This window comes from Natator depressus, chromosome 16 (genome assembly GCF_965152275.1).
Source record: "Natator depressus isolate rNatDep1 chromosome 16, rNatDep2.hap1, whole genome shotgun sequence".
Taxonomy (NCBI): domain Eukaryota; kingdom Metazoa; phylum Chordata; order Testudines; family Cheloniidae; genus Natator; species Natator depressus.
The window spans coordinates 7,448,129-7,591,465 of record NC_134249.1 but is presented as its reverse complement, the minus strand read 5'-3'; the positions used below and the strand labels follow the sequence as shown (position 1 = coordinate 7,591,465).

The 143,337-nt window shown below is 46.2% G+C and overlaps 4 protein-coding genes and 1 long non-coding RNA gene across 8 annotated transcripts in view; 3 read left to right on the top strand and 2 right to left on the bottom strand.

Moving 5' to 3' along the window:
- Nucleotides 1-34,222: 34,222 nt before the first annotated feature.
- On the bottom strand, nucleotides 34,223-35,194 carry LOC141999917 (P2Y purinoceptor 2-like). Its single transcript, XM_074973801.1, has one exon. It carries the CDS (start codon nucleotides 35,192-35,194, stop codon nucleotides 34,223-34,225), a length of 972 nt encoding a protein of 323 aa, XP_074829902.1.
- Nucleotides 35,195-46,753: 11,559 nt separating this feature from the next.
- On the bottom strand, nucleotides 46,754-99,600 carry NELFB (negative elongation factor complex member B). 4 transcript variants are annotated; one of them, XR_012642157.1, is made up of 14 exons: nucleotides 99,452-99,600; nucleotides 97,735-97,898; nucleotides 97,496-97,595; nucleotides 96,575-96,805; nucleotides 95,162-95,347; nucleotides 93,486-93,598; nucleotides 92,791-92,893; nucleotides 91,416-91,511; nucleotides 89,604-89,746; nucleotides 87,591-87,697; nucleotides 86,795-86,936; nucleotides 86,095-86,203; nucleotides 56,005-56,841; nucleotides 47,082-47,218 (listed from the first exon to the last, which is right to left on the bottom strand). XR_012642157.1 is itself a non-coding variant. In XM_074974212.1 (13 exons), exons 1-13 carry the CDS (start codon nucleotides 99,551-99,553, stop codon nucleotides 46,868-46,870), a joined length of 1,947 nt encoding a protein of 648 aa, XP_074830313.1. In that variant the 5' UTR covers nucleotides 99,554-99,599; the 3' UTR covers nucleotides 46,754-46,867. The 4 variants fall into 4 exon arrangements, 3 of the variants coding, with proteins under 3 accessions (XP_074830313.1, XP_074830315.1, XP_074830314.1); XM_074974212.1 differs by lacking the exon at nucleotides 56,005-56,841 and having other exon boundaries at nucleotides 46,754-47,218; nucleotides 99,452-99,599; XM_074974214.1 differs by lacking the exons at nucleotides 47,082-47,218; nucleotides 56,005-56,841 and adding an exon at nucleotides 77,732-77,761.
- Nucleotides 61,072-66,292, top strand: LOC141999791 (uncharacterized). The gene is made up of 3 exons (XR_012642072.1): nucleotides 61,072-61,196; nucleotides 64,554-64,844; nucleotides 66,231-66,292. It is a non-coding gene; the product is annotated as an uncharacterized LOC141999791 (long non-coding RNA).
- A 2,444-nt stretch (nucleotides 99,601-102,044) lies between the features above and the next one.
- On the top strand, nucleotides 102,045-139,207 carry LOC141999763 (ectonucleoside triphosphate diphosphohydrolase 2-like). Its single transcript, XM_074973504.1, has 10 exons — nucleotides 102,045-102,057; nucleotides 105,385-105,517; nucleotides 116,659-116,776; nucleotides 124,167-124,317; nucleotides 125,647-125,806; nucleotides 129,075-129,302; nucleotides 131,984-132,256; nucleotides 133,575-133,670; nucleotides 135,414-135,548; nucleotides 136,499-139,207. Exons 1-10 carry the CDS (start codon nucleotides 102,053-102,055, stop codon nucleotides 136,715-136,717), a joined length of 1,518 nt encoding a protein of 505 aa, XP_074829605.1. The 5' UTR covers nucleotides 102,045-102,052; the 3' UTR covers nucleotides 136,718-139,207.
- Nucleotides 139,208-142,229: 3,022 nt separating this feature from the next.
- LOC141999823 (ficolin-2-like) overlaps nucleotides 142,230-143,337 on the top strand; it is a 12,344-nt gene continuing 11,236 nt past the window's right edge. Inside the window, exon 1 of the mRNA XM_074973616.1 lies at nucleotides 142,230-142,326. Within this exon, the coding sequence (XP_074829717.1) occupies nucleotides 142,245-142,326 (82 nt within the window). The 5' untranslated portion in view covers nucleotides 142,230-142,244. The remainder of the gene's footprint in view (nucleotides 142,327-143,337) is intronic.

Here is a 143,337-nt window from a genome sequence, read left to right as displayed (position 1 = left end):
ACACCTAGGCACAGCAGGGTGAGTTAATGAACATCTGTGAGAAGCCATAAAAGCACTCACACCACTTTGCCCTCATAGTAGCTCAGTATGGGTGGTATTAGCCTCATTTTACAGATTGGAAAACTGAGGCACAGAGAGGTGTTAAGCAAGTTGGCTAAGGTCACAGAATGAGTCAATGGCAGAGATAGGAATAGAACCCAGGTGTCCTGAGTCCCTGGCCTGTGAGATAGTCAGAAGACCAGTCTTTCTCCCACTGTAGGTGTCCAAAAGTTGGAATAATAGGCCATATCCTCAGCTGGTGTAAACTGGTGTCACTCCATTGAAATCAATGGAGCTATGTTGATTTACAACAATTGACCTAACCCAGTTTGTCTGCACTTGGCTGGCTGTGGGAGAGGTTTTTGAATGAGCCTGACCTCGCTCCTATCCCCAGAGAATCTCAGTTTTTATCTTGTATCCCATGGATAGAAGCTTTAAGATACTACAGCTCAGCGAATCAGTTTCACACAGACAAAGGTTCAGAGAAGGGTGAAAACCGTCCAGTTCCCTATTTCAGAGACAAACAAACACGGACATAGACGTCACCAGCTTCCCTTTTGCATGGCTCTGAAAGCTGATCACCCCAGCCACTCCTAGCATAGCCATGGAAACAGCTGTTGATTAACCACAGCTGAGTGGATAAGCGCATTCTGTATCCTCTGTGCCCTGCGTTAGAAAAAGACTTTGCAAATCATCCTGTCTGGTGATTTACTGTTGTGTAAGTTACAGAGCTGCTCTCTTGCCACTTATCTGTGCCCCATCAGTCTCAGAAAAGGGCTGCCCTTTCTGTACCTCCAGAAACCCTGGCCAGAGGGATTTCACCATCACTCTCTGTGGTTTTGACTAATGTCAATAGCATTTAGCTTCTATGCAAAACATGTTGAATCCCTGTATATGCTGCTGGCCTAGCGGACCGACCAGCTCCTCCACAGACCTTTTTTAATTTCTCACTGTCTTGTGAGAACAAACCCCCCCTCCCCCCAAACTGGCCACCTGCCTGCTCAAATGCCCAATTTGCACGCTCAGTTACAGTAACACTCACAGCTGCATGCTGTTTAGAAAACCAGGCCCAAATAATGGATGATTCTTTGTATCTATGCCTATTTTTATGCTTCAGAATCTTTCTAGGCTCATCTCATCTCCATTTCCAGTTGTAGCTACAATAGGTAATGAGCCAGATTGCCCCACACAAGAGCAGTGCATGAAGACTACAACCCCCATGGCACTGGGTGCTCCTGGGGGTGCTGTAGCCAGGTCTCTGGGGTGCACGTTTTCTCCTCTCCAACCTGCCATAACTTACCCAGAAAAGTTAATTCAGCCCAGGCTGTATCAACCCTTCCATGGATTTCCAACACCTGTCCAAGCCCTGGAGGAATCGGGGACGACAGGGGGTCCCTGGCAGCAGAATGAGAGTCAAGGGTGGGGGAGGCACTTGCAGGATAGAGCTACCACAGAAATGTCTTTGGCCTTTCACGCCTGGCATGAGGGAGAACCCCACCCCACCCTCAACAGTTTTGAAGGGGAGGTGGGGAATGTGTAACTGATCCCCAAATCTCAGATCCACTGGCCAACCCTCCCAGCAGCGCAGCAGACCAGCAATAAGCACAGGGCTTACAAATGCTACCTCTAGCCCTTTTCCCCTCCTGGCTGTTTTTAAACTGTCTGCATTAAAAAAAAAAAAAAAAGCACCCTCCCTTCTTGGAGTTCAGCATCAGGACTCTGTCCCCTCCAAGGATCCACCCTGCAAAATCAGACTAATTACACTACAAGAGTTAAATCAATTTCTCCTGTTATCAGCACCAGTAACCTTTCTTCCTGAGCCAGCTGCTGTGTGTTACTGTGCCCTAAGGGCCACTCAGCTTGAGCTCTCAAACCAAATGTTCCCTGAAGCAATTATTTATGGCAGAGAATGTGTGGCTCATTGATATTAGAAACAACTGATGTTCTGTTATTCTTTGTCCCAGTGTTGTGTCATCCTCCCTCCCACCGCTATCAAGCCAGCTTGATGCCTCAATCTCTTTTGTTTTTACTCACATGGTAGAGGGTGGAAAGAGCATTATCAGGTCCCTGGTGTGAATGAGGGGTTAACTCCCGCTCAGCACCCTGTCTCTGCTGTTGGGGAAGGGGAGGGCTGTGATAGCAGCTGACCCAAGGAGAAAGTGGGGCTAGCCATGAGTAAGAGTCAGCACACCTGGGTTGTGTTCCTAGTGCCACCTTTTTCCTGCAGTCATTTTACCAGCTCACAAACAGATTGCCAAAACAATCTTCTCACTAGTGATAGTTGAGGAAGACCCTCTGAAATGTGCTTTTATCAAGTGCCTTTGACGCTTAAGGGGATAAATCCTGGCTTGGAGTAAGCTGGTGCAAATCCACATGTTCCCAGTAGGAGCAGAGCCCACTTGCCCCAGCTATGAATTTGGCCCAGGATGTCCAGAAACTGTGGCTAAATCAGCAGGAAGGGGCCAGATCATACTGGAAACTCTTGGCTTATGTTCACACAGTAGGTTATTATCTATCTGGCTACTCCTTATGGAGACAGTGCAAACACAGCATGGAGTAAATACAAGGGCATCACCCAGAGATGAGAGAGACACATAATCGAAGGGGATAAATCATCTTTGAGTGTGACTGTAATTTCAATCCTGTAAAGTCATTAACATAATGCGACCTAGATGGAGCTACTATAAGGTGGGTGCATAACTGGTTGGAAAACTGTTCCCAGAGAGTAGTTATCAGTGGTTCACAGCCATGCTGGAAGGACTTAATGAGTGAGATCCCACAGGGATCAATTCTGGGTCCGGTTCTGTTCAATATCTTCATCAATGATGTAGATAATGGCAGACAGAGTACGCTTATAAAGTTTGCGGATGATACCAAGCTGGGAGGGGTTGCAAGTACTTTGGAAAATAGGATTAAAATTCAAAATGATCTGGACAAACTGGAGAAATGGTCTGAAGTCAATAGGATGAAACTCAATAAGGACAAATGCAAAGTACTCCACTTAGGAAGGAACAATAAATTGCACACATACAAAATGGGAAATGACTGCCTAGGAAGGAGTACTGTGGAAAGGGATCTGGGGATCATAGTGGAACACAAGTTAAATATGAGTCAACAGTGTAACGCTGTTGCAAAAAAAGCAAACATTATTCTGGGATTTATTAGCAGGAGTGTTGTAAGCAACATACGAGAAGTAATTCGTCCGCTTTACTCCGCGCTGATTATGCCTCAACTGGAGTATTGTGTCCAGTTCTGGGGGCCACATTTCAGAAAGGATGTGGACAAATTGGAGAAAGTCCAGGGAAGAGCAACAAAAATGATGAAAGGTCTAGAAAACATGATCTATGAAGGAAGATTGAAAAAACTGGGTTTGTTTAGTCTGGAAAAGAGAAGACGGAGGGGGACATAAGAGTTTTTAAGTACATAAAAGGATTTTACAAGGAGGAGGGAAAAAATTGTTGTTCTTAACTGCTGAGGATAGGACAAGAAGCAATGGGCTCGAAATAGGTTGGAAAAACTTCTAACTGTCAGGAAATAAATTGCCTAGGGAGGTTGTGAAATCTCCATCATTGGTGTTTTTTAAGAGCAGGTTAGACAAACACCTGTCAGGGGTGGTCTAGATAATACTTAGTCCTGCCATTAAATCCCTTCCAGTCCTACAATTTTATGATTCTATGATAAGCACAGCTTCATATAGGGCTTCCCATTCTCTTTCCACAGAGTGATCCCAAGGCTTACTACTCTTATAGGATACTTTTCTTTCACAAAATAATACTTTGCACATCTACAGCACCTTCCCGTCAAGGATCTCTGATCATTTACAAATATGAAGGGATTATTCGTTATCCTTTGTGAGGTGGGAAGGCTAATTATTCCCATTTTGCCACTGGGGAAACGGAAGCACAAAAGGCTAATGACTTGCCCAAGTAAGTCTGTGGCAGAACTGGGAACAGAACGCAAATCTCCCAGCCCCATGTCTTTATCATGATATTGTTATAGGTTTTTTCAACCCATTTCCCATTGGATGCCCACCGGAGTGCTAGCTGGATTGCTCGAAGTACATTTTACAAGGCTAAGGAGACACAAACTACAATATCATAAGTCTCAGTGGCAGCTGGCAGGGCCAATGAACCCCACTTACGATATTTTTTTGGATACTCTTTGTGTCAATAGAAATGTCTGCAGGTGGGACTGAGGGAAATTGGGGGAAATTGACCAGAATAGTTATTCCACAATAGATCCACATGTGGACACTGTCCACGTGGGGAGTAATTCTGAAATAGCTATAGCACTTGAAATCCACACCCTAGTTCATTCTGGAATAACTGGCTTGTGTGGACAAGACTTGAGAGTATGGAAGCCTGTGAGGCTCAAGTGGGCACAGAGTAGGGACTTTCTGAAGGGGGGATGGTATCAGAGGTGGAAATGGCTCCTGCAGGGTCACCACTTCCAATGAATACTGTCATCCCCCAAGAGGAAATCATCACACCAGGACACAATGATTCAGATTTCAGAACAATAGGATGTCATTGCATCAGCCCCACAGTCATTTCAGGGCATTTCCAGTGGTAGAATGGGGACTACCCCATGAAAAGGGTGGCAACAGGTGGTAACCCTACATCTTCCCCAGTTCAACCCATCATTGCATGAAACCATGCCCTGGGGAGGAGGTCTGAGCAATCTGGGAGCAAGCACCCTACCTTCCAAACCAAAAGGAATAAACTGGGCAGAGTTATAGACAGCATTTGAGATGCTACTCCAGAACAACCCTAACTCCTCAAGGCTCTCAGATGAAACCTGGGGCCCCTCAGATAGTTGGAGGTGCAGATTAGAGGGAGACCCCAGCAAAGTCCCCTAAGCACAGACCTCAAAAATGAACCCCACCTGGTCAGTTTCCATGATTATAGCCAGCTATAGAAGCTTCTTTATGGGCAGCTGCTGAGCCGGAGTCAGCACTAAAGAGCTTTAGCAACAGAGTCCCAGCAGTGCTTCGTTAAACCATGTCAGTGCTGGGTTTTGGCTATTCCCTTGGGGAAGTCAGCCTATTCCATCATCCGGGCCTCACTTGTTGGAAGCCTCCGGTTATCAGAAGCAGGGTCACAGCCCCAGCGCTAACGTCAGGGACATGATCCTGTTCTCAGTAATTGTGGTTGGGTTGCATCCCACTTCTCAGATAACCCTGAAGCAGGAGTCAAACCTCCACAAACTAGGGGTAATGCAGAGAGTGGCTCTGTATAGCCATCAGCAAACAGACAAGGAAGATGGGTGGATGGCACCAGCCTAAAGGCCAAGTCAACCAGAAACACAGCTCATAGTGAAGCTTCTGCGTTTCACGGCAGAGGGAATCATCAGATCCGGTCGTTCACTCTGCCGCTAAGCACAGCGATTGCACTGTTAAAAAAACAGGTTAAAAAACTGGACATGTTTAGTCTTGAGAAAAGAAAACTGAGAGGGGACCTGGAAACAGTCTTCAAATACGGTAAGGGCTCATACAACGAGGATGGGGATCAAGTGTTCTCTGTGTCCACTGGAGATAGGACAAGTAGCAACGGGCTTAATCTGCAGCCAGGGAGATTTAGGTCAGATATTAGGAAAAGCTTTCTGACTATAGTTAAGCTCTGGAACAGGCTTCCAAGGGAGGTTGTGGAATCCCCATTGCTGGTGGTTTTTAAGAACAGGTTGGACAAACACCTGTCAGGGATGATCTAAGTTTACCTGGGCTTGCCACAACACAGGGGTCCCTTCCAGCCCTACATTTCTATGATTATTTATTTCCAGAGTGAAGTTAGTGACACATTGGCAGCCCCGGGAGGCTTAAGCCCTCTGTGTATCCATCTATAGCATGGGCAGCTGCAGCATAAACTTCCTCCATCAGTGTCCTTAGCAGGGACCAGCACTAGGGCTGAAAAGGGACTTCAGATCCCGTATTGTTTTCAGTTTATTTGACCTACTGAGTGTAGGTGAGGGAGACTGTGTGTGTGCACCCCAGCTGGGCATGTTCCACGCAGAGGTCCCAGCTGAGCATGACATACAGTTCAGGGCACCATCACTGATCCAGCCCTGAGCAGCATCAGTGTTTCAGAAATAAATGTATTTCCCCAGCAGTGCAAGGTGGACTTTTGGCCAACTGAGCAGAACCATGGGCGGAAGTGGCTGAAGACAGATGTTATAAGAGGGTTTTCTCCTGCTTGGATCTTTCCTGCCGATGCACTGGGCTCTTCAGTAAGTCTTCCTGGGGTGCTATGTTTGGTGTCAGGGTATGAAACCTGTTCTCCCTGCCAGGGAGGGATGAGTGCTTCTTGCTGTCAATGACAAATGCAATTTGCATGTTCCTGCCCTAGATTTGCTAGTGAGATGACAGGGAAAGAGGAGAGAGACCTTTGGTGAAAAGCAGAGAAAGTTACTTCGTAGGAACATGCAGTCGGGGAAGTCCCATGGCACTAGTTTGATTCGGACCCTCTTTCACTGGGCTGATGGGCATTTTTAACATCATTGAACCTTCATTCATAACCGTTTGGCCTCCAGCGGCCGGTCTGACACCGTGGTCAGCGGAGCACTTGCTGCTGGCCAGCAGTTAGTTGGCAGGGCCGGCTCTACACTTTTTGCCGCCCCAAGCAGCACGCCGAATTGCCGCCGCAGGACTGTGAAGATACAAGCTGCCGCTGAATTGCTGCCGCGGCGAAAAAACCCATGCTGCCCTAACGACGCACGGACTGCCGCCCCTTTTAGATTGCCGCCCCCCCAGGCACCTGCTTGGAACGCTGGTGCCGGGAGCTGGCCCTGTTAGTTGGTCACATGAGCCCAGATCCTCAAAGGGATGTTAGGCACCCTTGAGGGTCTGGGCCATGGTGTCCATGTTTCCAGCTGCTCTTACAGGTACCCAGGCTCTTCCTTGGAAAGAAAGACTTGGGAGCCTGTAAAAGCTAGAACTGGAGGTGGGGGTGGCAGGTTGGCAGCAGCCATTCGTGGGAGCTGCTGCGAGTGAGGAAGGACACAGGGACAGGCCTTGGGAACACAGTCAACACTGGGGATGTCAGCACTGGCTGTCAGCAGGAGAGCAGGGGCCAAAGGAGCAGAGGAGAAGGAACAAGTGTGTCCAGAAGAGTACAGGAACCAGGTGGCTGGGCAGTATGTCCAGGAGGGAGACAAGGCAAGCATGAGAAGGGGAAAGGAGGACCAACCAGTAGGGCAGCATGTCCTGGGGCAGGGGAGTAAGGGAAGAGAAGCACATGCAGAATGAAAGGGGGAGAAAGAAAACAGATGAGGGGAGGCGGAGGATGAAATGAGGGGTACAACCAGACAATGTGGTTATTTCCCTCCCAAAGGGCAAATCACACTGCATTACAGCCGCTATAGAGAAAGGCATTTCTCTCCTAACATCGCTTTCCCATGTAAGCAATTGCTACAGCTGCCAAAGGGATGTTAGGGGATCAGGAACGGAGCAGAGTCAGGGCTAGGTGACAGTGAATGGGAGGGGAAGTGGGATCTTCATGGAGAACCCACTCTGAAGAGGGGGCCTGTCATAAATATAAAGGGAAGGGTAAACACCTTTAAATCCCTCCTGGCCAGAGGAAAAACCCTTTCACCTGTAAAGGGTTAAGAAGCTAAGATAACCTTGCTGGCACCTGACCAAAATGACCAATGAGGAGACAAGATACTTTCAAAGCTGGGGGGGAGGAAACAAAGGTTTCTCTCTGTCTGTGTGTTGCTTTTGCCCGGACCAGAGCAGGAATGCAGGTCAGAATTCCTGTAAAGAGTTAATAAGCAATCTAGTTAGATAGGCGTTAGATTCTGTTTTGTTTAAATGGCTGATAAAATAAGTTGTGCTGGATGGAATGTAGATTCCTGTTTTTGTGTCTTTTGTAATTTAAGGTTTTGCCTAGAGGGATTCTCTATGTTTTGAATCTGATTACCCTGTAAGGTATTTACCATCCTGATGTTACAGAGGTGATTCTTTTACTTTAATTAAAATTCTTCTTTTAAGAATCTGATTGCTTTTTCATTGTTCTTAAGATCCAAGGGTTTGGGTCTGTGTTCACCGATGCAAATTGGTGAGGATTTTTATCAAGCCTTCCCCAGGAAAGGGGGTGTAGGGTTTGGGAGGATTCTGGGGGGAAAGACGTTTCCAAGTGGGCTTTTTCCCTGTATTTTTGTTAGACGCTTGGTGGTGGCAGCAATAAGGTCCAGGGGCAAAAGGTAAAATAGTTTTTCCCTTGGGGAAGTTTTAACCTAAGCTGGTAAAAATATGCTTAGGGGGGTTTTCATGCAAGTCCCCACATCTATACCCTAGAGTTCAGAGTGGGCAAGGAACCTTGACAGGGCCCATACGACAAAGCAATTTGAGACCCTCAGTCTCTACTGTCCTCTTTTATAGGCTGTTAGCCTGTCTGTCCAGCCCATGAAGGACACAGTGCTACACCCAGAGTCTTTTCCAGCACAGTTTTGATCTCCAAATGTAAGATATAGCCAAACATCAAGCACAAAAAACAGATCCTCCGCCCATCGTGGGCTACAGCTCCCAGAAGCTTTTTAACTTTGCCTCTCACTCCCTCCTTCTTCACAGCCATCTCCTTTGGGCAGCTCGCCCTCTACTGAGCCCTTTCAGCCCTTTACAGGGATCTTCTGACCCCTTTACAGCTGGGTCTGGCTGTCCCTGGAGCCCCCTGGCCCTTAAGGGGGCAGACCGCCCTGTTACACATCTTCCACCTTCTCCAGAACCTGGCCCAGCCCAGGACAAGTTCTACAGTTTTTTGTACCATCACCAGGGCCCAGTCTTTTCCTTTTTAAGGCAGTCACCTCAGCCTCCAGAGTCTCCTGCTTTTGATCCTTCTCTGCCATGCACTGGTTCTGTAGGACGATTGCTATGCAAAGCTTCATCAACTCCTCCTCCACCCTCAAGCACTGCTGCTCACCATTTTCTCAGTACACCACCTCAGCAGGTGTATTTAGCCTTGGTCCAATCCCTCCCCCATGTTCTTGGGCTGGACAGAACTTCTCCCAGAACAGCTCAGCTTCCTTCAGGTTCCTGGGACTCACCCAGAGCTGTATCCTTCTGCCCAGTATGAGTGTCCTGAGAACCATTTCTCTTCACTTGTAGAGCCCTGTGTTTTTCAGGGGCATCACCCACTTCCCCAGGGTCCCAATGATCAAGAGGCCATGCCTTTAATATCTTTCCATATCCAAAACACACCTCTGAGTCATCCTTCCTCCGTGGTTGTGCGACAGGCCACTTAGGGGTGTACTGTTTGGAGGAGATCCCAGCCTCCCCCTTGGCTGAAATAGCACCCCTAGGGTGACCAGATCTCCCAGTTTTATAGGGACAGTCCCGATATTTGGAGCTTTGTCTTATGCAGGTGCCTATTACCCCCCCACTCTCCTTCCCGATTTTCCACACCTGCTATCTGGTCATCCTAAACACCCCACACGCATCCATTAGTGGGCAATTTCTCTTAATGTGCCCAGATTAGCCCCATTGGTATCATACTACCAGGACTTCCCAGCCACCCCCAGGGGGACTTCCAGCGGGTTGTGGAACTGATTACGGGGCCAAAAACCCTCTTGAAAGTCTGTCTCAAGCCACCCAGGACACTCTCTCTTTGTGAGTTTCCCCTGGCCTGCCCTGGTCAGGGCACCTCCCGTTCCTGCCTTCTGCAATGGTGACTCCTGGTCGGGGGGAGGGATAGCTCAATGGTTTGAGCACTGGCCTGCTAAACCCAGGGTTGTGAGTTCAATCCTTGAGGGGGCCATTTAGGGATCTGGGGCAAAAATTGGGGATTGGTCCTGCTTTGAGCAGGGGGTTGGACTAGATGACCTCCTGAGGTCCCTTCCAACCCTGATATTCTATGAAAGCACTCAGCTCCCGAGGCCCCTGCTGTCTCCACCATCTCACCCATGGAGGAGGGCCAAAGACACATACCCAGCAGGACCTGCAAGGATTGTTCCAGACCCCTCAGGTCCACGATTCTCCCCACAGAGCTCGTCTCTGGGTACGACCACCAGATAGCGAAGTCTCTCAGCCGCTGGGCCGCTACACGCAGGCATGCTCCCCAGGGGAGCGTCTTGATGGGGAACCAGTGACAATCTGCCTCTGGAGTCAGTCCCACTCTCTCTAGAATGGCTGTTTTTGCCTCGGGATTTGAGCCAGTTGCTTGGAGTGCTGCCTGGGCTGCTCCAGTCAGAAATGGTGCCACCCTGGCCACCGAGAGTGACTCCTCTCAGCCAGCAGCACTGGCCCCTCGCTCAAAGGGGCAGAGGAAGGCCTCAAGACCACCTTCTGGCCACAGCTTCACCAACCCGTGACCAGTCCTGCCTGAGTTACCCTCTCCAGGACCAGTAAGGCTTCCGGGAATCCCCCTCCCAGAGTGCTTCAGGAGCCATTCTTGTTGCTGGCATTGGCTCTCCTGGTCTGTTTCTGCTCTTGCTGCTTTGGTTCTAAATTTCCCTCTTTTGTTGGGTGGGGGGAGGTCTCAAAAAGTTCTGCCAACTATATCAGTGGTCACAGGGCCACCTTATCCAGTTTGGCTTCAGGCAACCTTCTGCCTCAGTTTCCCCTAAGTTCCAGGGGGTGGGGGCAGGGGAATCACTTGCCTGCATTCTCCACCAGCTGTAGGGTGTGAGCCTGTCTCCCAGCCCTGGAAAGATTCATTGACATCCCCGCCCTCGTCTTTTTCCAGGCGCTGTTTTATTTTCCAAATGTAAAATGTAGACAAAACATCAAACTCAAAAACAGCTCCTCAGCCCACCCTGGGCTCCAGCTGCCAGAGGCTTTTCCCCTTTGTCTCTCAGTCCCTCCTGCAAGAACCCATCTCCCTTCCTGCTGCCCTGCTCCTGCAAGTGAGTTCTCTCAGGCCTTTATAGCAATCACCAGACCCCCTTCCCAGAGGAGTCTGAAACCAAACAGGCATGGCTGTCCCAGGTCCCCTGCCTCTTAAATGGGCAGGTCAACCCATTACACCTTTAGGCTGAAGCAGAACCCAGAGAGCAAACTCCTCCCTAATGCTCTCCTTCTTCTGTAGCATTTAACCCTCTCCTCTTAGCTGCTTACCTGGCCAAATAAATACATTCCCTGAGGATTTACAGCTCTCCAGTTGCATCCATAGGTTTTCAGAGAGCACCTTCCACAGGGTTAATGTTTGAAAGAAGCCCGGCAAGGCCCCCCCTTATGTGTATGCAGCTGTATTATATACAGAGTCCCAGGATAATCACCTCACATGCACATGGGAGGGAAGGGACAATGAGCAGGGGGTTGGACTAGATGGGTTCAGGTTTGGGTCCCTTCCAATCCTGATATTCTATGATTCTAATGCAGGGAAGATCAAGGAAATGGGAGTCACTTCAGTACAGTCTCTCTCAAAGGGAGTAGCTAAGATAAGATAAGACAGAGCCAAATTTCCCTTGGCTGGCCAGCTTTTCCCAGACACATCGCTGCCCTAATTCTATCTGTTGTCTGGTCATCTCTCTCCTCATTTCCCCATAACGTGAGTGGAGGAGCTGGCAAGTTAAGTCAAATGCAAGACTACTGACAGCCCCAGGAGGAGGCAGGGAGCTGAGGCATGAGGCACGATTTGATGTAGGAGCCAACTATGAAGGGCAGCAATAGGAGTGATTAGGACACATGACTGGCTTTTAGATCTTGAAGGCTTCCCTGTTTCAGTGCTTCGCAGATTCAATCGGCTTCTACCTATGATGCTTCATTCTCACAGCGATGCTGTATCATGGCCCGGTGTGGCATCATCACGTCATGTGACATCAGTTCTTCACCTCCTGACAAATGTCTCAGTGCCAGAGAGAAACTCAGGGCTTTTCTGCAAGCTCCTGGTGTAGGACTCAGCTGGACAGAACCTTGGAGGTCAGAACATCCCTTGAGCTGCAGGCTGGGTGTCAACCCCACCCCAGTGATTGTGAGGACTCAGATCTGCTAAGGTAAAGGGGTTGATTTTGTTCCCTGCTCCAGGGAGCCACAAGAGGTTGTGGGAGAACTGGATGTTTTAGTGGTCCTACACTGCCTTTCCTTGTAGGCCCTTGTATAATGGCAGGGCTGAGAGCATAATTATAGGGTTTTGGGGAATTATGGGTTGCTATGCCCTCAAGGAGGGATGGATCAAACTTATACCAGGGGACATTTCTGCCCCCACATCAGCCCTGGATCCTGGTAGTGAAAGGCAGCCTTCCAAGCTTTACTTCCCAGGAGGCGCAGCACAGAGTCTAGCCCAAAGAGTCTAACAAAGTTCGGGAAGGGGTCTGGCATAATAAAACATGGGTACAGCACCTCTCTCAGAATAGAGACTTTTGGCCTCATTGGACTGTAAAATATTTCAGTATGTTACTCTCAGCCACCTCGCTAGGGAGATTGTGCATCCCTACAAAGAAGGATCGCCCCGGTTCAAGGTCTGTCCCCGTGTCTCCATATGTTGGTATTTTCTTCCTGCGTTCCTGGCCTCTGCAGATCCTGGCCCCCTGGCTGAGCGGATGAAACTGACAGCAGGCTGGCTGGGCGCATGTGCACCTCAAGCAACACCTGCCGCCTGGCCTCTCACAGGCTGATACTGCCCCACGGAGTGTGTATGTGTGGGGATCAGCTGGATTTGGGGGGGTTGGTTGGTTTTTAAAAATAAATGTTTTCACCCCCTGGTGTATATAAAACAGCTTCAGAGATGCTTGGAACCCTGCGGTCAATTTCATCGACTCAGTCAGTCAAGGGATCAGGATCTGCTGAGGCCACAAATGCTGGAAGAAAACACCAACATTTCTAGAATCAATAGAGAGCACGGACTAGCAGCCTCCTTCCTTCCTTCCCCACATGCATTGTCCTGACTCTGCCCACGCCAAACCCTTCTCCCCACGTGCCATCCTGTTTCCCCTCTCCCCTGCCCCCTTCCAACCTTTGCCCTGGGTGCCTTGTTTTACGTTTTGAAAATCTGGTCTCCTCGGCCTTGCCCTTCCCAATGAGAAAATTAACTTGACCTACATGCATGATGTTGTCAGTCTCCAAGCAGAGAGAGAGAGAAATACCCAGGAGAGGGAGAAGTCACGGTTTAGTGAGTCTGAAAAGCCATGAAACAAGACATCAGCTCATAAAGCAGCCGGACCTGCAGCCCAGCTCACCTGCTGCCGGGGGCATTTTTAATATTTCAAACACCTCTGCTGCCAAAGTCTTCTGAGAAAAACGTGTCCCAACAGCCTCGCTACCTTTCAATCAAGAGAGATGTCTGCAGGGCAGGACTGGCCTAGAAAAATAAGTGATGAAAAAATAATGGCCATGTTTTCCTTTATGGATTATTTCCATCCAGAGCCCCGCAAGAGTCCAGGAACTCCACAGTCTCCTTTCAGCTTCTCTCTCCGTTCATGACCAGAGACTCCAGGTTACTAGAAGCTCAGAAGGCCCCCCAGGCTACGCAGAGTCCGTTAAGTTTGTTTCTTAAAACGTTCAAGGCAGAGATTCACATTTCTTTGCTCCCCTTCCCTTGGCAGGGGAAAACTGCAAACGCTTTGATAAATGGGTTGTGCTTTGGTACAACTGCTTGTTTGTGGTGTTGTAGCAACCAGGAGTCCCAGGTGTGGAGTAGGACCTGTTATGCCAGGTGCTGCACATACACAGAGCAAAAAGATGGTCCCTGCTATGGTGATGGGACTGTAGAAAACCGCAGATAAAAAGAGTGTCTATTTAAGTAGGTCTCACCCGTTGATATCAACGAGTACTTGAAGCCCGTGTGGCTGCTTTACTGATGGGCTTCTATGGTCTTGCCTATGATACAGAATCTTGCAGGACTTAGTAACTGTTCTTGCTCCTGCGACTGGCTGAAATTCCCCCTTACTTCCCACACCCAGAAGTGCTAGAAAGACACTAGTAACACAGATTCGGCTGGGCTGAGGTCTGAGCTTCAGTCGTTCTGGCTGTTGTTGTCCCTGGTGCAGCGAGGCAGTTGATTTAACAGCCACACAGCAGTACTACAAAGAGTTTAGGTTAGAAAGTGAAGGACACAGTAAAAGTTCAGGGGGGATTTGAGGGGAGTTGACCACCATTATTCCAGTGATATGCCCTGGGAACTTGAATGACCCACATAGGGAGAATTAGAGATGGGCCTGAAACACTTATCATCTGAACGTGACTCCACTTCCCAGGCATCAAGTAAATAGGCACCAGAGCTGAGCCAGCCCTCATTTTGGCTTTACAAAACAAGCCACCCTCCTCCTCCACTCCACTTTTGCAAGGCAGCTTCCCCAGCAGTGCAGTGCCCCCAGCACTGCTGACTCAGTGGGAAGAATTGCACTTGCTGAGTCACTAAAACCACTTCTTGCAGCAACTACTTACTCTCCCAGCCAAATCCAGACCAGGCCCGTCCTGGCTGAGATCACGGCACTGGGGCAACTGGATGATTGCCAGATAGGAGCTGTTAGGCAGCAGAGAGACAATGCCCTGATGTTGGCAAGGGAAAGAAGCATTGCACTGAATTCTCATAAGTGCTTTCCAGAAATAATGAGTCAGATTTACAGGAAAGGAGGATTAACTCTGTCTGATATTAATTTTACTTTCAGAAACTCCCCAACCACCCCCGTTTGACATTTAATGTGAATTTGATGCTTAAGTCTGATAGGACTAGGAAGTAAACCAGAGCGAACACTGGCAGAGGTGGATGTTAAGCCTAGAATCAGAGGGGCATTCAGAAACAGAAAACAAACAAACAAACAACCCCAACATGAATGCTCGTGACTCCTTAAATACATAAGGATTAGAAAGCAAACGAGAGAAACAGTCGGCTGTGGAGCAGAGCCTCCCTCCCCACCCCCCTCGCATCCCCTGAGTCAAGTCACATCAGAGCCAGCCTAGTTCTTGGGGCTGGAGCCACAGGTGAGGGGCCCTCGGCACAGCTCAGCGTTTTCAGTGGGAGAAGAGGTGGCTTTACGCCATCTTTGCATCCCATTGCAGTCCTGGGCACGTCTGTGCGCCTGGCTGGCCCCCATCATAACACTTGGCAGCCTTCTGGCCGCTTTAAGTTGCCCTGGCTGCCGCTGGCCACAGAGAGCCGTCTTGGCCGCTAGGGCGTAGGGGTGCTCTGTTCACACCCAGCAACTGGGATGGGGTGGGGGAGGGGAAGAGAGTTGCGGGAGCAGCACTGGTGCCTCCGCACCACATGAACACCCTCTGCCCTGCGGATCGCCAGGCACCAGTGGCCTGAAGGCAGCTTTGCACCACATGGCGCACGGGGCAAGACTTGACACAGCTCTTCAGTCCCTGTGAAACACCATGCACACAGCCCTCCCGTAACCCCCAAAGTCTCCTCCAGGGACTCCCACAATGCCCTAAACCCCCTTCCATTAACCCCCATCCACTAGCAGCCAGACCCTCCGTTATACACCTCCTGCAGTGCTGCCCAGACTACAGTGCCAATCCCCACAGTACCTAGGCATCCGCTTCCCATCTTAACCTCTGCTCCTTGTACCTGAGAGAAACTCCATCCACAGACCTCTTCCAGAAACCTCACCCCTTCAGTACCTCCTGGAAACCACTTCCGTTCCCTCCTCTCCAGTAACCCCCAGAGCCTGCACCATTTGACTGGCCATCACCTCGCTCATGGAGGACAGGTCCATCAATGGCTATTAGCCAAGATGGTCAGGGACACAGCATCATGCTCTGGATGTCCCTAAGCCTCTGACTATCAGAAGCTGGGAATGGACAACAGGGGATGGATCACTCAATATTTGCCCTGTTCTGGTCATTCCCTCTGAAGCATCTGGCACTGTCCGAAGACAGGATACTGGGCTAGATGGACCATTGAGTAGACCCAGCATGGCCATTCTTATGAGTGGGGCAGAGGGAAGGATTAAGTTTGGGGTTAGACCACAGAACCTGGATCCTTTCAGAGACCTCTGCACTGACTACAGCACGGCAAATGCTCAGGGGACATATTTAATGTACCAGGTCAGCAGCTAGGACCAGAGAGGGCTAAGGGAGCATTATGGAAAAGCTTTCTGGTCTGCAGCTTGACCCCTTTATGTATCTGTAGTGTATGAGCAGCAGAACTCACAAGAGCTGGCCAGGGCGTGATAATCTCTTTATAGCATATGGAGGGAAGGAGAAGCACTGGGAGTCCATAATGCTGGGTTTTAGTCCCCGTTCTGCCGTTTGCATGTTGTGTGATCTTAGACAAGTCACTTAACTTACGTACTTCGGTTGACCAGTCTGTAAAATAGGGGCTGGATGCTTACCTCTGGGGTGTGTGTGTGTTTGTAAATCACCTTTAGATCCACCAATGAAAGGTGATGCAGAAAGGTAAAGTATTATAATAATCTCCAAAGCATGCCTTCCACTCCTTTCCTCCAAAACTGTCCTCTGGTAACACCAGGACTATGTGTGAGACTCAGAGGAAAATTGCCCTGCTTATGAGACCAAGCCGAGACCCAGCCGTGGAGCATTTACCCTCCAGTCACTGACTGCTTGAGAATCCAAGAGTGCTGGCTCTGCCAGTGTAAATACCTGAGAAAAGGAGAGTCATTCTTCTGCAGTAGCCAAAGTCCTGGGAAGAATGAGTCAGTATCTTTATCGCAATTGAGGAAGCATTATACTTAGGGCCCTAGCAAATTCACGGTCCATTTTGGTAAATTTCATGGTCATAGGATATTAAAAATCTTAAATTCCATGATTTCAGGTGTTTAAATCTGAAATTTCACAGTGTTGTAATTATAGGGTCCTGACCCAAAAAGGAGTTGTGGGAAGGGTCGCAGGGTTATTGTAGGGGGGGTTGCGGTACTGCTACCCTTACTTCTGCGCTGCTGCTGGGGGGTGGCTCTGCCTTCGGCGCTGGGCAGCTGGAGAGCGGCAGCTGCTGGCCAGGATCCCAGCTCTGAAGGCAGAGCCACCCCCCAGCAGCAGCACAGAAGTAAGGGTAGCATGATATGGTATGCTGCCCAGCTCTGACGTCAGCGCAGAAGTAAGGGTAGCAACACTGTGATCCCCTGAAATAACCTTGTGATGCCCCCCTACAACTCCCTTTTGGGTCAGGACCCCCAATGTGAGAAACGCTGGTCTCCCCCGTGAAATCTGTATCGTATAGGGTAAAAGCACACAAAAGATCAGACTTCAGGGGGAGACCAGATGTCCCAGTCCGTGATGTGTCTTTCCTGGCTGTGAATTTGGTAGGGCCCTAATTATACTTGATCTCATCATGCCAGGCTGTCCTCTGCCATCCACAGTAGGGGCTATAGTGCTGGCTCTTAGCACCTGATCAAAAGCGTTTCCAAGTCAATGATAATTCATAGAATCATAGAACTATAGGGTTAGAAGGGACTGCAAGGGTCATCTGTCTAACCCCCTGCCAAGATGCCAGTTGACTTTAATGGGCTCTGGATCAGACCTGTATTTTCATATTCTGATGTCACAAGGACACACACCCATCGTTCTCACACTTGTTTTCTAGGGACGGTGATGTCTCTGCACAGTTAAGGTTGGAACCAGGTTTTTTTTTTTAACATAATGGACATACTGGGTCAGACCAGTGGTCCATCTAGCCCAGTGCCAAAGGCTTCAGGGGAATGAACAAACCAGGGCAATTATCGAGTGATCCGTCCCCCATGGTCCAGTCCCAGCATCTGGCAGTCAGAGGCTAAAACCATTTTGATCTCTCTACTCTTGATAGGTGTAACCCAATCTATGCAGGCAGGTGGCAGAGGATCTGGGGGAAAGTTTGAGGTAAGCTGACAAGGCCCCAGTGAGATCTAATCATCCAAAACACTGAGAGATATCACTTCCTGGACAATTTCCTAATTTATTTCTTTATTTGTATGTGTGCATCATGTGGTGTCCCCAAAAATAACTTGGCCAGGAGATTCCACATTTGGTTTATTCCATTGTCCTGACTGAGTACTGGTGCCTTCCATTATTCTTGTGAAAGCTGGTGGGTTAATTCTGGAGTAATTTCTTTTTTTAAAGCTGGAGTTTGTAAACTCTGCAACCCATGTGATGGCATTAAGGATGCCCACAGCCAAAAACTGTAGACTGAAAAAAGTGCACATATGAACCAGCAGAATATATTGCCTGATTTTAAAATGAAAAGACTTTTTAAAGTCATCACAAGAATCCATATGCTCTCCTGCAGAATTTATAAGCACATTAGAGACTCTTGTAAAGTTCATGAACACTGACTAGATTCCTGCAGTGCTTATTATTACTGCTACACTCATTTCTATAATGCCTATTGTCTCGACAGACACTTAATAACAGGGATAACACAGACACAGTTAATTGCTAAACAAAGTAAATGCATTTTTCATCAACTCTTTAAGGTCTCCCGATGCTGGCTGTGATAGAATATCAAGGGAAACATTTTTTAAAGGCAGGGACTTGGAGTAAGCAAATCCTGCCACCAGGCACCCCAGGAAATTCTGCTGAGTGTATAAGCATCACATGCTGGTTTGGAGTTGATCAAGTTTCCAGAGATACTGTTGAGGCCTTTTAAACTTGCTTTTGCTCTCTGTTCCAACTGGTAGCAAACACATCACATTTTCACTCATCAGTGATATGAAAAGTTGTCTCGAAAACACAAACAAAAAAAATAAGGAAATTCCCAAACAAAAAACGTTGGTAGTTAGTCAGTGTTAAGGTTGTAACTAGACCAGTAATATAGAACAAGAACAATTAAGTTATTTTAAAAAAGAAACATTTGAAAGTTGGTAAATTCATGGAGGTTATAAATCAAGCGTTTGAAAGTCCAGATTTTAAAATATTGTGGTCCAAAAAGCCTAAGTCCCGGGGGACTGGGAAATATTAAGAGGTACAAAGACCAATACCATTGTTTATTAGGGAATTGTTGCTCTGCATGGCTTGCCAGTTGGCTAGTCTGTGTAATTGTTTTAATGATCCAAGTGGAATTTCTCCCTCTTGTGAAGAGATTTTCCTTATGAAGTCACTGAGAAGATTAGGTTGACCTGGATTAATGCCTTAATTCCTGCCATTAAGAAGGCTTCCTCTTCCCCTTTATCTCCTCCTTTCCCCAATGTATTTAATTGGGGATAATACATCATAATAATTATACTTTGCCCTTCTATAATCCCATCCATTTGAAGACCTCAAAGTATTTTACAAACATGTATTAAGCCTCACTGCTCCACTGTGAAGTAGGTGGCATTTAAATAATTTGTCCCAGGAAGCCTTTGGCAGAGGTGAGAATACAAACTGTGAGTCCTGAATCCCAATCCTTGTCTTTAATCATTACAGCCCCCTCCATCCCTTGAGGAGGTTTCGTGATTAATTGATAGCTGAAATGACAGCCTTTGCAGAACCCCATGGATTGGAGCTACTTTTCTTTCCTGGCAGGCATCTATCTAAGGTACTTGCATAGTTCTCACTACTGTAGCATTTGAGAACCCCCTAATTTTTACAACAGTCCTGTGAGGTAGGACAGTGTGGTTATCCCCATTTTATGATGGGGGCACTGAGGCACCAAGGCCCAGATCCTCAAAGGTATTTAGGCTCCTACATGCCACTGATTTCAGTGTCTTGCCCAATGTCACCCAGGTCTCCCAAATCCTAGGCTAGGGCCCTAACCACTGGACCATCCTTCCTCTCCATAGGTGGAATCATCCTTCTTTTCCACCTCCACCAAAATCAGTGCATCTCTGCTGGCTTCTAACTAGGACTGTGAGAACCCACAGCTTAAGGTTCAGCCAGGTTAACACTCTTGAGGTTTTCTTTGAATTTCTGATTTGCACAAATCCAAGCAAATACTAACAGATGCCCCATTTTAACCCCCATCCTCTGTCATGACACCCTCTTCCCCCACAGACCAGCTTGGGATCCTCCCTCTTCCCACTCAACCTCCTCCACCCTTACACCCTGGCTTCCACTTACCACTAGGTTCCTTCTGCGGGGCAAGAAGAAGGGGAGCTATTGACCTGACTCTTCCCTTTCCCCACAAGCCCTCGAGGCGGCAGCTGGCTGGCCCCTGCCTACAAATGGGCTCTTTATTGTTGGCCAGATGGCCTGCTGCCCCCATAGAGGATGGATGTCGAGTAGGTTCATGGCTCTGCTTAGCCCACTATTCACACCGACAGCAGAGCTGCCTGCCTCTAAGCCCCACATTCATCACCAGGGCTCAGCCTGTGAAGAGAATTCACCTCTTTCTAGGGCCTTGATGCACCTAGGACGTATAACAGACCAGTTTCCCTATTACTGTGCAGGTGCTGGGATTAACGGTTGATGGTTTGGGGACCGTTGGCTATGGGGTGTAGAAAAAAGGTATCTTTATAGCCTGCAGGAATTCAGGTGGCAGAGCAAACCTTTCTATTCCACTTTCCGGCATTCCCCCTCCCCATCTGATAAACAACTGTGCATGTTACTGTGGGCATGCCCATTAGATACAGGGAAACTAATAAGCAAATAAATAAAAGAAAGAAGTAAATAAAAGTCACTTGCGATTTTGGAGCACTTGGGTCTCAGTCAAGTTGGCATGGGCCAAAAATTCCAAATGTGGCCACTGATCTTGGGTGCTAACCATCCAGAACTCCCAGTGAAGTCAATGGAAATTAGGTATTCTCCACATCTAAGAGAAAAAAAATCATACTTTAATAATAATGTTATGCCGCAGATGGTGATGACTGCCGGCAGCTGTCTCTGATCTATGTGCAGTCACGGGGCTCTTTGAGGAGCTGATGGGTGTGCTTTCATTCAGGTTAAATGAGGGAGCAATAAAATGCCGCTTCGCTTAGAGAGAGCTGAAACAGAAGCCACTGTCCAAGGTTCTGGGCTGTGTGGGTTGAACTCACCTCAGGGAGAATACAAGGGGTTTCCCTGGAACTGATTGCAACTGTAGAGGCTGGGGTATTGATTGGGGAGTTGTGTGTGTCAAAGGCAGACAGGACGAGAAAGCTAGAGAGTCACTGGTGAGTGTGGCCCTGGGCTGAAGCCAAGAGAGAACTTTTTGGGTACAGGACTGGCTGGAAAGTAGCCTTGGATGTGTGAGCAGGAAAATTACCTCCTACTGCATTCAGGGAAACAACTTTGTGGACATTCTTTGTCAATAGAGAGGATTGCACCAAAGAAATACTTGACTCATATTATCAGTGTCCCATCCTAACAGAAACAATCCAGCAAGGCCCCAAATACTGGCCCAAATTCTTGCCTCTTGGGCCAAGGGGCAGCAGTAATAAGGAGCTCTGATGCAGTACTTTTCATCAGTACACCCCAAAACACTTGACAAAGAAGGTCAGTATCATTACCCCCATTTCACAGATGGGGAAACTTTTGCCCAGAGCAGGTAAATGACTTGAGCAAAGTCCAGCAGCAAATCTGGAAAAAGAACCCAGTTCTTCTGAATCCCAGGCCACACAAGGTGTCTCAGTATGGCCAACCCCACATTGAGGCACTTTGGCCTGAGTTCCCATGCTGACTTTCTGGCCCCTTTACTGTACCAGAGTGGCGCAAAGGGGCCTTAGAATGAATATGAATCTTGCTCTTGGAGCCAATATCCTTAAAAATTTGGTGTTTCTCTTCCTCCAGGCTTGAGTCTCTTCTCTCTGACACTACTGTAAAGCAGGGTCCTGTTGCCTGTTTTCTCCTTTCTTTCCCAGGACGTACATTAAAAGGCTTTGTAAGGAATCCCAGCCTGTATGTTTTGTTCTCACTTCAAGACCTGCCCCCCCCATCCAATCTGCACATTATCACTAGGAAATAGGGTTTAATCCCTGCCGAATGTAAACGGACCCATTATCGCTTCTTGAGGTTGCATTAAGTGGCTGTTTGGACTTGGCTTTGTTTATACGGCTTGGTGTATTTTAGAAATATGTTTCAATGTTAGATTCTTTTGAGACAAATACCTCCCCTGGAACAAATCCAGCTACATTGTTCTTTTGTTTCCCTCCTCTGCTCATGTGAACCTGTTTTTCACGTTGGCGGTATCAGCGATATAACAGGGCTTAGATCATAGTCATGTGTTTTAGGGACTAACGTCCTCTAGTTATCCCCAGAGCAAGTAAACCTCAGACAGAAATAGCACAAGATTCCTCCACACCATTCTGCCAGTGGCCTTCAACCCTGCCTTGAAGGGCGCGATCTTTAGTTGGGGCAGGTAGCTCAGACTGTTCTGCCCATTCAATCCCTGGCTTTTCTGCAGAAGCTCTCAACCCAGGGACTGATTCATCCTGATGGCTATGGTTTTTGTAACACAGCCGCGTGTCAATTAGGAACTGGAATGAGATCACCACCATGTTTCCTGTAGCTCACAGATCAGGTCTCAGATAGCATAGCCTTTGTTCCCTGCTGATCTAGGCTGGACAAACACCTGTCAGGGATGGTCCAAGTTTACTTGGTCCTCCCTCAGCTCAGGGAGCTGGATTTGATGAACTGCCAAGGTCCCTTCCAGCCCTACATTTCTGTGACTGACTCTCCACTGTTGCGACTGATAGGGGGTCTGCTCTCCCCATGCCCCCCAGTAGGGCAGCTGGCTTGTTTCCCCAGCCCAGGAAGGATTAAATGCCATGACCAGAGTCTGTTCATGCCCTTCCTTCAGGGCACAGTTTATTCCTCCAACAAAATACACACAAAGTAGTTGCAAAATGAAGCTATTCCCCTGACCAAAGCAGGCTGCAAGGGCCCAGAAGCTTCTCATTGTATCTCTTTCCTACAGTTATAGCAGCCCATCTGCTTCCCACAACTCAGCCTCTCAGCCCTTTATAAGAACCACTTGATCCTTTCCCAGCTGCATCTGGAGAGATGCAGAAGAGTGAGAGTGAAGAGAGAAAAGTGAGGGGGGGCGGGATTTGATAGCAGCCTTCAACTACCTGAAGGGGGGTTCCAAAGAGGATGGAGCTGGGCTGTTCTCAGTGGTGGCAGACGACAGAACAAGGAGCAATGGTCTCAAGTTGCAGTGGGGGAGGTCTAGGTTGGATATTAGGAAACACTATTTACTAGGAGGGGGGTGAAGCACTGGAATGGGTTCCCTAGGGAGATGGTAGAATCTCCATCCTTGGAGGTTGATAAAGCCCTGGCTGGGATGATTTAGCTGGGTGTTGGTCCTGCTTTGAGCAGGGGATTGTACTAGATACTTCCTGAGGTCTCTTCCAACCCTAATCTTCTATGATGATCTGCCCAGCCCAGACACCTGTTCTTAAAGGGGGTCTGTCTCCAAACAGGGCTGACTGGCCCCAGAACATTGGCCCTTAAAAAGGCAAACAACCGAGCTATACCTACATTCTCATGAGCTCAGAGGGGTATCTATCACCACCCACGCTGCAGCCTTTTGCCCAATCCAGCTTTGCTTCTAGCTCCAGATTATCCTCACTGAAACATGTCCCACCCCATGGCTAAATGGGGAATAGGAGAAGGTGGGTCTGGGCTCACTGAGAGGTGCTTTCAGGGATGCCGCTGGTCAGGCCGTGTGGCTTTTAAACTCCATCTTCTTTCCTCCCAGAGACAGAGAAAGATGATGCAGTATTGGAAGCTCACATGATTTTCTGTGAAGTCTCATGATATCTGGCATTTTCTTAAAGCCCCAGCTCCTGGAGTCCTGTGACTATACCAAGACCACAGCTTGCATTTTTAAAAAATCCAGTTTCTATCCCTTGTGGTTGTAGAGATATACTTGAAAGTGTGACCCCTAAATGCTCCAACACTTGGAAACAAATGGAAAGAACCTCAAATGTATTGTTATGAGCTCATGACTTTAAAGCCAATTCCCATGTTTGGTTTTTTTGGGGCCTGATTCAGGATTTTTGAATACTCGGGGTTGTCAGTACTGTGATGGGAGCTGGGACAGCCCATTTTGTTACCGTTCAAGGTTGCTTCTTGTTAATGTAGTAATAATAAGCTCCTTGGCATTTAAGTCCAGGACATGGTTATAACTCATCTCATAAAGAGGAGGCACCCACAAATCATCATTTAAGTATCTAGGTAACTAGCCATTGTTATACACAAAGAAAATATGATAGAGCAGAGTCTTGTACATTTCAATGTCACCTGTGTATAGGAATGGAACTGACAGAACCACAGCAAAACAAATCAAAAGAATCATTGTGATCATATGTAGCCAAGTCAGGTGATGTTGAAAATATTCCTGTGTAATGCATGTTATTCCTCAGTTGTTCACAAGATGGCCTTCTTCTCACATGCAATCACTAGAAATGTAAGGAAGGAGTCAGGAAGCGAAGGCCTTTCTCCTATTTGTTATCTAGTGTTTGATTTGTAATTAAACTCTGCTTCCCATTCATGTGTCCAATGGGGGCTGGTTGAATATTTTCCATTGAAGCTGGGGGGTGTTTTTTGAAGAAAAATAGGGTTTTTGGCTAAATGAAATTTTTTGCAAAAGAATATCTGCTTTTTGCAGAAAATGTTGAGGTTTGGTCAAATCTTTTTGGCTGAAAGTTTTCTATAAAAAGTCATAATTTTTCAAGGAAACAACTCTTATTCCTGACTAGCTTTGTTTCTAACTTAGCAGCGGTTTGTGGGGGCAGGCGAGAACTGCAGGACGTTCTGCTAGGAGTCTATCCCAAATCGGCAGAACCGTAGCTTTCTAGCCTACGCATCTGATGAAGTGAGCATTAGCTCCCGAAAGCTTATGCTCAAAGAAATTTGTGAGTCTCTAAGGTGCCACAAGTCCTCCTTTTCTTTTTGCGAATACAGACTGACCCGGCTGCTATTCTGAAACCTGTCTTCATACAATGTGTGTGTGATACCTTCAGCTGCAGCTGCGCTTGAAATAAGCCTATGTGGGAAGCATCGTGGGTTAGCCCATACTGTAGCACAAGAAGTGCTTGTGTACCTAAACATTTAGGTCCGTCCATGCTCTTCAGAAACAGCGTAGCTAGCCGCATTAGTTCAGAGTAAGACTCACGAGGGCTGGGTGGGGACAAAGCGTTTGGGGCAGCTGGTTTGCTGTTGTAGACTTTCCTTCCTGAAAAGATCAGGTTCACCAGCTCCAAATGCAGGAGCCATCTTCACCCCCTAGCTTTCCTTCACCAATACCAATAAATCTTCACATTACACCTCTGACCTGGTATGGGAGGAGAGAGTGTTCGGGGAGATTTTGGCAAACCAGTAAAGTGCCTAACCCACGATTGCTTGTTACAACAGTAGGCCAAGCTAGCAGGCCGTACTGAACCACTATTGTGTGTTGCTAATAGTCAAGTTAGCAGGCCATCATGAACCACTCTGGCTTATTGCTAAAAGTAGCCAAGTCAGCAGGTTGTAAATTGGTCACGCAGTGGCCTCAGCTTAACCAAGGCAGGAGGGGAGGGGGTTTTGGGTACCACAGACAGGGTAGCTTGACCCTGCGTCCTTCCTGCTGAGAATGTTGAAATTGCTGATCTATCTATTTTAGAAAAACAGGAAGTCTGTCAATATGTGCCCCCAGGAATGTTTGTCAGGGACCCAAGGCATGGACACTCTGAACCCCCCCCAAAACCGTATCTGGTAAATTGATGACCATAAGGAAATCTCTTGCTTGATCTTTTAAAACTGCTTGCTCAGCAAGTTTTCTTTAAGGGATATGTCATTATGTTACTAATGTATAAATAAGGGGGAAAAGTTTGAGGTAACCGGACTTCTCAGAAGGCACTCTTCAGGGATGCTCCCTCTGTCCTCACCGGCAGACTAAAGCCTGGCCAGCAGAAGCCTGTCACGGTGCCACTCGAAAGCCAAGCTCAGCTTTGGTAATTATCGAGGGTTGGGGGTGTTTTACTAACCGGTCGCGGACGCATGTAAGTGCTTGAGACTAAGTCAAGTTTAGCTTTAAGAGAAAGCTCTCTTGTGTTGTCCTGTTTGTGCCAGCCATCTATCAGTTGGACGGCCGTGTCTCCCCTGATTTATTTCCTGACACTGCCTCGCACAGAGTAAATGTTACCAAGAGCTTTGGGTTAAAAGAACCCCGGGTAACAAGCGGGGCCATATTTCCATGCTAACAGACCAAGCTGCCTGTTAGCCCTGTGACGAGCATGGTATCAATGAGAGAGAGCTGCAAGGTGGCATGTTGAGGACCCAGATCCAGCACAGTCATCTCCGGACATGGTTAAAACCGGATTTGGGCTTGGTGTTTAGATGGGGCTGAACGCTGTTCTTAGCAGCATTCCTGAAGGTGTCACCACTCTGCTGCTGACCTTTGAACCCCATTTATGCCTGAAGACTTCATTGTATTTTAACCATTTCAGGAGACTTCCCTGTTTTAACCTAGTCCTCCACCACCAGTAATGTCTTCAGTATGACGTTAGGAGATATAAATATCAAAGACCAAATCTGGACACGGACTTCCACTTCCCTGCTTTATGAAGAGACATCTCTTGAGTGTGTGGGTGAGAGACGGAAGCTCTGCCCTTTCTGGGTGATTTGTACATCAGGTTGTATCAGCTGTTAGACAACAAATTCATGGGTCCGTCCTCCAGGAGGCAGCCCCAGCATCAGCAGCTTGCAGCTGTGGGAGGATATAAAGGGATTGGCGACCCCTACATACCCCGTCATGGCCAGGTGCAGCCCTGCAGGTATACCTGACCTTACTTTACCCCAACCGGGTGTTAACCAGTGTGCTTGTTTGATCAGGCCAATGACAAGCCAAACACCCTAATTAACATACGTAAGTTTCCCTTAAATGACACCATCCTAAAAAGGAGCACTTGGACAAAAGTTTAAGGCTCTTACCTCAGAGCCCAGGTTTGGGTCACTCAAAACTTAAAAGAGTCTGAGTCTGGTTAGACCAATCTTCAGGGGGCTGGAGCAGAGATCACCATCCCTAGCTAATTGCACAGTTTCAAGTCTACACCCCCTCTCACTCAGCTTCCTCCTCCTATTTTAAATAGGGTTGTCCTCCGGTGAAGCAGGGAGCCACCTTGATTGTGTGCAGGTGATTCCGGTTGCAGCTCCTGGCCGGCCCTTTAAGTGTAGTATACCCCTTCACAGAGAGATTTCCCCTGCTCCTTCAGTTTTGGCATTTCCCCTTGGTCACCTGGCAGCTGGTTCGGTTCACCCTGCAGAAATGGAATGGGCAGTGGAGCAAAGGGAGGACATGTGCTCCCAAAGGAAAGAAGTGCAGAAGGGTGGGACTTGCTCAGAAAGGCCCCAAAAGAACTCGGTGATGCTTCAACATCTCCCATGCTGTGCACTGGCTTTGGAGAAGTTCATAGAATCATAGCATTGTAGGCCTGGAAGGGGCCTCCAGAGGTCATCTAGTCCAGTCCCCTGCACTCATGGCAGGACTCAGTTTTATCTAGACCATCCCTGACAGGTGTTTGTCTAACCTGCTTTTAAAAATCTCCAATGGCGGAGATCCCACAACCTCCCTAGGCAATTTATTCCAGTGCTTAACCACCCTGACAGTTAGGAAGTTTTCCTAATGTCCAACCTAAACCGCCCTTGCTGCAATTTAAGCCCATTACTTCTTGTCCTAGCCTCAGAGGTTAAGAAGAACAATTTTTCTCCCTTCTCCTTGTAACAACCTTTTACGTACTTGAAAACTGTGATCATGTCCCCTCTCAGTCATCTCTTCTCCACACTAAACAAATCCAGCTTTTTCAATCTTCCCTCACAGGCAATGTTTTCTAAACCTTTAATCATTTCTGTTGCTCTTCTTTGGACTCTCTCCAATTTGTCCACATCTTTGCTGAAATGTGGTGCCCAGAACTGAACACAATACTCCAGTTGAGGCCTAATCAGCACGGAGTAGAGCGGAAGAATTACTTCTCATGTCTTGCTTACAGTACTCCAGCTAATACATCCCGGAATTACGTTTGCTTTTTTTTGCAACAGTGTTACACTGTTGACTCATATTTAGCTTGTGGTTCACTATGACCCCTAGGTCCCTTTCTGCAGTACTCCTTCCTAGGCAGTCATTTCCCATTTTGTACGTGTGCAACTGATTGTTCCTTCCTAAGTGGAGTCCTTTGCGTTTGTCCTTATTGAATTTCATCCTATTGACTTCAGGCCATTTCTCCAGTTTGTCCAGACCATTTTGAATTTTCATCCTATTTTCCAAAGCACTTGATACCAAGTGGGGAGGGGTTGCATCTGCAAACTTTATAAGTGTACTCTCTTTGCCATTATCTACATCGATGAAGATATTGAACAGAACCAGACCCAGAACTGATCCCTGCAGGACCCCACTCATTATGCCCTTCCAACTTGACTGTGAACCACTGATAACTGCTCTCTGGGAATGGTTTTCCAACCAGTTTTGCACCCATCTTACAGTAGTTGCATCTAGGTTGCATTTCCCTAGTTTATTTATGAGAAGGTCATGCAGGACAGTACCAAAAGCTCCACTAAAATAAAGAAATACCACATCTACCGCTTCGCCCCATCCACAAGGCTTGTTAACCTGCCAAAGATGCTGTAGGCACAGCTTGCCTATGATGCACAGTAAAGGGCCAGACTGATGGCTGTTCTAGCACTGCAAATTAAGGGTCACTCTGTTGACCGCAGAGGAGTTACTCCTGATTTACACCCATGTAACTCAGTCTGGCTCAAAGACTGTAGAAACAGTGCAGATCCCCAGTGTTCTGCATGCAGCTACCAAACTCATAGGACCTTAGTTGAGAGTTTTGCAGCTGTGACTTCCCAGCATCCCTGCTAACGTGATGAGTCTGCTGATGACTGGATACCACTCTAACGAGAGGACGTAGCACAGGCGGTGGGTGTGACTTTTCAGTGTCACATTGTCCTGCTTCTAACTTGAGTGGCACACACCCCATTTGGCAGCTGAGCCAGGGCTTGGCAAGACCCTTAGCTGATGTAAATTGGCATAGCTCCACTGACTTCAATGGGACTATTCCAATTTACATGGGCTGAGCAGCCCTCTCTTTGTGTTTAGTTTCCTTAGAGCTTGGGAGTGAGGGAGTGTGAAAAAATACAGCGTGCTTGCCAAGGGGGCCTACCTCTTGGAAACAGACGCATGGAGCAGAAGCAGAACATTCCTTTCACTGAGTTTTCAGACAATACACGTCAGAACTAAGAGAACGTTGCAATTTGCACAAAGTCACTGAAAGCGAAACGCTGGGTGTGACTCTCCGCATGTTTCACTGGGAGTTACACTGGTGCAAAGGGAGTGCAAAACTGGGCCACATCAGAACGGCAGCATTTTGAATAGTGGTAAATGCCTCTGCAACGTTGCAAGGCAATGGTGAGTCGGGTCCATTCATTTGAATTAATATAAATACTGTTAAATGCAAAGTATAATAGGTCACCATTAATTCACGCCCCCACCTGTCGTGCTGATTTACCACATGCTAGGTTTTATACTAGCCAACTAAAGCAGTTAGCAGGTAGCATAGAAATCCAGTGTTTCCGCTGATACAATTGTCTGTCCTATTTGTGCAATGCCTTAATACCACAAAAATATTTGTACTTACAAGGAGGGGAGCCCCCAAGCAAACCCCTGGTTTAGATCACATGCACACCCACCTTGGGACGGTGGGACAGCATTAATTTTGCAGCTTGGCACCACCATTCCTCAGAGTGGTTAGCAGCTTTATAATAATTATCCAAGCATTATTTATCCAATTATAACATCATTAAAAGCGTTATGGCACCTTTCCTCTTGCAAGGCACATTAAAGACATCAGTGAACTGAGCTTCCAGACAATTCCCCTGTGTGGTGGATGTGTAAGTAGTGTAGAGATAAGATTAAAACCTTAATCACCTGACTGGTACTCCCCTGCTCTAGCTGCTAGATCAAACTGCTTCCCCAATAAGCAGGCACGGTTGAAGTTTGTTGGATAAATAGGTTTCGGTTACAGAACTGAAGTAGTTAGCAAATACAATAATTATTAGGTTAAGTCAGCAGGTAACAGATGACAAGGTACAGCAGTCAAAGAGCAGCAATGTGAGTTTCTTAAGTTGCATTGTCAGGCAAAGCACTACAAAGTTTCCGAGCAATATGCCTTTATAACCTCTCCTTTGGTTTTGTCTACACTAGCCTGTTCTGGGAGATCTCCCACTGTTGCACCACTATAGGTGATCTGGCACTCATATACACAGAGCATAGCTGTTTGTACCACCATATCACTTAGATTTGCTCTGAGCAGGACTTGATAACATGGTGGTTAAGAACCACATTTGCCTCCTCTATGTGACAACCGCTATCTTGGTTGTGAGCAGGAATTGAACCAGGAACTTCCAGAACTAAAACGCACAAACTACTATTCAAGTACACTATATACACTGGATCACCCTTGTCAACATGCTTGTTGACCCTGTCAAGGAATTCTAATAGATTGGTGAGGCATGATTTCCTTTTACAATAGCTGTGTTGACTCTTCCCCAACAAATCATGTTCATCTATGCATCTGACAATTCCGTTCTTTACTACAGTGTATTTCACCGAACATTTTGGAGCTCACGCATGCTTTCAGCTTTCTCCCATGTAAGGGGTCATGGCTTGAGAGCCTAGAAACTTGCCAAGCAAATTCTCCACGATATGGTGCAACTGATTTTGGCACTTTAAAAAGCCCCAGTAGCTTGGACACTAAGGTTGACCAGTTTTGTAGTGCAGAAGGGACGCTGGCTTTCCTTTTAAAATAAGGAACCCTCATCTCATTGAATCTGCTGCCTGCCACACTGGTATAATTGAATCAAGGGTGGTGCAAACCTCCCCCTCACACATTTGTCTCTAAAGAGATGGTAATGCCTAAATCTAACGCTGATCACATGGTACTAACCAGACTCGCTGCGCAGCCATGCTAATTACCATTGTCTGAACACAGCTGTTGCAAACAGAGTCCTACACCTTATCTACACTGGGAATTTGCCCTGATTCAAGCAATCGGTGGCCTGACACCCACAGAGACACTATACCCAAGTATACACAAGGTAAGCCGTGGTTTGCACTGGGGCGACATTCCCTGGTTTGAAACAGATGAAAATGGAAGCTTAGCTGCACCAGAGTGGACAAGGCGGGTCAGCAAGTGGCCACCAACATCTGGAATTGGACAAATACGCCACGTAAACAGGGCCCTCTTTTACTCTCCCTGACCATGGATGGAGATTTTTGTCTGAGAATGGTGCTGTTAGCCCACTATGGAATCTATCATAGGGTATCAAGGTACAATTCTTTTCTTAGGCCTTCTCACCAGGTTTCCTGTCTGACTGATAAAGCAGCAGGCAGAAGAGGGGCCAGGTCTCTCTTCAGCACAGTTGGATTAGCAGCCTTCCCAGAGAAGAAACTCTGTGTCCGCCGTGGACATGGAAACAGACCAAGCCCCTAGAATGCTGTTAGTAACAGCTGCATTATAAACACATTAAAATGAGGAGGTGGAAAATAGGGGAGATAAAAGGGAGGATTCACTGTTGGGAACCTCATGCCACCTCCCTAATCCATAACTCCTGCTTTGTTTTTCTGGAGGTCTCGTTATCCCTGATGGCTAGTGCGGTCTCCCTGTGGATAACTGTCTAATTCTTCCTACTTCTCTAGCACCCTTCATCCAAGGATGTCACTGTTCTTCTGCGCTGAAGCCCAGAGAGTTTAACTGGTTTGCCCAAGGCATCAGAAAGTCAGTGGCAAAGACAGGAATTGAGCCCAGGAATCCATGGTTTATTATACTAGCCAATATGCATATGTTACACATATTGCACACCATCTTAATATGCATTACATATTATATTGTACTGTATACAAATATTCACAAAAAGCTTTATATTTGAATGATATTTTGCTTACTCTGATTCACTCCTGCTAAGTATCCCATAACACTTTGCAAAGCTGAAATCAGCTTTGGTCCTAGCAAACACTAAATTTGTCAAAATCAAGATACATTTGTTCTATGACTCAGTACTGGTGCCTTCATGGGCAGCTGAATACAGGATCCAAAACAGAGATAAGACAAGTAAAGAACAAAACAACAAGTTAAACAAGATCGTTAAATCCCAGGCAGACTATGAAGAGCTACAAAGGGATCTCTCAAAACTGAGTGACTGGGCAACAAAATGGCAGATGAAATTCAAATGTTGATAAATGCAAAGTAATGCACATTGGAAAACATAATCCCAACTATAACTATAAAATGATGGGGTCTAAATTAGCTGTTATCACACAAGAAAGAGATCTTGGAGTCATTGTGGAAAACATCCACTCAATGTGCAGTGGCAGTCAAAAAAGCGAACAGAATATTGGGATTCATTAAGAAATAATAAGACAGAAAATATCATATAGCCTTTATATAAATCCATGGTACGCCCACATCTTGAATACTGCGTGCAGACATGGTCACCCCTACTCAGAAAAGATATGCTGAAATTGGAAAAGGTTCAGAAAAGGGCAACAAAAATGATTAGGGTATGGAATGGCTTCCATCTGAGGAGAGATTAATAAAACTGGGACTTTTCAGCTTGGAAAAGAGACGACTAAGGGGGATATTATAGAGGCCTATAAAAGCATGACTGGTGTGGAGAAAGTAAATAAGGAAGTGTTATTTACTCCTTCTCATAACTCAAGAACTAAGGGTCACCAAATGAAATGAATAGGAAGCAGGTTTAAAACAAACAAGAGGAAGTATTTCTTCACACAACGCACAGTCAATCTGTGGAACTCTTTGCCAGAGGATGCTGTGAAGACCAGAACTATAACAGGGTTTAAAAAAAGAACTAGATAAGTTCATGGAGGAGAGGTCCATTGGTGGCTATTAGCCAGGATGGGCAGGGATGGTGTCCCTAGCCTCTGTTTGCCAGAAGCTGGGAATGGGTGATAGGGGATGGATCACTTGAGGATTACCTGTTCTGTTCATGCCCTCTGGGGCACCTGGCATTAGCCACTGTCAGCAGACAGGATACTGGGCTAGATGGACCTTTGGTCTGACCCAGTATAGCCGTTCTTATGGTATATTTTATTGTTATTAAGTTAAGGAACGGTTGCGAATGGGTGGATTGGATTTTAGTGATGAACAGAGAGTTTTGTAACTTGTAAAAAAATCACACTATAAATATAGCTAGCTTAAATGCATATTTTGGAAGCACACTTTCTGTGTAAGGTGAACATCCTGCAAGATAAAAATTGGTCCCTGGAAGGAGGGTGCGTGTGTCTCCTTTTAGTATTGTACTGTTTTGTCTATGGAAAATAAATTTGGCTAAGTGGGGTTGATTGATCTCTTGAACATTTTTCATAATGAACCACAAGTATAGTCAAGTAATTGGCTGTACAGAGTAATCAAATTTATATTGTGGTAGCATGTAGAGGCCAGCTGGGTGAGGCTCCATTGTGCAAGGTGCTCTAGAAACACTATGACCACAATACTTCCTCTTTGGCTGTTGCTTTGGGTAATACAGCTAGCTTCTAGATTCTACAGCCAATGACATAAAGTGGGGATAGGCTGTCCATCTGGAGGAAGGTTCTCTTTCCTATACGCTTTGGTGCTGGGTTCACAAGCCCATCCTGCACCTTGCATTGCTCGTTACCTTCAGAGACATTTTTTCTCCTGGTGAGAAACTGCATTATGATTTGCATGGAAGACAAGGGTTCAACACGTTTTGCTCCTTTGCAGAAATGGGTTTTTCACTGGTTTACAGCCTTAAGTCCAGATCACCAACCCCACTGTAGCTGTGCTGGGCCGTTTCAACAGCACCAAGGAAAACAAAAGTTGGCAGAGCCAGCTACCTGAGGGTTTCCCCTTACAGCTGTCAGTTTAGTGGGAGTTGACCGGGAAAAGCATATGGCAAGAGCACCCTTACACTCCAGTGATCCCCTGGCTGCAGGAAAGACCCCTTGGAGACCATTACAGCTGGTAGACCTTAGAGCAGTCCTGAGGTTGCTCTAAATTTTGCCAGGGGATGAACTGGCACCCAGCAGCCCTGGGGATCAGGGTATGTCTACAGTGCAATCATAGGGTAGGATTCCAGCTCATGTAGACATACCTGAGCTAGCTTTAATCTAGCTAGCTCGAGCACTGGAACAATGAAGGAGCAGCAGGGTACACTTCAGCATGGACTACCCCAATGAGTAGTTAGGGTTCCAGGTGGTCTTGCACAGCATACACTGAAGTGGGCACTGCCACAGCTTCACTTCTCTGGGACCCAAGCTATCTAGATTAAATCTAGCTTGGATGTATCTCCATGAGCTGCAATCATTCCCCATCACTGCAGGGGAGACACACCTTTAGAGCCACATTTGCGGTCTCCAAACCGTGTCGAGCAGAGTTCCGGCACTGCTAAAGATCTGGCTCCTAGAATTTACAGCACCTCTGACTGGTCCCCCAGGAAGTGCTAGAATGGGCCCTGAATCCTGCAAATTCACTTTAAGAACCGGAATTTTCTCAGGGATTTTGAGAAGGACTCATTAAACTTCTCACTAGCAAAGCTGTAGATCAAGGGATTGAGACAGCAGTTCACCATGGTGAAAAGCCAAGAGGCATAATACGCCATTTCCACCTGGTGCAGGCGCTCGCAGGACATACTGTAATACTTTACAATCACTGCCACAGTCCTGCTCACATGCAGTGGCACAAAGCAGATGACAAAGATAGCCAGGGACACCATTATCATCTGTAAGGACTTTGTTTTCATCACCCTGCCCCGGAGGCTCGTACTGTTCATTTTAGCAATGGTAGCGCCCAGCAAGGCATAGCAGGTCAAGGAGATGCCAAAGGGGAGGAGGAAGTTGACCGTCACCAGGAAGATATTGTAGTATAAGTACAGAGAGGAGAACTCCGACTGATGGATACTCAGGCATTTCACAGAGCCACTGAGTAATGAAGTCTTGAGGATGATGAAGAAGGGCAGCCCTTGGATGCTTAGGAGAAACCATACAAACAAGCTGAGTTTCTTCATGAAGGACTTCTTCTTCCAAAGGGTCCTGGTGCTATAGTGAACGACAGCAAGGTACCTGTGAATGCTGATGAGCGTCAGGAAGTAGATGCTGCCATACAAGTGGGTGCTGAGGATGAAGACTTTTAGCTGGCAGAGGAACTGACCAAATTGCCAGCTGTTGCCCAGGCTGAAGTAGGCCACCATCAGTGGCACAATGGGAATAAGGAGGGCATCCGTTAAGACTAGGTTGAACTGGAGGATCATGCCAGAATTCCACTGCTTGATATGGAACCAGAATATCCACAGACTGGTGCTGTTCAGAACAAGGCAGGCCAAGAAGAGGATGCTCATCAGGATGGGGATGACATGGGGCAGCACCTGTGGCTTGCACTCTGTGCTGACGTTCGTGACAGGATGAAAGCTGCTGGCGCTAAAGACTTGGGAAGAAGTCTCCATACTTTGGCTGACCTGCAGCAGAAGGGGCAAGAAAGAGAAAGTATTGACACTTTTAGGGTCCATCTTCTCCCCTTTGATGAGATAACGATGAGCCGAATTTTAGAACAAAGCCAGGAAGTATGCCAGAAGCAGGTCTGCAGCACAGTTACGGGGTCTTGCAAGTCCACTGCAATAGGATGTCCCTGTGGCTAACAACATCTGCCAAGCATATTAAACTAAGTATTTAGCCAACCAAAGAATGAGATACAGTAGATATGAAAGTATGAAAGGGCTGAATTTGGCCTGCTCTAAGCAAATACAAACCCATGGAAAACAATAGCTTTGAGCCTGCTTATATCAGGGTTGAATTTTCCCAGTGTATTATGGGGAAAGCAAAAAGGTTACATATAGAGCACCAAGCAAATTATTATGTGTGGGTCTTAAGAAATGAAGTCCTGTCAGCTCCCCATGGACCTGTAAACACCTGTGATGTTTTTCTTAGTAATAGGGGCTTACTCTAGCGTCTTTGGCCAAAAGTCTCCCCTCTTCCCAATGTTGTGCAAGGTGTTTTACATGGTCGATTGCTGCCCTTTGCTCCAGAGATGGCTGCATTTCAGTTTTGTGGCATACTTTCTGAAGCATTTTTGGATTCTTCGGTAATGTAAGATATTACTGACTACCCCAGGTGAAAAAGTTGGAACAAATGAGCTGTGACGTTGTATTTTTAACCCTTGGTTCCAAAAGCCATTGCATTAATTTAAGGCTACTTGTAAAATGCTGGAATCATCCACTTTAGAAAGACTTCACACCAGTTAAATGAAATATTTAACTGCATTTCCCTCTCAGTGCATTGTCTTATGGGTGTTGTAATTCAGGTGGATCTGACTCAGAAGAAAATATTTCACTTCAAGTTTCCTGATGGCAAATTGGCAAAATGGAATTTCCCTCCCCAACAGAAAGTTTTGATTTTGCAGAAATTGTGTTTGCTGTCAGAAAATCATTGCAGCAGGAAATTCCCAACCTCTGGAGGCAGCATAAGCCTTCCAGGTCAGGTACTGGTGCTCTCTGAAGTAGGGCTTACCCTCAGCAATATCACTGCTGCACAGTCCTGAGTTCTTTTGTTGAGGGAAGGCAGAGGAGATGAGCATGATGATGGAATGCTCCACCCCTGCCCCCAAAATCTTTCCTGGTATTAACCCTCCACCTCCAAAGCCCTGGAACACAGCTACCTTTCTTCCCGCCAACAAGGATTAGACGGGATTCTCCTTTGGGACCCCAAAATGCTGCTCTTTAAATTAGAATCTTTAGGGCTGGACACAGAGCTATGGCTAGGCAGGCACACGTCATTGGACTTGATTAATTTTATTGACCATCACCTGGGCCCACACAAGTGAAGCCCTCGGCCCCACTGACAGGTTGTTTACAGCTCTATTTTCAAACATGGGAGCCTAACGTTGGGGATGTATGTCATAGGCAGTGCCAGTGACACTAGGGAGGCCAGCCATGCAGCCTCACCCCCTATCCCCCTCTGCCAGAGCCTCAAGCACCTGCCTTCCCCCACGGCCGGAGGAGCCCCAGCTGAACCGCCTGGGGCTTCTGGTTAAAGCTGAGCTCCTGCCAGCTTGGGGGAGAGGGCAGAACATGAACGGGGCCAGGGCTTGGCCTTCCCGGCTTATTATTCCTGCCGCCCATGATGTATGTCCATATTAAAGCACTTAACTAGCCATTTCGGGCTCTGAAATCTGCATTTAGGAGCAGGTATTTTGGTGCATAAATGTAGGCACCCTGCAACATCAGTCACTGCTCAGCTTTCGAAGCTTGAGTAATCCCCCAAAAATGCCACAGTGTTTTGGGCAAAATGCTATGGCGTACAGTCCACTACTTCTCTTTTTTCATCAGTCATCTTAAATCCTACACAGACCCTGAAAGGAAGCTCATGTCAGACTGCCTATCAGGCAGTCAGCGAGCTAGTGCATCTGGTTCTGCCTGCCCTGTGTCCATAACATGGTTACAAGACTTTCACAGGGCTCTTCTCTGGAGACCACATCCACAGTAATGAGTTATTCATGGTTAGCTAGCCGGCTGGGTGTGGCTGGAGCAGCGTGTGGGAGGAAGTTAGTGTGAGAATGTTCATTGTCCCCCCACAGTTACAGAGATATTCTTAGAACGTACAGTTTCATTCTCTCATAGTTTATGATGTAGGTAGAAACCTGCAATTAAATTGCATCTTTCTTTTCACTTCAGAGCCTCTGAGTGTCTTTATATCGTGGTTCTCAAAAGAACTGGCTAAGGAATTTGTGAGGAGGTTTAGAGGGGAGTGTTATCTGCTTGTTAGCACAGTGGACCGAGAATCAGGATACCTGGATTCAAGTCCTTGGTTTTCCACCAGTCCTGAGACGCCTTGGGTGACTTTAACCACTCTGTGCCTCAGTTTCCCCTTCTGTCAAACAGGGGAATCTTAATTATTACCCAGTCCAGGGGCTTGTTGAAGCTTAATTATTGTTTGCAAAGCTCTGATGAGGCTCAGGTGAGAAGAGTTACTGCTAGACAATTGCAAATTGCTATCAAGGAAGATGATGCAAATTCTGCTTCTTGCTACTTTAGGCTACAAAGCAATTCCTTTCGGATTAAACGTCATAACCCTTAGCTGCCTCCCAGCATGATCCTCCAAACCAAGCAGCCTACATGGCTGTCCAAGACAAGAAACGTTAGGGGCCACCTCTTGCAGGAGGCAGTGACACTGCTCAGAGCTATGGGCTCATTTGGAGTGGACTCGTTCGGTTTTCTCCAGAGCAGGAGCTTTGTTGGCTCAAAGAATGACCACAGATTTCAGACGGGCAGCTACCCATTGTACAAAGATAAAAGGCCATGGGCTTCATTTTCCTCTCGTGGGGATAAATCAGGAACAACCGTGGTATAAAACCAGGGTGAGATCAGGATTGGGCTCAGTAGCTCAAGAACTGGGCTCAGTTCAGAGCCCCCTCCTTGGACCTGATCCTGCTCTCAAGGGAAGTTTTGCCTGAGTAAAGAGTGCAGGATCAAACTCTGCATGAAGGAGGGACCAGTGTCAGAGCAAGGACTTACATCTTCTCCTCTTGCATATTGTTGTGAGGTACAAAGAAAAGTGCCAGGAATTGTCTCGTAAATTGAGAGCAGCTTTAAACTAACAAAACAAACTAGAAAAAGCCAACTTGAAATGGAATTATGCGAGCCATAAGCTTTGTAATTACTTAAGGGCCAGATTCTAGTCTCAGTCACAGCAGTGTAAACAGAATTACTCTGGATTTATACCAGAGGAGCCGAGAATAGAATCTGACCCTGGATCTCCGAACAAAGCAATCATTTTGGTTTACTAATTGGTGTTAAAATTCCCCCGGCTTTGGCCTTCATGCAGCCTTATTGACTTCAGGGGGGTTGCCCGGGTCGAACTGAATGGTGAATTTGGCTATTGTCCCCTATGCACATTCACTGTTAAAAAACAGACTATGAATAAGCTATTCCAAACAAGCTGTCAGGGGGAAACTTACCACCCTTCTCAGGGAGAGGAGCTATGGTTCACCAGCTGAGCTGCAGCCTTCCCAGCCGGAAGCCACATGGATACAAAGTCATTCAAACTTGCAGATAGAGGCAGAGCTGATGGGACAGACGAGGTTAGGTGGCTGTCAGGGGGAAGAGACAGTTCAGCAGTGACACTGCAGCTGCCTAGGGCATCTCAGTCAGCAGAAGAAGTGGCTGATGCAGTGTTCCAGGAAACAGTTTGACTGCTTGCTTTGCAAAAGCACCTTTGGGCTTGCGAGCTCCCGGCCATCTCCCTCTGTGGTGTCGACAAGGCTTGCAGAGACAACAGAGCCTTGAGGCAGCCAACTCCTTCTTCCAAGCAATTCAAGCACATGCCAGCAGAAGCACAGCACAGGGGGAATTGTCCCACTCAGAAAGGGATCAGTCTGCCAGGGGATGAGTGGGATCCGAGCTCCGAAACAGCGCTTGGAAATGGTTCCCCCCCCAGTAATATACACAAATCCAGGAGGAGGCAAGGAGCCAATCTGAAAGGTTATAGGGAGTACAGACCCACCCAGGGCTTGGCAGGCAGAGGGTTAACACTGTCTTGCAGAGTGGTGGAAAGCCCACAAGTGGTGTGCTGATTGCAGGGATTGACAGGTGAGGGTGGCCTGGGCAACTGTGATGAGTTAGACAATCTCAGCTGGGGCCATGATGCCCTGCTGCAATACACCCATTTATTACTAGTAATTAAAGTAGCTGGGCAGTGGAATACTGATTCAAAGACCATCTCTGAAAAGCCCTCACACCAGTCCCATGAGGGAAATAAGGATGAATAGAGAGATCAGCCCAGGTTGGATCAGCCCGGAATTTACCTACCCAATGAGGACACTGATGACACTGCTTCTGCTGATATCCCTGTGGCTGACCCAGGAGTAATGCTCCAGACCAGTGTAATCCTAGGGACAAGTCTGTGTACTGAGGCCAATACTTTTTTTATACAATTCATGATTAATCTGTGGAACTCACTGCTACGAGATATCATTGAGGGCAAGAAACATCCACAGTTAGGATTAAAAATGCATAAGGGGCAACCTTCATGCTTCAGGGCATAAGCCAATCACTGACTGTCTGGGGTTAGGTACACACTTCCCTTATGGGCAGGATATTCCAAAATTGTCCACTCCTTGGTTTCTTGTGCATTCCCCTGAACCATCCAGTACTGGCCAGTGTTGGAGACAGGACACTGGACTAGATGGATGCTGATCTGATCTGACGTGGCAGCCCCAGTGTTCCTCTAAGAAGTTTCAGCCCAAAGGGGAAGTTTCTGTGAAAAGTGAGAGTGGGTTAGAGCTTAGCAATCATATCAACCTTAACCCTAAAGTGTGCAACCACACTGCTGTTCTTAGCTTTGGGGAGACGTCAAACAGTTGCTTCTTTTATAAAGAGCTTTGAGCTCTGCTGATGAAATTGCTCTCGTAAGACCTAGGCATTATTATGATGATGATGATTTATTATGTCCCGACAGGAGCATTTGGGGCAGGTGTTTAATATCACAAATCCACTGCTGCAACCAGCCACACTACTCCAGGCACTGTCCTGGAGTTCTCTGGTATTTCAGGAGATGGCCAGTGGTTCTCAAAGGCCATGGAGTTCTTTGCAGGTGGGGTGGAACTTACAATTACATATTTCAGCCCTTTGATTGATTTTCTAAACTGGAAAATAACGGGAGCCATAATGCAATTGCTGAGGCTGGTCTTGTGCCAGAGACTTGTATGTTTGCCTGGGTTTCAGTTCTCAGATGCTCGTTTGAGGTGCTGTGCAAAGGCACTTCTTGAAAAGAGAAGCAGAAGTGGCCCCTAGAATAGGGATATGGCTTTTATCATGCTAATGTGGAGTAGTTTTCTTTTAAGTGCCATAATTTCTTTTTATTTTTTTAAACTTTCTTTTTATTGTTTTTCTATAACATATAAATATGTAAAGAAACAAAACATAAATAACTGCACAAGACGGAAATACCATATAAATAGCAACATTCAGTGTTCACTATTTGTAAAACCTGGGGACAAAAATAAACAGAAACAAACCAACAAACAACCCCCCCACCCCTGCCCCCTCCGAACCCATAGAGGTCACACAGGCCATCAATTGTTAAAGTGACTGAATAGATAAATAAGTGAGAACATAACCTCTGAGTGAGGCTATGATTATGCCACGGAATCTGTGACTTCCAGAGACCTCCGTGATATTTTCTGCCCCGGGGCTGGAGCTGTCAGCAGGCAGCCCCACTTCTCAGCCGCAGCTGGCAGCGGGCCCCCAGCAGCTTCTAGCTGCCAGGCAGCAGGGGGACCCCAGAGCTCCCAGCCCCCTTGGGCAGTGGGGGGACCCTGCAGATCTCAGCTGCTGGGAGTGGCAGGGGGACCCCAGAGCTCCCACTCACTGCAGGCCGCAGGGCTCCCCGCAGCTGCTCAGCCATGGCGGGTGGCATGGGGTCCCCCTAGCAGCAGCCCAGCTGCAGTGGCCCATGGGGGACCCCAGAGCTCCCAGTCACTGTGGTGGGGAGCGAGGGGACCCCAGAACCTCCAGTTGCTGTGGGTGCTGGACCCTCCTCCCTCCCTATTTTGTCAGGGCTATTTTTAGTAAAAATCATAGACAGGTCACAGGCTTCCGTGAATTTTTTTTTATTGCCCGTTACCTGTCCATGACTTATACTGAAAATATCTTTGACAAAATCTGAGCCTCACCTCTGAGTACCAGGGACTCATATATACTAAACTGCAAAAGTGAACAACAGGTTCAGGTGTCACCAGATAGTCTCACATTTTTCCCAAGTGTTTCTATTAGACAGACTCATTTTTTCCATCGATGCAATAGAGAGCTCACTGATTCCATCTGTATAGGAGGGAGGAATTGCAGATTTCCTTTTTCTCAAAATAACTCATTTGGCCCCTAAAATTAGTTACTGCAATTACCTGGTCATACCAACATCCAGCACCCCTAAAATACACACGCCTGGAGAAGGAGAGCAATACTTAAAGGTTTTGAGAGAGCACTGAATATGGTGTTCCAGAAGACATGCATTTTTTGACAGGTATAGAGGATGCCAGCAAGTTAAAGAAGTATGGGCTGGATGAATGGACTATAAGGTGGATAGAAAGCTGGCTAGATCATCAGGCTCAACGGCTAGTGATCAATGGCTCCATGTCTAGTTGGCAGCCGGTATCAAGCGGAGTACCCCAAGGGTTGGTCCTGGGGCCGGTTTTGTTCAATATCTTCATTAATGATCTGGAGGATGGCGTGGATTGCACCCTCAGCAAGTTTGCAGATGACACTAAACTGGGAGGAGAGGTAGATACGCTGGAGGGTAGGGATAGGATACAGAGGGTCCTAGACAAATTAGAGGATTGGGCCAAAAGAAATCTGATGAGGTTCAACAAAGAGAAGTGCAGAGTCCTGCACTTAGGACGGAAGAATCCCATGCACCACTACAGACTAGGGACCAAGTGCCTAGGCAGCAGTTCTGTAGAAAAGGACCTAGGGGTTACAGTGGATGAGAAGCTGGATATGAGTCAACAGCGTGCCCTTGTTGCCGAGAAGGCTAACGGCATTTTGGGCTGTGTAAGTAGGAGCATTGCCAGCAGATTGAGGGATGTGATCGTTCCCCTCTATTCGGCATTGGTGAGGCCTGTGTCCAGTTTTGGGCCCTACACTACAAGAAGGATGTGGAAAAATTGGAAAGAGTCCAGCGGAGGGCAACAAAAATAATTAGGGGACTGGAACACATGATTTATAAAGGAGAGGCTGCGGGAACTGGGGTTATGTAGTCTGCAGAAGAGAAGAATGAGGGGGGATTTGATAGCTACTTTCAACTAGTGGGGGAGATTTAGTTTGGATATTAGGAAAAACTTTTTCACTAGGAGGGTGGTGAAGCACTGGAATGCGTTACCTAGGGAGCTGGTGGAATCTCCTTCCTTAGAAGTTTTTAAGGTCAGGCTTGACAAAGCCCTGGCTGGGATGATTTAATTGGGGATCGGTCCTGCTTTGAGCAGGGGGTTGGACTAGATGACCTCCTGAGGTCCCTTCCAACCCTGATATTCTATGATTCTACCTGAAAGGGGGGGTCCAAAGAGGATGGATCTAGACTGTTCTCAGTGGTAGGAGATGACAGAACAGGGAGTAATTGTCTCAAGTTGCAGTCGGGGCGGTTTAGGTTGGATATTAAGAAAAACTTTTTCACTAGGAGGGTGGTTAAGCACTGGAATGGGTTACCTAGGGAGTGGTGGAATCTTCTTCCTTAGAGGTTTTTAAGGTCAGGCTTGACAAAGCCCTGGCTGGGATGATTTAGTTGGGGATTGGTCCTGCTTTGAACAGGGGGTTGGACAAGATGACCTCCTCACGTCCCTTTCAACCCTGATATTCTATGATTCTATGATGTGTGGTAGGTTGGCATGGGGCTGTTTGCATCTCCAGCATTCACTGTGTGTTGTCAGTCTAGCCTTAAACAAACATTCTGGAGTCCAGGAATGCCTGTTTAATATCTTGTTCTGGAAGAATCGCAAGGATAAAGAACTTGAGGTAGTTTTCATATTAAGCCAGATGTCCTCCCAGGTTTCTGTTGCGATTGCAAGGCTAAGTTCATTTCCCCATTTTATTTTGAGACTGAGTTTGAGAGTGTACTGCAATAAGCCACCTATAAACAATTCCTACAAAGTGACTTTTGCTTAACACATTCTTCTAGTGGTGAGAGAGTTGAAACAGACCAATTGTCCCGTATCTTTGTATGAATCCTCGAAGAAGGAACTGTGAGCCAGCAGTAGCTGATATTTGTTGCACATGTAATTGGAGGAGGCCAGTCTATCATCTTGTATTATATCTTTAATTTTTGTTAATCCTTTTTCTGTTCAAATTATCTTGAGTGCGGAGTTGGCCTTGATCCTGATGCATGGGTTTGCCCATACAGGTATGAGAAGAGAGTTAGTAAGATTGGATGCTGTAATCATCTTGACATATTGGAGCATCTCCCCTGTGGATGCAAAGATACTACTGGTTTCTTTGAATATAAAGAGTACAAGTGAAACTAACCATGACTGTAGCATCTTTGAATTCTGCTGCTGTGTCTCACAGCAACAGATTAAAACAAGCTCTCCAGGTTTGAATTTTGGTATTGCCTTAGAACAGGGGTGGGCAAACTTTTTGGCCTGCGGGCCGCATCGGGAATAGAAATTGTGTGGAGGGCCATGAATGCTCACAAAATTGGGGTGGGGCTAGGGATGAGGAGTTTGGGGTGTAGGAGGGTGCTCTGGGCTGGGACCGAGGGGTTCGGAGGGCGGGAGGGGGATCAGGGCTCGGGCAGAGGTGCAGGAAGGGGTGCAGGCTCCGGCTGGGGGTGCAGGCTCTGGGGTGGGGCTAGAGATGAGGAGTTTGGGGTGTAGGAGGGTGCTCTGGGCTGGGACTGAGGGGTTCGAGGGTGGGAGGGAGATCAGGGCTCAGGCAGAGGTGTGGGAAGGGGTGCAGGCTCTGGGGTGGGGCTGGGGATGAGAGGTTTGGGGTACAGGAGGGTGCTCTGGACTGGGATCAAGGGGTTTGGAGAGTGGGATGGGGATCAGGGCTGGGGCAGGGGGTTGGGTTGTGGGAAGAGGCTCAGGGGTGCAGGCTCTGAGTGGCACTTACCTCAAGCGGCTCCCGGAAGCAGTGGCATGTCCCTTCTCTGACTCCTATGCGGAAGCGTGGCCAGGCGGCTCTGCACGCTGCCCCATCCACAGGCACTGCCCCTTCAGCTCTCATTGGAGCATGTAGGAGCCGGAGCAGGGCTATGCCGTGGCTTCCGGGAGCCGTGTGGTGCAGCCCCAGACCCAGCGCCCCAGCCAGAATGTTGGAGTGGGGCCGAGCCGCGTGGTCTGGCCCCGACCCGACACCCCATCCGGAGCACCGGCACGGGGCCAACCCATTGGTGGGGCCCCCAACCTGGTGCTCTGGCCAGAGCTGGGCCGAGCCCTGTGGTGTGGCTCGTGGGACAGATCCAGCCCACGGGCTGTAGTTTTCCCACCCCTGCCTTAGAAGGACATCAGATGGCCACACTGCAGGATGGCTTTTGCACTAGGCACTCACAGTGTATTGAGCTTAGGGCTTTTAGCAAAGGATATTTGCTTCTTTTAAGACATGCTTTAGACAATAAGAAAGTGTATTCTTTGTGCATTTCAGTCCTATTGTTTTAATAGGACCATGTATTTATTTAAGGCCTATTCTGATACCTTCAGCCACATTGAATAGCGCCTCACTGAACAAGTCATCTCACTGGGTCTCCTAAGTGGCTCATTGCTGCCCATCAGCACAGGGATGGATTCTGCCCACTGAACTCAAGGACAGCTGAGAGGTGTGGAAGGAATGAGCAAAGAGGAAGCCAGTCTGAATGTTTTACATGTAAATCAGTTTATTTGAAGATCTACAGAAAAAGTAAACACAGAATATAAACTGACCGTATGGTCAACATAACCAGGTATTCACACCCATTACTGTTTCCTTAACAAAGCAGTTATCAGGACAGTCCGACTGCATCACCCTTAGTAGCTTCCAGGACTGCTGGCTTCAGCTGAGGGCAGGTTCTTGGCTTTTATAACCAGGGCCAATCCCATCATGCATTGCACAAACAATTAAGTAAAACCACCTTTTATATACAATTGCTCTTAATCAAATTCATGTTAAGACTAGAAAGACAAGGGAGGGGCCAGCAGACCACGCACAGCAAGGAAAAACAATCCAATTGTATGTTTCTCCCACAGAACTAGAGCTGATTGGATATTTGAAAAAAAGGGGTTCACTAATATTTCCCCTACTAAAGCACACTGTGTTTGGTCTGCTGCTATTCAGGGGTTCTGTTATTTATTATTCATGACTGACTGGGAATTTCTGAAAATGTCCTCAAATTCTAAGAGTGCCACAGCCTTTGGCAAGAATGGTTATTCATTGAAATTCAGTACCAGAAAGTGAGTTATTTGCTACTTATTGGTTGGATCCTCTAAGTTAAAAAATTCAAATCACCCAATCAGGGAGCAGACACAACCCCGTGAGACTTAAGGGGCCAGTCACACACCATGATAGCCAAAGCGAACAATTTAAAAACAACCAACACCACAGACGTTCAAATGTATTCGGTGAAGCCTTCCATGTAGTGAATCCATGAGCAGGAATCAGATGGATGAAGAGGTGCAAACAGAAAAAGAGCTACGTTCATGCTGAATATTCTGTTCAACAAATAAGGCAGCCAGCTCTACCTACAAAGGCCACCATTCATTTTTAGAGGATGTGTGAAGCTTATTACGAGAGTCCTTCCAATAGTAACAGATCCTCTTCCATTCTTAATTTGACTTTGCTCCGTGAGACTGCAGCGTGTGAAAACTGAGACTTGTCCCTACACCATAATGTCAAATAAAGACTCTACTAAAAGAGAAACACTATCTTTCAGCACCATCTCTCTGTTCATTCAAAAACTGCTGTTACATTAGGCACTGTTGCTCAGATCCATCTGAACTACGCTGGCTATGAGATCATTTTAATAGATTTTAGCTGGTGGACTGATTCCTAATTTGGTGCTATACCATGCAGTGAGATTGATCTATGTGTCTCAGATACATTTCATAGTGGTGAGTATAAGAAAGAGACAGTTATATTCTCCCTATAGGTGAGAGTCATCCCTGTGCAGAGGGCCAACAGTTCGCCAAGTGATTAATTCTGAGTGCTGCAATTTTTAGATGCCCAAATTGAGACACCGTAAAGGAGATTAATTTTTAGAGGGTCGGTGCTCAGCACTTCCTGGGAATCAGGCCCCTATAAAGTGTCCCAGGTTAGGAACCCAAAAATCAGCAATGACTTTTGAAAATTTTGCCTGTCCATCATTTAAGTCCTCAAATTAGAATTTCAGTGGGACTGAAATAGTGTGCTGGCCCTCTACAGAGGGGTGAATTTCACTCTATACCAGTTAAATGCAACCCACTTGCCCTGGGAAAGAAAAAGAAGAGTCACCCCCAAAAGCTACAATAATGGATGTTTCCGAAATATGTGGACAAGCTCATTCTTCTCTTTGCAGCATGACAAAAATAAACGGCACCCCACCCCTGGCTGATCTCACCCAATGGCTGTGATGAGTCTCTTCTGGGTGTGTCCTCACTGAGGAACAGCACTTTGATCCCTGGATGAAGCTTATTCTTGCCTCTTCAGCTGTGTCCGACTCAACAATCTTGGAGCAATAGAAGCTTGGTCAGTCTCAGGAAGAGACGTGTCAGGCAGAGATGCAGACTGTGGTGCCTCGAGGAGGCTTTCACGCTGGCTACTGCAAGATGACAGGTAGGTGGCCTTCACAGTGCAGACTTCACAAGGGATTGTGTGCCTCAGGATCAGTAAGCATCCCATGCCAAGCTTCAGAAAGGACCCACGAGGCATCCTCATGCCTTCCTGATGATTCGCCCCGGTTTCCTCCAATCCCGGTACCGCTCTCTCCGCGCCGAGTGCAGCAAACGCCTGGAGGAGCCAGAGTGGTTTGATCTTGTGAAGCTACAAAAAACATAAAATGAGCCATTGTTATTGAGATGCTTCAGTGCTAGGAGTCAGTCCCTTGCAGTTAGTGGGGACTGCTCTGTGAGCTGACAACCTTAGGCCCAGGAATGGGCACTCTAGCCTCAAGGACGGGAGCATCCAAGTCTCCTAGGTAAGGGCCAATGCTTGATCAGTTTGGAAGAGGACCTGCACTTTCCCTGCTGTTCAAGGTGCTGTTAGATGTTTGGCTGAATGTGAATGTGATCTCCCTGTGTGCGGCTGTAACGCCGACAGACCCCGGCTGTCAGCAGGCAGGATCGAACCTGGGACCTCTGGAGCTTAGTGCATGACTCTCTACTGCATGAGCTAAAAGCCAACTGGCTCTTAACTAAGGCTGTAGAGCAGATTCATTTAACTCTCTCTCTAAGTGGTCTCGGTGCCACTAGATGGGACAGAACACCACACTGAGGAGGTGTGTGGGTTACACTGCCCCAGCCTTGCACAGCCAGCCAGCACAGCAGACCTTGAGTGAACCGCCCCATGACCACAGGATCCGTTAAGGTATGAAGGCACTAGGCCTGATTTATTGTGGTACCATAAGCATGGTAATAGCCCCTGGCAGACTTTACGAGGATTCTAAGACATGTATACCTGTGACAATGGATGCAGCTCAGTGAATGGCAGGACTTTTTATTCCCCCCTCGGCTGGACCAAGACACTCTCTCAGAGATATCTCTTTATACCCTGATACAAACAAGTTACCTACTGCCCCTCTGATATAGTTAGCTACTGCCCCCTGACGTGGCTAGTTATCACCCATCACCTTGTACATGTTGGTTCGATTAAAACCTCTTATTTATTACACTGTTATTCTGACCTTATCTTTTAGGAGGGGTCAGTGTGTTCCTGTTATCCGTGGGGAATGTTTTTGTACCATCCTTGTTACTGGGATGGTCTGGTACCACTCTTCTGGAATGTGTTTGCATGAGTAATCTGTGCTGAGCACTTCTTAGGAATGTGTGTTTCTGCAATATCAGCCCTGTTCTTGCCAGGTTCTGTGAACTTGCAAGCAGGCAGAGCCTGAGTTTTGCTAACTTCGCTTTATATCAGCAAAGCTGGCCCACCACTTTAGCTCAGGTCTCTAATACAAGGGCTTATGTTTCAGGCTCTCTTCCTACTACACAAGGGTTTGAGATCACAGGCATGGAAGTCTGGCCCATTTCTTCTTCGAGCTTCTGAAACTGGGATGATTCTGGGAACTCCATCAATGCTGCAACAGCTGCTAGTTATTGTAACAAGCCAGCTACTAAATCAGGAGTGTCCAAATGTTGCAATACAACGGCCACAGGGGCAAGGGATTTTCAAAAGTGCCCACGGATGCTAGGAGCACAAATCCCACTGCGAGCCAAAGAGATTTGTGCTGCTTATTGCCTTCGGTGCTTTTGAAAACCCCACCCTACCGGTAGATATTCTTCTAAAAAACCCAAAATAAATGCACACAAACCTAATGTTTGCTTGTAATTTTGCCTTCCATGATACATTGCTAGAAACTGCTTGTTAGTTGCCTTTGCCAGCCTTAAAAACTTGGACGTGATGGGCTTTGCTCCACCCTGAACTGGGCAATTAGCGAGTCTATTTGTGAACGTTATGTCAGCTTCTAAATAGAATGTCACTGTTTGCGCCCCCTTTTGTAGCTTGCTTTTCTGTAAACCCTCAGGTGAGTGAAGCTGGGCTCATAGGAATGTTTGGGGGAAGCGAGTTGCATAGTAGAGATGAGCTCAGGGGTGGCCAGCCTGCGGCTCCGGAGCCACGTGCGGCTCTTCAGACGTTAATATGCGGCTCCTTGTCTAGGCACCGACTCCGGGGCTGGAGCTACAGGCGCCAACTTCCCCATGTGCCCGGGGGTGCTCCCTGCTCAACCCCTGGCTCTGCCACAGGCCCTGCCCCCACTCCACCCCTTCCCGCCCCCTCCTCTCAGCCTGCCCTGTCCTCGCTCCTCCCCCTCCCCCACAGAGCCTTCTGCAGGCCACCAAACAGCTGAGCGGGAGGTGCGGGGAGGGAGGGGAGGCGCTGGTGCTGATCGGCGGGGCTGCCGGTGGGTGGGAGGAACTGGGAGCAGGGTGATGAGCTGACATATTATTGTGGCTCTTTGGCAAGGTACATTGGTAAATTCTGGCTCCCTCTGAGGCTCCGGTTGGCCACCCCTGGATTAGCTGAATCACACCATGAAATTCAGACTGGTGACGTTCACCCCCATGCCGAGGGCCAGCAGGAGGATTAGTCACCCTTTGGGTGCAGCTTTAGTCTACGGGTACGTTTACTCTGGAAAGAAAGGAGGGGTATGAGCTGAACTTGAATTAACACAGCAGCGAAGACACAACACCGCAGCTTTTAACTTGGGTGAGCAGCTCCCCTTCAATCCTATCGGGCAGCGGCTCCATTGTCTTCGCTTAGGGTGACCCTATTTCCCAAAGGGAAAACGGGACACCACGTGGGGCCCAAGCCCAAGCCCTTCCCTTCTCCCTGTGTGGGGCTGGCCTGAGTGGGAGTAGTGTCGCTGCTTGCCCGAGCCCTGCCTACACCCCACCCGAGCCCTCGGGGCTGGCCTTGCCACTCCTCCCCCCTGCACATTCCTCCACACCCCACTTTAACAAAAGTGGGCATTTGTCCTGGTTGCTCTGCCAACCGATCAAGCTAACCCAAGTTAAAGACACACCTATTAGGGTAGACATACTCTGACACCTAGCTCTTAGTGCTGGCCCCTCTGGAAGAGGGTAAATTTTGCCTTCAGGATTTGTCTTGACTAGGCTCAAAGGTGTGTTGTAGAGTGTGGTAGCTAGGATGTACTAATATCTTCTACAGCTCTAGACAAGGCAAATTGTACTATAGCACACACTCCTCCCCTAGGCTTTCAACTCTACCACCCAGCACATGCTAAGCTACAGATTGCCTTGACTGCACTAGAGTTTTAGAAGGCATTAGTACGTGGTATGATAGACCCAGATCAGTTGGGTACAGCAGAGGAGTCTTATTGGGATCCAGGAAGTGGGCGGGCCCACTGCTAAAGGATCCCCCCCAGCCTAGGAGGGGGGTCCACAGGACCTGGAAAACCAAACAATTACGGGCGACAACTAACGAACAACAGGGGCAGGAGTGCGGTCGAAGGGTCAAAAGAAGGGATCCGGATGGGGACACTGAGCCGAGAACCCCGGACAGCGCCCACTGCTCCTCGAAGGCGTCAAGGGAGTCAGTGGACGCCGCCCAGAGGAACTCCGCCCGGAGGCGTGAACGGACGGAGGATCGGAAATAGTCACAGGAGACTCCATCGGCCAACCTCCTCACCCTGGTGTTATAGATGGCCACTTTAGCCAGGGCCAGGAGGAGGTTGACCAGGAGGTCCCGTGATTTAGTGGGGCCACAGATAGTGAGTGCATAGATAAGGAGGTGAGGGGAAAAGTGCAACCAAAATCTTAACAAAATATGTGAGGAGCTGGAATAGGGGGCTGCAGCCTGGCGTGTTCCAGGTATACATGCGCCAGGGTTTCCCTTACGCCGCAAAAGGGGCAGGTGTCTGGGATTGGGGTGAACCGTGCCAAGTACACGCCCGTGCTCATGGCCCCGTGAAGGAGCCACAAACTGATATCCCCGGTGAGCCTCGGGACCAGAGTGGAATATAGGCCGGCCCACCAGGGCTCCTCACCCTCTAGAGGTAGCAGGAGGTCCCGCCACTTTGTGTTGGGGTGGGGCGTGAGGGTGAGGACGTGAAGGGTGTGCAGCACGAGTGTGTATAGATGTTTCCTTGGCGCGGTCTGGAAACGGACCGGCTGCAGCTCACATAGCCGGCTCATGGTGAAGGGGCGGTCGGGTCCACAGGGTAGGGGCCCGATGAAAAGGTCCGGAGGGCCTGGGGTGGAGGGTGGGCGGGGCACACCCTCCCTTAGGACCCGGTCGAGGTAAACCCGAGCAGCGGGCGGCAAAGCGGCCCTCACCTCCTGAAGTACGTGCAGGGGAGTACGAGGTCTGGAGAGCACCATGCGCTGAGCGAGCGTCAGGGGATCCAGCCAGTCTCCCCGGTCATAGTCCAGGAGGTCTCCGACTCTGGTGACTTCTGCCAGGACCAACCTCTGGCGCACCGAGGGGGACTCCGCCACCTGCACACGGAGCTGGGGGTTGTGTTGCAGGAGCTCTGCGAGGAGATCTTCCCCCACAGAGGCCGCCATGGACCTGGTCGCTGTGAACAGTTTCCAGGTCCGGAGGAGGTCCTGGTAGAAGACCGGCAGCCCAGAGAGGTCTCGCGGAAGACCTCTCAGATGGAGATAAAGGATTTGCTGGTCATATCGGAGCTAGGCTGCAGGCAGGGGAGGAAGGCGCCAAAAGGGGTGGGCTGGACAGGAGGGCTAGCAAGGGCTTGTGGGGGACAGTCACCGACTCAGGATAGAAATCTGGGTCCTCTAGCTGCACTAGGGGAGGGGGGTCATAACAATGTTAGGGGAGGTGCAGTGAGATCGGGGCAAAGGCAGACAGGGGAAGGGCACAAGCGCATGGGAGGGGGCATGGGCGCACTGAGTAAGGGGCCAATCAGGGCAGGGGTACCACATGGGGAGGGGGGAGAACCAGGCTGGAGGCAGGACAGGGAACCAAGGAGCTAGCTTCAGAGGCTGGGGCGGGGCAAACAAACAAAAGCTGCAGAGGGAAAAGGGCAGGGCAGGCAAACAAACTGAAGCTAGCGAGGTGCTGGGGTAAACGGGAGGGCAAAAAGGCTGCAAGGGGCAAAATGGGGCAGGTAGCAAGGGACAAAGCTGGGGGCTTGCTGAAGGGGGCCAGTCTGGGGGGGGGGGGAGGGAAAGACATGTGCCCACATGCGCTTGCAAAGAGTCAGTGTGGGCTGGCTGCTGCTTCAGGCCCAAAAGGTGGAGAAAGGGGGCGGCAGGCCAAGCAAGCAGCGGAGTCCCAGAGGCAGGAGCTTGAGGCAGATGGTGAGTGTCCACTGGGGGTGGTGGAGGGGGCAGTGACGACAGTTGTGGGGGGGGTTTGGGGGGGGACACACAGATGGACTTGGGGGCAGGCTCCACACCACACCCCCTGCATCCCCACACACAGTCAAAACCCTCACCACAAGAGCACTGTTCAAAAGTTACTCAGCCTTCAGGCCCCCTCCACAGTGGTCTGCAGAGTCCCTGTGCGCTCCCCCAGCAGCCGCTGGCCTCGTCCCCTCCTCCTTCGGGGTCCAGCAGCTCCCAGGCAGCAAAGGCAGCAGCTGCCCGGCGGCCAGGCAGGCAGAGAGGACCCCTCACACGTGGTGGTGGTGTCCACAGCAGCAGTAGCAACGGCTGGGGTGGGGGGTCCCTCACTCCCCCCCCCCCGGGGCTGTAGTTGGAGCAGTAGCAGCACCCAAGGGTGGGGGGTGGGGTCCAGCAGCTCCCCAGCAACCAGGCAGCAGAGAAGGGGGGGTGGGTGGTGTCTGGCCCAGCCAGGGGAGCAGCTGGAGCAGTGGCCCAAGGCCCAGCAGCAGGAGTAGCAATCTCCCTCCAGGCCAGTTGGGTTCAGCAGAGGAGTTAAAGGCTGATCTACTGGCCACTGGCTGCACAGATTTCTGTTCCCTGACTGGCCAGAGCAGGGGCTGCTCCAGGCTAGGGTGAACACATGACTCCAACTAGCCTGCAAAGAGTCAGTTGAAGCCATTAGGCTAATGAGAACACCTGACTCCAATTAAGCTGCAAAGAGTCAGGTGAGGCTGTTAAGCTAATGTGAACACCTGACTCTAATTAAGGCCCCTGTGACACTATAAAAGGGCTCACTCCAGTCAGGCCAAGAAGAGCAAGTGCAGCTGAAGGTCTGGGTAATTGAAGACACTGTCAAGCCACTAGAAAGGGAGCCGTAAGGTGAAGAAGGTGTTAAGAGAAAGAAGTGGGGGAGCTGTGGGGAAGTGGCCCAGGGAAATGTATCAACTCTGGCAGTGAAAGGTTGGCTGCCAACAGCTGCTGCCATTAGGGTTCCTGAGCTGGAACCCAGAGTAGAGGATGGGCCTGGTTCCCCCCCCGCACTACAGAAACACCTCCTGGGAGGGGAAGACAGGCCCCTGTCAGGACAGGAGGCTAAACTGTTCTGGAATAAGCCTGTAGGGACAATAGAGACTGTGGGAGTTCTCTCACCAACCTCTTTGCTGGCTTATGATGAAAATGTGACCCTTGCCCCTAGAAGGAGAAGGGTTACGTAGAGGGTCACAGTGAGCCTCCGAGGCTAGCATAATCTGCCAGGAAGCATAGGACCCACTGAGACAAGGTTGGTGCTCTGTCAAAGTGGTTGTTAACACAATTAAAAAATTCTACCTTTTACATTCATCAAAACAACAAATCCACAATGACAAATGAAATTTATAATAAAGTTTGTTCTCCAACGAGGGCCTAGAAACCATACCATATAGCTTAGATGACCAGTCGGACACTGAGAATTAATGACTCAACCCAGGACACAGCTTGCAATCCAATGCACTGGCTGAATTTGTGTGTACGGACTTTTTGATTTATTTTGAACAGCAATACGCTTGTGAAAATTGCAGTCTGTGCAGAAGTGATTCACAAAGAGGAAAAGGGAGATACATTTCCAGGCTATGTGGCTAGCTGCATGTTGTTTGCCCAGCCCCAGTCTTCACCCAGGAGAAACAAGGAGAGGGCAGTGAAGCTGTGCTTTTAGAAAGCTGCTGGCAATTTGACCTCATGTCACTGATTGATTGCCCCTCTAAGTGCCTGTCCATGTTATAACAATTACCACCTGGGTGTAACGAGGTCCCCAACACAACAGTGACCCAACATGGTTAAAACAGGATTTGCTCTTGTGGCGTCCTGTGAATCAAAAAGAAAATGTAGCTGGAAAAAGGAACTCTGCAGGGAAGGAGGGCTCTGTTCTTCCTTGTCTTTTACTTGCATTGTAAGCTCCTGGAGGGAAGGAAAACCTTTTTGTTATAATAATGATAACGAGCTCTTATAGAGCATTTTTCATCGGCAGATCTCAAAGTGCTTTACAAAGGAGGTACAATTTTTTAGAGGGGGAAACTGAGGCACAGAGATGCTGGTCCTCAAACAGGCCAGGGCAAAGCCAGGAAGAAAACCCATGTTTTCAGCATATCAGTCCAGGGCGCTATCTACTAGGCCTATATATATGCACAGTGGGGCCTTGGTCCCATACTGGGATCTCTAGGTGCTTCTGCAATACAGTAATAGTAATAATTAATAAAACGTAGGAAGACAGAACATAAAAGAACCAGAAAGAGACCATTCGGCTGGGGTCGGGGAAACTTGCAGCTTGCGAAACCCTAGTTTATATCATTCTTCAGACACTTCGTCTCACTACGTCCAGCCCTGGCTACTTGGTCAGTGCTATAGCTACTTGCTACATAGGTACTGACTGCTCATTGTGATGCTGCAAGTTTTTATACAAGTGTCAGGGGCAGGTTAGGCCCTGTCAACTTGTTTAAAATAGCAATGAACTCCCAAGGATCATCTTCACTCCCTTGAGAAAAAGGGGTTTCAGACAGAAAGTGGGGTTGTCCTGGGATGTGCTGTTCGAATCCCTGGCCTTTTTATATTGTGGGCCCCGGCAGGTTTGGGTATGACCAGGGTTTGGGCATTCAGACCCATTGATCAGAGCAGGAGTCGGAATCTGGGATGGAGCCAGAGTTGAAGTCGGGTTGAGGGTCAGAGCTGGAATCAGAGCCAGAGACCAGGAGCAGGGATCAGGAACAAGGCAGAAAAGCCAGAAACAGGGACAAGGCAGGGAAGCAGGGCTCAGGAATCGGGCAGGGTCCAACGTAGCAGCCAGCAAGAACTGATAATTTCCTGTGCCTCCCTCTGGCTTACATAGTATAGCTGGACCAATGACCCCTTTGTGGCTCTTGGGCTCCATTGCAAGCTGTTTCACTCCTGCTTTGGCTCTGAGACCCAATGAGAATGGTGTCACGGTACCTTTTGCTCCAAGGCCAGAAGATTGGCATTTCACTATTGCCAACGGCTCTGAGACCTGGTATCATTTGAATGATGGGAAAAGGGAACAGCTTTTTTCGAGCGGTATTTTAATGGATCCTCTTTCTCTTTTAATAGGAGTTCTCTTTAATCTTTTAGCAGTTTGAGTGGCACACATGCCTGATGAATTGATGCCAAATAATATGTTGTCATAAAACTCCAGAATTATTACGGACATGGTTATCACAAACATCATGATGTTATGTGACTGGAATGCAAGGCTAATGATTGCACAGACACACACTTAATAGTAAGTATTAAGGTCATTTGGGGCTTTTCTTTTGCAGCCTCATCTCCCCACACCGTATTTCATGTTGTGCAGGGGAAAACAAAGATTAGGCTAATGGGCAGAGCCCAAACACAGAGTGGGGGGAAAAGCACTTGATATTGACATAATCTCCAGTGATTTAATCTAAAATACTCAAATTACAAGTTGTCTACTGAGGTTTATGTTACACTGATCAATATTGTGCATGAAATATAGTTAGCCACACTCTTTTCCTCCAATATACGCTGTTTGAGGGTCACTGAGTTATACTATATATCCACATTAAAACAAATCACAAGCATAAATCTGTGACTATAAATCAAATCCACAATGTGTTCATATGGTGCGTGGTCAAAAGATAAACAGCCCTAACCCCATGACAGTGTATTCACACAGTGCAGAGGGAGATATACATACACAATGTAACCATCTATAAGAGAGCAACCTTCCCCGTCTTTACATACATGAATCAAGCATCCGGCTATTCCCCTCTTCTTTAATATTAAGCATCAACTCACCTAGAGGACCAGACTGGACCCGCTTGCTTCTTAGGTTTGGTTACCTGTTTCTGATACTCCATCCAGCCACTGACCAGCTCATGGAGGATCATCACATAGAGAAGGAAAATCAGAATCCTTGGGTCCATTCGGGGCACTTCGGGATCTGCTTCACTGGGCACAGGAGACATTGGGCCAAGAGAGCAAAGGAAGATCAGGTGGAGGGGTGCAGTTCCTACTGGCCCCTCTCGCTCTCTCGGTAGCGGAGGGAGGTGGAGGGTTGGTAAAGGTTGCTGCTGAAGAGAAGCCTTGCTGGCAGGAATTGTGCAGAGCAAATTAATGCTGTAAAATCTCCCCAGGGATAGAAGGCTGATGCCTATTACAGAAAGCAGCATAAACACAGCTGCTGAGGTTATAGACGTCTTCCCTTAATGCTGTTGATTATCTCCTCTGCGACTTGATTCTTTTCTTCTCTCTCTCGTATGCTATTTCTGCATTACTCTGCAGCCATTGGCTTCCTACACTTTTATCACACAAGCAATCCAGCTTCAGAACAATCCATTTTGATTGGCGGGAGTAGGAGAGAGTTGGCTTTTGTACCCCATAGGCTTAGGAACTGTAGCACTGTATATGCCAAAAATCAACTGATCTGGATTCTCTTGCCAGTCTCCTCCCAATATTTCTGTTAGGATTATGATCCACAACTGACACGTGTCAAATCAAATTCTTTCTATATAGATTTCTCAGCCAGAACATCTCTTCACCCCCTTGCTTTTTTTTTTCCTCTTTTTTCTCCCGCTGCTGCTATTCATTATTTAAGCCTTCATTTGGTATTTAACTCTGTAAAGGATTTGAGACCTGTACAGTGCAGGAGAAAGGTGTACATAATGTCATTGGATCTCAATCTTTACTACGCCAGCACTTCCCTCTCCACTTTCTGGACCCTCTCCTATTTAGCAAGATGGGAAAGGGAGGGTGGTCTTGACCTCAGCACCTGGGCACAACCCCCTGGCTATACAAAATAAGCCGGCATTATATTTCACAGAACAGTAAAGGTTTCTCTGAATTCTCTGCCTTGTCTGGATACTTGAAAGACTAACGGAGGGAGCCACATCTATTCAGCACTTAAAATCAAGAGGCAGGCATTTCAAAAAGACTCTACCTTGGGTTTTAAAAGAAGCTCTACCTCAGGCAAAACTCCCTTTTGCATCAGTGAGCAATTGCCAGAATCAAGCCTGCAGGATCAGGCCTTTAACAATAGAAATGTCTAGAATCATAGATTAGGGTTGGAAGAGACCTCAGGAGGTTATCTAGTCCAATCCCCTGCTCAAAGCAGGACCAACACCAACTAAATCATCCCAGCCAGGGCTTTGTCAAGCCGGGTCTTAAAAACCTCTAAGGGTGGAGATTCCACCACCTCCCTAGGTAACCCATTACAGTGCTTCACCACGCTCCTAGTGAAATAGTGTTCCCTAATATCCAACCTAGACCTCTCCCACTGCAACTTGAGACCATTGCTCCTTGTTCTGTCACCTGCCACCACTGAGAACAGCCGAGCTCCGTCCTCTTTGGAACCCCCCTTCAGGTAGTTGAAGGCTGCTATCAAATCCCCCCTCACTCTTCTCTTCTGCAGACTAAATAATCCCAGTTCCCTCAGCCTCTCCTCATAAGTCATGTGCCCCAGCCCCCTAATCATTTTTGTTGCCCTCCACTGGACTCTCTCTGATTTGTCTACATCCTTTCTGTAGTGGGGGGCCCAAAACTGGTCCCAAACCTCTTCCCCCTATGATGATAAGAAAGGCAGTTCTTTGCCCCTGCCAGGGATAAAGCGAGGATCTCCTTCAACCTCCTCACCCATCAGTGATCTGGACCTTTCCAGTGATAAATCCAAGGCCCAATCCAATCAGTCTAGTGCCATTGAATGGACCTGTGAGAATTTACACCAGCTAGGGATCAGGCCCAGAATGACACAAAGTGAGCCTTATGACCTTTACATTGCTGACTACTATGGAAACATAGGAATTGGTGAACTGGATCAGATCCACTGTCCATCTAACACAGAATCCTGTTTCCCACAGGGACCAATACACAATGCTTCAGGGAAAGGTGGGAAAACCCCATAATGTAAATTTTGCAATAACCATGGGGACCTTGCTTCCCAACTTCAGGCAATTAGTGGTAGCCTTATGTTTTGAAGCATGAGGTTAGCTATTTCCCAGCGTCTTTTGCCCTATTGAAAGTAGCCTGCAGATATTTTTATTATTTACACAGATAATAAGAAAAATACTTTGCTGTCATGTAGCACTCTTGAGCTGTCCAGCCAATGGTCTGATCCTTTTTTGAATCCTGCTAAGCTCTTTACATAATATTATCTACTATTATCCATAGACTTCATTGCTCTAGTGTTGGAGCATCATGTCCCAGGGAGTCCCAAAGGCTGGCTGTTTGTTATGTTAAGAAAAAGTGTTTTGAGTTAATGGATACTTTTGTGCAATAGGCATATTTTCAACATTTTTCTTTTAAACGCATCACATCTGTTATGTACATGATGATTCACAAAGATGCACATTAAACATATGTTATAAATCTGTATCTTAAACACATCCAATTATAGTTACAGTGCAAACTGACCGTATAGATTAAATTGTGTAAGAACTTTTATTCAGCTATCAAATACTCTTCAGTTAATGAAACAAGAAGTGCTGAATAATGGTTTTTTTAATTGCATAATTTGGGAAGCGATCCTAATTATTCATATAACTAAGAGAATAAAATAAACAAGAACTGAGTGTGTTTGGCAACTTATAAAATGTTAACAAGAGGGAGGAATGGAAATACTTGAAGTTCAGCATGAAAGGATGGTGAAACCATGTTTCTATAGCAACAGAGACAGTTGCCAGGCTGCAGGAGATAGGTTCAAATATACTGCATAACTCATATTGCATGGGAGTGCCTACTAAAGACAACACTGACATTTTATAAATCACTCTACAATTTTTAATTAATAAAGGCCATATTGTGACCCCTTTGCTTACAATGGTGAGCTCACATGAAGTCACTGGACCCACTCGTGTGAGAAAGAGTTCACTGGTCTGAACAAAAGGAGGCACAATTTGACCCTAAAGAGTTTTATTTCTTGATGTGCTGCATCTTGTGAACACAAAATGATTCCCAAACCATCTGATTATTGGAGAAAATTACAGCTGGCTGAACAACAACAATTTTAACCCCGCCCCCCACAGATTGGAAGGTACATTCATGAATAAACAGCCTTACTTCACTATGGTGCCATAATGAGCATTCCAGCAACCACTGGATACATCTGAAAATGTTCACGTCTTGAAATTTATATGAATTTTAGCACACAGATTCTTCACCCAAAAGCCACAGGAAGCACAAACATTGCACAATATTTGCTACTTGATATATATTAATTTCCTGTGTAAAGGTTTCATCCAATCCGGGAACAGGAAGAATACTATATGGCCTAGTTTACACTTCAAAGTTTTGCCAGCAGACCTATGTCAGTTAAGAGTGTGTGTGTGTGTGTGTGTGTGTGTGTGTGTGAATCCCACCTGACACAGCTGTGCTGGCAAAAGCTCCAGTGTAGATGTAGTTATACAATTAAAAAAGGCTTTTTGCTAGCATCGCTTATTTTATTCAGGAAACTGGCAAAAGCTGTGTCTACATGAGGATAGTTTGCCAGTGTAGGTTTACTGGCAAACTTGTTCTAGTGTAGACAAGGCCTGTGTGACATAAATGACTGCTCACACAGGGCAAATAGTAAAAACAAACCATAGGCTGAAAACTGTTCTTCCAAACTGTTTGGTGAATACTTATGAACTATAAGTACATCACATCTATAAGGGTTACTTTGTGAATGATTCCAAAACAGCGCAAAGGCTATGTTCACAGTGAATATTATTTGCAATGAATAATTTTACCAGCTGTATTGAAAACATTAATCACTCCTCTCCCAAAGAGATACTTTTAGGAACTGAAACACACACCTTATTTTGAACTGCCCAGAACGAGATATTAGGGATGACAGATACCCTAGGGATGACAGATACTGTTGCATAGTTAAGGAATTCTTTACGTGAGTCTAATTTGAATCTACTGAACTAAATTCACTGTTGGTATACACAGGCACAACGTGTCTGAAGGCAATGGAATTGTGCCTAATTGTTCCTCTTGCAAGTTTGGCCCAGTCTTTAAAAGTAGAAGGGACTTGACAATTATTTGTTTGTGAAAATAGTTTAGCCTGTGTGGGAGTGAGGAGAAGCAGCGGCTACTCGTTATTGCATTATGTGTCCAAGGCAAAACTGATGTTTATGGGATGGCTTTGGAGCTTGCAGGAAAAGTGCCCTGGGTGTTTTTTTATTCTGTTATAAATATAGTTCCTTAGACTATCCTAATGGTCAGAAAGGTCATTGCCGCTTTGACTGCGCTCTATAATTAGCGGGGCATTAAAACAAGGTTCCTTCGCATGGAGGAGGAGAAGGTGTCCCACCCCTTCCTCCCAGGGGCCAGGAAAATGTTCTCAGGGTCCTCCCCATGCCCATGTTCCACCATCCAGGGAATCAAGAAACAATTCTCCCTCCAAGATAAGACCCTCTTCCCACAGGGCATCCCCACACTAGCTAAGGATAGCACCACCTCTTCCCCCAATGATGATAAGAAAGGCACTTCTTCGCCCCTGCCAGGGATAAAGAGAGGATCCCCTTCAACGATCTGGACCCCTCCAGTGATAAGCCTCTTCCCCACAGAGCCGGCATGTTGCCCCGTGTGACAGCCTCTGTGCACTACCCCGGGGGGCAGGGAGCAGGATGCAGCGCCGCCGCACTCCGGCCCCAGGACAGAGGCAGGACACAGGGAGCTGTCCCTGGTGCTGAAGGAACCCTGCAGCAGCCCCAGGACCCCCCTGCATCCTTGCGGCAGGCGCCCTGCGGCCCTTGACTGCGGAGGGCGGAACGCCCATCAGCTGAACATTCTCCGCCCCTATGAACCCCGGGGAAGCGGGTGGAACGCTCATTGTCTGAACATTCCGGGGCGGGGCGACTGGAACGTTCAGTCTCTGAACGTTCCAGTGCTAAGTCAGAGCCGCAAGCAGGAGGGGTTGGTTCCCGAGCAGTTCCTCCCACCCCATGTTCTCCTGTGTGGGGCTGAGGGGCAACTACTTCTCCCCCCTCCGGTAGCAGCTACTTTCTTGGGTGAGTCCTCCGCCTGGCCTGCTCTCACACCAAGGGGGGCTCTGTATTGACCTTTTTGCAGGATGACCCCCGCCTAGGGTGCCCTCTATGTTGGTCGGGGAGACTGCTGTGTTAGAGGGAAGCCCATCTGGGCCTGTGAAGCCCCTGGAGGCTCATTCAGAAAGACAGCCGAGCTTTGTAACACATGTGTGGAGGGGACAGGGAGGTGGGAGGGTTAACATGTATTTACCTTGCTGTCTGTTCTGACACCTTCAGTCTGTAGCAATCAGCACATAGAATATCAGGGTTGGAAGGGACCTCAGGAGGTCATCTAGTCCAACCCCCTGCTCAAAGCAGGACCAATCCCCAATTTTTGCCCCATATCCCGAAATGGCCCCCTCAAGGATTGAACTCACAACCCTGGGTTTAGCAGGCCAATGCTCAAACCACTTAGCTATCCCTCCCTGACATCCCCTTTGTCCCCTCCACACAGGCACATTATCATCTTCCTCTAACTAGATCTCAAATTTGGTAAAGCTGTCCACCTATCTAAGCTACTTATATGGTCCCCCCACTCCCCTGACCGGGGTATCCAAGTACCTCACAATTTTTCATATATTGATCCTTACACCGCCGCTGTGAGGCAGGGCAGTGCTATTATCTGTCAGTTTACAGATGGGGAACTGAGGTACAAGGATGTTGCCCAAGGTCACCCTGGATGTCTATGACAAAGCAAAGAATTTAACCTGGGTCTCCCAAGTCCTGGGCTAACATCTTAACCACTAGACCATCCTGCCTTTCATAAAAACAAAAAAAGTTTTTTTTTTTTTTTTAAATTCACCACCCATACACTGGTACTATTTTCTCTTTGGTTTATGATCAGATGCTAATTCATTTCCTAATTGCAGTCATTTCTTTTCCCTACTCTGTCCCCGCCCCCTCCCCGCCACTCTCATTTCAAATCAAAAGCTTAGTAGAAAGAAACTCTCAATGTCTAGTCCTAATACTGAGGATAACTGGAACTCAGATAAGCATGTGCTTAAAACTAAGCCCATGCTTAAAATTAAGCCCTTGCTTAAGTGCTCTGCTGAACTGAGGGCTGTGTGAAGAAAGGCGATAGAGCTGGATCCTAGGGAGCTCAATCCTGTGAAGTGCTCCATGCTCAATCCTGTGAAGTCCTCAATTCACATTTAAGTCAAGACGAGCTCAGCAAATCATAAAACCAATTCGGCAAGTATTTACTCTTGCACTTCTGACCAGCTCACCTGCCCTGTGTCCACTGACTCTTTTCTGCTGTGACAATTTTTAACATTCCTAACCTCTGCGCAGCTTCAAAAAGCTGCCTTTTAAAACGAGAACAAAACCACCAAGCTGCTACAAAATGTGCGTGCTGCTTTCTCCCATCTGTGGAATTCCCTCTTCCCCTCCCCTTGCCCCAAGTTACAAGGGCCTGAGGCGCAGAAAAAGCAATATTCAGACCTGGACTAGTGAAAAGTTTTAAAAACAAATATCTTGTGAACCTGTAGGGCTAGAAATGCATTGGTTATCCCACCAGATTGCTGAAAACCCTTCTTTCCAATGTATCTGTCATCAATTCTGTCCATTAGAAACACAGGGAAATATAATAATGTCAACCAACATTATTATATATACAAAAAAACTATTTCAGAGGTTTTAAAAAATGTATTAGTTATAATTTCCCTCTCTGTTCTAGGCCTGTACAGTTAGACTCACAATACCAATGCAGCTTTGCTGTAATGAGGGAAAGATATGAAAATCACCAATATATATTTTATAATCTCCTTTCTATAAACTAAAGTATGTGGCATAAACAAAACATATGATGGGGTAGGTTAGACTTGGGCAAGAAGCATTACTGGCATTTGTGGAGAAAGAACTATGTTGATTTGAAAGTTGTTTAATATGAGATATTTTCATATGATATATGTTAAGTAAAATTGTATGATGGGGTATGTTGTGGGGTGAAGACCAAAAAGGAACTGGGTGGATGAAGACAAAGAGCATATGTCTACACTGCACACTAAGCCTGGGCTCTGACTTGGGTTTGAACCCAAACCCCCTTCTGTCCACACACAAATCAGTCTGACTCAGGTCAGCAAGCACTTAGGACCTGGGGTTTAGGGTGGATAGGAATTGGAGTCGCTCTGTGACTCAGGTCCAAGCCCTGTCACTTTGCAGTGTGGACACACCTCAAGACACAGACCCGAGTCAGAAGGTCTGTGTAGTGCAGTTTGGATGAATTAGTATGGCTGAGAGACCTGAGACCTGCAATTATAATCCCAGATTTACAATGCAGTGTGGACACTCAAGCATGGGCTTGGAAACACCAAGTTCACAAGCCTAGGTCCCACAGAGCTGGGTTTATAAAGCAGTGTAGATGTATCCTGGGGCTTGGACTCTTGACCAAGAGCTCCACCCAGTTGGCTCACTCGGAACTTTGGGGGTTTGAATTTGAAGGCTTGTCCGTTGGCTCCTCTGAGGAGGGGGAGCAGCATCCCAGACAGTGTGGGAGAGCTAGGCTGCCGTCACAAGGGGAAGCGCTGCTGGGCTCAGATAAGATTAGGCTGTCCCTGTTGGAACAAGAGGTAGGAAGGTTACTGGACATCATTGTTACATGTACTCGGGTTAGCGTTTTGTCAAACCCAGAGGTCAGTGAAGTAGTCAATTGGTGGGTTTTGAAGAGTTCTGCAGGGCCCTCGAAACACAGTTAAGAAAAGCAGCCACAATCATCATCATATTTATAGGTGGGTGCCCTGAGAAGAAGATCAGAGGGGTAAAGAGGCTATGCTAGTGACCCAGAGACACCACTGTTGAATAGTGTGTGCGCCCAGGAAGGGGCAGGCCATTTTTTTTTGGATGGGTCAAAATTCCCTCATGGTCAATCAGCATGAATATTTGTCAGCTGGCACTAGCTATAAAGAGCTACTGTTTCACCCAGTGCTGGCTCCTTGCTGCAACCAGGTGTGAACCCTGACGAGGAGAGCACTATATTATTGGTAAAAATCAAATGCTAATGGAGTCAGTTTGACATCACATTCCTGATGACTCTGTCCAGGATAGCGAGATGCAAGACGAATAGCAGTGAGCGAGAACATTGTGGACCATTAAGGATTTTGGTTGAGTATTAATTTGACTAGTGCATTGCTTTGCTACTCAGGAGTAATGCAGCCATGCCAATAAAGTCTTTATACTAAACCTTCATGTAACGTGTACACAAACAAACGCACACACAGACATTACTATTAATATTATAGCTTTGATTTGCATCTGTCATTTGCAGAACAGCAAGTTATTTGTTTAATGTGGGTCTGGGATTCTCTCAAAATAATAATCCTTCCCCTCTCCTTTTGTCTTCAGAAAAATAATTCTCTAGTTTTACAATAAAGGACAAAGATCAAGAAGGCATAAAGACAACATGGCAGAAGCAGCCCAATTGAAGGAAATCCTCTCACAGTCTGGTGTGGGAGGCAGGCAGGATTCAGGACCAAATGTCAGACAGCCCAGAATTAAGAAAAACTCAGAGAAACAGAAGGAAATGAAAACCAGACTCTCCCACGGGGTCTCAAAACGACCAGCATCAGGTATTGTGGGACAGAAACCAACCCAAAGGAGAACTCTTTCAGACCAGGATTTAAGTACCCACAAGAGGTAAACACACCCTGTCTGCTGCTCCTTGCATGCGTTTATATTATCTCATTCTCTAAGGGTAGTCTGCACTGAAGTGGGAAGGTGTAATTTCCAGCTTGCGTAGACATACCCGCACTCGCTCAAAAAATAGCAGTGTGACTGCAATGGCACAGGTTAGTCCGCCCGAGTACGTACCTGGGGTCTTGGATGGAATCAGGCGCAGGTTGCCTAAACCCTGTGACTTCTTGCACCCCCGCAGCTGCACTTCTATTTTTTGTGTGCTTGCTCAATCAGAGCCAGCACTGGTATGCCCACCTGATCTGGAAGTTACACCTCCGGGGCCAGTGTCGACGTAGTGGTTAACATCCAGAAATCCCTAGGGAATGAACACGTTAGTGTGCACAGTTACTTTGAGAAAATGGTTTGGGACCAATGTCAACCTGTATTTCTCTAATACACTAGTTCCTGCTATTTTCAGGTATTTGAGCATGCAGAAAAGTTCAGAATCCCTGCTGAAATGCCACCAAGTCCCCCATTTTCAGATGGTGGCAACACCTAGTCACTCCTCCTTTGGTCCGACTGCTGCAGCCTCATTCGCACTCTCCTGTGCTCAGGAACTTCCCTGTTAGTTAGATGCACCATCTTTCTTAAATCCTGGAGCTTCTGAGGTTTTAGCTGTGCCATGCACACTGGGGTGTCAGCAATGGGGAAGCCCTGGGATGCAGGGAAGTCTGAATGGGGTCAGAGTAATGGGATTCAGTGAAGGAGCTATTATGTCCTGTCACTGTCTTTTGGCAGTGGCTATTTTTCTTTCATGTGGAGGGTGATTTGGGTCTAGTTACCACTAGAGGAGGAGATCCCCACTGTCCCTTAGTTGGTACTTACATTCAGTCCAATACCAAATTTAGACTGCCGCTTACCTTGGGTGTGCAGTGAGGCCAGAACTCATTTACCTTTAAGCTCCCTAGAAGCCACCCCAAGCCCCACTGAGTCCTTCCACTTAGAAAACAGTATAATTGAAGTCTTGAGTTGGAAAAAATACCTTGTGGGTGCAGTGCTTTTAAGCCACGTAATTCATTGTTCCATAAATCACATGAGGTGCTAATCAGATTGCTTACTAAGACTTCAGAAGAATAGCATGAAAGCCTCACAAACCCCAAGCTGCAACACAGATTTCACCTACAAAGGCAAAACTCATTGTTAAGATATCTAATCAAACAGCAAGCTGGGTGAGGTGCTCGAGGTTCCCCTCACTTATTTGCAATATTCATTTTTCAGAGGAAACAACTTTGCTACACTGAAAACATTGGGCTATGTTTGTTCCTAGTGTAAGCCGATTGAAACCACTGGGACTAATTTGGCTCATATATTAACGAACTGGAAACATGTTTAGTTTCTCACACACAGGGTGTTTATACAAAACCGACAGAGTGGGCGGAGCAACTACTATGGTAGCACACTGGGATCTCACTCCAAGATACCTGCAGAATCCAGATGCTACAGTGCTCCCCCAAAGCCAGCAATCAAACAAAACTCCGGAAGTGTAAGTATTTATTGCTGGAGAAAGTGTCTATTCGAATCTGAATTCCTTGAAGAACACCAGAATGATACAGCCTTAGCAGCAGTGGTGCTAACCACATTCCCACCATCACTTCTTCACTAATGTGTTTCCACCCTGTGGTGGTGGGACCACGTCTAGTGGGTGTGAAGGTAGGTCAGTCTCGATGGCCCATTGTGTCTTTGGCCTCTGCAGGGATTGCCAACAAGGAGGCCTATTGTGATCGGAGCTTTGTAATTAGGTGGTCATCTGTCCACTAGGGATTGGACTGAGACCATCAAACCCATTTCATATAGCCCATCAGATGGGAACAACTTTTGGTTACTGCCTACATGAGGAGGCTTTGAACTGGTGACCGAGAGGTGAAGGTTTCCTTATCCCATTAATAGTCTCCTGCGACAAACACCTTCATTTTAACTTCAGAGCATGGTATTATTTGCAAGAGAAGTACAATTAAGAGTCTGCCACCAACTTCCCTGAATTGTATTCTTCCTTTGTGTTTCATGGGGATTCACTTCATCTGGAAATACATTCCACCTTTCTTTTCTTACTTGTCTCTTTTCCTTTCTAACTGCAGGGAAAGCTGTACAGTCCTGTGACAAGAGGTGAAGACAGAAGTGTGGCCAACAGAGGGCACCACTTACAAGCACCACAAGCTCAAAGACACAGTGCTTTCAGCAGATTTGGGGAGAATAAGAGGTAATACACTCTCCTGAACACATTCTTAACTGATTGCCTTATAGGCTATAATGCAAGCATAGACCAATGGGCAAGTATTTCTCAGAAGAAAAGCATTTCTTTTCAGTTTTGTACCAATGTGCTACCTGTTAAATGCAGTTATGGTCAGAACGGTGACTGTAAAAAATAGCACATATCAGATCTTCTTGCATGTCTCTGAGGCATTGCCACTGAGTTCACTGAACAACAACAAAGAAGTTTTTGCTCCTGTTAACCCTGCAGAGCAGTTTCGGGAGAGTGAGCTGAATTCATGTGGCCAAAGCATCATCAGCTATGTCTACTGAGTTCCAGCTGGAGAATTACTCCAGGGGATAGTGTGTGAACCAGAAAGAGCCCCCTTGACTCAAGGAGGGTTGGTAGCTAGACAAAACATCTTTTTACTTGTAAACTGAGAAAATTTTATATTGAGTCACTGAGAGAACAGACATGGCCCTGGAGTCTGTCCTGCTATTTTTAGAGTTGCTTTTCAGGGTATCACCACCCTTAAGCTTTTGAAATAGTATTTTATACGTTTTTGATACAAATGCTATCCTTTCTCTTCAGCCTTCACTCCCCTATATTGTAGCACATGTAATCTCTATGATCTGAGTAGCAAGTAGAGAGTAGCATAGGTGAAAGGATTTGATACTCAGATCTGGTCAGCTGCTTTTCTCCCACCTGGACATGAGAAGAGGTGAACAATTGGTCTAACTCTGATGCTTTCCCTGTCTTGTTTTCTGGTAAAGGCTGACCCCTGAAAATCTGGAGAAGAAGCGATTACAAACCATTGCAGCATACCAGTTTATGACTCCAGGTAAGAAGTCCATATCCAATTGGCAAGTGTCTTACAAGAAACAGTTGATTTTTAACAACATGTAACTTTCTCCTCCCATATCAGACAAGCTCTTCTAACCAGCACAGCAGGCTGTAATCATCCTTAAAAACTTTGCAACGAAGTGACATTACTACAATATCCATAGTGTTTCCTTATATGGAATGCCATTGTATTATCGTCATCAGGGGTAAAGCTGGAAAGTTTAAAGGTGACGCTGTAGGAGCATTGTGTTAAGATACTTCCATGCTGTTGATTGAACTGCACTGGAAATGAAGCTTTATATTCGATGTACCTTGTCAAAAAGACACCTCTACCTGGCATTTAAAATTGTATTGTGCATTAATTAAGAAGCAAACAAATAAGCACTTCTCTTTAGAAATCAGTGTCTCTCCTCCAGGAGTCCCAACAAGGGGCTCAGTTGTGAAGGCGGGGGTTTTGTGATGTGGTCATCATCAATCCACCTCCCTGCTGATTTCTCATAGGCCCCAAAGCAGATGGTAAGAACTCATGACAATAGAAATCCAAGAGCTTTAGCTATTTTCAGTAGAATTTACTGGATTCTCCAGCCTCTAAGCTTTCATTGGAACAAGTCTGTACAACATCCTTGGCTAAATTCCCTCCGCTTCAGTGGAGTTACACCAGTAACAAACTGGACCCCATCTGGTTTTGAAAATGGCCTCTAGAACATGAAAGGCTGCACCATGCTTGTGAATCTGCTGACAGACTGAAACAATAGCACAAAGGTCCTGTCCACATCATAGGGAAATGGTACTAGCCATGTTTCTAAATGTGGTTTCTTCTAAGAAAGGAAAAAACGTCAGCATTGGTTCCTCCAGCCTGCGTAGGTCAGACCTAACTGTGTTAAGAACTGCTTTACAAACCTAGCCTGGGCACTAAGACAGTGTGCAAATGAGTTTCTAGCACAGAGGAACTATGCTAGGAAAGTGCAAAGCTGTTCACAACTGGTGTCAACCACAATTCTCTAAGTCCTTCCCAATCTTGGCTTGACATGGTTTTGCCCACTACTGTAGATGTTCCCATACTATGCTCTTTGGCCATGGCAGGCAGTCAGACTGACCCCAATAGAGCTAGGGGTTGGCCATGCTTCGGGTAATGAGTGCTGATCATACTTTGGCCCATCCTACGTCACACTAGCAGGCAGACCATCTCCAGCTGCAGGTCAGAAAGGGACAGAGTGAAGCTGTGGTGAACCCTCCGTCACCCATGTCTCCTTTTCATGGTAAAGACACCAGCATAGGCCAGGACTGTCTGGGGAAACAGAGCTTAAAGTGTACTAGAACCTTTGTGGGAAGGCTCAGGTGTTAACATTTCTGGCTAACACACAATGTCTCTGTGTTATAGACAGGGCTGGAGAGAAGTACAAACCTCCCATGTTTGTAGTGTTGACTCTGGAGATTAATGATCAATCACCACTTTTCTGCTGTTCCTGTTATCAGATAAACCAGACTCCACAATGGTGTAGAGAAGCTGGATGCATCCACCTTGCTCTGCTGTTCCATTCATTGCAAAGGGCTCTTCATTGGCTTTATTTAGCCAATAGGAATAAGGCTGCAAGATTGGAATATGTGCATATTGGATCATATGTTCTTAAATGACTCAAATCAAGGTTAGAAGGGTGGGGGGGCTGTGGGCCTTCACAGGGTCACCCCCCGCATATGTTGTATGCCAGGACGCAGTTTGCAGGACTCGGGAGGTGGTTTCGATGCACCTTGGTTCAGTGGCAGTGAAGATGGGTGACTTCCATATTCCTGTAAGTATTTTGAATGACACACTTGGGTTCTCAGCAATATCTGGCATCAACATCCCAGCACAGGGGGAAGTGAAATGGAAAATAAGGCGGCAAACTCTGCAGCTTTGGGTGTGCTCTCAAGACCATAAAGGCAACGAATGGAAATTACTTTTGTCTAAGGCTCTCTGGCAGAAACACTCATATTGATTATTGCACTTTTATTCCAGGAAAGACCTTTTACTATTGTACAAGGGAGAACGTGAAGCAGCATCTGCGCTCCATTTACCTAGCTCATCAGCCAGGTCAGAAGCCACCTAAATCAGCCCTTCAAACAAACTGGCCTCCTGTTTGCTGCCAGGAGAGACACAGGACCCTCAGGTACAAGCTGTCACACAGCCTCTTCTCTGGGCTGTTAGGCTAGCTCTTCTATAGGGAAACGGGGACCCATAATGACCCCACCAGTGCAGGCTATAGTGCAAACAGGACTCGGGGGGTTTTTACCATCAGGGTGTTTCTATCCCAGGAATTTCTTTAAACCACCCTCCTCGAAGAAGGTGATCAAATTGCCTAAACCCTGTCAATTCGACAGTGTTGGTACCACTGGTGGGGACTTTCAGGTCCTAATTTTCCATGTGTTGATGAGACCCCAGTGTAGACAGGTTTAAATTATGTTAGGAAACAACTTTGGCTGGAATCCGGTTTAAAGCAGAGTTTAGCCAGAACCAAAGCATGTGTCCCCCTTATACTGAAACAACTGAGCTAAGTAACAGGCTACAACAGAAGCAGGTTCGCTAACTCCTCAGACCCCTACATTATCAGGGCTAGATCCAACTCCACCAAAGCCAAGGGCAGTCTACTGATAGGGAGGGGTTTTATTTACAAGGGAGAGCACATCTTAACTCTCCTGATACACACTGCACACTGGAAATGATCGTTAGGTGATTGAAAAGAGCCAAAGCAATTGTCCCAGAAAACTGCCCTAGAGAAGCAATCCAAATGACAATCCAGTGCTTCCCTCCCCATAGCTCTTAGCACAGCAGCTCCCCACTTTGCTCGCCTCTGGCCTGACACATAAGTGTGTAATTTCCCTCCAGCCATCTGCATCACAATATGTCATATCTGCCCATGAGAGCTGTACTTTTCAGATGGGTCCATTATCCACAGGATCAAGGGAGAATGCAGCGTTTGGCCAGCAAGCACGTTTTCTAATGATCAGACTTGCAGAGCAACATCCTAATACCCTGAAATTACTGGTTCTTGTCCCCTTTTCATCCTTTGCATCACAGCCTGCTGGAGTCATTAGTTCATAATAGTCCCAGGTGTCATTCTGAGGGATAACGTCAATGGGCTAGAGGTTGCCTCCGGGCCTCCTCGGTGTCCTTTTGCTCCAGAACATTCAAGGAGATGGATGTGGCGACAGGGTCTATTGCGAATGAGTTTTGGCCTCATCCTGGGCAGTTGCAGGTGCTCACTGTCTCTCAGAATTAAACCCCTTATTGTAAATATTCCATCTGGTAGATGCATTGTGGTGAACCCAGGTGCATTTCTCACCGTACCATCAATGGCCCTCAAGCCTTCTGAGTGGTGGAATCACATCCTAAGGCCAGGAGCGTCAGAAGGGCTCAGGACCCAGCTGGGGACCCAGATTTTCCCAGTGGGCGTTGAACTCGTTAAAAAACTTGACCCTTATTTAGGTGTCTAAATGGGAGCTGAGTCTGTTGAAAATCTGTCCTCAATTGTTGGTGCAGAGCCCTTGAGCCCAACTCTGCTCAGGCTGGATTTTTTTATACAGGTTTCATTGCATATTTTTTAAAGCCTTTTGTTCATGCTTAAAGATGCCAGTAGCACTGAGTCCAAGGGGGAAAGGAGGCTGAAGGAGAGGATCTGTAACACGCCACTCAGCATGCCAGCTGGCTCCTCACTGCCCAAGGTGCTATGCTTCCTCGGGGCAGTTTTCTCTAACTCCTCCCTGGTATCCCTCTGTGGGAGATGCTGACGCCTCCAGGTCTGCATGCAAGAGATGCGATCAGCTCTGCTCAGTAGCTCATGTGCTAGGAATGGAACCCCTAAGGCGCTGTAGGGGCCGCTGCTGCTTCTCATCTCCCAGCCCTTATGTTAAAACTAGAGTTAGAGTGGTGCCCCACAGGATGAAAACAGCTTCCTGTCACGAATAAAGGAGGAGTAGAGGCACTGTTAGGGCATGCATCTCATGCAGGCAAAAGCACCCACTGATTTCAGAGTTTTATCCATTTATCAGAGTTTTATGATGGGGTCCTTTAAAGTGCAAACTTTAGGGCAGAGGAAAATGCCCCAGAAAGTGAGAGAGAGAATTGTTTCTAAATGGTTTACAATGTTTTCCTAAAGGTTTCTGGTGCATTAAGCTGGTTTCTCTTTCGGGGCCCAGACCTGAGGTCCTTACTAGAGCTGATGGAAAAATTTTCATTGAAGCAGTTCTCTGTCAGATGCTAATGAGGAGCAGCTGTTTTCAATATCCTAGGGAAATGGTTACTGACTAACACAAATATATTGAAAAAAATCTACTCTTCTAATTATTACACTGGAGCCCAGTTCCTCAAAGATATTTAGGCTCCTAACGTCCATTGATATCAATGGAAGTTGAACCTAAGTACCTTTGAGGATCTAGGCCGGAGTGCTTATCTTCTTTTCTTGTTCAATTGCCAAACCATTTCACTATAACACAAACAGGAAACACTGAGAAAATAAGATGTTTCACTTGGTACTAAGTAGCTGCTGCCCTCAAGGAATTTAGAAATAAAATATAAAATAAATTAAAATATTTCAACTACTAGATTTGTCATAATATGGCAAATAATGTTGTATTAGAACAAATCAATAATGGTAGGGGATAGGACACAATGTGTCATACTATCATGATATAACTTGATATCACGAGTCATTATGGCACACTGCTGCTAACATAGCATGAAATAGTGTAAACATAAAAGGAAGATACAACTAAACCAACAAGACCAATTTCAAACCAAAACATTATTTTTGAAATGAAATTTCTAAGTTTTTCTGGAATGGAACTTTCAGACTGTCCATTTCACAGGAAATTTGGAGAAAACTGGTTTTCATTCCAATTCAGATGGAGAACAATTTTTGAAATGATGACGTTTCCTACGAAATGGAAATGCCAAGTTTCAATCAGACAAAACTCCCCTTGACTTGCAGATTATGTCCCAGCTGAGAAGAGAGGGACTTTTACCAGTGAATCAGTCTGATTGGCTGCTACAAACTCAGTGTGTTGGCAGCAAAGAATCCACTCAGGGTTTTCCTTTCTGTACCTCAGGTGGCTGTGTGTTTCCTTGGGAGTTCATGCTAACTGCTGTCCCACTGTGTGTATTTTCCTTTACAAGTAGGAGAAATCCACTCACTGGTGCCATCAGTGAGTTTCTGGGAGATGTCTCCAGCTTGCGCACATCCCCCATGCCACACGGCATGATGGAGCTAGCACACAACGTCAGCAAGTTAGCACTTGTCAGCAAAAAAATGCGTGAACATCAAGAGAACTCCACCAAGAGGAGAGCAGTGAATCGAAGCCATGTGCAGCCGCAGCCAAACACTGAAAAACCCATCCTCTCAGCTGAGGAGCTCCAACTAAGCAGTGCAATGGAAGGAAAGGAAAGCAAGGAAGGGCAGGCCGTGGAACAGGGATTCGGTGTGAATACATTGCCACAAGGTTCTGGTATAAAGACGCTACAGGCTTTAAAAGCTGTTCAAGAAATAATCGACAAGGGAAGAGGGGCATCAGGAAGGGATCACACTGTTATCGCTCTGAAAAAGAAACGTGGCACTGGAAATAGCCAGGCTCTAAAGAACATTGTAGGGCTCAGTTTTAGCAAGAACTTGGCAGATAGAAAGGATACTGCTGAAGACTTGTTGAACCTCCCACAAAGCAGCAACTGTCAAGATACTAGGGTAGCTCATGACAGTAAGGACAGTGCCATTATCATCCCCATGCTCGATTGTCCGCTCACACCAGATGAGAGCACAGACATGGAATTGCTACCCAATGTGCAGTCAAGCAACTCTAAGCTTGCTGAATCTCTAGCAGGGGAGAAGGGTCAGGCATCTCATCCCAGAACCGTAAGACCCAGTGACCTGTCTTTTACCTCACTATGGGAAAAACCTTCTGGTGTTCCCAAACACTGCATCTCCATGGAGAAGGGCAGATGCAGCACTCATAGCCTCTCAGGAACCCTGCAAGGACCCTTGGACCCAGAGAGTGGAAAGGATGTGTTCTGTAGTATGGACAGTCTTTCTGTTCCCTTCCCAAGGAAGTGCCTGGGAACAGAAGTCCTCTTTTCATTGTCCGATGATGATGATGAGTAGAAGAGGAAGAATGAAGGGAACCAGTGACAAATACTTCAGCTGGGCCCCAGGAGCTGTTCACACTGACTGAGGGGGATTGGGAAAGCTTGCTTTAAAGAAAATGGAAGTATTGGAAGCTAAGTAGCTTTGAGAATAGAAACGTTGCCACTTGCTATTAACTCTTCTTACCAAGCCTTCTGCTAGTGTATTTCCAAACTTGTTCGCCATGGATTGACTCTGAAAGAATTTTAAGATGAACCATGTTTGAGGGGGTGGGGGGAAAGAGGGGGAAGCATTTTGTTGGAATCCGAAACTACCTGAGGTCACTGCCACTCACTTTTCGACTTGCAGGTGTGACAAAAATAAAAGGTCTGATTCTCAGTTACTGCACTTAGGCAGAAAAGGTGGGGAAAGGTGGCTTTAAGCCATCTTTAGGTTTCCTGTATCCAGCCTTTGGTGTAAATTATTGCAGCCAGAGAGCTGCCCTAACTTAAGCTGTGCTTCCCAATTGCTCCCCCGCCCCCCCCATGGGAACTGGAGAAAGATAGCTGTAGTGCAGTGGAGCGCACTTTGGCTGTGCCTCTGACACACCCTTGCTCTGTACCCTGTGTCATGGGGCCATTGTGGAGTGGTTACAGAGTTATTGCTCCTCCAGTTACCAGAGAGGACCAGCAGGTTTGCCCGGTGAGCTTAATAAACACATGGACCTCCCAGTCACACAACAGACATGAGCAGGGATGGTGGAGAGCTCACATAAAGGCTCTGCACTGGCTTGGCGGGCCCCCTGGTAAGGGGTATTCTCAGGGGGCCATTTCAACCCACTTTAAGTCCCCTTTATTCTGCCAGAGGAGCATAATAGGGCTGTAATGTAATGGAGAATTGGGCCCAGAATTCTTTAACAACGAACCTTTGTCCCAAAATTATTCCAAGGCTCCATTTGTGCAAAGCCATTGTGCATGCATGAAATGTGATGAATAACTGCCTCCAAAGACCTTCTTTACATATAATAGGCATCCGTGAATGAATTGACAAATGCTTTGTTAAGACCACATGATTTTGTGGTAGCAAAGCAAGTGGGGAATTGTTTTCTCTCCTTTGAGCATGCTAATGATGGTGTTTAAACCCACATTCGGGGCGTTGCATTCCTTTAGAAGCAGTTTCCATTATTGTTTTTGACACATAACATTTAGCTTGTGCTCACAATCATGGAGAGAATTGGGCTTTGGAAGGCAATTGCCTAGCAATATTACACAGCCAACCTCCACACCTATCTATCTCACTGCCTGAAATCAAGACCAAGCAGCCATCATCCCTTCTGTGGGTCCTGGGTCTCTAAAAGGAGGCAAACAATAACCAAAAGGGGTAAAATCTGCTCTGAATGAGTTTAAGCCAGAATCCCGACAGCTGCGTCATCATGTACCAGTGCAGCAGTGTCACTGGATAGAGGTTCATAAAGTCCAAGGCCAAAAGGGACCATTGTGATCATCAAGTCAGATCTGCATAACACAGGCCAGAGAACTGCCCCCAAATAATTCCTGTTTGAACTAGACAGATCTTTTAGAAAACCACAATCTTGATTTAAAGATTGACTGTGATGGAGCATCCACAACCACCCTCAGTAAATTGTACCACTGGTTAATTACCCTCCCTGTTAAAAATGTACACCTTATTTCCAGTCTGAATTTTCTAACTTTAACTTCCAGACCTTGGAAGTTGTTACACCTTTGCCTGCTAGATTGCAGAGACAATTGCCATATATTTGTTCCCCATGTAGGTACTTATAGACTGATCGTCACCCCTGAACCGTCTCTTTACATATGCCTTTGTCTTAATTCAAATGTGATCAAACCTAACACGTGGGAAAGTTTCCTGTTCACTGCTAGGCAGCATCCTATATCCAAACAGCTCTCAGCAGATCAGCTAGGATGAGGTGGCAAATATTCAGATTCCATGATATCTTCATATCCGTCCTATCAGAACAGCTTCATTGGCCTTCTTTGTGTCACAGATGTTCATCAGATGACTCCAGGGAGCTGAGAGTCCATGGGTCTGTTTGTATTCTGGCTTTATTGTGGAATGAATGGTACTGAACATGAGAGCTAGACAGGCACCGACTGTAAATCCAATGCCCCTTTCACTGTCTAATGCACTAATAATATTTTACTTAGATCTAACTTTATTTTACATGTTTTGGGTTCAATACTCAGCTTGCGTAAATCACATGAAACTCTGCTAATTGACACTATCTGGGGGATCTGGCCCTATTATATAAGCTGAGATGCTTGTGCTGCCGATAGTTAAGGTGGCTTAAAACTTTCCATTATAAGGCCCTGTTTTCACTTTTTTATAACCTTGCCAAACTTTAACCATTCAGGCTGGAATGTCGGGTCGTGTCTGCCTCAGGCTCAATATTTCAGCTAAAATGGCTCAAGAACAAGATTAGGGTAAAATGTTTTGCTAATATTAAACAAACAAACAAAAAACTTACAATTGTTTCATGGGGAGCTTTAGCACGTCCATGTTTTGGAGGAAGGACTTGAAATTTGGCAGGGGGAGTTGCCCTGCTGTCAGGTACATGACTTTTGCCATCCCCTATGAAAATCTGACCAAATTTGGCCAAATTGTAAGCCTTAAAAAAAACCTGCTGTTCACACATGCTCAGTAGAGACTTGTCAGAGCTTGTCAGTTAAATTTTCTGAAGATTCCATCTGCACTCGGTATGATCCAGCCCAGGGCTGCAGGGGCTGATCAACACTTTCCCTGCAATTGTGCCTCCTGGCTTCTGGGGTCCACTGTGGCACTGGGCCCCAGAACAGAGAGCAAGGCCTCCTGTGTCCCAGTGCCACCCTACTTGAGCCAGGCAGTGTGGAGAAGGCTACATGGGCATGGGCATGCAGAGAGATGAGGGATGGGGGTAGAGAGGAGATGGGTTGCAAGAGCCAGAGGTTGAATAGGAACAAGGGAGGAGGTGAAGAAGCTAGGAGTATATAGGGGCAGAGGGGAGGTGGTCGGGTTGTGGGGTGGTTAGATAAGAGGAGAGGGACTGAAGCTGGGGTGCAGCAGACAGAGGACGACAGCTAGGGGAGGCCGAAGAACACCAGACTGATAGTTTTGATTCTTGTTGCCTCCTTCAGCTGCTCCATATCAAGCAGCAGGACAAGATCAGAAATGAGGCTATTTGAAGCGAACCCAGCAATTGCATCCATCTGTACTGGTCGGCTGTGGCAGCTTTCTTGGTATGGACATACTGTAAGAACAGAACTCCAATGAATTCTGGAGTGTGTATACCAAGGGATGCCACTACACGCCGACAATCACAGGAGTGCCAAAAGCTTTGGTGGCATAACAAGATTGCTAGTGATGGACGTAAACAAAATGTACAATCAGACCACCGTAAGTGCCTTGCCAGAGATCAAGCTGGGTGGGGCTTGATTTGCAAGGAGACCATGTCCCCAAGGGATATGCCATGACGATGACGATAAAAAACCCCCAAAAACCAGTTAAAAAAAAAAGTGAAAAGAACATTAATGTTGCAAAGTCAAGCATTCCAAAAATTAGGAAATTAAGGTTGTCTATGCAACCTGTACGAGAGCAGACTCACCACTTGTGCGCCTCCTCAGAGTTAGGTGTCGTATAGCAGTTATTTCCTCTCTAGTGGCCCTCGCTGGTTGCTTCAGACCCGCGGTAGTCTCTCCTAATGCAACTCAGTGCTCTGGCTAGGTTATGTTCTAGCTCCTCACCTTCTGGGTAACAGAAAAAACAACCGACAGTCCAAAGTCTTCATCCCCAACTCTGGGCCCCCAGGGTCTTTGCACCCTTCTCTTAGGGTTTTCAGTCCTCCTTATCCCCTTCTTAAGGTCTGGTAGGGGAACCTAAGCCTTCCCACTGCAATCTGTTCTGTCAAACTCCTTGCTCCTGCCTTCCTGGACTTCTGTAGCTTTCCGCCTTCCAGACTTTTTCCTATAATCTCTCTAGCTTCACCTTTCTTTCAGGGCCAGAACTTGCAGGGCTGTGTAATCCCCAATGAATCCCAGACCAAGAGTACAAACTTAAACCAACTTCTGACCTCCTCAGGCTTGACTGTTAACCCCTCCTAAATTTCTCAGACTCTGTTCCTCCACTGAACACTTCCCAGGGCCAGCTCCCTGGAAGTCCAGATCCTGCCCTTTTTCCAGGACTCACCACCATAGCTTGCTCCACCCCCAGTCACTGTTCTATTTTTGTCCTGGCCTCTTGCAAACCTTCTATTCAGGAGAGGACCCCCAAATCATCTCTCCCCCAGGCTTCCTCCTCAGTCCTGCCAGTCTGTCCACACTCTCACACTGCACACACAGTTCTCTCTGCAGCCTCCTTCTGCTCCAAACTTTTTCCTTTATAGTAACTACCCAGATTCTCTCCAGCGGGGTCTCATCTTTAATTGGGTCTGCTTCCCTGGAACCAGGTGTCGTAATGGAGCTCTCCAGCTCCAGTTAACTCTCACCATAAATCTTAATTCAGCTCCCTTGTACATATGCATTATGATGCAGTCTTTAATTACATGATCACATACTAGTTTTTCCATGGGACCCCATCCTCATAGATTCATAGATATTTAGGTCAGAAGGGACCATTATGATCATCTAGTCTGACCTCCTGCACAACGCAGGCCACAGAATTTCACCCACCACTCCTGTGTAAGACCTCTCACCTATGTCTGAGCTACTGAAGTCCTCAAATCATGGTTTAAAGACTTCAAGGAGCAGAGAATCCTCCAGCAAGTGACCCGTGCCCCATGCTACAGAGGAAGGCGAAAAACCTCCAGGGCCTCTTCCAATCTGCCCTGGAGGAAAATTCCTTCCCGACCCCAAATATGGCGATCAGCTAAACCCTGAGCATGTGGGCAAGATTCACCAGCCAGATACTACAGAAAATTCTTTCCTGGGTAACTCAGATCCCACCCCATCTAATATCCCATCCAGGCCATTGGGCCTATTTACCATGAATATTTAATGACCAAAAACATGTTATCCCATCATACCATCTCCTCCATAAACTTATCGAGTTGAATCTTAAAGCCAGATAGATCTTTTGCCCCCACTGCTTCCCTTGGAAGGCTATTCCAAAACTTCACTCCTCTGATGGTTAGAAACCTTTGTCTAATTTCAAGTCTAAACTTCCTGGTGGCCAGTTTATATCCATTTGTTCTTGTTTCCACATTGGTACTGAGCTTAAATAATTCCTCTCCCTCTCTGGTATTTATCCCTCTGATATATTTATAGAGAACAATCATATCTCCCCTCAACCTTCTTTTAGTTAGGCTAAACAAGCCAAGCTCCTTGAGTCTCCTTTCATAAGACCTTTCTAAACAAGCCAAGCTCCTTGAGTGTCCTTTCATAAGACAGGTCTCCTTTCATAAGACAGGTTTTCCATTCCTCGGATCATCCCAGTAGCCCTTCTCTGTACCTGTTCCAGTTTGAATTCATCCTTCTTAAACATGGGAGACCAGAACTGCACACAGTATTCCAGGTGAGGTCTCACCAGTGCCTTGTATAATGGTACTAAAACCTCCTTATCCCTACTGGAAATACCTCTCCTGATGCATCCCAAGACCGCATTAGCTTTTTTCACAGCCATATCACATTGGCGGCTCATAGTCATCCTATGATCAACCAATACTCCAAGGTCCTTCTCCTCCTCCGTTACTTCTAATTGATGCGTCCCCAGCTTATAACTAAAATTCTTGTTATTAATCCCTAAATGCATGACCTTACACTTCTCACTATTAAATTTCATCCTATTACTATTACTCCAGTTTTCAAGGTCATCCAAATCTTCCTGTATGATTTCCCGATCCTTCTCTAAATTGGCAATACCTCCCAGCTTTGTATCATCTGCAAACTTTATTAGAACACTCCCACCTTTTGTGCCGAGGTCAGTAATAAAAAGATTAAATAAGATTGGTCCCAAAACCAATCCTTGAGGAACTCCACTGGTAACCTCCCTCCAGCCTGACAGTTCACCTTTCAGTAGGACCTGTTGTAGTCTCCCCTTTAACCAATTCCTTATCCACCTTTCAATTTTCCTATTGATCCCTATCTTTTCCAATTTAACTAATAATTCCCCATGTGGCACGGTATCAAACGCCTTACTGAAATCTAGGTAAATTAGATCCACTGCGTTTCCTTTGTCTAAAAAATCTGTTACTTTCTCAAAGAAGGAGATCAGGTTGGTTTGGCACGATCTACTTTTTGTAAAACCATGTTGTATTTTGTCCCATTTACCATTGACTTCAATGTCCTTAACTACCTTCTCCTTCAAATTTTTTTCCAAGACCTTGCATACTACAGATGTCAAACTAACAGGCCTATAGTTATCCGGATCACATTTTTTCCCTTTCTTAGAAATAGGAACTGTGTTAGCAATTCTCCAATCATACAGCACAACCCCTGAGTTTACAGATTCATTAAAAATTCTTGCTAATGGGCTTGCAATTTCGGGTGCCAATTCCTTTAATATTCTTGGATGAAGATTATCTGGGCCCCCCGATTTAGTCCCATTAAGCTGTTTGAGTTTCGCTTCTACCTCAGATATGGTAATATCTACCGCTATAGCCTCATTCCCATTTGTCATGCTACCATTATCCCTAAGATCCTCTTTAGTCTTATTAAAGACTGAGGCAAAGTATTTGTTTAGATATTGGGCCATGCCTAGATTATCCTTGACCTCCACTCCATCCTCAGTGTTTAGCGGTCCCACTTCTTTCTTTGTTTTCTTCTTATTTATATGGCTATAGAACCTTTTACTATTGGTTTTAATTCCCTTTGCAAGGTCCAACTCTACTTGACTTTTAGCCTGTCTCACTTTATCCCTACATGTTCTGACCTCAATAAGGTAGCTTTCCTTGCTGATCCCTCCCTTCTTCCACTCCCTGTAGGCTTTCTGCTTTTTCTTAATCACCTCCTGAGATGAAAAGGAGTACTTGTGGCATCTTAGAGACTAACCAATTTATTTGAGCATGAGCTTTCGTGAGCTACAGCTCTCTGAGATGCTTGCTCATCCAGCTTGGTTTACAACTCCTGCCTATGAATTTTTTCCCCTTTCTTGGGATGCAGGCTTCCGATAGCTTCTGCAGCTTTGATTTAAAATAATCCTAGGCCTCCTCTACCTTTAGATCCATAAATTCTTCAGTCCAATCCACTTCCCTAACTAATTTCTTTAATTTTTGAAAGTCCTCCTTCAGTGCATAGGACAGACCTACTCTTGGGATGAATCAGGGTTGCGTGCTGAAGGAGGTGGTTGTTTGCAGGATCTCTCAGTTGAGTGCAGCCCTGGGTTCGAGCCCTGCCTCTGCCACCAAGTTCATGAGCGATTCTGAGGAAGTCACTTAAACCAAACTTTTTACAAGTGGCCACTAAATTGTGTTTTCCTCATGTTCTGGGTGTCTAATGTGACAGCTGGCACCAGACTTGCAGCCATGCTGAGCATGTACAGCTGCAACTGAAGTGGCTTGGAGCTGTGCTTTGAACAGATAAAGTACACTGAATAATCATACATTATTGGTTCGTGGACACCAGCACTTAGACTGCAGTCTGTCCTTGGAAATTAAAGTCACCTGCTGCTCCTTAAAGACCTTCCCAATGAATTATGGAGACACCGGTCAAAGTTCCATAATTAGGGTTGAGTTTCCATTTTACTCATACAGCAGGCTCCTCAAACTAATGATACTTACTTTTTGAGTGCGAAATGAATTTTCTGAGCATTTACTAGTAAACCTGTATAATTAGCTTAAATGGAAATTTAAATTTAAACCTTGGTCTTTTAAGAACTTTAGCATCTGTCAATCTTTTCTTTGTCCTGAAAGAACTTAATAACAGAATAATACAGACTTCCCAGACAGTTAACATTATGCAGAGGCAGCATTTGAAGGAATTATGTTATAATTAAGCTAAGTTACTAGCAATTGTTTTTATCTAATTATTATGATTTTTATATCAAGTAAACGTACATTAAGAGAACATTCAGGTTGCAAAGTCAAGCACTCCCAAATTAGGAAATTCCAGAATACAGCCTTAATTCAGCCTTCTTGTGCATGTGCATTATAATGCAGGCTTTAATTACATGCTCACACATTTTTTTCTAAAGGACCCCTGCCTCACTCAGTGAATGAATCCAATATTTCTTCTTATCCTCATTCAACGTGTGGATCACAGGCTTATTTACCACACGCCATTCAAACCCTGCAGTGAATACAGAATTATTAGTTTCCTCAGGCATGTGTTCTCGCCTTACTAGTGGAGTGCTTCACAGACCTACTGAATCTATCTATACAACACCCCTTGAAGATTAGGTAGTGGTATTATTCCCATTTTACAGCTAAGGAACTGAGACACAGAGTGAGGCCAAAATTATCAGAGGGGTCCACTAATTCCAGGTACCCAATGTGAGACATTTAGGGATTAAACACACACCACTGCATCTTTGCTGCCATGACTCATGGTCCACAACACCCAGACAAGGCAACATCTGTTCACATATGGAGGCACAATGAGAATTCATCAAAAAAAAAAAAAAAAAAAAATTGCTGCTTGATAGTCTAGTTTTATTTTGCCAGGTGAGTCAAGAGTGGCAAGATCCAATACAAGAACATATTAAGACCCAAGGAAAGGAAAAGATCCACTGCAGACAGGATCTCTGAAGCAATACAGAGTTCCGAAGTCTGCACTCAGGGCCAGGGGGAACACAGAGAGAGAGAGAGAGAGAGAGAAAGTGCATCATAGACACAACTTCTAGTTGAGACTGTGTTGAGATTTTCCTTGAAACAGAAGTTTCTGTAATTTCTGGCGATAAAATGAAAGTGTTTTCATCTCCAAGTTTGCATAGCAATAGCTGCGGATAGAAGCAGACTCTCTAGGATGTTCACTTTTTGAAAAATTATCTAATTTTAAAAAATAAATATTTGAAAATTGGCCATTCTTGATACTCTACCCAGAGTGTCTCCCTTCTTTTTGCTCTTCTGTAACTTAAGAAATTCGTAACTCCAATATTTTGAAGGCATAACCCTTCTTGCTGCAATCAGCACGCGTCATACAAGCTATTTGAGCGTCAACATTTTGTATTTCATCTTTTCCTTTTGCAACAAGCCAACCCAACTGAGAGTATGGGTTATGCAGCTACTTCCATTCTCTACTGCTGCCAAGGTGCCCCCTCCCCAACCAAACCCCTGAGCCAGGGAAGGAGGGTGGCCAAGGAACAGAAGCAGCTGGGGAGTTGGGACGGATGGATGTGTGGTGGTCACTGGGGGGAAACCATATGGGGCCAGCATGCAGGCTGGTCGACTGTCCGTGACTTGCTAGCTGGGGAAACTCTGGCAGGAGAGTGGCTCTTCCAACAGCTTCAGATCCATGGTCTCCCTCTTGTCTGCAGTCAGCCTCAGATACCCTCCCTGACCCCCTGTAATTTGGGAAGGGAGAGCAAGGAGCGATGGTATGTGCCACAGGGTAGTTAGCAGCATATGGAATGGGGAGGGAGGGTGCACTGGGAGCAGGATTACTGGTGTAGCAGCCGGGGGACAGGAGCAGTCCTAAAGCAACTAACTCTAGTGCAGTACTAACCATGAGTGACTGCCCCAACCATGGCCTAGCCCCAGTACATCAGAGGGAGTGAGGGAGAGAATAGAGAGATCACTGGACTGGAACTTAGGAGACCTGGGTTCTATGCACAGCTCTGCCACTGACCTGCTAGGTGACCTCAGGTAAATCACGTCAATGCTTTGTTCCTCAGTTTCCCCAGTGAAATGGGGATGACGACGCTGACCTCCTTTGTAAAGTGCTTTAAATGCTATTGATGAAAAGCGCTTGAGAACAACTAGGTGTTTTTATTATAGAGCTGTGTCCTGGAGGCAGAAATTGAGCCCGTGGCTCCAGGAAACCCCATCCTGGCATACACACACTTTCTCCAATGCCACCCCTCAAACATGGGAGTAGCTTCCCATAAAACATCTGCAAGGTCTTTCCTCCTGCAGGCTCTTCCTCTGCAGTGATGTCTACAAAAAGAATTAACAGTGGTTAGGCAGCTGCTGTGCTGTGGCTGCTACTTTCCATGCTGACCACTGTTTCCTTGTACTCCCCTGTCCCTTTGGTGCAGCCCTTTGAGGGCAGGGATAGTCTTGTTATGAGCCCATGGCCCCTCTGGTGGTATGTTGGCTCATGCAAGCCATCTCCAAGTGACTAACCACCACAAGCATGGAGTGAGGGGACTTGGGTGGCCCTCTGCTCAGTGCAGCTAGCCTCCAAGGGGCCAGCCCACATATCTGCTTTCCATTGCTCCACTTCAGCGGCAGGCAGCCAGAGCCCCCTCGACCAATGAGGCAAGAGATGGCAAATGGCAGGTTGGCCAGTAAGGAGCCTCAAGGGTCCCGCAGTTGGCCAGGGGCTGTACTGGACTAGACGACCTCTTGATGGCCCTTCCAGTCCTACGATTCTATGGTCTTTGGACCATCGGGAGTATCAAGCGCTGCTCACTTTGGACTGGGGACCTCAGTCACCTGCTGGCAGCAACTCAACACATCTGCCCCGTTCCTACTAATGTCCTGAGTTTCCAGGTCCCAGTGATGGCCCCAGTAGATGCTGCCACAGCATCAGGGCAGCATCATGTGAGGATGAAGGGGAGTGACCTTGTGGACGCTCTTCAGTACAAAGCGAGCCAACCAGCCTGAGCTAGGGAGATGGGTACAAATATTGAGGGGAGATGTGAGAGTGATGGGAGGTGTAGCCTGCCTGTGAATCTCGGTTCTGAGAAGCCCCCCTTGGGACCAGACCCCATGTGGCCAGAAATCCTGGGGCTCCACAAAAAGCATGCCTTTAAATTGAAACTCCTGATCTTTTCCAACCCTCTCCTCTCCTTCCTACCGGGGCTGCTGTCCAAGGTCCGGGACGGCTGCCAATTACCAATTGCCGTGAAATAAACTGGGGATCAGGTTGGTGAACAGCCAACCCCTGACATCAGAAGCAGGTGCCTAACTTGTCAGGTGCACTGCAACTATGTCACCCCCTATGTCTAAGGGCGATCCATAAACCCAAAGAGGGAGCTGTAATTAGGCCCTGCCCTGGCTGTCCTGCTCTCATGGGGATTGGCCAATAGGTATGCACAGCACTTGTCTCCATGAGGTCACAGGGAAGCAGCAGTTTTGAACAATATATAAAATCTGCAGCCTTGTTCCCTTTTGTTGAGAACCATCTCTCAGCTTTAAAGACCCAAAGAAGCAAGCTGGGGGCAAAGAGAGAAACTGCTCAGACTTCAAGGGTTTGCTCCCTCTGCCTGATTACACAACCAGGTTTTTACTGCCCAGAAAATTGTAAGTCTAAAAATGCAAGAAGATACAGAGTTTAAAAATAAGACTTGTCTTTTGAAAAAAATTATACAAGCTGGGTAGATCCACAAGAAGCCACCTATCTATCCTTAGGCAAAGTAAACCTATGCAACACACTGCATACTGAGCCTTCTAGCCAGCAAGAGTCAGTGCTCAAGGACAAACTGCAGTGTCTGACAATGTCCTGCTTCTGCAAAAGGTTCAGTGCCTTTAGGTAAGTTTCCAGCATGGTAGCCAGAGACACTTAGCAGTACATTGAAACGCCTCCACTCTGCAGGATGCAAAGGTTAGTTTCTCTTATCTCAGAGTCCCGCTCATGTGGCTCAGAGCGAGGCTGGGGTGGGCACTGTGGGCAAAGTCAGTTCCATGGATGGAGTTTCAGCCACCGGGGCTGGACTGGGTTTGCGAAGCTCCAATTTCTCGCTGAGCTGGTTATAAAGATCCTTCACAGCTTCACCGCTCTATAGAATGAGCATTGGGAAAACAAACAAACAAAAGAAGAGTCACACTTCATTCTAGCTGTTACTAGCTGGAACACTAAGTACTAGGACTACTGGAAGTGTTTCAACACAGAGGAAAGTGGGAAGAGTAAGTCATGATATAATTAAGTCAATACTCCAGACACTCTGAAAGCTGCTAGTCTAAACAGAACATAAGCCCTAGTAAGCAGCTTCAGGGAATGCAGTTGCCTTCATCTGCAATTACTTTTCCTTTTGTGACCCTTCTTACCTGCTTGGTAGGTTCCAAAGCCTTCTGGAGTGATTCTAATTTGGTAGGTGCCACTTTGTGATGCAGGTGAAGTAGCAATCTTAGCACGTGTCTATGGACGTTCTCTTTTCTGTAAAGAGCAATTGTAAAGTGGTGAAACCAATGTACAGAACACAACCACACGTTAGAGAGAAAGTTACAGCAACAACATCAGAGCAGTGCCTGGGTGTTCAAACACTGGGAGTTTTGTTCTCAATCATCAAAAATACTTAAGTTGTAAAGGAATTGCTTGCATGCTACAGGATGTTATGCTTCTATAGGCTTGCCAGGAATTAATACAAGCGTTTAGAACTACTAACAGGTTATTTATGTGCATTTATAAATTAGAGAGCTGAAGTTAAATCTAATGTTTAAAGCAGAAATTTGATCTGCTACTGCACTGTAAGGAGGATGTTGCCCCACTGCACCTTCTGTCTCTGAATAACAGTTTAGGGTTTGTGTAATCATTTATAATCAACACTTTCTCTTTTCAGCGATTTTATTGCTACAGAATTGGTTGCAAAATCTAAACATATAAAAAACCACCACAACAGCTATCATAGTCCTTCCAGTGTGAGCTAAGTGAAGAATCTGCAGACAGGCTAAACAATAGCTCAGAGAGGTGTGAACTGTCCCATTCATCTTGTAAATATTGTGCTTTCTGAAGACGGATGTCAGTTACCTTGAGCAGGCAGTGAGGAAGAACCCATCAAAGAGACTGGTACAGAAGTCCTCCAGCGCAAATTCATCACCCAACAACGTTAGGTTACCGGTGAGCAGGTGCAGGAAAATATCACTGAAGGCCAGGTCACTGAATGTCTCAGCTGCACAACATGAAGGACAATGACTGACAGGCAGGCAAGCATTTGCCTGAAAGCTTTACCATATTAGGAGAAGACGAGCCTGCTGAATAACTTTCTGTGCACTTTTCTGACTGGCCACTGCAGGTGGCTCACTACCCTACCTAGGTATAAAGGGAGGTGGGAAAGAACCCAGGATGTGGGCTGAGCAGCCACAGAGGAAGAATTCTGGGAGCAACTAAGCCTGGGCTAGATTCGGTGTTGTTTCATTGCGAGTTCCTTTTTTGGATAAAGTGGAAAGTTCTGATCCACTGAAACTTTTGGGGACTGTTTAGAGCAGGAAGCTACCAGCTCAGAGAGACAATTTATCTTCTAGTAATATTCCAACCAGCCTACAGCTAATCACATTGCTAGTACAGTGACTTTCATCCAAAGAATTACAAACATTCAAGAATCTTCACAAAACTCCTGCTCGGTAGGAAAACATCACCACTGAACAGGTAAGTAAACTTGTGGGACTTGCAAAGGCTCACACAGTGAATCACTAGCAGACCTGAAACTAGAATCCAAGAGTTGTCAACACTAACCACACTCATCCCCATAGCCCTTATATTCCTCCTTCTAGGCCTTCTATATGTGACAAGTGGGTACAAAACATAAGAGGAAAATAAGACTCACCTAGTGCTGGCAGGAGCCTGAGAAAAGCATTCTTGTTCCTCTGTTTAGTTATGTGAAGTATGTAATATAGCCCAACCTCACAGGCTATTCTGTGCTCCTGAAGGAATCTGTTATGGCACAAACAAAGTTTCTTAACCAATAGAACAAGAACCCATATACTAAAGAGGACCTTAAGAAGACAGGATCCACAGCCTGGAAGCCACAGAGTAGGAAGCAGGGAAATGTCTCAATAGCTAACCTGAAGTCTCCTGTGAAGTGGTGGCTAAGAGAAAAAGTGTTCAGATCTATGAGAGCTGTCTGCTGCCATAGCCCAAAGAAATAATTATTCAACAAACATTGTTTACTTTCCAATAATCAACTCTAACTGAACAGTTAATAATAAGAAGGAAGCTTTAGGATCAAGCTAAACACAATGGAAAATCTGATTCTGCTTCGTTTTAAAGTTTCCCAACTCAGACACCAATTCTGCTACGAAACAGTTGTGACCGTGATTCTAACTGGATGTGCTATTCTGGGTACGGCCATTCAGACAAGAACAGTACTGGGAATAAGTGTAAGGTCTGAACATAACTGAGCATACAGAGATCCTTTCTGTCTGCTTTGCAAAGAGAAACCCTGAGAAGTTTCCTTTTTTGACCTCCAAACCTTTAGGATTTCAAAGAGAAACTGAAGTCCTCTCATTGCATGTATAGTCATCTTATTTCTAGTGCATTTGAAGGTGCTCATTCTCTTGCTAATAAGTATTGGTGGTCAGTCCAAATGCACGTAAATTCAATAATACCATGAAAGCAGCCACTGTACTCTTCTTATGAAGGACACACAAATGTCTCCTTTATTTGAAAACAGCAATGCAAAAAAACCTTACTCATTTGTTTTGCAAAGACTGACCTGAAATGTCAGAACAAGAAACATTAATGTGATGGTCCACCTCCTTGGGCCAGGCCTATATAAAAATCAACAGTAAGAAATATTGCTCCACCAAGGTTGCTTCAATGTTTTCAAATAGAGAGGACACTGAGAACTTGATGAGAGGATGACACAAGCGCCATTTCCTTGAAAATGAGGGCAAAACAATCTGATGTGCCTAGTTTAAAAACAGTGGTGATGATCAGTCACTCACACCTCCCTAATTCCGTTACTGCTGAGCAGCAGCCATGTTTGTTAGTCACAGAACTATTCTCTTTCTAACCACTATGAAGGCCTGAACTGATCTTCATTCTTCCATGGGTAACCAAAGCTTTAAGTACTATAGCAAACCTCTTGTGCTTTCACTCCAAGGTCTCTTTAACCCACTTATGCACCATCTGGTTTAAGCAGCAGTAGCTCATGGTTAATTAATTTTGGCAGCATGTTACACAGCGAAATTTTCTTTTTAATGTCAGCTCTGTTTACAACTGCTCTCCTCAGTAGGGTCCATGTAGAAATAACTCAGGCCAAAGGCACCAAGACAATATTATTCTATTCTCATAGGCCCCGATTCAGCATAGGCCTAACTTTATAGTCAGTGTGACTACTCGTGTACTTAAAGTACCCTGCTGAATCAGGTCCTTAGTGTTTTATTCTGTTTCTTGTGCAGTTGACTTTCAATCTGAGCCCTTGATAAAAAGGCCACAGTATTTGAGCTCTCTGACTGGAAACTTCTAAACTGGACAGCACCCTCACTGACTCCAAAGCAGCGCTGCCTCTCTCATACTTCTTGCCAGAGATCCCTTGTGCTCCCTCTATTGATCTATTCAAGATCTGTGGTTTTTCTGGTGTCTTTTTAATCAAGTGTTCCACTGACAGAGCTACATGAATGGAACTGAAGCCTTGAATTAGTTAGGGTTAATTCTTTTCTCTTAATTGTGCCAGGCTTCTTCTATAGTATAGCTTAGCTACCTAAAACTACGTCTATACTACAAATTACTTCAGTGCAACTTACATCACGCAGAGGTGTGAATAATCATGTAGTGTGGACATAGCCTAATGCTTTGCTTTGAAAAAGGATCTAATGTATGTAGGTTGATGACATACTTGGTAAAAGCTTCGGGAATGGTGCTGGGGTAGGGAATTGGCCCTTTCTCTTCTGATGGCAGTTTCTGATCTACGTTGAATGTGTAGTCATCCACCACAAAAGACATCAGCATCGGCAAGAACTTGGTGATCAACTCATGTTCCTTAGAGGGGGAAAAAAGCCATTGCAATATAAAAAAAAAAAAAAAAAGTCTGCATGTATGTAATTTTCCATCCAAGAATCTCAAAGTATTTAGGTAAGCATGTAACATTCCCATCATACAGCTAGAAAAACTAAGGTAAACCATTTACCTATGACCAGACAGCATATCAATGGTAGACAGGAACATAAAACACTGGTATCCAGACACCAAGTCCCTGCTCTAACCACTGACCTCTCTTTTCATGTCCTCCAGTAGAATATAAAGAGTTAATGAGAAAACTATCCTTCACTTTGTACACAAAAAAACTACTGAATGAATTTTTTGCTGTAACAGAATTACCCGGTGATACACACATCTGGTCTAGAGCACCTTATCCTGTATTATTGCAAGTGCTGGACACAGAGGGTCTGGGTAAGGACAGAGTAGTATGCTAATGAGTACAAGCCATCTTGCTAATTCCCTGAACCAGTATTAACCATTACACACTTAGTCATGCTCCCAGGAGGAGTGCCAGGGGAAAGTTCACACTCATTTCCTCCATTCCCACAGCAGCTGAAAATTACTTATTTTATATCAAATTAAAACAACGGGAAGTGGCAGCGTACGGAACCACCAAAAGTTCATTAAAAATGAAGCAGGTTGTGGAGCTTTCGCCATACAGCACCAGCAGGTGAAGAAGGAACCTTTCAATTAAGCTATGAGGTAAGCCCAGGCTCTGTCGAGGGCCATGTAAGCACCTAATCACCTTAGTATCTGACTATTCATGCACAACCACCTCAGGTGCTGAAGCAATTTGTATAGTAGGGGGTGCTGAGAGCCATTGAACCAAACTGGAAACCCTGTATGTGATGGAAACCACTTCAAGGCAGGGGGTGCAGCAGCACCCCTAGTTCCAGCACCTATGCAAACACCTATGGAAAACGTACATCACGGAGGTAAACGTGCAGTCAGCTAGCAGTTTATACGGTCAATGCCTCAATCACCCTCCCTGGGAAGAGCTGCCCCACTTTGCAGCACAGAACAGAAACCGCAGTGGAATTTTTAGAGGTCCTCCCACTGCCCAGTATTGTGGTTAACCTCTCTTCTGTAGATAGCTGAATAGAACTTCTCCCAGAGCTACCAAACCTGTTCAGAGTGCAGGCCAGAGGGAACGTGGCAGGAGGGTCACTTGAGCGATCCAAAATATGCTTCCCAGGGGTGGACTGTGCTACCTCCACACCATCCCTATCACAACACTGGGGAGGCAGAAGTGCTAGCCCCTGAACGACAATGCAATGAGCTGCTATTACACTTCAGGGCCAGCCCCAGCAATACTATTTTCACATTCATTCTGATCTACAGTCTCGCCATGTGGGCGGAGATCCCGGGAGTTATGAGCCATTGGTGCTGAATTTGTTAGAGGTAAAACTGAGATATAAAGAAGTTAAAGCCCAGATGTTTAAGACTGCAAAAAAAAAAAAGGGGGGGGGGCGGAATTTCCAAGAGGACCCACTTGTGTACACTCTCAACCTATTGGTGCATGCAAATGCAAGGTGTCATCTGTACAATCAGGACGTTTACAAATTCTGCAAGTGCTTATTAGAGGCATTTGGAAAAGGTGACACTGAGGAGTCTTTGAGAAAGGGGAAGACAAAGAAATCAAAGAGGAAATACTCTTCAAGAAGCTTACCATTTTAGGCTCCCTGAAAACTTGGCTGTCAATCATGTCCCAGGCTCCCTGTCCCAGAGACAGCATCCTTAGCAGCAACAAGAGGTCTGGACTTTCCTGGAAATTCAAATTTAATAAAAGTTATGTTCTTCCACAATTCTCTACATGTTGGAGATTTATTTGGAAGTCATTTATATTCAGTGGTTTTCTTGGATTCAGAAGCATTATCCAGAGACATTAGATCACAAATACTGCTAGGGGATGTCAATTTCTATGATTTAAATAATGAATTATAGCTCAGAGGGCCCCAAACAGCTGCAAAGGCTACAGAACACACCTCAGTGTAACCTTTTACAGTGTGCTTGGAGATATTCAGGCCATCTGATCAGACAATTGGCTAGAGAACTTTCAAAAACAATTTGACATAATAAAGTACAATATGTGGCAGAATGAAACTATACGTGTTTGTCAGTAAATATCCAATACCGAGTGTTTAAAAATGATATTAGCCTTTTTGCAAGCTTGAAAGGATAAAAAGAAATGATTTAATTTGACAATGAAAAAGCAGCGCAAGGGATGAAATATAGGAAGGGTTTATTTTAGATCCTTGTATGGTTCCCATCATAGGATGAGTCCTGATCCACTGGGGGCAAAGATTCATGTTCTTGTTGCACAGACTGTGAGTACTCAGTTCATACCAGGGAAACTGAGGATACAAACTGCAGACCGCATTCTAAGTCCTTTCTAGGTCTGAACGGTGGTCACTTGCCAGCCAACATTACCGGTGTAATTCTGCCTCCCCTGCCAAACAGGGGCAGCCAAACACAGCATTACAGAGAGCGAGTGCCTCACAAAATTAAGTGTATAATCTTCTTCTCCGAGTGGGTGATGTAAATGTAGAGCAACAACTATAATTTTACATTCAGATGGGTCAATAAAATGTACAAGAAAAATAACTCTCCAGTTACACCATTCAGCAGGAATTGACTTTATTTTATCCCCCTACCATCAGCAAAGCAAGACACCAAGTTTAGCACAGGGAGTAAAGAATGCTGTAACTGAAGCAGGAATTCAAGTAGACAGAAAGCAGTTGCCTGCAAGTATGCATAATTAGAAGAGCATGTAGCTAGTAGAGAGTGAGAAAAGTTAAGGGGCACTGTCAACTTGGAAAAATCACATTTGTCTGAAAATTGTGTACCTACCATAATTACACGACACCTAAAATTACTACAAAATGTATGTTTTTCCTCTTTTTCAGTTTACCTGTGCATTTGACAGCACACAGTCTCATTGGTTCTCCTGTAATGTCAGTCAGTTTCTCCCTTGCTGTAAAATGCAGTCTCATTATAACCAGAACAGGGCTCATTTGTAATCTGTGCAGGTTTCTCAGACTCACCCTGGGTAAGGTGTCTTGCCCAACCAGCTCTTGCAGATGCCGTATGGTACTCAGAGCTAAGGTGTTAATGGCAAAGGGATCACACAAGATCATTGATAAATCCCTAAGGGAAACAGAATCACAAATGCATTTTATATATACACACTAACAAACCCCATGGCCCAACCACACACCCAGCCATAGTCTACCTGCTTCTCAAGAAAGTATTTGTATTGGAAAAAACAACCTTGGTCATGTCCATTTCTTGTTGTTCAACCTGTCCAATCTGAGACACTATACATAGGCTCAATGTATATTTAAAGGGAGACTGCCAGGTTAAAAACCTATGAGGGAAGGAAGACATGCAGCAAAAACTATAATGATAAAACCTAATTGATTATATCAACTGAAATATGTTTCTGCCTTAGATCACTAATTAGATGCTTAAAAGTGGTGAGTCCCGCCTGAAAAAAAAACAACAACCCCTTTAACTTTTATTTTACAGGCCACTGACTAGAGTTACAGGTTACTGGGATAGCATACTGAGAATAAACCTGTCGTCTTGCTGAATGCACTAAGAAGGACTGTGTTTGGCAATGATTGGTTTTGTTACTAGACACTTGTGGAGAATTAACAACTGAAGTAATTCTCAGCCATTCTGGATAATGGGAGCAATCCCTGTCAATCCCTCAGTTTCATGAGCCTGAACTGCTCACCCCAGTACTTGTTCTTGTCCTTTCTTCACTCCATCAAGAAACCCTTGCAGCTCTCGAGCTCGCTTGTTATCCACAAACTTCTCCCGAATGCAGGCATCCAAGCACCAGGTGAACTGCAAAGAAAGGAAACGTTGATGACACACTCATGGCAACTCCTCTAAACTAGCATTACAATATATGAATCACCTCAAGGCTTCAAAGTAACACTGTTGGCTCGATATTTAATTAAATACACCTTTAAAGGCATAAGCCTTTCCTCCCGTTCCCAACAGTTGTACAGAGGCTGCAACATTAGATACACCAAACATAAGTTTTAAGACTCTTGCCGACTTTTCAAAGGCTTCAGATCTAGTGACAAAACAGGTCCTTAATCGGCGAGCCTTTTGCATTAAGCTCCTACAGGTATTCGAATTATATTCAAATGCCTCCATCAGTGCAACAGAACATGGGTTCATGTGGCAGCATGTGAAGGGGGAAGACAAAGTTTCCCATCCACACAAACAGCATCAACCTCTGACCAGCAGTATCTGCTGCTTGCACAGTCCTGTGTATGTTGGGAAGTTCTAGAGGGAGTCGGACGTCAGGAGCAGAGGAAGCCCAGCAGACATCCAAACACACAAGATCGCTCTATGAAGCTGCTGTTCAGCAGGTTCAACTGGCATCACCTTTTCCTCTCCCACAACAAGCACTGCCTGAAAATTAACACGTACTATATACCATGTAGTATGTGAACATATCTCATGGCCATACACGAAGGAGTACATGGTAACTGAGGGGGCAATATCACTTGGTGGTAAAAACATGGGATTGGAAGTCAGATGATCTGGATTTTATTCCTGGCTCTGTCACTGACTTACACTGGAAATTTGGACAAGCCATAACCCCTATGTGTTGGTCTCCCCGTCCATATTAAAACCACATAATCCTCACAACGATGTTGTGGGTCTTGATCAATTCATGTTTCTGAAGTGCGCGGAGCCCACTGTGCAGGTGCTAAATATATTTCTCATCACTGGTATCTTTTCTTCAGAAACACACATCGCATGAGAAATAAACTTTGTAAATAATGTAACCAGGACAGAAGTGTAGAGAATAGAATGTGACTCTGCATTTATAGTGGATGAATGACTTAATTCACATTATAAATGCCAATGCAGCGCTAAATAAGATAGCAAAACTTCTTATATTTTAATAATTATTAATTTTAGCTCTTTATATTTCAAGATCCATAGCACTTCACAAACTAAACTAATGAAATGCGATCACTTCTGGGCAAAGAGCATCAGGTTGTGCATAGGACTGTGCACAACAAGGAGGGGAAGGAAACTTTGTCCAAGAACACTGGGGCAAACCAATGGCATGAACTTTGTTTTTGGCAGCATCCATGTAGGTGAGATGGTACACTGCTTTTTAAGATTTTATACCAAGCACCACAGACAGCATGATGAACAATTTGTCTACCACGCAAAGACAAAGGGCTTTGTTAACACTGCTGGGATTTGAACCTGTCATTCCAAGGACTATAAGAATTTCAGACTTGAGGTTTGAACCACTTTCTATACCTGAAGATAATATCCCTTCTGGGTTATTGACCTTCAAGGCAGCAGGCACAAATGAGAGCTGCTCAGACTGAAAATTCCGAAGTACTACTTGTGCCTGGTCCATCTATTCATTACCTTGTGACAGGGGTCAACAGTACAGATCTCGCTGATGTCCAGGTCATGCAGCGACATCAGGAGCTCTGCCCGTAGTGTGCAGTAATGGACATTCCTTGTCCGAAGGAACAATGTTCTTAGGAACTGTAGCACCATGTCATATAGCTTCACATTCTTCCCAATCATCTGTGTCAGCTTCTGAACCACCTAAAGCCCAAATGGAAAAACGCACACTTAGTACCAAAAGATTTTCCTACATGACAGCTTTCAAACTATTTCATTATTTGCTCCATCAGTTGTGGAATGCCTGAACTAAAACATAGAGCTTTAAAAGACATTTCACACCAGACTTTTTCAGCATTTCAACTCCATTTGTGCTTTAATTGTTTTTTGTCTAGACTTTTGTAATTGCAAGACCTTCTGTTCCCTTTGCTAAACAATCTGACCTGTTATACCATGTATACCAGTAGGAATTACTTTTGCTGTAAAAGTGATCTTAGGGTTTTATACTGCCATCTATCACCATAGTTCCAGAGTGCCCACCACATAAAATCAAAAGTAATAACAAAGTCCCTAGAGACTTCATGGAGTATCTGGCATTCCTCCCTTTTTGGAGTAAAAACACTGCTTACGGCATAGATTTTGGGTTTTTTTTTTTTTTTTTTGTTTTAACATTTTAATAAAATGCTTATAGTGGGAGTGTCTAAAAGCCCCACTGCAACAGACACTCTACAATTACATAGGAAGGCACAATCCCTGCCCTGAAGAACTTACAACTGAGTTTAAGACAAGTTAACGAGGTAGTATGCAGCAGGAGGGAAGAGTGGCTGGGGCGAAGGGAACATTAATAAGATCACACTGTCCCATAGGCTAGCTACATATGCAGCTTTTGAGGCTTCTTCCCAATTTTTTGTTGAACTATTACGATTTTCTTCAAAAACAAAATAAAAATGGTAAAACCCCCAAACCCTGATTTAACTGCCAAGGGTGCTTAGATACTGTAACGATGGGCATGGTATTAAATCCCAGACTGATAAACAGAACTGGGGGAAAATATTATTGGCTAAACATTTTGTTTAGCTATTTAAATGTTATTTTAAAAAATCTGCTTAAACAAAAGATTAACCTATTACTTTATGTCATGAGGTGCTATTCTAATATAACAATACTGAACATTATGTTTATTTGTAACTATTAAATATAAGATTGACCTGTTGATTTGATTAAGAATTGTTTAATGAAGATGAACTAACATTAAATAACTAGCCAAAATATTTAAATAATTTTTTTCAGGTGGCAGCAAAGTTGTAAGGCCAGATGGACACTCAATTATCTGATGATTGGCAGTATAGGAACCCAATATGCTCCCTTTTCAAGACAGAGATTGGAGAATTCCATTCCAAACTTCACTGTAAAAGTTCTCCCTGCTCTTACCTCTCCCTGACGTCTCATTTTTGGAGAGGGACTGAAGAAGTTGTGCAAGACAGAGAGATCACTACTAAAGAGAGTGTTTTCTTTCTCCAGGATGTACTGTTTCAGCAATGGGGACACCTCATCACCAAACAGAGCTTGGTTATCCTGCCAGATCTGGCGCTTCACCTCCACGGCACATGCTTTATATAAATCCTTATCCGCCATCACTAACTTCAGTTTCTTTTCAGGGACCTGCAAACAACAGTGCAGTGTCAGTAAAGAGTTTAGGGGTTCACCTACCTGAATGTTAAAATGGTAGGTAGTTGACTATAAGGCAGATCTAAATCACAACCTTGCATTGGCCAGTAACATCTACAACCAGTGCAATTAAAACCCAAGGCAACAGCAGAGACCCTTCTTTCATGACCCTGCCCCTTCAATACCACCCTGGTTTTAAAAGTATTTAGCTTCTTAGAGAAAGCATCACACTAGCACTAGTACAGGTTTTGAAGCTATTACATTAAAGATGCACTAGTGCCTTAAATGAAGAGTTGTTTCCTTTTAAGTACCCTTTTCCAGAAATATTGCCCCTTTTTGAAATCTAGCTGCATCCTTAAAATACTTGCCATATAAATCAGTTCTGGAAAAGTCCCCTACCACTGAGCTCAAACTATTTTTGGGAAGGATGGGGGGGACATGCACATTTTAAAAATAGAAGAACAAACTTCTCTCTCTAAATTAGTGTGTACTTTATGAAATATGAAAATATGAAATGCTTTTTGAACTACATTAAATTAACTGATATGAGAATCAAACAAAGCATAAGCCAAATTATCTACCAGTGAATGATAAATTGACTGAAGAGTTTGCAAACGTGGCATACAGCCCAGCTAACAGCAGAGAATGAAAGGGGCTGTAACCAAGAGATGCAAGAGATTTTACCTTGGGCAGGTGTTTCATGACACACATCACCACAGGCTGTATAGATGGCATCTTGACCAAGGAAAAGCTTTTCTCCAGCAGATCCTCCAGCTTTTTGTATCTGGAAACATGCAAGCAAGAAAAGTTGCCAGGTAAAGTTTTCAAAACTCCTGAGTGACTCTTTAGGGTCCTAAGCGCTTAAGTCACTTTTGAAAAAGTGCTTAAGTCACTTTAATTTCTAATGATGATCAGTAACACACCTTTCCTCAACCTTTCCTTCTGAGGCAATGGCTGAAACTCTCTCTAGCAATTTCTCTCTCAGCTCATCAAATACAGACTGATGAAATTCCAGCCTAGGAGTACCATGGAGGTCCAAGAATGGCAGAGCAGACTGGAGAGAGGGCAGAAGGACTCCATTTTCTGTCTAGCAAAACAAACACCATACAGAGTTATAAGTCTGGATTAAACACAAATTCTTATTGGCAATAAATAACAAGAGAGAGTACTAAAATGACTTATGTTAAGAAAAAGTAAGCACTCAGCTCAATTTAAATGGTCGTTATTGAGTAAGAAACAATATAACATTTTAAAAAAAGTCCTTAGTTATGTTACTAGCACTAGCATAATACTATTAATGATGAAATAACTTAAAAGTCTAGTACACTTTTCATCACTGATGCCATTTATTTACTTTTTAACTCAACGAGGGCAATGAAGACAGACTAGCAAGTTTCCTTTTCTAGTTCTCATGCAATAGTGCAACACTGGAATGTGGACACACTAGCACAACAGAGTCCTTGTCCATCCCTCTGACTCCTAGACACGGGTAGTAAACAGTGCAGAGGACTGTTTATTTGTTTAAAAAGTATTGCTCCATTAAAATTTATCCATTTGTATACAAAAACATTCACAAGTTTTTTTTTTAATTTTAATTATCCTTAAATCTGGGGCATGAAGTACCTTACAATGTTTCTCTAATCGTTCAACAATCTACCAGGACTTTTAAAACGTATGCATTTGGCTAACTGCCACTGCTGAAATATACCAAAGCTTTGCTAAATGCCCAATGCCCCAATCCTAAAAACACTGAAGCATTGTGTAACTACACATGCAATAGTTCCATGAAGTTTTAGAGATGCCACGTAACATACACAGTCAGCTTTCATTTGTATTACAGAAAATTACATTGCAGAGGTGAAAAGATACTACAGAGCGCCAGTGTGTTAAGAGCCAAGAGTAACCAAAGCTTCCTTTTCACATTTCATCCTGTGTTAAGCTGCAAAAAACAAAACCTGAAAGCTACTTTCACAACTGTCAAATCCTGTTCAATTGGGAGAGAGACTCCCTTCATTTTAAAAGCTGCTTTTTAAGATTCTCCTTGTGATGGGGGCCTCCAACGTTTGTCTCAATTACGACGTTAAAAAAAAAATCCTGGATCTATTTTAAAATCCCTCATTGAAGTTGTCCCACAACTTGTCTGCTAGATCTGGCCGGAGAGCAAATGAGGCTGCAGTACAACAGGAGGATGATCGAAGGTGAAAAAGTTAAGCCCATGTCCAGCAGCAGGCAGAGGCCGGGATCAGAAACAACTAGAGGTGTCAGAGAACAAGACCCTGCGGCCATCGGACACCACCACGATGGATGTCACGGCATCCGCAACCCTTTTTACCGAGGAGTTATCAGCTCCGACCCCCCCCCCCCCCGCAAGTCCTGGGACCTAGGCCCCGAGTCCGCGCTGACCCACCTCAGAGGGACCTGCGCGCGGAGGCGACGGGGCTCGGGCTGAACACGGAGCCAGAGCCCGGGCTCAGCGTGCCGCGCAGACGGCCCTGAACGACCCCACCGGGGCGGGAGGCCGCCTGAGACCCAGCTGGGCCAACTGAGAGCTCCGGCCACCCGACCACTGCTGGGGCAGAGCAACGCCAGCCCTGGGGTCGTCGCCCCCGCAGCCCCTGCCCCCCGGGCCGCGCTCCCCACCTGGAACTGCTCGATGGCCTTGAGCGGCTCGGTGCAGTTGGTCAGCGTCTCCTTCAGGTCCTCCCCATTGGCCACCCCCAGCTCCTGCAGCCCCGCGAACATGGCGGCGGCCTCGGCGGGCCCAGCCGGGTCGGCCCCCCCCGCTAGTGCCCGTAGGGTCGGCCCGGTCCGTGCCCGCTGTCGCCCCCCAGCCCTGTCGGGTCCGACGCTGTCCCCGTCCCCCCCCGAAACTGCTCCTCGGCGCGCAGGTTCCGGGCTGCGGCGGGCGGGGCTGGGAGCCGGCTCAGCCTTGCCGCAGGCCTGCGGGGGGCCCTTGAGCACCCAGGGCCCGTTCCCCGTAGACCCCCCGGGTGCTGCCTGCTCCCCTGGCTATAGAGACCCCAGAGCCTTCCTGCCTCCTCCCCTCGAGCCCCCTGCCATGCTGTCCTCACCAAGTGCCCTTCAGTCCTTCTCCGCACCTGTCCTGGATGTCGCTGGCCACATCACTGGCTTCGGTTTCCACCCCAACCCTTTCATGTCTAAACCTGTCTCTTTGTGTAACTCCTCTCACGGCGTGAAGACCTCTCGTGTCAACGCCTGTGGACACTGAACGTGCCATCGCTGGATTGCCCAGGCTTCTGCCCTGTACGGCGCACTGTTGGGTTTTCAGTCTCAGCGGTCCATGGGTGGTGGGGGGCACTCACCCTGCACGGGATGGGGGGGCGAATTCCTCCTTGTGGGCTGAAGAAGCCACCCCCCACGTCCCTGCTGGGCATGCTCCAAGTGCAGCACTAGTGTAGTAGGGACCAGCCCAAGTCAGGCTGGGGTTGACTGCCGAGGAGGAAGGAGGCACCTTGCAGGCTCCAGCCTGGGCGCAGCTGGAACCCTGACCGCGGAAGCCAGTGGCGCCAAGACCCAGACAGATGCCCAGGTCCCTATGGATGCCCAATAGGGATTAGAGTCACTGGGACCCGTGTGTGCTGGGAAGCCTAGAGACCCAGATGCTGCCCCAACTACTGCTCTGAGAGACATGGTAGGAAGTGGCTGGGGGGACTAGCTATAGCCCTGTGGGAAGTTGCCGTGTTTCGGTTGGAGCCCTGATGACTCAGTGGCGGAGCACTCTACCACTGTTAGGGTCTTGGGCTGGGACCTGGTGGAGCAGGTTAGACCCCTACCCTGGCTACCATCCGGGTAAGGGCAGACCCTTTGGCTGCTAGGCCTCCCTGCCCTGTGAGTTAGAGCAGCCCTTTGGCTCTGGCCACTAGGCCTCTCGCCCTGTGGGTAAAGGCAACCATATCAAGTCTTACCCCATTAGGTCTTCTAGCTCTGAGGACAAGAGCAGCTGAATTGACTGACCACTGGCCATACTGTCCCAGAGGCAAAGACAACTATATTGACATTAGCTGCCCTGAGGTAGAGAGTGGCTTGGAGGATGGGGTGCACTCACCTTGCACTGGATGGGGTTCCCCCACCCTGTCACAATATGCTTGTCAAATGCACCACCTGAGTTATTTCAGTCTTCCAGCATCCCCAAATCTCATGTTAAAGCTTGCCATCTTCCATGGCCCAGCTGCCAAGGTTCTTGAACTGGTCAGTCTGATTTAGTCTCACTCCATTAATCTCTACATCCAGTTTTCTGCCTCACACAACCTCAGTCTTAATCATACTCATTTTCATCCCTTGCCAGCTTAGCTGGTCATACCGCTAGTTTACTATTACCTCTAGAACTTCATTTGAGGATGCCATTATTGCTATGTCATCTGCATATAGCAGCTTCTCACCTTTCCCCACTGGGATTTTCCTGTGGACATAGTCCATCAATATGATAACCAGCAGCAGAATTAGGGCTGGCTCCTGGTCCAGGCTGATCTCTGGTTCAGTCTGACTTTCATTTCAAATGGATGTTTAATTCCAAAAAATATTTGGGTCACTGTTTTAGGTGATCTATATAGGGCATTCACCATAGTTATTAAAATTTCAGTCACTCCATATTTCCTCAGCCCTGATGTGAACGTCCTTCTGTCCATTTTATTGTATGCCTTTTCTTGGTCTATAAAAGCCCAGAAGCTATCCTGTTGGTGTGACAGTCTGTACCCCTACATGTGCCCCTTTTAATAGGACTATGATAAATCTTTTACAAAGTATGCCTTGTGAGGTATAATTTAAAAACTCATAATTTGCTGATCACCATTGTCCTGGTAAAATATGTGTGGCAACATTGTATGTAAAGTTATAAGATTCTACTGTATGATAGTACTGAAAACAGCAACAAACCAGTTCCCCAGAGACAAAAGGCTAGCCAATGCCTCAGCCAGGTATCCATAAAATCAAGTGGACTATCACCTGGTTCATTGGCCATTCTTTGGCAGGAAGATTTGTGCAAAGATTTACATTTTGACAAAGAAACAGCTGAGGATTCCCATCCAACAGATTTATCCTGAACCTCGGTTGGAGATGACCCTCAACAAGAAGGAAAAATATAAGAAGGAAGAACAAAGCTCCCAAATCATCTCTCCCTTCATCTCTACTTACAGCGTCGACAATACTTGAAGGACAAAGGAAGCATCATTGGACTGGGGAGGGATACTGGCTGAAAGGACTTCAGCCAGGAAGACTGCTGCAATGTGGTAAGAGAGATCTTTGCTTTGAATTCACTTAGTTGATTAAGTTAGGTATTCGTTGTGATTTACTTTGTATTTATTTGTAACCAATTATGACTTGTATGCCTCATTACTTGTAGTCATTTAAAATCTCTTTTGTAGTTAATAAACTTGTTTTATCAGGCACCATGTTGGCAACTCTGCCCTAAATGGGGTTGTCTCATTTAAGAGATGCTCAAAGTATTGTTTCTACTTCTTCTTCACCTTTTCAGGTGTTACTAGCAGCCTCCCCCTGATCATCAGCTCAGGGAACTGGTGGATAAGGTCCCATGGCAAGAAAATCTAAGATGTAAAGGAGTTCAGGAGAGCTGGCAGTTTCTCAAGGAGATGTTAAGCACAAAACTGCTAACTATTCCAATGCAAAGGAAATGTAGGAAGAATAGTGAGACACCAATATGGCTCCATCAGGAGCTCTTTAATTACCTGAAAATCAAAAAGGAATCCTGCGGGAAGTGGAAACATGAACAAAGTGCTAAGGAGAAGTACAAACAAATAGCATAAGCATGTAGGGACAAAACCAGAAAGGATTAGGCACCACATGAGTTTCACCTAGCAAGGGACATAAAAGGCAATAAGAAGAGATTCTTTAAATACATTAGGAGCAAGAGAAAGACAAAGGCAAGTGTAGGTTAGTGGGGAAGGAGAGCTAATAATTGATGTAATCAAGTAAGCTGAGGTGTTTAATGTCTATTTTGTTTCAGCCTTCACAAAAAAGGTTAATGGTGACAAATACTCAACACAATTAATATTAACAAGAGGGAAGGAACTCAAGCCAAAATAGGGAAAGATCAGGTTAAAAATATTTAAATAAGTTAGATGCATTCAGATTGGCAGGACCTTATGGAGTTCATTTTAGGGGACTTAAGGAACTAGCTGAAGCAATCTCAGAATGTTTAGTGATTATCTTTGAGAACTCCTGGAGGATAGGTTAGGTCCCAGAAGACTGGAGAAGGGCAAACATAGGACCTGTCTTTAAAAGAGAACAAAGAGGACCTGGAGGGTTATAGACCTGTCAGCTTAACTTAGATACCTGGAAAGATACTGTAACAACTTATTAAACAATGAATTTGTAAACACCTAGAGGATAATAGAGTTCTAAGGAATAGCCAGCATGGATTTATCAAGAACAAATGATGCCAAACCAGCCTAATTTCCTTCTTTGGCAGGGTTACTGTCCTAGCGGATGTGGGGAAAGCAATGCATGTGATACATCTTGATTTTTAGTAGGACTTTTGACACAATCCCACATTATATTTTCATAGGCAAACTAGAGAAATGTGGTGTCAATTAAATTATTATAAGGTGTGTGCGCAACTGGTTGAAAGTCTGTACTCAAAGTGTAGTTATCAATGGTTTGCTGTCAAACTGGAGGCTGTACCTAGTGGAGTTCCGCAGGGGTCAGTCTTGAGTCTGGTAGTAGTCAATATTTTCATTAATGACTTGGATAACTGAGTGGAGAGTATGTGCTTAAAATCTGGGGATGGCACCAAGCTGGGAAGGATTGTGAGCACTTTGGAGGACAGGATTAGAATTCAAAATGACCTTGACAAATTAGAGAATTGGTCTTCAAGCAACAAAATTAATTTCAATAAAGACAAGTGCAAAGTACTTCACTTAGGAAGGAAAAATCAAGTGCACAGCTCCAGAATGGGGAATAACTGGCTAGTTGGTAATACTGCTGCAAAGATCTGGGGGTTCTCGTCAATCACAAATTGAATGAGTCAATGTGATGTAGTTGCAAAGAAGGCTAATAGCACTGTAGGGTGTATTAGTAGGACTGTTGCATGTAAGATGTGGGAGATAATTGTCCTGCTCTGCTCGGCACTGCTGTGGCCTCAGCCTTAATACTGTGTCCAGTTCTGAGTGTCACACTTTAGGAAAAATATGGATACATTGGAGAGAGTCCAGAGGAGAGCAACAAAAATTGTAAAAGGTTTAGAAAACCTGACCTATTAGGAAAGGTTAAAAAAATTGGGCACGTTTTGTTTCGAGAAAAGAAGACTGAAGAGGGACCTGATAAGTCTTCAAGTATGTTAAGGGCTATTATAAAGAGGACTGTGAGATCAATTGTTCTCCATGTCCACTGAAGGTAGTACAAGAAGTAATAGGCATAATCTGCAGCAAGGGAGATTTAGGTTAGATATTAGAAAAAACTTTGTAAGGGTAGTTAAGCTCTGGAATAGGCTTCTAAAGGAGGTTGTGGAATCCCCATCATTGGAGGTTTTTAAGAACAGGTTGGACAAACACCTGTAAGGGATGGTCTAGATTTACTCGGTCCTGCCTCTGTGCAGGGGTCTGGATTTAATGACTTCTCAAGGTCCCTTCAAGCCATACATTTCTGTGATTTACAATGGTACTGCAATACCATCCTCCTTCCCTTTGCATCTCATTTTTGCAATGCGATAGATCCTTTTTGCCAGCCAGATGTGGGTCATTTAAAAGCACAAGCATACAGGATATCTAGGGCACTCTTTTTGGCCTTCTTCACCGCCCACTTGGCAGCCTGCTTTGATTCTTTGCATTCGTTTTTATTCACAGTGTATGAGTGTTTTTTTTCCCTTTATGAATCATTTTCTTTTTTCACACCACTATTTGCACGTCATTGGTCCATCACCCCTCCTACTCTTTCCCTTGGTTTTCCCCATTTCATTTATAAACCTATGCCACCACCACAATCCACATTCATCTGAGGTAGTTCCGCTCCTCTTGAGCTGATGCCAGATCTGTTTCTGGACACTTATCCTGTACTGCTTGCACAAACTTCTCTGCTGAAGTTCCCCTTAATTTTCTGGACTTTAAACTTGGTTTTCTGGGGCAAAGTTCCACTGGACATAGACAATACTAGAGAGCACAGAAATGCACGTGGTCTCCTGACCACACTAATCTGCGCATAAAGGAGGCAGCAATGGCTATTCAAAGGCAAATGCATGGCTTCTTCGGCTTTAGGGTGTCAATTAAGAGTAACCTAAAATAAGCTCTCCATACTGTCACACAGGAAAAGAACATCCGGCATATGAAAAGAGACCCACCTACAGACGGGCTAATACTAACCAGGAGCTCCATTAATGTCTTTGAGCATTGGAGACTAAATAAGCACTAAGTTGTATTTTTATTTACTGTGCTGGCAGTAAAGAGGACACCACTTTACACACATCAAGTCTTGGTCTATGCCGTGTGGCTTGAGCTGTGTTGAAAGCTAGCATCTGGCTCCACCTTTCACCCCCTCTTGAAGGCTGCGAATAACTTTCAGACAGTCTCTGTGCTTGCTGCTCCACAGCTTCCTCTTTCACTCAGCAGAAGCAGGAAAAGGAGCCTGATGTCTTGGCGTGAGCTTCTTCCCCCTTCCCTGGTGATTTTAGCTGGATTGATTGGGATCCTGCTGCTTTGTATCACCACTAAAGATGTGCAGAACCCTCCCAGGTGCAAGGTAAGGAATGGCTGTCACAGAGGTGGGCTTAGCCTGGCATATGGCATGCAAGGTGTGCCAGGATGAATATTAACATCAGCAAACACTGACTATTATCTATCACAGTCTAATGTGGTCAGCCTGTAAAAGGGAATCTGTCTTTTTACTTTAGGCTTTACTTGCATCTGTTGCAGCATTGTCTCTAAATCCATTAACTGCCTTGTTTTATGCTGTTAAACACACTGTACCAGTAAGTAAATTAACTTAGTAGCAAAATTCAGCAGTGCCTGCCCTCTTTCTCAAAGGGCCATAAGCAGAAAGCTTGCTCTCTGGTATATGGCTCCTTGCAGCTGCAACAAGCACTAATATCAGTGAACTTCCTTTTTGTACAATATCTTACTGCTATGACATTCCGGGGTGCAGTCCAGACCAATGAGGGGCTGTGTCACCCCTGCCTTGCAACCTGGGGTGTCTCACAATGCTTTGCTGCTGTGGCTCCCAACCTGGGCTCCTCACAAACAGCATGCAGGTTACACCCTGCATGTCTGCGTAGAGCCACAGCCCTGGTCCAGCAACTCTGATCCCAGCAGCCTGTCAGCAAACTCCAGCCACACTCTGGCTTCCAACAGCCTTGGTTACCACTTGCAGGGTGACCCCAACATACTCCCAATCTCTGATTTCTCCTCCCCCTTCCCCCCCTCAAAGTGTGTTCTACACTGTCCAGTCCTCTCCTATATAGTTCGGATCTATTAGGTCCATTGCCCCTCTAAGGGGATCAATATACAGTAGTTACCCACACAATCACAACACTGGATTAGTTTTAATTTAAAGAATAAAACAAGTTGGGTTTTAAATGAGAAGAATCATAAGGCATTAGTCAGAAACGGTTACATGAGAAATAAAGATAAAATGCTTCCTAGTACTAAACATAGCAAACTAGACTTGGTTCAAGGTGAAGTCCCTTACAACATGTTTCCAGTAACATTGCTGACCAAGCTCAGTCCAGGATTCTCTCCCAAAGTCCAAAGGCTCTTTCCTTTGTCATCTTCTCTGAAAGGGGAGAGATGGATAGGGAGAGAGAACTTGGGGTGTTTTTGCCACTCACTTTTATCGTCCAGTCCCCCTTTGAAATGCATTTTCCTGAGGGTTACCCCTAGATAAAGTTCATTCCTGCTGTGAGATTGCAGTCAAGGTGTCTGGTGGTGAGAGAGGTTCCAGGCTGTTCTTCACTAAGATGCAGATCTGCTTGTTCCTGCCCCCTTCTCTTGCCAAAGATCTCTTTGAGAAACCCATTTATCCAGACTTGTCTGGTAAACATATTTCAGACCTAATTTCAGCTTATGTTTATAACTTTTTACATATAATGTTACTGCACACATTTCAGCATGTTATTGACTAGTGAGTTATTAGTTTTCAAATGATATTTTACGAGGCATATTTTGTACAAAGATTCTTACAATGGTGTGTAGGTTGTGAATACAGGGGTGCATTTGGTTACGACTGCTAACTGCCTGGGCTCTCCCTATAACAGCATTATAAGGAAACAGAGGTATTGTGCTCCAGTGACCTCTAATTTGACATATGAAGAAAGTTTGGACAGGATATGAAAATACTTTGCATTAGCTCCATCCTTGGTTGAAGCCAGGAGTAAAGCTGTCTAAATAGTGCAAAAAATGTTTGTGAGCATTCATCTGAACTCCCCAACAGCTGTTCAGTTTGATCATGATCTCTTGCTATAAGGACCTCCACAGTTGAGGGCCCTACACTTTCCTATTCCAAGAAGTTCAACCTTGCTCACATCAGCTGTAGCATTCCCATCGAATGCGACTGTATGAGTGGGTGGCACACTGGTGGTTTCGTGTTTTGGTTTTGACTGAGTCTGCAGAACGACCGCTCTAGTGTGTCTGCTGCTGCTCAGAGCTTTCCCAAGGTTAAATGAATGAAGACTGGCCACTTTTGTCCCTTTTCACTGTTGCTATTTAGAACCCTGCAAGTAGTTGTGAAACTGATCAGAATCAGGGCAGTTTCATTCTGCCCATGCTTGGGATAGCTCTGGCCAGCAGCAGTGAGGCTGAAACTATTCACAGGGTGGAGGTTAAGTCAAAAATAAAAACTGAGGGTGGGAAAGAGATTACCTGTTTGCACCAGGTGAAAAGGAAGGGGAGGGGTAGAATAACAGTGATCGCACACACTCCTTCATAGCATTCAGCACACACCAATTGGGAAACACAGACAGAACTCTTTCTAGCAGCCAGAGGTGATGGGGATGGCTTAATAGCGATCAGATATTTGTTCATCAGAGAGATGAAAGAGCCCAAAGCAGGGTCAGCACCTAACAGGAATTTCAGCACAATCCCCTTTTCCAGCAGCTGGGGGAGGAGAGAGTTGGCTTCACCCTTGGGCTTTGCCTTGGGACAGTATCTCTTGTCGTGGCCTTTAGCTAGTGGGTTTAGTCCTCTGACTACTAGATGTCTGATCAGTGTGAACGAATGGGGATGAAGGATAGATGTGGAGAGCTGGATGTGTGGACTGGTGAGAGCATGTGCTCAGCTATTAGCAGTTCAGGCAAAGCAAGCCCTTGTATGGCTGGGGAGCTGGCTAGTAGCTGCTGCTCTGGGCAGTTATTATCGTGTGAAAGTGGAATATACATGCTGTAACAACCTTGTGCTGTCACCTTGCTACTCAGTGGGCCTCAGAACATCACCATGACAGCAGGGGATGGAATTCAGATCCCCTGCCTCAAGGACAGAGCCCTGCCCTTTGACAATGAATCGTTAGCAGCACAGGGCATCTGGCTAGAGCTGGTGGGGAGCTTTTTCATAAAACGTTTGGTCAGAAAATACCAATCTGTGAAAACCGAAACTTTTCAGGGTAAAGGGCCAGATATGCTGAAACTTTTGTGGGGAAGTTTCTCAGGTTCAGGATGGGAGGGAATCCTCCCATCATAGCCAATAACCTGGTGGGAAGGGCACTCACCTGGGATGTGGGCGACCCCTGAGTCCTCCACATCCCAGGAAGTGCCTTCCCTACCATACTATTGGCTTTTCTGGGGTGGGTGTCTCTTGTTGGTTTTTCATGACCATCTTAAAGTCTTGGTTTCATCCCAATGTGGCATAGGAAACTTTTTGAATGCCGTTTCCCGCACAGATTGATTCGTAGTGAATCAGTCCTCAATCCCTCGCATAGGGGGCATACAATATAGTAATGAAACAGTCTTGTGTAACTTTTACAGGCAAGCGTTTGCTATTATAACTGGGAGAGCAGCAACTGGGAATTAATACTTCACACTTCTACAGCATCTGTCATCCTAAGTCTTTTACAAATGCTCACTACCAGCTTTCTAACTAGGGCTGGGGGAACTACTCACATCAGATTTTGAGTCAAATGTAGCCCTTCATTCTATTTGTGGCTGGTCTGTGAGTAGATTGCCATTTCTATGAATCTGTTCATTCAAAAATTATCCAGGACCCAATTCTGATTTACACTAAGGCCAATTCATGGTGTAAATGGAGACCTTAAATCTATCTCACTTTAATGACTTAAGCAGTGTAGCGTGACCTTAGTGTAAATGAGTCAGGCCCTCGGCGCACTTTATATGCAAACATAATTAAGCCTGTGGCTTGCTGGCAAACGGTTTAGTGGCTATTACTTTGCGCATTCCGAATCCACATTGTGGAGTTAGAAGCTGGGATTTTCAAAGGGCCTATAGGATTTAGGCACCCAACTTATATCAACTTTCAATAGGAGCTGAGGGACCAAACCCTCTAGGACCCTAAAAATCCCAACCTGAGCATTTGGACTGGACATGTTGTTCATGTCATGTTGCTCCCCAGTTAGATGAGGAGAATCGGCATTGCTGGGGCAAATGCTCACTGTTACGAATCTGAAACTTTCTGGGACTATTTGGTGGCATTTGTTCAACATATGCTTCAGGAACATCCTTCCCAGGGAATGTGTTTGCTTTTTGCAGTTACTCTGGGGCATGCAGAAGGATCAAAAACTGATCACATGAGCTTGCTTGATATTTTGACTGAATGGTCGGGAATATTCTTGCAGTACTCACCAATTTTTAATTATAATCAAAGAGCACTGTGCATAACTCAGTCCTCCTTACTGAGTAACCCTACAATAACAAACCAAAATGCAGCTTAGATAGAGATAAAACATTCCCAGTAAGGAAGGTGGAAGCAGATCTGATTTTTATGCTTCTATGGGATTATTGCAAACTTCTGGGGGGGGAGGGGGAAGGGCCTGAAAACTACTTTGACAGTTTCAGAGTAACAGCCGTGTTAGTCTGTATTCGCAAAAAGAAAAGGAGGACTTGTGGCACCTTAGAGACTAACCAATTTATTTGAGCATAAGCTTTCCTAAGGTGCCACAAGTACTCCTTTTCTATTTTCACGCTTTTCTCTACAACACCAAGGGCTAGAAACTTATCTTTATTTTTAATAAAAGCTGGGAGGCTCACATGTTCACATGTTTCCAGGAGCTGGGGTTTTAAGAAAAATGCCAAATAGCAGAGAATTGTGGTAAAATCATGAGAGCTGGCAAGTGGAGGAGTTACATGTGTGAGGAAATACATGTCTTATAAGCAAGAGGGAGTGTCTATTAGACATTGTTTGCCTAATGCACCAACTGGCCTTGTAAATGTCACTGTCAAAGTAAAAAGAAAAGGAGTACTTGTGGCACCTTAGAGACTAACCAATTTATTTGAGCATAAGCTTTCGTGAGCTACAGCTCACTGCATCGGATGCATACTGTGGAAACTGCAGAAGACATTATATACACAGAGACCATGAAACAATACCTCCTCCCACCCCACTCTCCTGCTGGTAATAGCTTATCTAAAGTGATCACTCTCCTTACAATGTGTATGATAATCAAGTTGGGCCATTTCCAGCACAAATCCAGGTTTTCTCCCCCCCCCCCTTTTTTTTTTCCCCAAAAACCACACACACACAAACTCACTCTCCTGCTGGTAATAGCTTATCCAAAGTGATCACTCTCCTTACAATGTGTATGAAAATCAAGGTGGGCCATTTCCAGTACAAATCCAGGTTTTCTCACCCCCCCCCCCAAAAAAACCACACACACACAAACTCACTCTCCTGCTGGTAATAGCTTATCCAAAGTGACCACTCTCCCTGCAATGTGCATGATAATCAAGGTGGGCCATTTCCAGCACAAATCCAGGTTTTCTCACCCCCCCACCCCCATACACACACAAACTCACTCTCCTGCTGGTAATAGCTCATCCAAAGTGACCACTCTCCCTACAATCAAGGCGGGCCATTTCCAGCACAAATCCAGGTTTTCTCAACCCCCCCCCCCCACACACAAACTCACTCTCCTGCTGGTAATAGCTCATCCAAACTGACCACTCTCCTTACAATGTGTATGATAATCAAGGTGGGCTATTTCCAGCATAAATCCAAGTTTAACCAGAACGTCTGGGGGGGGGGGGTAGGAAAAAATTTTGGGAAAGAAAAAGGGGGGGGTGTGAGAAAACCTGGATTTGTGCTGGAAATGGCCCAACTTGATTATCATGCACATTGTAAGGAGAGTGATCACTTTAGATAAGCTATTACCAGCAGGAGAGTGGGGTGGGAGGAGGTATTGTTTCATGGTCTCTGTGTATATAATGTCTTCTGCAGTTTCCACAGTATGCATCCGATGAAGTGAGCTGTAGCTCACGAAAGCTTATGCTCAAATAAATTGGTTAGTCTCTAAGGTGCCACAAGTACTCCTTTTTTTTGCGAATACAGACTAACACGGCTGTTACTCTGAAGCTTGAAAATGTGACCTGAGTGAAACTGAAAGGCCCTGAAACCAGAGCGAAAAGAAAACAACCCCAATTTTTGTAATATCTCAGGATTTAAGCCAATCTCCTGGATTTTTTTTGTGGCAGGAGTCCTGATTCTGAAATGGTTGTATAGCACCAACACCTCTGCGTGGGTTGTCGGCAGCAGAGATTGGAACTGGGACTTCTAGATCTTAATGCTTCTTGTCTGAGCTAAAAGTCCTGTCTCTGGGCTTGTCTACACTGGCACTTTACAGCGCTGCAACTTTCTCGCTTGGGGTGTGAAAAAACACACCCCTGAGTGCAGCAAGTTTCAGTGCTGAAAAGCACCAGTGTACACAGTGCTCCTAGCACTGATAGCTATGCCCCTCACGGAGGTGGTTTTTTAGAGCGTTGGGAGAGCTCTCTGCTGCGACCACATAAGCCACATTAAAGCGCTGCCATGGCAGCACTTTAGCATTGTCAGTGTAGACCAGCTCTGTTAGCTAATCCTGCAGCAGGCTCATCAACTCATGGGGCCTAGCCAGTACTAGAGGGGGACAGAGGGCCACACCAAGTGGGTTTGGTCTGCTCTTGTATAACAGGTTAGGAAGGTGCTGATATAATATTATGAATACATTCCTGTGCTGCCCCTCAGGCTCCTGCTCTGCTGAACCACACTCTGTTCAGGACTTTAAAAAGATACCGCAGAGTTAAACCTCGGACAGTGTGCCATGCAACTTCTTAGGAGCAACAAGTAACATAAACATCTACAACCAGCACTTGGCTGCTTGTGAATGACTTTCTTAACAGTTGTGTTTATGTGGTAACTCTCCTGGGGTTTTCCCACACACCATTTCCTACTTTGTTGCTGTTACCAAAGTTTCAGTGCAAGCCTGCACTCACGCATGCATCTTCTCCTCTAATCCTCTCTCAGGATTGATTTCTCAGTCACTGCAGCAGGATGACAAAAGTGCACATGGGTTATCAGGACCCCTCAGATCCAGAGGAGAGTAGCAGCCCCACAGATCCCCTCCAAACTCCCTGGAATATCTTAGCAAAAGCAGGCCGAAGAACCTCACAGCCTGCAGCAATTCCAGTCCCAGAGACAGTAGTTGGCGATCTCATCAGCTTGCAGAGAGTCTATAGCCTGGAGCCAAAGGTCTTGGACGCATAGAAAATGCACCTTAGCCTTGTATCATTCAGCCACTCGAAGTCCTCAGGTTGCCTCCAGCTCCTCCTATAGGACCCTTTCCCCCCCACTGACCTCTGATTAGTTCTGCTCTAAGGCGCTGGATATATGGAATCTGAAAGATTGCTTGCCCTCAGCATAGCTTAGGCTCAGTAGCTGTTTCTGATCTAGTAACTGCCACAGCCTACTCCTGGCTGTTTCTGGATTCTTCTAAGTTGCACAGCTCTGTTCTCTGCAGGAGTGCTGAAACAGAGAATTCAGCTAAAATCCATGTCTCCTTCACACAGCTGCTTCTGTCTTTCTTTGTACTTAAAATTAGGGCTGTTGATTAATTGAGTGAGTTAACTGATTAAAATAAACAAAGTAATTGCAATTAAAAACATCCTGATTAATCTCACTGTTGAACAATAGAATACTAATTGAAATGTATTAAATATTTTTGGATGTGTTTTTTACATTTTCAAATATATTGATTTCAATTACAACATGGAATACAAACCGTACAATGCTCACTTTATATTACAAATATTTGCACTGTAAAAAGGATAAACAAAAGAAATAGTATTTTTTGATTCACTTCATACAAGTACTGTAGTGCAATCTCTTTATTGTGAAAGTGTAATTACAAATATAGATTTGTTTTGTTACATAACTGCACTCAGAAACAAAACAATGTAAAACTTTAGAGCCTACAAGTCCACTCAGTCCTATTTCTTATTCAGCCCATCGCTAAGACAAACACGTTTACATTTACAGGAGATAATGTTACCTGCTTCTTATTTACAAAGTCACCTGAAAGTGAGAACAGGCATTTGCATGGCACTTTTATAGCCGGTTTTGCAAGGTATTTACATGCCAGATATGCTAAACGTTCATATGCCCTTTCAGGCTTCAGTCATCATTCCAGAGGACATGCTTCCATGCTGATGACGCTCGTTTAAAAAAAAATGTGTTAATTAAATTTGTGACTGAACTCCTTGGGGAGAATTGTAGGTCTCCTGCTCTGTTTTACCAGTATTCTGCCACATATTTCATGTTACAGCAGTCTTGGATGATGACCCAGCACATCTTCATTTTGGAAACACTTTCACCGCAGATTTGACAAAGCGCAAAGAAGGTAACTATGTGAGACTTTTAAAGATCGCTACAGCACTTGGCCCAAGGTTTAAAAATCTGAAGTGCTTTCCAAAATCTGAGAGTGACGAGGTGTGGAGAATGCTTTCAGAAGTCTTAAAAGAGCAACGCTCCGATGCAGAAACTACAGAACCCGAACCAGCAAAGAAGAAAATCAACCTTCTGCTGGTGGCATCTGACTCAGGTGATGGAAAATGAACATGCTTCAGTCCATACTGCTTTGGATTATTTAGCAAAACCCAGCATCCTCTGGAATGGTGGTTGAAGCATGAAGGGACATATGAATCTTTAGCACATCTGGTACATAAATATCTTATGACACCGGCTACAGCAGTGCCACACGAATGCCTGTTCTGACTTTCAGGTGCCATTGTAAACAAGAAGCAGGCAGCATTATCTCCTGCAAATGTAGAGAAACTTGTTTGTCTCAGCGATTGGCTGAACGAGAAGTAGGACTGAGTGGACTCATTGGCTCTAAAGTTTTCCCTTGTTTTATTTTTGAATGCAGTTATTTTTTGTACATAATTCTACATTTGTAAGTTCAGCTTTCATGATGGAGATTGCACTACTGTACTTGTATTAGGTGAATTGAAAAATACTATTTCTTTTGTTTTTTTACAGTGCAGATAAAGTGAGCACTGTACATTTGTACTGTAACTGAAATCAGTATATTTGAAAGTGTAGAAAACACAAATATTTAAATAAATGGTATTCTATTATTGTTTAACAGTTCCATTAACTGTGCAATTAATCGCAATTAAAAAAATCACTTGGCAGCCCTACTTAAAATAAAATTTTACCGTATATGCATATGGGTGTCAGGTTCTGGGGTGCAATCCAGAATAGTGAGGGGTTTTGTCACCACCGGGCCAGTAACCCTGGGTGCCTTAAATGCCCTACAGCTGTGGCTCACAGCCTAGACACCAGCAGGCAAGCATGCCAGTCACAGCCGGAATGCCTGTGTACTGTACATCCCTGGATCAGCAACTCTGCCTCCCGCAGCCTGCATACAGCACAACAGATGCACTGCAGCTCCCACCAGCCATAGTTACTAGTTGCTGGGTGACCCCAACACACTCCCAGGCCTGAATTTCCCCAAAACGGTGTGCTCTGAAGTGTCCAGCCCCACCCCCGAATCACTCGGAGCCATAATAAGGCTCGTTGCTCCTTTGAAGAGACAAAAGCACATTACAGCCTATTAACTTAATGGGGGTAAATACGCCTTTGCTGTCAAACACAGCACAGAGCTGGTTTATAGTAAAAAATAACATGAATTTATTAACAATAGGACACAGGTTAAGTGATGCCAAATGAAAGAAATAAAAGCAGAGACAGTGACAAGCAAAGCACAATGAAAACACATTTAAAAGTTTAAAACTTAATCTAGCAAGGTACAGGCTTTGTTCAAGGTGGTTTCTCTCACTAGTCATTCTTCTTCTCAGACTTTCCCGCAGTAAGGACCTTCCATGAAGCACAAGGTGTGGGCTTCCCTTGTCTTCCTAGGTGAAAGATCTTTGCCTAAGCAGGTTTCTCATCTATATTCAGTTCCCAGAGACTTCAGCCCTCCTTGGTTGAAGGACCCATCTTTTTCAGCTTGCAAGAGCACTGCCCCTTGCCTGAGGCCACACCACTGGCCCTCCTTCTCCAAGGCCCCGCCGTGCTCATTCCATTCCCCCTTCCTCTGTCGCTTGCTCTCCCCCACCCCCACTCACTTTCACCGGACTGGGGGAGGGGTTGGGGTGTGGGCTCTGGGCTGGGGTTGAGGGTTTTGGAGTGTGGGAGGGGCTCTTGGCTGAGCCTGGGGTAGGAGGTTGGGGTTCAGGAGTGGGTGCAGGGTGTGGGCTCTGGGAGTGGATTGGGGTGTGGAAGGGGGTTCAGGGCTCGGACAAGGGTTGAGGTGCGGGAGGGGTTCAGGGTGTGGGTTCCAGCTGGGCGCCACTTACCTCAGGTGGCTCCTGGGTGGCAGCAGCAGTGGTGCAGGTGCAGTGGGGCTAAGGCAGGCTCTCTACCTGCCCTGGCCTCACGCTGCTCTTGGAAGCAGCCGGCATGTCCGGCAGTGGCTCCGGACGCAGGTGGCTCTGACTGCCGTTCCTGCCTGCAGGCACCACTCCCGCAGCTCCCATTGGTTGCAGATCCCCGTTCCTGGCCAATGGGAGCTGCGTGGGTTGTGCCTGCCGGTGAGGGCAGTGTGCGGAGACCCCCTGCCTTCCCCCAGGGCAGCAGGGACGTGCCAGTCGCATCCGGGAGCAGCGTGGGGCCAGGGCAGGCAGGGAGCCTGCCTTAGCCCTGCTGTGCTGCCAGACTATTAGTGGCCAGTCTCCTGGTTTGACTGCAGGAGATTCTGGGAGATCGAGCCCGATTCCAGGAGACTCCCAGTCAAACTGGGAGGGTTGGCAACCCTAGACTCAGACTGAGATCGACTGTCAGAGGCTCCGCGATCAACCAGTTGATCACGATTGACTGGCTGGTGACCACTGCCATACATACACCATACAAGAATATTCATGATCAGTAAGTTACTAGTTTTCCAAGGATTTATTACATCCCACATATTAAATACAGATTATGAGTTGAGGTACATTGAAGATGACAGATGACAGAACAAGGAGTAATGGTCTCAAGTTGCAGTGGGGGAGATTTAGGTTGGATATTAGGAAAAACTTTTTCACTAGGAGGGTGGTGAAACACTGGAATGTGTTACCTAGGGAGGTGGTAGAATTTCCTTCCTTAGAAGTTTTTAAGGTCAGGCTTGACAAAGCCCTGGCTGGGATGATTTAATTGGGGATCGGTCCTGCTTTGAGCAGGGGGTTGGACTAGATGACCTCCTGAGGTCCCTTTCAACCCTGATATTCTATGATTCTATGAACTGGTCAGGGAATCTGAAATGCGTTTCCTGAAACCAGTGCGCACTGGGATACTCTTAGGGTCACAATGGGTACATTTGGAGTTGACAATGCTGAGTATTTGTGCAGCCGAGCAACCCCACAATAACAAACCGGTGTGCAAACGCGTGTCTTCAGGGGCATATCTATTAATAACCTTCCTGTTGTTTTTCAGTACGGCATTGTGCTGGATGTTGGCCTGTCCCGCACTACCCTGTTCATATACCAGTGGTCAGCCAGCAAAGAGAACAATACTGCTGTGATCAGTGAACATCGCTCCTGTGCTATGCAAGGTAAGGTGGCTGTTCTGCTGCTCATGTATGGACGCTTGCACCGGGTGCCATTTCATGGCATAGTCATTTCCCGCCACATGCTCTTCTGCTAACTCTGCACAAAGGAATTATTATGAGGTGCAGATAAATCCCCTACAAACTAAAACCGAGGCAGCTGTTTCTACTCTGCCTCATGGCTGAAGCACCTGGTGGGAAATGAAGTGGAACTTCCTGTTCCACTAGATGGCACTCGCTGAAGCATGTGAGAGGCCTGTGTGTCTTGCGAGGAGTGGTATTGACTGTGTTTATGGCATTGTCTCTTCACTGGTAACAACATCTGGTGTCGGTGGCACTCGTCAGTGCTGTGTGTCAACTGTTAGGGGAACAGTAGGTATTGAGTTTGAATACTATTCAATAGCTCTCCCTGTGCTGCAACAACTCCAAGGGGCTCTGTACCCATGGGAATCAGCTTGCAGGATCAGCACCTGATTTTGCAAGCTCCTCAGGTCAAGTACTATATATCATAAGCATCCTGATCTTTAGATACTGAACACCATGATGCCCGACCTTACTGAGTGGCCTCATAGATAGATAGATCACTTGTCAGCTGGGGATCTCAAAACTCTTTGCAAAAATAGGTAAACATTTTTGCCCCCACTTTACAGATGGGGAAACTGAGGCACACAGCGAGGCAGGGACCTGCTGAAGGTGTCACAGTGAGTCAGCGGCAGAGCCAGGAATACTAAATCTCCAGCCCGAAGCATTTTCCATTAGCACCTACTGAAAGCTATTAGTTCTTATATCCACTTTTGGCAAGAGCACATCTTTCATGGGCAGCAAAATCGGGTTTCTAGCCCTTTTCACTGCAAAGAAGGCTTCTAGGTATCCTCTTAACTGAGCCATGCAGAAAACTGCCTCTAGCTAGACCACAGCAGCAACCAAGGTGTGAAATTTCGCCTCTCTCACAGCTGATTCAGCAGAAGTGTGAGAGCTGTTCCTACCCTATCTCTCTTATTCTCAATAAAGTGTGAAATTTGTCCAAATCACAAGTATGCTCTATCTATCTATGTATCTTTGTTCTTGTAAGGAGCATGACAGTTATCTGACCCACTTACAATGGATGCCACTGAATTGTGTCCATGTAGCAATTTTTTTCACCACGCAGCCATGTGCAGTCACCAAGCTTGAGCTTTTGAATCTGCTTTGCTGCTGAACCATGTTTATCTCAGTGCGTACTGGGAAAATCTGAACAGCTATCCCATAGTGCCCCAGCAGATGCAGGAGTGCTGGGCAGACACCCTCAAGCAGCACCATCAGCATGTGGAGCAATGCATTCTGGGATGCCTTACTGCATGAGGCAGCTGGGAAGGAGGAAGACTGGCCAAACCATCTGTAGAGAGATATGTCCCATCTACACACGAACAAGTTACAAGCAAATATCCGTGTGCCAGCATAAGCCATTGGCAGGGGGATAAACCTGGTTCTCTGATTATGGATGGCAGATCTACTCTACAGACTTCTGCCTGCATAGCTAGGCCAGTCAGAGATGTGCTGCGCTGTCAGCTGTGCTGACAGAAGCCCCTAGTGTAGATGCTGTTATACCTGAAAAACTGCATTTACCAGTAGAGCTAGTTTTGCTCTGGTCGTGTGTGGTTTTACTCTGCTGGCACAAAATACAGTTTTACTGGGCTAGCGGCATCCATACAAGGAGTGCTTTGCCATGTAGGTGTATTCCTATGCCAGTAAAGCGCTCCTAGAGTAGGCATAACCTGTGAGTATGAAGGACAGAAATTAGAGAGAGGCAGGTTAGTCTAGTGGTTAGGGCACGAGCGCAGGGCATGGGAGACTTAGATTGAAATCTCTGCTCTGCCACAAGACAGTGACCTTGGGCAAGTTACATAGCCTATCTATGCCTTAGTTCCCTCTCTATACAATAGAGATAATAGCCCGGGCCTGCCTTATGGGCTGTTGTAAAGATAAATATGTTAAAGGCTGTGAGGTGCTGATCAGATACTGTGGCAGTAGGGTAAATACCTAAGGTATTAGATAAACTTCATGATCTGTGAACACAAACTATGTTCAGATCCCTCTGTGCCACTAATTGCTGACAAAATGGGTCAAAACTGTAATGGGACCTAAAACTGACTCCTCTGTGGATGATTTTTCATATCAAATGAAGACACTTTTTCTAACGGCTCCTCCTGGGATTTGAAAATCCAGCTAAGATCCTTCTGCCTCTTACACCGTAATCTGTGGAAAAAGATTTCTGCAATTCAAACAGTATTTAGCTGGCAATTTTGTTGGTGATGTACGGGGTGGACTAGAATCCACCTCACTCTCCCACAGCTGCATTGATTCTAGGGCTAACAGTAGGACTGAAAACTTATGAGTAAAGCAAGCAGATTTGATCATAGACAAACAGAAAGTCATATTATTTTATGGAGCAGCATATTATTATTATAATGGAAATTCCATATTTGCAGTGAATTTCCATTATAAGCCTGATTTTGGTCCCCCTATAAAATCCGTAAGCAATGGTTTATTGGATTAAAAATGTAGTAATGAGGCTTTAGGACTAGATAAATCATTTCTACTAAATTTGAAGTGACTTGAGCAAGGGGTACCTGAATTATAACATCTTAGCAATAGAAATGTTTAACAGAGTTTAGAAAATCTAACATTTTTGTATGACACTTTGTAGAAAAGACAAACTGGAAAGAAGGAGAGAAGGTAGTTTACTGGATTTGTCTTCTCAAGATCTAATGTATAGAACTAACGATTAGTTAAAACTATCATCTGCCTAGGATTGCTTTATGCTCTTGCAAGTAGCTTTCACCAAAGTTCTTTTTTTCTGGTCCCAAATTCAACATGTCTATTATGAGATGATGGGAACTACGCAGCAGTTCATGACAGTGCTGTGGCTGCTTGGAATTATCAATGACAATGCTAGATTTGTGAGGGACCTGAGTTCTGGGACACACCCATCCGTTGAAACCTGCAAGAAAGAATTTATTAATAACCTTAAACCTCTAAGCCTGATGAATACACTGAAGAAGCTACTAATCCGCTAACAGACTAGAACTCATATAGGCCCTGTCATAAATATAAAGAGAAGGGTAAACCCCTTTAAAATCCCTCCTGGCCAGAGGAAAAATCCTCTCACCTGTAAAGGGTTAAGAAGCTAAAGGTAACCTCGCTGGCACCTGACCAAAATGACCAATGAGAAGACAAGATACTTTCAAAAGCTGGGAGGAGGGAGAAAAACAAAGGGTCTGTGTCTGTCTGTACGCTGCTTTTGCCGGGGATAGAACAGGAATGGAGTCTTAGAACTTTTAGTAAGTAATCTAGCTAGGTATGTGTTAGATTATGATTTCTTTAAATGGCTGAGAAAATAGCTGTGCTGAATAGAATGACTATTCCTGTCTGTGTGTCTTTTTTGTAACTTAAGGTTTTGCCTAGAGGGATTCTCTACGTTTTGAATCTAATTACCCTGTAAGGTATCTACCCATCCTGATTTTATAGACGTGATTCCTTTACTTCTATTAAAAGTCTTCTTGTAAGAAAACTGAATGCTTTTTCACTGTTCTAAGATCCAAGGGTTTGGGTCTGTGGTCACCTGTGCAAATTGGTAAGGATTTTTACCAAACCTTCCCCAGGAAGTGGGGTGCAAGGGGTGGGAGGATTTTGCGGGGAAAGACGTGTCCAGACTACGTTTCCCAGTAAACCCAGATAAAGTTTGGTGGTGGCAGTGGAAATCCAAGGGCAAAGGGTAAAATTAATTTGTACCTTGGGGAAGTTTTAACCTAAGCTGGTAAAAGTAAGCTTAGGAGGTTTTCATGCAGGTCCCCACACCTGTACCCTAGAGTTCAGAGTGGGGAAGGAACCTTGACAGGCCCCGATTCAGGAAAGCACTTAAGCTCACACACAAAAATGAATAGCTTTCAGTAGGTCTATGAGTCCCACAATAGTTAGTCTTCTCTATAGGTGCTGACTTCTACTGGTGCCGGTGAGTGCTCGACCCCCCTCTGCCCCCGGCCCTGCCCTGCCCCCTACTGCCCCCATGCCAACCCCTTCCCCAAAGTCCTCACCCCAACTCCTCCCCCTCCCTGCCCCTATTCTGACTCCTTCCCCAAATCCCTGCCCCGACCCCACCTCTTCCCCACCTCCTCCCCTGAGCATGCCACGTTCCTGGTCCTCCCCCTCCCTCCCGGAGCTTGCTACAGCTACTTTGGCTGCGGCAAGTGCTGGGAGGTAGGCGGAGAATCGGGGATGCGGTGCATTCAGGGGAGGAGGTGGAGAAGGAGGTGAGATGGGATGAGGTGGCGGGGCGGGGAGCTTGGCTGCCGGTGGGTGCAGAGCACCCACCAGTTTTTCCCCGAGGGTGCTTCAATCCCAGAGCACCCACGGAGTCAGCACCTATGATTTTACCTCAGCTATTGTCAAAATGTGCTAATGCAAAAGGCATCAGGCTGGAGACTTCGCGTCCCTGGTCCTGCTGCTGACTCACTGTAACAAGTCATCTGACCCAGTTACAACTTGTTTTTCACTGCATAGCCATGTGCTGTCACTGAGCTTGAGCTTCTGCGTCTGCTTTGCTGCTGAATCATGTTGATCCCAGTGCATACTGGGAAAAACTGAATAGCTTGACTGCAAGCACATACTTCCCTGAATTGGGGCCATGCTTAGATTGACTTCAGGGGGCATATGTCAGGTCAGACATGACAATGCATTGTTCTAGCTAGTACTGTACAACTATAAACAATGTACACCATATTGTCCTTAACAATATATTAGTTGTTCCTCTGTTTAGGCCTGTGTGGCATTGGATAGTCATGTTAAATTGAATGGGATATTTGTAGCTCTGGCTGTTTAATTCTAAGGTATTTTGTTTAAAAATATTTTAATGAAAAGGATATGAAATAAAAAGTTTGGTAGAAACCACGACTAATTCTGGTTATGTCAGCGTTGCTGGCTCTACACATTCAAACATCATGAGTCAGGGCCCAAAAAACCATGCAATTTTTAAAAATAACTTCTGAATTCTTTTTATTTGTCTTCTGCTGTTGTAACCTTTCGGGGTCATATTTTCAAGCTTTTCTCCACAACCATGTGGGCCAAAACCATACTTTTTTACAATGAAAGCTGAGATTATCACATAATCACATGCCTCCAGGAACTGGGGATTTGTGATAAAATCATCAGAGTTGGCAATGCTGTTGCCACACTGGGTCAGGAGCTTGTCTTCTAGCTGTTGTATAAAGTGTTGTGCATGCTAATGGTGCTTTACAAACCGCAATTATATCTGAATGAGAGTTGAGTTTTGAACAATAAATTGAACTCAGCAGGAATCATAGAATATCAGGGTTGGAAGGGACCTCAGGAGGTCATCTAGTCCAACCCCCTGCTCAAAGCAGGACCAATCCCCAGCTAAATCATGCCAGCCAGGGCTTTGACAAGCCTGACCTTAAAAACCTCAAAGGAAGGAGATTCCACCACCTCCCTAGGTAACCCATTCCAGTGCTTCACCACCCTCCTAGTGAAATAGTGTTTCCTAGTATCCAGCCTAGACTTCCCCCACTGCAACTTGAGACCATTGATTCTTGTCCTGTCATCTGCCACCGAGAACAGCCTAGATCCATCCATTCAAGTAGTTGAAGGCTGCTATCAAATCCCACCTCACACTTTTCTTCTGCAGACTAAATAACCCCAGTTCCCTCAGCCTCTCCTCATAAGTCATGTGTTCCAGTCCCCTAATAATTTTTGTTGCCCTCCGCTGGACGTTTTCCAATTTTTCCACATCCTTCTTGTAGTGAGGGGCCCAAAACTGGATACAGTACTCCAGATGAGGCCTCACCAATGTCGAATAGAGGAGAACGATCATGTCCCTCGATCTGCTGGTAATGCCCCTACTTCTACAGCCCAAAATGCCATTGGTCTTCTTGGCAACAAGGGCACACTGTTGACTTATATCCAGCTTCTCGTCCACTGTAACCCCTAGGTCCTTTTCTGCAGAACTTCTGCCTAGCCATTCGGTCCCAAGTCTGTAGTGGTGCATGGGATTCTTCCGTCCTAAGTGCAGGACTCTGCACTTGTCCTTGTTGAACCTCATCAGATTTCTTTTGGCCCAATCCTCTAATTTGTCTAGGTCCCTCTGTATCCTATCCCTACCCTCCAGCATATCTATCACTCCTTCCAGTTTAGTGTCACCTGCAAACTTGCTGAGGGTGCAATCCATGCCATCCTCCAGATCATTAATGAAGATATTGAACAAAACCGGCCCCAGGACCGACCCTTGGGGCACTCCGCTTGATAGCGGCTGCCAACTAGACATGGAGCCATTGATCACTACCCGTTGAGCCCGATGATCTAGTCAGCTTTCTGTCCACCTTATAGTCCATTTGTCCAGCCCATACTTCTTTAACTTGCTGGCAAGAATACTAGTGGGAGACTGTATGATACGTTTTCTCATGAGGTCTTAAAACAGAACAAGCCCCTTGAGTGTTTTGTGCAAGTGACCAGAATCCGGAAAGCAGACACATCGTTTGGCTATTCTGAAAACAATCCAGTTTCAATGCCACATTAATCTTCCTTCAGCAGTGTCCTTGTGCATGCACAGGACACTTTGCACTGACAGCTTCCTCTGGCCTCCTAGACAGAGGCTTCCTGTGCTATAGCTGAGAGCAGCCGATTGTGTAGATACCACCCTGTGAACATGAGGAAATGACTTAAGAAGGAAGCTGACACCCTCAGCTCAGTCTGCTGCGTGCTTTCCCACTTATCTCTCTCAGATCTCTGATGTGGGTCTTTTATGCTGATTTATGTAGTTTGGTAGACACCCTAAATTTGCATCTGTTGGTTTAATTAGGTGCCTTGTGTTATATTTACATGCATTCACTTTTTATCTTGCTCCACTAAAGCATCATGTATTAGCCATTATTAGAGGCAGGATTCTGGTTGATCTTATCAGAAACCATGAGGGGGATGGTCAGGCCTAGTGGTCAGAGTTGTGGCAGTTGGGCCTAAGGGTCAGAGCCAGCATCAGGAGTCCAGAGCAGGGTTGGCGCAAGGATGGAGAAGGACTAGGAACAAGGCAGTGGCAGGCTAAGGCTTGGGTAGTCTGTTGCCACTAGCAGGCAGGAGAGAGTTCCAAGCCCTGAAATGAGAGTGAGCAGACTCAGCTGCTGTTCCGCCAGTCAGGCTTATATACCAGCCCTGAGTGTCACCAGACCAGTCCCTGGCTTGCGGATTGGCTGGAGCCTAGCACAGGTGACTCATCACCTTACAGATCTGCTGTAACAAATCCTAAACTCTGCACAGAACTGCGTTTATCTCAAAAGGTGCATGTATTGCTGTGGCTAATGGCTAACCCCACCCTGTCATAATATTTCTTACGTTTCTTTTGGGTCCTTAGGTCCTGGAATCTCCAACCACTCTGGATCCCCAGGGGAAGCTGGGAACAGCTTAAAGCCATGCCTCGACCAGGCAATGAAGGAAATCCCTGAGGAACAGCATGACCAAACCCCTATCTATTTGGGAGCAACTGCTGACATGAGGCTGCTGAAGTGAGTCAAGGTTTCAGCTACCTATGTGCTGATAGCACATTGGGTGTGAACGACCATTTTATAAACTAGCCTCCCCATCATGGGCGGTAGGTGAAGCTTCCCCTTGGGGAGGCTAGCCCCCTTCCCTGCCTCTTCCAGCCAAGGCCCCACTCCTGCTTGCTGCTCTCAGCTCCACCCCGTGGCCCCAGCTGGAGTGGGAGAGGGAGGCTGAGAGCTCAGCGTCTCCCCCCACATAGTCCTGGCCAGGGCAGGGGGGGCTGAGAGCTTAGTTGGAGCCACAGGTTGAGCTCTCAGTCTGAGCCGGGACCATGGTGGAGCTCCTGGCATCCCTCCCCCTTTTCACCCCTTCCACCTGCGGCTCCACTCACAGCCCCACCCCCTTCTGTCCCCACTCTCTCCCCCCCCCCCACAAGGCTTTGCCCCCGCTCGTTCCTCTTCCCGCTCCCCCTCCCTGCTGTGGCCCTGAGACCGGAAAAGCGAGAGTTCCTCCAGCCCCGGAGCCGTGGCAGGGGGAGATTTTTCCAGGGGCCCCAAATCTGACACTGCCCTTCCCCCCGATGGTGCGAGGTTTGGGGAGGCTTAGCCTGCCGCAGCCTCCATTATACTCTGCCCATGCTCCCCACCTCTTTTCATCCCTGACTACACTGGCCAGGTAAACCATCTGAGGTACTTAGGTGGCGCCCATTCTCTAAGGACATCACAGTCTAACCTATTTATCCTCCCAGTGGCCCTGAGAGGTGGGGGAGCACTGTTGTCCCCATTTCACAGAGGAGGAGTGGAGGAACAGCTCCTCAGAGGTATTTAGGGGTCTAAGTCCCATGGACTGACTAGCTCTCGGCCACACAGGCAGTCTGTGGTAGGGCAGGGAATTGGATCTGGATCTCCCAATTTCCAGCCTCATGATCTAACCGCTGGACCTTGCGTCCTCTCTAAGACCTTAAGCTTTGCTTCCCAAGGGCAGAGCCTGTGTGTGCTCCTCTCCAGCCATGTGACCAAGCTGGTGATCAGTGCAATTGACTGGTGCCATATTATAACTTACACTGTGTTATGGGGGGAAGGATAGCTCAGTGGTTTGAGCATTGCCCTGCTAAACCCAGGGTTGTGAGTTCAATCTTTGAGGGGGCCATTTAGGGATGTGCGGCAAAAATTGGGAATTGGTCCTGCTTTGAGCAGGGGGTTGGACTAGATGACCTCCTGAGGTTCCTTCCAACCCTGATATTCTGTGATTCCCCAAAATGAGCCTCATGCCAGAAGCATTGAGGCTGTTGTCACTCAGGATTGTTCTTGGGGCCCTTTATCAACTAATGTGCTTCTTCCCTCTTCACCCAGCCTCACCAGTCCCACTGTGTCGAATACTCTTCCTGCCGCTGTAACCTCCACGCTGAAGTCATACCCCTTTGACTTTCAGGGAGCAGAAATTCTGTCCAGTCAAAATGAGGGGGTGTTTGGCTGGGTCACTGTGAACTATCTCCTGGAGAACTTCATCAAGGTAAAGGCTGTAGGGTTGGCTTAGGACACCTGTATGAGTCTCCGCTCCATCACACCGGTGTGATTCCACTGACTTCAGTGGTGCCATAGCAGAGAGAAGAATGGGGCTGGAGGAGGAAATAGTAACCAACTGGAGATAGTGATGGGACCATTAGGGTTCTACCTGTATGGGGCTTCCAGCAAAGTTTTGAAACAGTTCTTAAACACTGTTTCAACTTAGTTATGGCCAGTCTATATGATAATAGCGTTTGGCTGGCCAGTGTGGAAGAGGTCAAACTGTTACTATTGGGTTAATAGAACGGCTGTCCTAGGATAGGGTCCTACAGATGTGTACATGCTGCCGTCTGCACCAAAAACTCCCCAAGGCTTACAGGAAAATTTGTCCAGGTTTTAACGAAATTTGTGATTCTTAGTAAACCTGGCCCAAGACTTAGGGGTTGTTTAAAACAAAAAACCAAGATGACCCCTCAGTCTTGCAGCTCCAGTGCAGACAATAACCACCACCAACTTTCCTCACTGTTGTTCCAGGTTGGTGGGTCACTTAGTTCTGTTCAGTTACCTCTCAGGACTTGCCAAAGACAGTGAACAGAATTCATATCCGTTTGCTCCAGTATCACAGGCCCCTAGCATTTCGTCTCAGGTAAAATCTCCTTTAGCTATGGTAGTATTGCGGCTGTGAGCAGTTCTGACTTTGGCAAGTAGAGGGCAGTAATGTGCATGCCTTCATGCGCCCCTCACTCTGTCACGCTCGCGCCAGTTCATTACATTTTCCTTCGCTCTGTTCCAAGGGTGTATGGATTAAACAGAACACTGTATTCCCAAGCTGGCAGTGCCGTACAAGGGAAAGGCTCATTATTCCATGCGCTTGCTGGCTACAGTCCATAAACCCTTCATTATTTTGTTTGTGGAAAGCTGTTTTTTAAAAGTCACATCTGGGAGTCTGATCACACTGACCCCAAAGCAGTTATGATTGTCCTACATGTCAAATTAGTTGATCGTTGACATTTTCATGGTAAATAGGCCCAATGGCCTGTGATGGGATGTTGGATGGGGTGGGATCTGAGTTACTACAGGGAATTCTTTCCTGGGTGTCTGGCTGGTGAATCTTGCCCACATGCCCAGGGTTCAGCTGATCGCCATATTTGGGGTCAGGAAGGAATTTTCCTCCAGGGCAGATTGGAAGAGGCCCTGGGGGTTTTTCGCCTTCCTCTGCAGCATGGGGCATGGGTCACTTGCTGGAGGATTCTCTGCATCTTGAAGTCTTTAAACCATGATTTGAGGACTTCAGTAGCTCAGACATAGATAAGAGGTTTATTGCAGGAGTGTGTGGGTGAGATTCTGTGGCCTGCCTTGTGCAGGAGGTCAGACTAGATGATCATAATGTTCCGTTCTGACCTTAAAGTCTATGAGTCTGTGAATCCTCCACAAAGGGCTTATTATACCATGCTGTAGAATGCAGTGAGACAACCCCAAAACAGACACGGTAATTAACAAGATTTGTAGTGCCATTCAGAACAGCAGCTACTGTATTGACTATACATGTCCTTGCCTTTTCTTGTGGCCCCTTTCTATCACTAATGTCAGCACCAGTCAAATCTGCTTGTGCAAGAAGCAGTGGGGAATGAGAACTGAGACTACAAGATGCTCCTGAAGGGAGAGCTCCCTGTGGAATTGAAGTACTTGAACTTCAGTGGGGCTAGGAGGAGAGTCCTGTGTAGTCATCAATATGCCTCTGTAGAGAGAAATGGTGTAACAAATCACTGCTTACTGACCCATGCCTTTAAACATAGGTGAGATTCTGCAGTTCTCAGTGCTCATGTCTGCAATGATTGTTATTAAATGATTGGAGCTAGTCCAGTGCTGTAGCTGGAGTCACCTATTCAGCAACTAATGTGGATCTTAAATGAGTACATTATTCAGTGAATCACAGTGAGAGTTTCAGAGTGGTAGCTGTGTTAGTCTGTATCAGCAAAAACAAGGAGGAGTCCTTGTGGCACCTGGTCTACGCTGGGGGGGGAGGGGGGATCGATCTAAGATACACAACTTCAGCTACAAGAATAGTGTAGCTGAAGTCGATGTATCTTAGATCAACTTAGAATCACCTACTTTGCGTCCTCGCGGTGCGGGATCAATGGTGGCCACTCCCCCGTTGACTCTGCTTCCGCTTCTCGCCGTGGTGGAGTTCCGGAGTCGACGGCAGAGCGATCGGGGATCGATTTATCCCCGATAGATCGATCACTACCCGCCGATCCGGTGGGTAGTGTAGACGTGGCCTAACAAATTTATTTGGACATAAGCTTTCATGGGCTAAAACCCACTTCATCGGATGCATGGAGTGAAAAATACAGTAAGCAGTATATATGTTACAGCACATGAAAAGATGGGAGTTGCCTTACCAAGTGGGGGGTCAGCGCTAACAAGGCCAATTCAATCAAGGTGGATGTTGCCCCTTCCCAACAGTTGAGAAGAAGGTGTGAGTATCAACAGAGTGAAAATTACTTTTTGTAGTGACCCAGCCACTCAGTGAGAGTTATTATAGCTTTCAGAATGATGTAGTAGTTCTCATATATATTAGTCCAGGGATATTTTTATCCAGTATTTCCTCAGCTCTAAAAATGATCCAGTCTTTAAGAACCTGGCTGCAGTCTTTAACTCAATGACCTCCTGCATGTGATTGGCAGAGGCTGTCCAGACACAGCATACACCTTTCCCTCATTCTGTATTTACAGTCTGTTTATCTCAAACACACGAGATCCCATAAATAAAACTGCTCCAAGAACCTAAATGATGCTACCAGGTTGTACTCCTCTGGCTGCAGGTTTACTCCACAGCGTGGCAGCAATTCAGTGTCAAGACCTCAGACTCCTAGATGTCCTGCTAGGGGTTAAAGGTCGTGCCCATTTTCCAGTAGAAAGTTGATTTTGCTAGATATGCAATAAGGCTTTGGAAAATTCCCTGGGTGACTGTGTATCATGTTAATGTTGGTACGGCCTGTTATTATCGTTATTTAAACAGATACCTCTGCCACCAATACAGAAATAGTAGCAGGGGAGAAAATGAGTAGTTTGCTGCTGAGATTTGGAAGGAAGGGAAGTTGATGATCAGGAGAAGTGGCAGGGGCTGGAGTGGCTGGTGCCCCCGACGGTGGCAGGTGTGATGTTGCATTTCCAGTTCCTCCCCATTCATTCCTCCTCAGATGAACTCAGATACTTGTCAAGTGTACGGGGCTTTATTTTTAAAATCTTCCTCTCTGGTTCCTTTTTGTCTAGTATGGCTGGATTGGACGGTGGAGCCGCTCCAAGAGGGGAACAGTTGGAGTCATGACCATAGGAGGAGCCTCAACCCAGATCACTTTCAAGATCAAAGAAAGGAGCACAGATCCTGAGAATGAGGTGACGCTGCAGCTGTACGGGCAAGCACACAGGGTCTACACCCACCAGTTCCTGTGCTATGGTACAGACCAGCTCCGGAGGTGGCTGCTGTTGAAAGCCATACAAGTGAGTGCAGCTCATGTGCTTCATGGCTGCTTCAGACCTATAATGTTAAATGCCTTAAGTTATAGTCCGTGTACATACATAGTCGGGTAACATCAGGCACCCTCTTTAATACAGGAGCTTGCCTATGAGTACACAAGCACACAGCATGTGTCACAAGCACTGGTTATACTCATGTGCATAGAATGCGTGTCTGTGGCATGAACACAGGCATATATGCTTGGGCTTGGAAGGATTAGATTTTCATTGTTAAATGTTGATTTCACCGCACCCACACAAACCGACGAAAAAATATTTCCATCAATGCTCATTGAAATGTACGGAAAGGGACAGTAAGAAAAACGCTGCTTAAGAACTTATGAGAGTTTGATTTAAGGATATTTACTTTGTGTATTTGGATGTGATGTTGGCAGTTTGTATTTTAAACAGCTATAAAGCTTTAACTTTTTTGAATCTCAACATCTACTGCTATTAAATAATTGTCTGGCCCCCTCTCCCCCCCAATTTCCTGCAACTGAAAATTGAAATCAATAAAAATAGAAAAAATGCTTAAAAATAAACATCAATATTCTCCATCCAAATTATATATAAAAAATTGAATTCTGCAATTTCTACATCTACTTCATGGCTGCTGAGCAATACGGGTACTGCATACATGGCCGGATGGACACTGGGTACCGTATGTATAAGTGACACACACAGAGGTTAAAAAACCTCTCTGCTGCACCTCCCTGTGAGGAACTGCCCTCGTTTTGGACCCAGATTTAACCCAGAGAGACCTGCTCTGCCCCACTTGCATTACGGTAGAGTAATGGGGTTCATAAACACTAGCTCTTGAATGACCGTGCCTGCAAAGGGCTCATCAGGAAATGAAGCTTCCAGCCCAAAATGCTAGTCCTAGGTATGGTACTACCCATTACCAGAGCATCTGAGCAGCGCCTCACAATCTTTAATGTATTTATCCTCAGAATGCCCCTGTGAGATAAAGCAGTGCATTCTCCCCATTGTAGAGACAGGGGACTGAGGCACTGGGAGACTAAGTGAAATGCCCAGATGTTTGTGGCAGAGCAACAATTGAACTCCGGTCTCCCACAGCTCCGGCTAGTGGTCTGACCAATGGATCATTCTTCCTTTTGATTCACGCTAGAGAATCAGTGTGACGAGAGCTACAGCAGAGTGATTAACCAAATTCCCAGCCGTGTCTCCCCAGTCTCAGAGGGATGAGAAGAGTTTGGGCATGGGGATCTCTTATCTTAGGGTTGGACCTGACTGGTAGACTGAACATTCATCCCAAACTCAGACGGCCTGTTCTTGAAATTTTGATAAAAGTCTGACCTGTGAACATCCTTTACCTTCCCTGCATGTCTGCTTTGGGCTGGGAAGGGGAAGGTCAGAGGAGCGGTATTTCTGGTCCGACAAGAAAGACCAGGAAACTTATAAGGGGCATGTTCTCTAAATTCTCACTACAAGTCCCGGTTCTGTAAGGTGCCAAACACTTGCAGCTTCACTGAAATCCACAGAAGGTGAAAACATTCAGTACCAAGTCCCAACTTTGCAGAGGGTTGGATAGTTTGGATGAGAATCTGAATGGCGGGGGCTTGGTTTATACAAAACTTTTAAAATCCACCCTTTCTCTGTTATAAACCTGGTATGTTGAAACCAAACTCTCCTTAGTTTCATTTCAGAGTGGTAGCCGTGTTAGTCTGTACCAGCAGAAAGAACGAGGAGTACTTGTGGTACCTTAGAGACTAACAAATTTATTTGAGCATAAGCTTTTGTTGGCTAAAGCCCACTTCATCAGATGCATGCAGTGGAAAATACAGTAGGAAGATATATATATACACACACACAGAGAACATGAAAAAATGGGGGTTGCCATACCAACTCTTAACGAGACCAATCAATTAAGGTGGGCTATCATCAGCAGGAGAAAAAAACTTTTGTAGTGACAATCAGGATGGCCCATTTCAAACAGTTGACAAGAAGGTGTGAATAACAGTAGGGGGAAAATTAGCATGGGGAAATAGTTTTTAGTTAGTGTAATGACTCATCCACTCCCAGTCTTTATTCAAGCCTAATTTAATGGTGTCCAGTTTGCAGATTAATTCCAGTTCTACTGTTTCTCGTTGGAGTCTGTTTTTGAAGATTTTTTTTGCTGAATAATTGTGACTTTTAGGTCTGTAATTGAGTGTCCAGGGAGGCTGAAGTGTTCTCCGACTGGTTTTTGAATGTTATCATTCTTGACGTCTGATTTGTGTCCATTTATTCTTTTGCGTTGAGACTGTCCGGTTTGGCCAATGTACATGGCAGAGGGGCATTGCTGGCACATGACAGATTGACAGAGCCAGAAGGGTACCCAGAAGTCACCTACTACACGACAGGTAGATAATAGCCCACCTTAATCGATTGGTCTCGTTAAGAGTTGGTATGGCAACCCCCATTTTTCATGTTCTCTGTGTGTGTATATATATATATCTTCCTACTGTATTTTCCACTGCATGCATCTGATGAAGTGGGCTTTAGCCCACGAAAGCTTATGCTCAGATAAATTTGTTAGTTTCTAAGGTGCCACAAGTACTCCTCGTTCTTAGTTTCATTGTATTTTGTCTTTATTTGAAAAGTCCTGTTCAGACTCCAGCACTGCCTTTCGCTCTCTGTGCTCCTGTTTTATCCTCTCCCTCTAGGACCATGGCTATGTGAAATCTGTGTCTAATCCCTGCTGGCCTCTCTCCTATTTCCGGAAAGTGCGGTTCGGTTCTGTGCATCCTGGGCCCTGCACTGGAAGTAACGCCTCTTTAAACATACCTACCTCTGAAGCTGTGTTTCACGTAAAAGGCTCCAGCAACTCTTCCGCCTGCAGGAAACTCATGGGAAGTTTGTTCGACTCCTCCTTGTTCTGCGGCTTCTCACAGTGTTCCCCAAATGGAGTTTTCCAACCCAATATAACTAGATTTCAGGTAAGTTCTCCATGACATTAAGGTGTGCTTTACGCATGGAGTTCTTAAGAGATGTACCCAGCTCAACATCTAATAAACTTTGTGAGATTGACTAGTATGTATTAGTTCTCTGTCCTCTGCTGGGTGGAATTGGAATTGCTCTGGGTAGTAAATATGTGCAGCACTGCCCTCTACTGGATGGAATGAGACCTATTCTATGGTGTGTCATGGGCCCTCCACTAATAATAGCAACAGATTCTTTTTTAGCTTAAGTGGTAGGGGTCTCCCGTCAAGCCAAGAGGATCTGACGTGTACTGCCTTTTTGAGGTTCCAAATGATGATAGCTTTCTGGTTAGTGACAATTCTCAAGTGTCTATGTGGGCATGGGTTTAATGAACCAGATATCCATCACGGGTGTCAGCCAGAGGATCTCTAGGCTAGAAGGCTTTGGCTTCAAGTGCTATGGTGGAACAGAGGCTTAGGCTGTCTGAGCCTGCAGTGAAGTACCAGGGTGCTGCGATTCTGGAGGCGCTATCCTTTTTCATATCTGCTTATTGTTCAGGGGGAAGCTACAGATCCTCTGGCACTTTCTAAACATAATGTAGGGAATTACTTTGATGTTCTGCCCAACATCCCCTTTCTGAACCACAGGTCCTTGTGTCCAGAGTTTTATGGGAGCCAGGGCTGAACATACGACTGCTGCAGCTATTGTACTGCTGGTACCTCACTCCGCTGTCTGCAAAGAGCGCTTGGAAAGTTTGAGGGTGAAAGGTGCTAGATGAGACCCGACTCTTTCCTGGGTGCTGGTCTGCGTCCAGCAGCTCCAGCCACATCTTTACCATACAAGCTACAAGGGAAAGTAATTCAACATAGTAGCTGGAGGATCAGATTAACTAGTTACCCTACTCCTGGCCCAGGGAGCCTCCACCAGACCTTTGGTGCGGGGGGGGGGCACGTTGGAGGCATTTTGAGGCTATCAGGGCTGGGAAGAGGTGTGGCCAGCCAGGGCGGTTCTGCACCCCAGTTATTCCCTGCTGCTGCAAGCCCCAGCCGGAGGTCTGGTGCTGAGGAGCTCAAGGGCTGCCCTAGTCCGTGCTAAAGGCCAGAAAAGCAGCTTCCCAGAGACATTGCTATTGTTTGCCCCTTTGGTCAATAACCAGGTGTAATGAATTCTGCTTGATCTCCTGGTGCATGTCATGGAGACATACAGCTACCAAACAGAGACGTGCTGGGAGAGCGTCCTGGGAACATGCCATGTGCGCCCTCACGCCGCTGCCTTGCTTTATTCATTCTACAAACGGGCTGAATTTTCCAGTGAGTATTTCTGCTGCTGTTCTAGGTGATTTCTGAGGCTCTGGATCTTGTGAAGAAGATGACACCCTCTACCGACCTGGGCCAGGCAGTCGACGTATTCTGTGGGCTGTCTATGGAAGAGGTGACTGTGAGCTAACCCACTTGTACCATGGGGATAAGTGAGGCAGGCAACGCTTTCAGGCAAAACCCGACTCAGACCTTCGGTTATCCTGAAAGTGCTGCAAGCAGGTGACCCCAGCCAAGGGGAGCTCGGGGGTTCTCTTGGGTGCTGGGTTAAGATCTAGCCCATTTCCAAAGCCTTGGGACTTTCAAGAAGTGGGATCCAGTCAATGCAAAAATACTCTAAACCCAGACTCTCTACACACCTTCAGTGGGCCAGACTGTGGTGTTTGTTACAATGGGGCTGAGCAGAGGGACTCCACTGGTGTCACTGAGAAGCAAGCCCAGCTTATCTGTTACTTGGCTATTTGGTCTGATGCTCGTGTCAGTATGAGCTATTCTTGTCTCCATGGATGCAGGCAGGGACTGTTCTGCCTCTTTGTGTACACAGCGCATGTGGCAGTCACCTGTCCATACACGGTACTGTGGGAATGGGTATAATGACCTAATGAGTGAGCCTTTCCTTGTACGCTTTGTAAAGCATTGCACAAGCCCCTGCTCCATCTTAAGGCAGAGAGAGAAAGTACTAGGAGCAGACACACTCTCCAGCCTCCTCTGCGACAAGGGTGTTTCCAGCTTCTGAAAACAGCTGAATGTAACGAGTCCTGCTTGGTCTCGCTGGGCCAGATTTCCAAGGGCTGAACATCCACAATCAGGGCCAGGCTTTCCAAGGAGCTCCGCACCCAACTTCTGCACAACATGCTGAGCTCTTTCCAAAATCTGGCCGTGATTGTCCGTGCTTGAGCCCTTCTGACAATTCCAGCCATTTTGTGGATCCTCCTGGTAGAAATATTTCCGCCTCATTGCTGACACCACCGAGATGTGGCTGGAATGGTTGGGTGGCTCAAGCTGGCTGGAGGTGCCATCTCGCTGTGAATGGGACTTATCATCAGGGAGTGCACATAGGCTCTTTTGTACCATACGTTTGGGATATCACGGTGAGATCCCAGGTTATAAAAAACTCCAAATCTCCGCAAATGTCAAACTTCGTCCAATCTAAATTTTCCTGTTTTGTATTTTTCATTTTTATCAGCTTTGTGGTTTGTGGTTGCTCTGTGGCTTCCAAAGACTGCTCAGCATTGGACAATAGGTACATTGTGCTGAACAAATAGGGTCCCTGACTTTGATATAATCTGTACAGTGTTATGCAGAAGAGAGAGATCACCCATGGGAGCTGTGATCCAAGCTCCTGTCCCTGGGCTTCTCATTTAGTCAAGTGCTCCTTCCTTTGTATTAAGCAGTAGAAAGGGGAGGCTGACTGGCCCTCCTGTATTTTACATACTTATGTCTCCTGTTACTCTTCTTTCCATACAAAACTATCCTCATCCTCCTGTTCCCTCCCACATGGAGCGCCCCATGACATGAGGTCCTTCAACACCCAGGGGGTCCATGGAGATCCTTCCATGGGGAATTCAAGAGATTTTTTCTTTGAAAAGACAAACAAAAATGAAATGTAAAGTGATTTGGATGAAGGAGGGTCTCTCCCTTCCCTGAGGGTGAAATAAAAGTCTTCAGCTTAGCAGGCTGAAAGAAGCATTCACTTCATAGCCATAAATAAGTCGCTTGAGAGCATTCCTGAGCATTGCTGCAATTCAGCAACCGGTTGCACAGAGCAACAAGGACTGGATTTTACCGTATTAGGAGCATTCGGAAATGCAGTTAGTGAATATTTACTTGTCTAACTTCTTTTGCAAATGCTGTTAAGCTGAGCAAGAGGTTCCAGATGCGACCAGATAGTCTTGCTGATCACTGTTCCGTATCCACGTTCATCTACCATCTAAGTACAAGGGGATTCCTGTTCGACTTGGACAGCTCTGGCCAGATTACATTCCAGGAGAAGGTCAGTAATGTGATGCTTTAGATAACAGATGTGTCTGTGGGGAGGTAGCTAACAGTGCCTGGGAGGGATATGTCCTCTCCCATGATCATTTTTGAGATATCTTACACGGATGCTGTCATTTCTGGCTGGCAGCAGTTCCTCCCAGGCAAAGGTGATGAGGAAAAATAGTGTGGATAAAATAAGAAATGAGTCCAAACGTTCAGAACCTGAGCTATGCAGCTATACCCCAGTGCTATATTTTTATAAAATAAAGTGACTAGTCTGACAAGCAGGACCATCAACTAAGCCACAGAAAGATGATCATCTCTGTCAGTCACTGTTGTGAAACTTGGGAGACATCACGAATGAATGGGTCAAAATTCCAACCCTAACGTTGAGCAACTAGTCCTCTATTAGAATGCAGTGTATTGTGGGGTGCAGGACACCATTCGAGGTGGTAGATCAGGGAAGGTGGCCTGGAGATAATTTAAAACTAAGGGCAAAAAGACATCTTCATGGTTTTCTGAGTTGAGAGATGGGCCTGAGTCAAAAAAAATCCCAGTCTGTTTCTAGTTTTTGAATGCCTTGCAAAGCTTGGGAGTTTTCACATCTGGAGAGCTAATGTGGTCTGCTACAGAGCCGGGGGCCAGCTGTGAAATTTGGGTTCAGATTTTGAATAATCTGGGGGACAGGGTTAGATTGGTTAGACACATCTTTTAAAAGAAAAGTCACATCCCTTCCCTTCCCGCCTTTGGCCAGGACTGGAAGCAGAAGTGCCCTTCAGAAACTAGTAATCTCCTGAGAAAGCCTGGTCTTTTGAGTCTTCTAACCCAATTTTGAGACCAGGATAAAATTAACTAAGCGTTGGGTCTGGGCATTGAGATATCTGTCTGAGCCTCCAGCCCTGGGCTTCACCTGTCACTAGTCACCTGCCACGAACCCAGTCTTACTCTGTTGTTTTGTTTCATTAGGTTGGTAACATATCAGCTGGCTGGGCTCTTGGGTACATGCTGAATCTGACCAACACCATCCCAGAGGATAAGCCGAGCTCCCTGAAAGGGATTGAATATGGGATCTGGCCCTTGCTCTTCATCCTCTTTGTCCTGATGCTCACGGGCTCCTTCACACGCATCGCATACCGTGTGATGGCTAAGGACAATGGGCAGGACGGCATTGTGGAAGAACTCTGACTGTTGTCCCAGGGGTTGTCAGCTCTCAGCAGAGGGCAATTACAGGACAGAGAGAATGAGAGCACACAAAGGAGTGGCCTGAAGAGACGAAGGTCTCTCCTGTGAGATTTCTGAGACTTGGTGGGCTGCTACTAGGCTTCAGCATTGCAAATAGAGATAGCAGCTCTCATGCTGCAGGAAATCTGGGATTGCAGTTAGCTGGCAAGCTACACGCTTTCCTGGACCCGTGGAATATGAGACTCTGCGGAGCTGTTGCATAGGTGTCAGAAAAAGCTCTTTAGTGTTTAATTTTTTTCATCCGATCACTTTTCCAAGAGGCAAACAGCCAGATGGGGCTTCCAGAGTTCGGCACGGTGTTCGGCCATCTGGGCCTCCCCCCAAGCCAGACAGGCTGTAAACATGTAGTTTACACTGATGCCATAGAAAGTGCCTGGTAACTAGCCCTGAATGCTGGGTACATGCTGGTAGTTGTTTTCTGTGGAGCTGAGGAGGCAGATCCCAGTGGAAGAGATTCGGATTTCAGTCACTCCTTGAGGTACTCTGGGGTATCTCCCTGGCAGTCAGTTACTTCGGATTTGCACCGTGGTGGCGGATAGCAGAATCAATTGGAAATCTGAAAATAATGGAAATCTGGCCTTGCGCTCTTTTGAAACTCTGGCCCACAGAGACCACAATCAGTAGCTTTTACAGGAAAAATGGCTTCCCGAGCAAGCCTCAAAGCGAAGCGGCACACTAATACGACGATTGTCATCACAATGGAACCAGGACATTCCTGTCAATTCTAGAAGGGCAGAGTGAAGATATGATCAGATTGTGAAAAGAATTTGCTGTACAAGGTGCTGTTCCCGCCCAGAAGAGCAGATCCTATGTCCACTGATTGGGAACTGAACGTCCTTAAAATTCAGCTGTAATGTAACTGCCAGTTCACAGTCATGTTCCAATTACGAAGGTAGCTTTTCAGTGATGGTAGTAATTATCTGGTTGTTTCAGCATCTTAGTTTTAACAAAGAAAAAATCCATGCTCATCTTCCTGACAGCTTCCTCCTTTCTTGTTAGTGGGAATCTTCAAAAATGAATGATCTCTGTTTCTGGCTTTGGTGGTATTATGATGTGTATTGAGCTAGCACCTGCAGGTTCCAATCAATATCAGGGCCTCACTGTGCTAGCACTGTGAAAACACACAGAGTCAGCCCATCCCAAAGTTCTCGCAATCTAAGTACACAAGAAAGACAAAAGGTGGGAGGGGAAACTGAGGCACAGAAGGTGAAATGACTTGCCCAAAATCATGCATCCAGTCAGTGGCAGAGCCAGGAATAGAAGCCAGATCTTCTGATTTCCAGTCCAATGACCTATCCATTAGACCAGAATTAAAGTTAAGCGGTTAGTTTATATTCCAACATCCAAATTTCCTTTGGAGGGCTGCAATGATATTTGAGCACTTCTAGTGTCGTGTGCTATTCCAGTATTCCTGGAACATGGTGCTTCTGGGAATGATGTCACATCACTAGCCAATCATTGTCTCTGCTGCTTTACCATAATTCTTGGTACTAACCCTTCATACAGTGACATCAATCCTAGGAAGAAACGGTGTTTCTCTAGGTCAGTGGTTCTCAACCAGGGGTATGCAGAGGTCTTCCGGGGGTACATCAACTTGTCTAGATATTTGCCTAGTTTTACAACAGGCTACATGAAAAGCACTAGCGAAGTCAGTACCAACTAAAATTTCATACAATGACTTGTTTATACTGCTCTATATGCTGTATACGGAAATGTACTACAGTATTTATGTTCCAGTTGATTTATTTGATAATTCTATGGTAAAAATGAGAAAGTCAGCAATTTTCAGTAACAATGAGCTGTGACACTTTTGTATTTTTATGTCTGAGTTTGTAAGCAAGTAGTTTTTAAGTGAGGTGAAACTTGGGGGTACGCAAGACAAATCAGACTCCTGAACGGGATACAGCAGTCTGGAAAGGTTGAGAGCCACTGCCCTAGGTAAAGCCATGGTTACTTTCAAACTCTTGTAAAAGAGCCCAGTGCTATTGAGGAAGTTGCTTTCAAAGAAATGGAAAGGATAAAATAAAATAAAATGTAATCCTTCAACTAAAGACTTTAGGGTGTGATTTTCAAAACTGATTTGGCCAGATTCTTACAGGTATTTAGATGCCTGGGATTTAGGTGCCTAAATACCTTTAACAGTCAGGCCCTGAGTGACTTAAGAACACAAGCTCCAAAATTAAAAGCATTTGTGCTTCTAAGTCAGTCAGGGTACATCTACACTGCAATAAAAATCCTCTCCCTCCTCGCAGGGTTTCAGAGCCCAGGCTCCAGTGCAAGCCTGATCAACTACACTGCAATTTTTAGCCCCAAAGCCTGAGCCTCCTGAGCCCAAATCAGATGATCTGGGCCAGCCCTAACTGTGCTGCAGGTCTTTTTTTGCAGTGTAGACGTACCCTTTGGGTAACATTTTTTAAAAGTGTTAAGTGACATAAAAAGAAAAGGAGGACTTGTGGCACCTTAGAGACTGACACATTTATTTGAGCATAAGCTTTCGTGAGCTACAGCTCACTTCATCCGCCGAAGTGAGCTGTAGCTCACGAAAGCTTATGCTCAAATAAATTTGTTAGTCTCTAAGGTGCCACAAGTCCTCCTTTTCTTTTTGCGAATACAGACTAACACGGCCGCTACTCTGAAACCTGTCATTAAGTGACATAGGAGCCTAAGCCCCATTTTCTGAAGGGATATAGGTATTTAGGAGCCTGGATCCCATGGAAATTCACTTTTGAAAATGGGTCTTAGGCTCCTCAGTCACTTAGAAAATCCCATCCATAATATTGTTCATAAATGTCCATTACAGTAAGGCTGCTCAAACATTTCTGGGGCAGCTCATGCTGTTCTCAAGCCCACAGGTGGAGTGTCGGGGAGGGCAGACCTGGGGGCCAAGTGAAAGCTGAGGTAGGAACCTTCAGTTTGCTCTTTTTTTTTTGTTTTTGAGTTGCATGTCTAAGTATAACTTTAATAAAAAGTTGTTCTAATAGGCAATCTGTGCTAGTCTCAACCAGGCCTCGTGAACAAGAAGAGCTCTGTGTAGCTCAGAACCTTGTCCCTCTTGCTAACAGAAGGCAATAAAAGATATTCTCTCACTCATGAAAGCTTATGCTTAAATAAATTGGTTAGTCTCTCAGGTGCCACAAGTACTCCTTTTCTTTTTGCGAATACAGACTAACACGGCTGCTATTCTGAAACCTGTCATTATGCAAGGCACTGCATTTAGCCGTATGGAGTGGAAATCTATCAACTTCATGAAAAAACTCGTACAGATACAGACAGACATCACCTTCCTTTCCAAATGAAGTGAGCTGTAGCTCACGAAAGCTTATGCTCAAATAAATTGGTTAGTCTCTAAGGTGCCACAAGTCCTCCTTTTCTTCTCACTCACATTGTGTCTCTCATATTCTGGGACCAATACAGCTACAACACTGCAAAGAACATTTGTAAAAATCCTTGAACTTTAAGACACTCTTTGACATTTCCCCCACGCTGAGTTCCGCAATGTTTCATTGTTCTATATCACCCTGGGGATAAACACTGCAATCACATTCCAGCAGGGGTCATGTCCATCCAGACCCTATCTCCAGCTGTTGTAAACAAAGATAGGTTTCCTTTCTTAAACTAAGCAGATTAATATGGATGTAAATCCCTCAGTGCCTCCCTCCCTTTGTGTCCTACTAAATCTATTTTTGCCTTCTAGTGTTAAGTGGAAGGAAAGGAACTTGGGTAGTAGCCAGTGCTCTTACTGCTGTAATAAGGCTCTTAAGGCTCTTAACAATAAAACAAATCTCCCTGAAAACTCAGTCCACCCCAATAACGTTAGTGCAATCAGCCCTGAGGGAGCAGAGCCAGGTAACGTAAGAACATTGAAGGGATTGGTGTCACGTCATCCTGTTACAGGAGAGACCCGGGTTCCAAAGAAACCTCAGAACACCTGTTTTTGGACCAGCGAAGACTGAGCATGTGGCAGAGGCAACAAACTGGGTTTCCAGGAGCAGGGGGACTGGTGTGGAGGAAAAGATGTAAACTTCCCTGTTTATGGAGTTCTCTTCTGCCATGGAGCAAGTCTGAGAAGGTGGAGGAATGGAAATGGTAGCAGGTAGACACAGCGGAGTTAGTGGAAGAAGGCAGTTCTGGCAGCAGAGAGATGGATAGCAGGCTGTGCATTGGTCTCAAGCAAGAGGGCTCCAATCTATAGGGAACCAGGGGGAGAAATGAAGGGACCAAAAGGGATACATCACGGCAGGCACCTTTACTGGTGTCCATATGAAGCATGGCTCTTGTCAAGGTTGAGGGCTCGCTCAGAGTGCTAACCCACCTCCTATTCTGCCTGTGCTCTGCTCAGGTGCTAGGTAAAGGCACACTAGGGAGTCTCTTACTGCCCAGTCCTGCAAACCCTTGCTCATGTGACTCATCCCTTTAATTTCAGTTAGACTACTCAGATGAACCAGAGTTCACAGGATGGGTTTCTAAATGCTTATCTAACCTGATCAGAGATCTTACAACTATGCCACCACCAAGCAGGATTCCTTGATGAGCAAAACAGTGACAAAAACTGGATGAAAAACACCTTGGCTGGTTAGTGTCTGCCTTGGTGCACTATGTATCTGGATATCCACAAGATGTGGTCCTTCAGAGCCAGGATGTGCTAATAGTCCAAACATTTTGGAATTGAGGATTTTTTTTTTAAGATACCTGCCACAGAAGGGGGTTGTTGTTCTGTTGGTGGGTATTTATTCAGGGCCTGATCTATTGAAATCAATGGGAGGGTTTCCACTAATTTCAGTGTTATTTGGCTTGGATCCTAAAGCAGGTGGGACAGTCCATTAGGAAGAATCCAAATATTATGAGGCTTAATGCCTCTCTGGAAGGTGCTCACACACCAAGATGATGGGCCTGATATAAGAACCTGAACAGAGCAGAATACAAATGTGTATGTGTATGACCAAAATTATGCAAATACCCAGAGCATGGCTGGGCATTGCTGCTGATTTATAAAGGGCAAGAGATTTGAATGTGGTAACCAGTTATACAGTACCTGCTGCATGAAAGTGACTTGTCGGAGGTGTATTTAGTTCCTTAGTTGTGGGTTAGTTCCTCAGAATTTTGGAATTAAGCTCCTAATAACCCTCTCCCCGACAGCTCTATGTTCAGTGTAAATCCCCCGGTTCACCAAAGGGAAACCAGAAGACTGGAACCAGAAGGCCACAGGAGGTTTTATATTTAAAAAAAAAAAAGTGTCAACCCTTTTGAGGATTTCCCTGCATCCAGGTGGCAACACTTCCTCTACAGTGATCTCGGCAGGGGAAAAAACTGGACTATGGAGACTGGCTGAGGAGACTGAGAGGGCAGAGGTGGAGCTTAATATTATAATTTATGTTGCCTGGAAAACTCTCACAGCTCTGAAATGCTAAAGCAGAGGAGAGGGCAGTGAGAAGACGAGTGGAGCTGCCATTGCGGAGACCAGCAACTGGCCATGGGGAGGGCTGCCCAGCAAACCCTCCTCGCCGTACTCTGCCTAGCAGCTGTGGTTTGTGAGGCTCAGGACACCTGCCCAGGTGAGTGAGGAACAAAGCTGTTACCTTTTAACAACATGGGTCCAACTAGCTACTTTGCAGTAGTTACTGTCCACCCCTGATGGTGAAGCACCACTGTAGACTCGCCTGCAGTGAGGTCGCAGGAAGGGGACTCCGGGCGAAGGAATCAGGCACAGTTCATCTCATGGGGTTTCTAAGAAATACTCCCCATAGGAGAGAGGAATCTGGGAGCTAGGGGAGCAGGGTTCCAGCCTCCAAACCCCAGAGAACTGTGGAGAAAGGAAGCTCCTCAACAGTGCTGCACAGCCTCCCCCATGCTTCTCAGTAGCATGGCTCTCTGAGTGGCCACCTCGCCATGCTTATCCGCCTTACTGTTCCTCTCTGGGAAGGGGATGCTGTGGAGGGGGAGTTAGTGTTCATGGGAAATTCCCTGGGTCCCAAATGGAGCATGTTGCTGGGAGCATCTGCCCTCCTAGTTCCATTCCCTCATTACCCCAGAGCCAGGGGGCCCTAACTCCATGGAGCACGTAGAGAGGACTTTCCGCTGATTTCTGAGGAGGAGCGGGGATCACACACAATACAACAGATCTCTGAACAGGGAGGAACCGGACACATTAGACTCACTTCATAGCTTCCAGCTTCTCCCCATTAGTATTGGGCTCTTCTCTGGGCTGTGGCAGACCTGGGGAGGTGGGGATGTGGGAGACAAGGCTGAAAAATTCCCAGTTACTAAGAGGGAACCTTGAAAGACTCCCCTTCTCAAAATGAAACCATCTCCAATAGCATCCCAAGCCGCTCCAATTCTGGCTGATTAATCATCCTCATGAAATCAAACACTTGCTTATGTGCCAGCCCCCACAAAGCCAATGTATGGGCTACACAACACTGTTTCCTCATTCCCTTGCCCCTGGGAGGTACTACCCAGAGTTTTGCAATTAATGTGGAATCTAGAATAAGGGGGAAAATGCAGCAGTACTAATGCACGTACAAAACACAGTCATCTTTTATATTAAGGTTCCATTATTAAATGAT

Coding starts and splice junctions, on each gene's coding strand:
- LOC141999917 (XM_074973801.1), bottom strand. CDS start 35,194: ATGGAGACTTCTTCCCAAGTCTTTAGCGCCAGCAGCTTTCATCCTGTC.
- NELFB (XM_074974212.1), bottom strand. CDS start 99,553: ATGTTCGCGGGGCTGCAGGAGCTGGGGGTGGCCAATGGGGAGGACCTG. Junction 97,596..97,734: donor GAAGGAAAGGTTGAGGAAAG/GTGTGTTACTGA, acceptor GCATGTTTCCAG/ATACAAAAAGCTGGAGGATC. Junction 47,219..86,094: donor CTTTGGAACCTACCAAGCAG/GTAAGAAGGGTC, acceptor TGTTTTTTGTAG/CTTCACAAGATCAAACCACT.
- LOC141999763 (XM_074973504.1), top strand. Junction 132,257..133,574: donor CCAATATAACTAGATTTCAG/GTAAGTTCTCCA, acceptor CTGCTGTTCTAG/GTGATTTCTGAGGCTCTGGA. Junction 133,671..135,413: donor GTGGGCTGTCTATGGAAGAG/GTGACTGTGAGC, acceptor AATGCTGTTAAG/CTGAGCAAGAGGTTCCAGAT.